Here is a 144,179-nt window from a genome sequence, read left to right as displayed (position 1 = left end):
GTATTTGGAAGGTTAACACCCTTGTAATGTTAGTTTTGCTGTCTGTGTCCCTGTTCAGAATATTTCACCTCATTTTCTGTCCCTGTGATAATTGGATTCTGAAAAAATTGGCTTGTGGAAACAAAGATTGGCGATAAAGCTTCACTGGAGACACCTTTTCAGAAGTGAATTTGCCTTCCTAGGAGTAGATTTCCTTCACTTCCTGTTGTCTTACCCCCATTCTTAATTAGGAATCATTTATAAGTCGGATGTTTGTAACTTGGGGACTGCCTGCACTAGACAAGCTGCTTGGCTTTCTCAGTCTCTACTTTTAAGATAAAGTGAAATCATTTGTTTTGAAAGATGAAAGGACTTTCATGTTCAATAATGGTAGCAAATGTATTTTTTAAAGTATGTTTCCTGTATTTTTCCACTCCCACTGGTCCACTACAACAAAAATGCTAGAGAATGTTAATTAGCACTTTACCAATTGTTCTGTGCTCTGAACGCATTACAGCGTTTTAGTGAAAGAGACGGGATTTCTCATGCATTATGTTGGGGCTTACACTTGCATCGTAAGCAACACGCTCAATTGGAGAAGGCTGAAAGATCACAAAATGGCCTTTATGCATTTTCAGCACAAACAAGGAAGGAGGGGGTGGGGAGGGGAGTTAACATCCTGCACTTAATGCTCCATATGTGTGGATGATAAAAGCAGCCTTTTAGGAAAGAAGAATTTTAACTGACCAGTAGCTAGAGACAAGAGAAGCATAGTGCCAGACAGCTCCTGCTAGAACACGAATCTGTAGCTAGCTAGAGCTTTGAGGGCAGATCTCTATACATAAATATTAAAAGCATGATTCCTTGTAAAACATTACTCTATATCCAACAGTTAACATACTACACGTACACTAAAGACCTTTGACAGTGGAGCTTTGTTTTAAAATCTTTTTATACCTGCCTCTTTTCCTTATCCTGTAACTCTGTAGTTCCCAACCTGTGGTCCCCAAGAGCTAAAATATGGTCCGCAACCTCACAGTTACTGCACCCTTGCAACTAGAGCGACTGGTCTCGTGAAACCCTCTTATAGTGCTGAGGAAACTGAGATGTCAGGAGAGGAGAGGCTGACTACTCACGAAAGGTGCAACAACAAGCCTCCTTATTGCTGTTTCTCCTCCTTCCTTCCGCCTAAGCAGAGCCATTCCATCTGGCACTTGGAAGCGAGGGCGTCTTGGTGTCTTCATTTGTAGGCCTGTTCCTGGGGTTATTTGCTGTTCTGATTCAGAAAATTGCATTGGATGGACCACATCAGCTCTAGATTATTAAAAATGGTTTTCTATGGGTGAGCAGATGGCAGCTACTGGACGGAATATGTTCTGTATCAGAAACTAGAGCTGATGTGGTCTATCCAATGCAATTTTCTGAATTAGCATCCCAAATAACCAAACCGAATCTAAAGTTGACCCAAACTGATTCGTAACCCTTTTGGTACTAATGTTGAAGAGTTGTCCCTGGTCAAAGTGGTCCCTAGTCAAGTGGTCCCTTGTCAAAAAAAGGTTGGGAACCACTATTCTAACTGGAAGTTTTCAGCACCAGAGGAGGGTGGTGAAGACAAGCTGGAGAAACAATGTCAGACTGCCAAAAGATGTCTGCAATAAACAATGCAATAAAGCTTGGTCTGGTAAAGAAGGATTCTTCTCTAGCAGATCTTGCTGTATCAAAGTGTGCCTACCTGCAACAGGCAAGGTAAACAGCAGCTACCTTCAGAATCCTTTACTGAGTATGCATTAACTGCAAAATTCAGAAAACGGCAGAACAAATGAACTTGCTTTAGTACCTGAATCCAACCTGTTTTTAAATTTAGAACTCAAATCATAAGAAAAGAGGAGGGATGGGAAGTCATCACTGAATGCATGTTAGAAAATGCCCTCAAGTAGTTGATAGAAGATTCAAGTAAACAAAGGGTTTTGTTTACTTCTGCAAGACTTACCTGACATTGTTTTATTCCATCTGTACATGTTGTTAGTTTTCTACCTTTGCTGTGTTTTTTCAAAAGTTCCCATAAAGCTTATCTCCATTTCCCCAGTAGTATTTCTGCTTCTGGTACCAAATTTTCTATTGAAGAAGTAATGCCTAAGAACACATCCATATCCATTGGGATATCTGTAGACTGAAATCCACTGTATTCCTAGGGCCCTTCCACACAGCCATATAACCCAGAATATCAGGGCAGATAATCCACAATATCTAGTTTGAACTGGGTTGTCTGACCTGAAGGCTGCCAGGTTCGAATCCCACCTGGGGAGAGCACGGATGAGCTCCTTCTATCAGCTCCAGCTCCATGTGGGGACATGAGAGAAGCCTCCCACAAGGATGGTAAAACATAAAAAAAAAAACATCCGGGCGTCCCCTGGGCAACGTCCTTGTAGACGGCCAATTCTCTCACTCTAGAAGCAACTCTGGTTGCTCCTGACATGAAAAAAGTGGATTTCATACAGCTGTGTTGAAGGGGCCTAACTGCATGCTTTAGTATGAAATTGGAACAGGAATGGGAATGTTGTGGCCCTTCAGATGTTGTTGAACTGCAGCTCTCAGCAGCCCAGCAGTAAGGAAGGCTGGGAGTTGAAATTCAATACCATCAACTGGATCACACAGCTACCACCTTTAAACAGTTCCTCTGCCCATTATGCCTTGGAAATGTCAGTGAATCTGCTCAAACCAGAACCATTGATTTCCTTGAAATGATATACAACAAGAATGGGATGAGTAGAGCCCCTTGGGAGCACGTAACCCAGTCCCTGTTTTATCCAAGCACCCACATTCATTCCTGGAAGGCTATTGGGAGTGGCAGATTTGCCAGAAAGCTGAAAAGATTGCCAAAAACTAAATCATAACTAGGAATAATTTCCACTTGACTTTTGGGAGGCTGAAAACGGCACTTTGTTGTTGTGAGGCCCAAGGACCAGAAATTAGCCACATTTGCCAGTCTTTGGCGTATCATTTTCATATATTGACTGAATGAATGAGTAAACTATGAGCCAGGACATTGCTTATTAAATATTTGGTTTGCCAATATGCCCACTGTTTCAGGAAGCATGGGACAGGGGGGAAAGATTTCACAATACTAGGTCTCAAAATGGATCTACAAGAATGTATTTTTGAAACTTTTAAGATCACTTTCTTTGCATAGTAAACCACTTCTAATATGATATTTGAACGTGTTTCTGCTTAATGATAAATGCCAGATGTGTACTTTTTAAAATATACCAGATTCTAATAACTAAAATATCTTGCTAATCTGACATTTTTCAGATGTGTTTCTCTATGGTCCCACAATCCCCATCCAACATTGGCAAAACCTTGGGATTAAGTCAAGCATAACGGGAGGGCACTCGATTGGAGAAGGCTGAACTAGAATACATTTTTACGGGTTCTCTTTCTCATGCTGCTTTGAAATACTTGGAGCTGTGCAACAACTGAACAATAGTATACTTTAACCATCCATAGCCATTTTAGTGGGATTTTGGTGGAACTATCTCCTTGTGTTAAATTCACCAATGGAACAATTTCCTGGTTTACTGTACTAATTTTAATCCCAACATCTCCGGAGACCTATGGGAACAGTACAAAAATAGCAAGATTGCAGTGAAATGTTCAGTCTAAAATGTCAATTGCATGAAAAATACAGTATTAACAGCTGTTTTCTATGTTTTTACGCTCTTGCAAACCGCACAAACCTTCTGGCAGATTAACAACAAGTATTAAAGATGTCTTTTGAGCCCATATTGAATGCATTAAGTTGGAAGAACAACAGGATGACAAGATGTCCTGACACTCCTTTCAGCCAAGGATTGCAAAAGACAAAAGTATAAATTGGCACTGTGTTATTTACTAAAAGGTAAAAAATGAACTAGAATTGGCAAGTACTGTCAAATCAGGATAGCTGTGGGAACTGTTTACTTTTCAATCTGATCACGTACAATAATTAAGATATCTTCAGATGCCAGCTGAGGTCATGTTTAGCATTGACAAATTGGCAGAGGCTGAGAACAAGGATCTGGCTTAATGGAGTGATGATGCTGTTAAGTGATAATGCAATTGATCCAGCTGCTCCTAATGGTGAAAAGTTGAAAAAGCCTATGAGAAATACGAATCATGATTCAAAGTGATTGCTTTAGACTCAGGGTTTTTTTTAATTCGTTGCAAGGCCCTCCCTGTAGGAATGTTACTGTCCACAGTTTATACAACTGTGTAAACAGTGGAACAGCTCACATTGAGCAAATGAAAGCTCCCAGTTCTTCAATGAAAGGAGGCTGCAGAGGCTGCTGGTGCTCACGTGGACCTGCAGTGGATCATTATACTGTAAATCTCCACAGTCTGATCATTGAGATCAGACTGGAGTCACAAAGCTTGGGAATACTACTTTTTGGACCACAGCTCGAGAAGGTCTCAGCCAACACATCCAGTTTTAACTCTAAATAGAGGATTCAGGGTATTGCATCACCTTTCCCAAGCTTCAGGTGAAATTGGACGTGTATTCTACATAATTTGTAAACCATTACGATCTCCCCTCTCTGTGGTAATTTAATCTCAGAAATTGTAGCTCTGTTATTAGCCAAGTAACTGTTTTGCTCAGGCGTTTCTAGGCTGAATAACTTTGAAACATAGAAAGATATCTTCCATTGAATAATATAATATAATAAAACTTTACATCCCGCCACCATTTCCCAAAAGGGACTCGGGGCGGTTTACAAAAGCATGTAGTAGTGCAACTGAAAGCACAAGGTACAGTAAAATACATATAACAGTGCCAATTTGCATATATATATATATATATGTGTGTGTGTGTGTGTGTGTGTGTGTGTGTGTGGTAAAGGTTTCCCCCCAACATCAAGTCTAGTTGTGTCTGACTCTGGGGTATGATACTCATCTTCATTTCTAAACCGAAGAACTGGCATTGTCTGTAGACACCTCCAAGATCATGTGGCTGGCATGACTGCATGGAGCGGTACCTATTGATCTACTCACATTTGCATGTCTTTGAACTGCTAGGTTGGCAGAAGCTGGGGCTAATAGTGGGAGTTCACCCCACTCCCTGGATTCGAACTGCTGACCTTTTGATCAGCAAGTTCAGCAGCTCAGCGGTTTAACCCGCTGCTCCACCGGGAGCTCCTTCATCACTGACTGCATGGAACGCTGTTACCTTCCCACCAGAGTGGTACCTATTGATCTACTCACATTTACATGTTTTTGAACTGCTAGGTTGGCAGAAGCTGTGGCTAACAGCAGGAGCTTACCCCACTCCCCAAATTTAAACCACTGACCTTTCAGACAGCAAGTTCAGCAGCTCAGTGGTTTAACCACAGGGGGCTCCAAATATGTGTGTGTGTGTGTGTGTGTGTGATACACACACACACAAAATGTAAAACCCCCTCTGATTTAAGTAAAATACTCATTGAATAATCTTGCCCAGTACTGTCAACGAACTGGCCTTAGCTCTCCAGAGATTTGAGCAGTGTTCTTTCCCAGACCTACCTGGAAACGATAAGAACTCATCCTGGAACCATCTGTATGCAATGGATGTGCTTTGTCATGAAGCCTTCCTAATATTCTACCTTAATTCCTTCTTTCTTTCTCCTGCTTTCACTTTATAGTTAAAAGAGACCTTATGGGTACCCCACAATTCAGTCGTACTTCATGGATTTTAAGCCGAAGATTTCAGTGTAAAGGCTAGTATATGAGAAGAAAGACTGCATGCAGATCTGCTAATGAAATAGATAATTGTGGCAAGACCAATGCCTCTCAACCAGACACCTTCTGGATAATTGGGCCATAGACTCCTATGGTGATGAGAGAGCGAGCTGTAAATCAGACCATCTGAAGAACACTGGATTAGAGAAGGCTAGGCTGGATCATAAATAGTTTTGGACTTTATAGAAAGCACTATCTCCTGTTTTAATATCTCCTGTATTACAGATACCTTTTCTTGTAATCTTGATTTTACTAAACTGGTGTTCTGAGATCTTGAAAATATGGGCAATTCTAGGTTCCATTAACAGAACGGATTGTTCAGCTTCACAAAGAACAGGCCTTCCAGCACATTCCTCTGAATTTTAGGGTTGGTCAGATGTTTATCCTCATGAGACACAGCACTCACTTGGCTATGAGCCCTGCAGCATCCACTTTATTTGGATCTCACTTTCCTTCCTCACTTCAATCAATCCCTTCGGTCTGAGAAATGTCATCAACATTTTTCTGCTCTGTATCTTTTACCCACACAGTAAGAAATACAGGCCTTTGTGTGAAATTCCACATCATCTCATAGGACAGACAATCCGAGTAAGAGAAAATTAAAACTGTTATCATTTTCTCACTTGCTTCTTTGGAACAAGCCATGTTTTCCCCTCCTTAAGAATATTACATTTCTTCCTTAGTGTCTCCTTCTGTAATCTACAGTTCTCTTGACATTTGGATCTCATCATGCCAAGGCTAAACTAGACTTTTCATATACTGATGGAAAATATATTCCAATCAAAAAAGGTGTGGAACCCCTGGGCTCGATTAAAGCTTAATATGCCCACTATCTGTGCTCTACTGAACCCTCTGCATTTACCGTTACTTTAAAAAAAAACCATGAAAGCAGTGTCAAGGTCTTTAATCATAAAATGTACACGTAGCATTATATAATTGTAGCATTTTGATACCTCTGTAACCCTGAAGGTTGCAAGTTCGAATCCAACCCGGGTCGAGCATGGATGATATCCCTCTGTCAGCTCCAGCTCCATGCAGGGACACGAGAGAAGCCTCCTACAAGGATGGTAAAACATGAAAAACATCCGGCATCCCCTGGGCAACGTCCTTGCAGACAGCCAATTCTCTAGCACCAGAAGCAACTTGCAGTTTCTCAAGTTGCTCCTGACACAGAAAAAAAATCCCATTGTAACAGCCATGGCTCCATCTAGACTATAGGGATTCATAGTTTGGGGGTCAGAATTCATTACTAAAAAGCTCATCTGAACTCTAGCACTTTCCACCAGAATATTTGAGGCCCTAAATCCAACAGTATTTTACACATGTTCAATAAATGGAACTTAAGTAAAAATTGATTTCTCAGCTTTCCATAGAATCAGCCTACTCATGTTAGGGCTAACAAGATTTATGACTCAGTATCTCATCAAATTAAAAATCCCAGGAATTCATGGGATGCAGATGTGGTGGGTAGAGTAGTGTCAAACTACTGCAGGTCTGTAATGGAAATTTGTGATTCTGAAGCTTTGGTGCTCCAGATGTTCTGGACTTCAGGTCCCAGAATACCCGACCAGCTGGAGTTGAAGTTAAAAAATACACATGGAAAATCAAAACCTGAGAACCTCATCTCTTTAACCTCTTTTGCCTCTCTGAGCAAACCCCCACCTTGCTTGTGTACTGTACTTAGAATACATGCCAGATTTTCATCATCATCATCATCATCATCATTATTATTATTATTTCTCTTATACACATGGAAAATCAAAAACTGACAACCAGTAATGTAGATATGCTTTTATCATGATCTATAAGAGATGCTTGGTACATAGGGCAATTTTGAAATCTTATCATTAGTTTTGGCACAAGTCTGTCCACGTGAAGCTGGTGAACATAGCACTGAACAAAACATGCAGAATAATCACGGGCTGCCTCAAACCTACACCTGTTGATAGACTCTATAAGTCTATATCAGCCTTATCAGCCTTTTAGGATGTTTTTAGATGTTTTTAAAGATGTTTTTAAGATGTTTTTAAATTGTTAGATTTTAGCCTGTTCTTGTAAGCCACCCTGAGCCCTAGGGAGTGGCGGCATATAAGTTCGAATAATAAATAAATAAATAAATAAATAAATGGATAGACCTCCCTGCCCAATGTGCAATGGGAAGTTGCTACTAACTGTGAGAAAAATAAGGTTGAATACTGTGAAAGTCATCCATTGTATGGTTACCAGCCTCTTTCCACTAGACTTAAATCAAGGAAAAGCTTCATGAAAACCACTACTCATCTAAATGTTCCTCCAGCAACACCAAGAATATCCCTGTGGGCAGCAAAATCAGGCAATCCCAACTGGATGGCCCCTTACAAGGGTCTTCCTTCAGGGGCAAACCAAGAATGGTCAACACCAAGAATGGCAGATCAAAAGACAACCTGGCAAAATGGCACTACCTAGAAGAATCCTCCACCTTGTGCGACTGGGGCAGAACAAACAACTCCACATCTGTATGCTTGCCCACAATGCCCTGCCTCATACACAGAGGAAGAACTCTTTAAAGCTACAGACAATGCAGTCACTGTTGCCTGTTTTTGATCTAAAATTATTTAGCCATTTGTGCTCCTCCTATGTTATCAGTGTTATACTTATTTATGCAATGCTTTTGCCACAAAATATAATAAATAGGGTCAGGATGTCTCTCCCTTTTTGCAAAAAGGTTTTTGTGCCGATGAGGAACAGTTGTATCCCATTCCATTTAATAGTAGCTACACTTCTAACTAGTCCTTGCCTAAGAAAATGATATGCAATTCATGGGGTTGTCATAGGTTGACAGATAACATGAAGGCACATACAGTCAGACACAATAATATTACAAGTCATTGCACAGCTGGACAGTTGTGTGTTTTGATTAAATTAATTCTCATGAACTGATCTGGTTTACAGAGGTACAATTTTACTTTGTCTCAGAGACAACTGGAGCTAAAATACAGCATTCAGTTGCCTTCAGGAAATGTGAAATTGTTCAAATTCCTCACATGGAAAGGGTCACATTTGATCATTCAGAAGTGAAATGGAAAACCTTAATATACTAAATCATCCTTCAGGCTATTTGCATTCTCTGTCTTGTGCAGATTTGGTACATGAGTGGGCTGTTTCTTTGTATAATCAGGAGGAAACTGAAGTTTCAAGCATTCAGTGTGGCAATAAGTGAAATGTTTTCCTCCTATTCTGATCAAACATAAACGGGGAAAAAGACTAGAGGGTGGGGAAAGGATTCTTACATTTTGAGATTAAAGTGCTGTGGGATATGTGTGCTTCTTCTTTTAAAAAATCCAGTTTTGCACCAAGAAAAAGCAATTTCATAAATAAATTATGAAAATTAACGAAATCTGCATCTCTAGCTTTCTTTTTTTATAATTTCAAAAAATCCTGCCTCAGATATTTTGAAATAGGGATAAAAGCACTCTGTGGAACAGAGAATTTTCGTTTGACTGAAAGATGATTGCTCCTTCACTCAGGCTTACCATTTAAAATGGGTGGAAACGACGTGATCTTGGACTGCTAGTTCCATCAGCTTGGCCAACATAACCAATGGTGAAGATGCTGGAGGTTGCAGTCCATGAATATCTTGAGAACTTTATGATTCTTATCTTTGATATACAAGACACAAAATTATGGCCTGTACATCAAGTTCCTTCAGCTTCCGTCCCAGAGTCTCGTAACTCCTTATGATTTCCTGAAAGCTGTGCCTTGCAATGCCATTGGTTCCCATATGGATCAAAAGGAAGGAGTAGCATTGAGTGGACCTCTCAACATTCTAGTCCAGTGGTTCTCAACCTGTGGGTCCCCAGATGTTTTGGCCTTCAACTCCCAGAAATCCTAACAGGTGGTAAACTGGCTGGGATTTCTGAGAGTTGTAGGCCAAAACACCTGCTCTAGTCAGTCTCTTCATTATATCATAGATTTTTGCTCTGGGGAGATAACATATCTGATATCCTTTCATGCCTCTAGACCAGTGGTTCCCAAACTTTTTTTGACCAGGGACCACTCTCCAACATTAATACCAAAAGAGGTATGAATCAGTTTTGGTCAACTTTAGATTCAGTTTGGTTATTTGGGGTGCTGATTCAGAAAATTGCATTGGATAGACCACAACAGCTCTAGTTTCTGATACGAAACATATGGCAACCATTAGTTCACCCACAGAAAACCATATTTAATAATCTGGAGATGATTTGATCTATCCAATGCAATTTTCTGAATCCGCACCCCAAATAAACCCAGTAACAGGCCTAAAAACGCTATGATTCATAACAGTAGCAAAATTAGTTATGAAGTAGCAATGAAAAAAATTATGGTTGGGGGTCACGACAACATGAGGAACTGTAGGCAACATGAGGTGTTGCGGCATTAGGAAGTTGAGAACCACTGGTCTACAGGTTTATAAGTCTCAAAGCAATACTACAGAGGACCCTTGGTATCTGCTATGGTTTGGCTTCAGACACCATATAGGTATCAAAATCTGTGGATGCTCAAGTCATATTATATTAAATGGCATAATAAAACGGTGTCTTATATAAAATAGCAAAATAAAGGTTTGCTTTTTTAGATTTTCAAAAATATTTTCAAACTGTGGGTGGCTGAATACATGGATGTAGACTCCATGGATATGGAATCTACACCCACACTGAAAACCTGTTGAAGAGCAGCAAAGATGCATCTAAATAAACTGGGGGGGGGGGGGGCTTCTCATGTGCGAAAATAGTACAATACAGCCTGAATCTATTACAAACAGATATTAGAGGTGATTTGATTAAAAAACAAAGACAAAAATCAAAGACATTTATAAAGCTCTGTAATTTATAATGTTTCCCATCATTTTTCAAAGGCCTCACTAGTTCTGAGGATGTGGTGCATTGACATGCAGGCATGTGCATTGACATCAGGGATCAGCAAAACTCTAAAACAGATCACTAGGTCAAACGTCAAGAGATGGCACGCTTTCTGTGTGCATATTGTTATACACACGAATGATCTAATCTTCTGCAATCAGGAAGGAAATGTGTTTTACATTGTTAACTAAGGTCAGGGCAGGGAAAGAGAAAAAATAAAATGGCTGTTTCCTCACCAGAGAAGCAACTTCGCAGATTGTGCCTGAATTAGAAACCTCGGCATGATGATGCAGTTGGAAAGGAAAAAAAGAAAAAAAGAAGAAGTGCAAACTGGAGAGTGATTCATGATCAAACAAGCAAAAATAAAGGAAATGATCCTATAAGATGTCAAAGGGAAATTTTCCCTACTTTGACTGTTGTTTGACCAAGCACTGCCATAAACACTGCGCATGACCTGTTTACAAAGAAGCATTTTCAAGAGACATGAACTGCAGGGCAAAAGATGCAAAGCCTTATCCTACGTTTCCTGTGAACCAGACACGACACCCATAAGGAGATGTGTCATCTCTTAAAATGCTATTTAAAAGTCACAGCAAGGAAGAGGGACTGGGACCATATCACTCACTTTGCCACCTACAGCTGCCATTTGTCATGTCTGGGGAAACCTACCTCTCAGTATAGTATTTCCCCTAATTTGGAGAAAGGGACACATCTGATATACCCGTTGCTGGTGTTTTGAGAGAAATATTAATATTGCCTGGAAAAGCTGCCTTTCTTGCCTAATATTACTAAATATTAAATTAGGAAGCTGCCTTAAACCAAGTCAGATGGCTTGTCCATCTTCTCACAAACTGCCATTGCCTCCAAAATCTCAGGCAGAAAGGGGTCTTTCCTAGTCCTACTATTTAATGTCCCTTTACAAGACATAGCAGCGATGCACCTAGAACTCTCTGTCCATTGTATGTGTTCTATTATTGGTCTATGACACAGGGGACACAGGGCTAATCCCATTACTCCTCCGGGTGATTGTCACAATCATCCAATATCCATCCTCGCACCAATCTGTGTTGCAAAAATCATTTTTTCCAAATTGCTGTCAGAATGCTATAAATGACTCTGTAAATATACCCATTGCTTTTATGTCTGATTCTGGAGTATCTTCTCCCCCAAGATCCACTTCTGGTTGAAGTGAATAAACCTCAGATACTTGCCTTCAATCTGTTCACGTCTCATTTGAAACTTCGGAGCCTAGGCATGCCAGGAACCCGAACCTGCGGTTTAGCAGAGCTAAAACACAATAGCATTGATCAATGTCAGTAAAAATAATGTCACACTATATTCAGTTAGTTAAAAAAATCCCTTAGTAAAAAAATCTTCTGATTCAGCATACTTAAATTTTCCATCACAGCTGTTTCACAGATCTTCAGCAGTCACTCTTCCTGCATTAGATAACTGGTTTCTTCCTTCTTGCAGCAATGGATCATGTTATTGTAGCATTCTCCTAACATTTTTCTTTTGGTTTTCTGGTACAGAAGAAACCACTCTTTCAATTGTTTGAATTAAGTGTGGAGGGAAACAGTCTGCTCTTTGGCATTCTGGGAGAAGCCGGCTTTCATTTATTGGCTTATTCTTAGAGATTTTGGAGTGAGAAAAGAAGTGTGCAGCAATCTCTCCATTGTGTGCTCTTACCCTCAATTTCATATACTGTATGCTGTTTTGAAGAAACTGCTCACATGAACAGAACACTCTATGTTTTTGTTAGGAATGTATTAGAAATGGCACATAGATATTTCTCTAAAAAGGCTTGTGTTCATTAAAAGCATTTCATTGTCAAAAGCAAATACAGTAGATATGTTGCTATGGATTTGTGGTTCATGCCAATATAGACTCTCTACCCAGCCAAGTATAGTAAAATAAATAAAAATCCAGTCAGGAGCTAGTGAATCAGCAGCATCCAAATCCACAAGATTTTCCAGCAATTTGTGGGGAATGTGCTAAGGAGTGTTATGAATCATACTGGTCAATGCACAACGGTTCTGACTGATACCTAAAGCCGTTAGAAGGCAAACTGATCACTTCCTCATTCGACAGCTACTCTTCCTCTCCCCCATATTCAAAAGGCTGGGATCAGCTACACAAAGGTCTAGTTAGGTCAGGATACTCTTAACAGTTCACAAGCTTCTCAGTTTGTCCCAGCCTGTGAAACAAGAGCCAATGCCAAAATTAGAAAGATGTACTAAATCCACAAGTGCCATTGCTTATTTCCATCTCCACCCACATACCTCCTGTTTAGCCAAAACACAGTCTTCCTTCAGGGCCGGCCTTACAGAATAAGGTGGCCAGCATAGGCAACAGATACGTTCAAAATTAGAGTTGTGTATCCCCTGAGAGCTGCCCTGTGGCTTCCTTTCCTCTGGTCCATAGAGAATTCTGTTGTCTCACCAGTATTTAACTTTCAATCTAGTCAGCTTCTGTGGTATCCCAATTCTCACCAAATGAATATCCCAGCTAGTACTGTTGTGGTGGAACACATAGCTCTGCAACTGTTTGCACACAAAATCCCTATATTAGATAACATCTTTGTGATAGCTCAGAACACAAAGGATTACAGTAAACGTTGTAATTGTGGAAGTCTGAAATCTAGGTCTAAAAGAGAGGGGGGATGAAGCTACAATGAAAGTGGCGAACTATCTCAGAATTCCTAATAATTAGACAAGCTGGCTAGGGCTTCTGGGAATTGCAATCCCAAACATAGGTTTTGCAGGCCTGCTGTAGGGTATAATTATAGCTAACACAGATGCAGACTAGTATATGGAATAGAAGGTTATAACTATCTGATTTGTTCAAGCTACAAAATATTCTAGGTTAACCCTGTTTTCAAAAATACTTAGAGAGAGCCAAAGACTTTCTGTTACCAATGCCTCACAATTCAAGCAGTTTTTTGCGGATTGCTTTCTCAGATAGCAATGGCTTTACTATGTGGCCAATAATATTTTATAGATCCTCATGAATTAGTCTGATACTTTTAAAAATGAAATTACCACTTAAGGCTCCAATCTGAGAAAATTCCATAAACTGGGGCGGCAGTGGCAGAACAGGTTAAATCGTTGAACTGTTGAATCTGCTGACCTAAAGTTTGGCCGTTCGAAGCCGTGGGTCGGGGTGAACTCCACTGGTAGCCCTAGCTCATGCCAATCTAGCAGTTCGAAAACATCCAAATTTGAGTAGATCCCACTTCGGCGGGAAGGTAATATGTAAAAGGCGCTTATGCAGCCATGCCAGCAATGCAGCCAGGAGGTGTCTATGGACAACAGACTTCTTGGGTTGGAAATGGAACAAGAGCACTTCCCCATGGTCAGAGTTGAGCACTGCCTCCAGAAAGCCGGAGACGAAGGGGGAAGCCTTTACCTTTGTTCTGTGTATTTGTATGTCATTGTTATTCTACTGTATTAAGGCACTGAGTGTTTGCCTGTCTGTGTATGTTCTAATCCACTCTGAGTTCCCTTAGGGAGATAGAGCGGAATATAAATAAAGGGTATTTGTTTATATTTATATTTTAATAAAATGATATCATTTTATAACGAGTATTTAACTCTTATTATTTATATTTACAACTCACATTGTGTACTCAGTTTCTGCTTCCATACTATTCTTACATTGCAAGAGATTATATGTCAAGTAAAATAGCACTGGGGATGACTGACTCTTGTGCGAAATGCCTGGCATTATTGGAATTTTTTTACTGGTATTGAAATATGCGGAAACATTCATAAGCTGCTTTTATCCAACAAATAATGTCTTACAAAAATGACAAAGGTGGTTTTGAATGTATTTAATCATAGCTGAAGTCTCCCAGGTAAATATAAATTACTAAGCAACATATGATAAAGTCGGCAAAACCCAGTAGATAAGTAATAAATTCAAGAGACACAATCCACAATCTGGGATTTTGGGTCACATAATATGAATAGAGCATCAGGTAAGGGGCCTGTGAACTAAAGTTGTATTTAGGAACAAGTATTGAGTATTATATATTAGGGATTGTAGGAAAACATGTTTTTTAAAGCTATGTGTGTGCATGCCTTTTAAAGTCCTTGTTATAGAAGAAGGAAAATTATATAGTCTCTTTGCTCGCAGCTGTGCTTATCAACTACAGGTACTGTATTTGCATATAACCAGGAATTGGTATTCCTCCCAGAATACCAACATTGCACCCCATTCAGCTGGAATAGGATCTTGAGGGAGCCGTTTTCCGAGTCTATTAGAACTACACATCTTCTGAAGAATTTTCATCTATGCTTCCTAGCATTGCAACAGCAACCCTAGGAGGATCCCATGTTGACCCAAGAGCCTATATGGATAATTTGGTCAATAGTGCTTGCCAGTTTGTTTTGCTCTGGGTATTCAGAATGCTGAAAAGAAAAACCGGGATATTACATTAATATGGATTTTAGATTGTTTTTCTGAAGGGCAGAATGGCTGTTATTTCATATGTGAACTGGAAATAGAGAATGCTGAGAGTGGATTCAGATATCCACAGCTTTGCTTTCTGAGCAGGTTCTGCTATGCATAAGACAACATTTGAACATTTGAATTTCTCTTGACATGAGCCTAAAGGGTGTTCTGACAAGTAAAATCCCTGGCAAAAGGCAAGTTGAACTCAAATAGTTAGAAGAGGATAGTGTGGTTTTCTAGATGTGGGATGCATCTCGCATCAGTCAAAGCCAAAGTGAGGGATTACGAGAGCTAAAGGTCCAGCAACATCCAGAGGTTGATGTGATTCCTATTTCGGTTCTAATGGACAAAGGGCAGCAGAACTGACAGATGGAGAAGTAGGGACAGGGAGAGGCATGGTGGGGACATCACTATAGGCAATTCTACTGTGTTTCAAAATGATAATAGTCATTGTATTTTTCCAGATCTTTCAAGTTATTATTTTTATTATACTGCTCTGAAGCTCCTGGACAAAAATTGGGTTTATAGTCCATAAAATAACTTTTCAAACTTCTGCATTGTGCTGTATTAAAATCCAGGGGGTTGTATGTCTAAAACTGCCTCAAACTACTGAAGTTGTCGAGATTAGTGATATCAGTATATGTCTTTCATCCTTTCCAAACAAAAGCACTTTACAAAGAACAACTAATGCTTTCCAACAACTCTCATTAATCCAGCATTTTTGTCAGCTGTATTCTGTCATGTTTGGCGAGTATAAACTAAGAGCTTAAGTGTGACAATCATGCACTCCATGTTTAGTGAATGGTGCTATCCGTTGTATCCACTAACAACCATTCAACAACATAGAAGAATGAACGATTTGAAAATGATTCAACACTTATGACTGATTAATACAAGATTAGTCACTCAAATCCCATACCTTTACCTTTAGTCACTCAAATCCCATACTGTTGCACATAAGGAAGGTATTTGGCCTCCAAATTTATTGTCTCTGGGCAACACTGCACAGATATGCAAACAACAAAGGTTCACCATTCCTAGTCTCAAATTCCATACACATATATTACAGATTTTACTTGTCTTCTGCTTTTGCCACTTCCTAATCATTTCTCATTTTAGACTGTATTTTACTGTTGCATGTTCAAAATGCAACCCATGAGAAACATGAGCATATGCAAAATAAAGCAAAACATTAATTTAAATAACAGAGACTTATCATTTATGTACACGGGGATTAATTTTAACAGACTTCCCGAGGCTCCATTTACACTGTCATTATAATGCAGGTTGAACTTCATTATAAGGTCAGTGTAGACTCAAATAATACAGTTCAATCTGTATTATAATGGAAGTGTAGATGGGTCCTTAAACAAAGAAAAGGGAAACTGTAAAATAATATGAGGAAATCTAAATGTAGACAAGTGATGATGAAAACAACTATCTGGGAAATTTGTGGCTCTGAATCTAGCAAATGTGTAGCTATTTATGTACATATTACCTAATATTACATAAAACGAATATTAATTACATACAATAGTGATAAAAATTATCATCTGGTGATTTAGTAGAAGTGTTTTAGCATTGTTCTCAAAATAGTGATACCCAGAGCTTGGAAATGCTACTTTTCTGTATTTTCTGCAAGAATCATCCAGTCACTGTAGGCATGCTGTAAGACAGACTGTGGGAATATTAGTTCAAATAGATTAAACCCAATGAATCAATTCAGGACAGATAATAGGATTCAAAAATTAACTTTTTATGATAATGCAGCAGATTCTATTGCACTACAGTTTTGGCAATAGTGTTCTTTCTGTGAATGTCTCCAAAGCCCAGAATCAATGCGGAAAATTAATCTCCAGAAGTGAATGCTGAAGACTATAGCAGAAGCATTTATATATAATGGCTATTGGGAAAATACTTGAATCTTTAAAGATGACTTCTTATATGTTTGTGACAATCAATGCCAAAGGCAACTAAGATAATTGTGATAATGATACTCAGATATCTGCCCACTCCTTATTCCTCTGCAACAAAATCTCTGAATAGTAATATGCCACTGATTAACATACTTCAAGAAAACCAGCATATTTTTATCTCTTTGTAACTCTGTAGATATCATAGTAATCTTGAAAAAAGATATGTGGAAGCAAATGAGCAGCCAATCTTCTCTTTGTAGAATTTTAACTGATCTTAGATTATGAATGCTTCTGGTACTTAAGGCAATGCTGCCTGCTATGGAGTGTGTTTGCTAAATATGCACCCTGGGTTCAGCTATATATAGCTCTCCCTTGAGACACCGTCAATTATAGATATTTCCTGTTTTGATAATTTGGGGAAAATATCCTAGTATTGAACCAAAATCTATTGTTTGGACCTCATCACATAGAAAGTACCCTCTGTTTCTACACACAACAAAGAAAGAATCCTACAGATCCCATCAAATGACACACAATCTATTCTGTGGCTTGCCTATGGGACTCCGTCTTCATACTGTGTAGAAATGGATGGATTTCAAAGATGGGCTGGAATCGGCTCCACTCATCTCCCTGCGTTTAGAAATGCTTAGAAACTAGTATTTTTCCATGGGATGGGAAATGGTGCATTTGCCCATTTTCAGTTTGTTTTGTGACCTTTCAATGTGGGCATGCATGTAGGTGGTCTTTTCATATCCCTTCTGCTGCCATTACTCTTTGGACCCTGTAACTCCACAATTTTGAACCCTTGAAATTCTTCCTTATCAATAATTTCCTGTTTTGAAAGCTCTTCCACAACTATGCAACTTCCAAAAAATATATTATAACAACAACAACATTGATGTGGACATTCCATTGACAATGGAATGGGAGGAAATAACAGCCACCTGTGTGATAAGGAATGAAGCACATGGTTTAACTAGAAATGGGAAGAGGTGCACCCTGTGGGATGGGGGGTGGTTGAGTAAATTCTCTGTCTTCTTTCAAGATGGAATTCCACGGAACGTGATGTGAAGAAGATGATACCTTCTACCATCCCCCACCCTCACCTCCCCTTGTGTGGTGAGGTCCTTCATCCCTCTGAGACTGTGTTCACATGGAAGAATGGAGAAGCAAGTTAAGATATGATACAGTTGCTTTTCACTCAGGTGCTGTTGTGACTCAGCCACAGCATAGCCAGAGTGAGGATGAAGAAGGGAATTAATGACCTTGAATTATCTAGGGTGGACCAGTTGTTATGGAAGGGAGTTGAGCCTCGTAGGAGTGTGAGATTGGCGGGGAAGAGAAAGGCCTCCACAGGAAAGAGGAATGCATTTCTGGGGTGCTTTTAAAAGTGTGTGTTTGCCATTAGATTTTTGTCAAAGCAAATCCTCGCTTCATCTGTGTGGATGTTCTTGCTTCATGCTTAAGAAAAGATTATTTTTCTTGGATCTTTGTGTAGTGTCTCAGAGACCCCCGAGTCATGACCCTGTCACTATTACGGAGCAGACTGAAGAAGAGATAGGGTTTCCGCCATTTCCGCTTGATTCCGTCCCTTTCCAGGTGCCCACTGTGGACAGTTCTAGCCCACAGTTCACAAGAAAGGGCCTTGGTTCTCAGCCCGGTTCTCCAGAGAATGTTAGTTTTGACCGCCGATTATCTTGGGAGGCTTCGCGCGCGGAAAAACAGATTTTGAGAAGGAGCGCTCGTTTAGCAGAAAAAGCCAGCGTTAATTAGGCTCTAGTTCTGCAGCGCGCTACTCTCGAGTAGACCGGCTGCCTCTCGTCTTCCTGTCAAGCCTGGACAACGATTCAGCTTTACCACGACTAACTTTGCCTTGCTTTGCTTCCTAGCCTCGGATTGAGCCCTGGAACTCTGGACAGATCTTGCCTTAATTCCCCACTCAAACAGCCTACAGGTTTGAGTGTGTTTCGGTTAATGGATTTAAAACTTTGAACTCTAATACTGGACATCTGCTTACATATTACTGGACTATATTTGACCTTTCCTGAAAGGTCTACTGCTGGACTATATACTCTGTTTATTTTTCATTGCCTCCTTTATTTCCTTAATAAATATATTAGATTGTTTATTGTCCTTCGTGTCTGATTCCCAGTGCTCACGCTGCCTGAGGTGTCACACTTTGAAACCTTTGGGCCTTGGTTCTTTGGGATTTATCGGTTACTGTTTTGGCTTATGGACTTGTGGATTATTATGGCTCATGGACTAATGGATTTATATTGACTTTTTATTGCCTGCTTTTATTTATATCTGCTTTTGCTCAATAAAACTACAAAAGACTTTTTCCTGTGTCTGACTGGGTGTCTATAACAAGGTGAACTATTCTGAGGTGCGACAGGTGCAAAGAAAAGGAATATAATAACCAAAAATGAGAAGGAGGGTTCTACCCGCAGCAGGTCAGAGTGAATTGTTTCACTTTCAAAGGCTGTATCAGTTGGCAGTCGAAGCAAGTCCACTGCTTCTGTCCCATATCTGGCCTTATTGAGGAAGAAAATAACTACTAGTGCCTTCCATGGCTAGTTAATCCTATAGCAGCCAGTTCTAGAGAACCAATTCTGTATCAGAGGACACTTATTGGATAGCTGATCACACACACACCACCCGAATGTGCCTTAGGTTGCTACCACTACTGCCAGTTAATGTATTCTATTAAAGCTGTTAAGTCAGTTGTGTTAAAATGTTCTCTTGACTAGGGACCTTATCATACCGGTGATGCTCTTTGCGACAGTTTGTGATGGACCCCATCAAATGACACAGGCCAAGGCCCCACCCCACCTATGGATGAAGGGATAAGGAAATGTTGGATTCTGCTTCTTCGCCACCACAGTAAGCCATGAATCTTTTGGGTAGCTCCAATTTTTCAGGCTTTCCCCCGTCTGATGGGGGAAAAGGCAACGCGACAATGCACCTTGTAACTTTCTCTTGTCAATGGGTACAGGGCACCAACATGCCTTGTCTCAGTGTCCTCATGTGATAGGGGAAGGAGGGAGGGCGTGCCTTTGCCAGTAAAGCAGAACTGGGGGCCCATCAATATGATAAAGTCCTAGAAATATTAGAGGTTCAAAACATCAATCTCAAAATGGGAAGGGAATTATTTTGGAGCTATCTAAGAATTTGCAAACCTGTACAAATCAAAGGTCTTGTGGACAATGTTCTGCATGCCTTTCTATTCCTTCATGTTGTTATTTATTTGGGAATTTACAATCTGTTTGCAGGGTTATACAAAGGCATGCTTTAACAAAATAGTGTATTAATGTTGGGATTTTACCTTCAGAAGTTGCAGGGAGATGCCCCTGAGATTTTCTGGCTCTTGTGCTAAAATAGTTTGCCTTGCTTTATTTATTTATTTTATTTATTACAATAGTCTTCTCACCCAACAGGGGACTCGGGGCAGCTTACAATAAAACACATATATAAAAATTGTGCAATCTATATATATAAAAGAGTGATGGCATCACGGCAACTCACAAAACAACAAAAGTACAGGCCCCCCAACCTCAAAATTTGACAACACAACCCATCATCCATGCCTCAAGGTTGATACAACAAAAAGAAAAGAAAAATAAAGTCGTAATTAGAGGGAGAGCAATAATTGTTTTTTATCCAGTTGCTGCCAGTTTAGAGGGCTAATCTCTGCCCACTTGGTTGCCTAGCAACCAAGGGACAGCCAGGTTTCAGTTAGGGGACAGGCAGATTTAGGCCTCACTTAGGCTTCTTCCACAGATTATCTAATTTGCACTGGATTATATGGCAGTGTAGACTCAAGGCCCTTCCACACAGCTATATAACCCATTTATAATCTTATATTATCTGCTTTGCACTGGATTATCTTGACTCCACACTACCATATAATCCACTTCAGTGTGCATTTTATATAGCTGTGAAGAAGGAGCCTCATATAATCCAGTTCTGAGCAGATAATATAAGATTAGAAATATACAGTAGAGTCTCACTTCCTTCACCTGATAGTTCATCTTCAGCAGTGGCTGAAGTAGGCATGACATACCGCTGGGAACTGCCATCTTTCATCTACTACGCTGTCACTTCTAGCAACTCATAATCATTGCTATCTGAGCTTCCATGACAACAACAGGGACATCCATCCAGATAAAAAGTAAGGAATTTCATTATTCTACTTTAAAATGAGAGGGGATGACAAAATATTATTTGTAGGACTGCCTGTGCCCTCCTCTGAGGCTGAGAGAGTGTGACTCAAGATCAACAGACTGAAGGCTAAGCATGAGACCTAGCATGAGGCAGAAAAACCATAGGCCTGAAGTCCATGGCCAGAATTTCTCAACCAGTCAAGGAAGAAATAACTGTATTAAAACATATTTTAAAAGGGGACATGATGACAAAAAGAATTTGTTGCGCTGCCTGCACCTTCCTCTGGAGCTAAGAGAGTGTGACTGCTTAGCCTCTAAGGGGGAAGCAGATTGGGTCACACTCTCTCAGCTTCAGAGGAACAATGAGTATTTCTATTAATGCCTAACCCATGCAATGCCAGGTATATACATTAGTATCTACATAAAAACCAGATCTAGGCCCCTTTTACACTGTCCCAGGATCCTATCCCAGATTATTTTCTTATCCCAGATTACATGTCAGTGAAGACTATGGGCCCTTCCAGACAGGCCCTATATCCCAGGATCTGATCCCATGTTTTCTGCGTTAAACTGGATTATGTGAATCCCCACTTCCAGATAATCTGGGGTAAACAGATAACCTGGGATCACATCCTGGGATATAGGGCCTGTCTGGATGGGCCCTCATATAATCCAGTTCAAAGCAGATAACCTGGGATCAGATCCTGGGAATATAAGGGCAGTGTAGAAGGGGCCATACTGAGTTCAGTGAGGGCCCTTCCACACAGCCATATAACCCAGAATATCAAGGCAGATAATCCACAATATCTGCTTTGAACTGGGTTATCTGAGTCCACACTGCCATACAATCCAGTTTGATTTGGATTTTATACAGCTGTGTGGAAGCGGTCGTAGGGTTACTCCCAGGCAAGGAGTTATACGACTGAAATATATTTTTAAATGTTTCACTATGTGTATGTGAGCATGCGCCCACACACTTTCCAATCACCTGTTGGCCTATGGAGACCCCTATTAGTCAAGAAATACTCAGAAGTGGTTTTGCCAGTTCCTTCCTCTGACAAACACCTTACAGCAGCTGTTATTTGAAGCCTCCCAACTAAGTGCTAACAAGGGTTGACCCTGCTTAGCTTCCAAGATCAGTCAGGATCTGGTGCTTTTCGGGTATTTAGACTTATCTAGATTATTTGATAGTAAAGGCACAGACAGCTAAACCGGATGTTGCTCTGGAGATAACAGTGACAATATTCTTCACCTTCCCTCTCCTCCCCATTTCTCTGAGCTTGCATTGAATAGGCCTCCATCAGCTCTAGTTTGTTAGATATGGTTATCTTGGTTTTCTATGGGTGGGCAGATGGTGTCTGGTAAATGGCATATGTTCTGTATATCAAAAATCAGAGCTGATAGAGGGAACGGGTGCCATTTTTGGAGTCAGCAGGTGAAATATTGTATATCCAGAAACAGAGCTAATACTTGAAGAACCAAAATGATGCCTGCTTGATCCCCTGGCCATTGACTTGTGAAGTCCCGCAAGGCTCTATTCTATCCCCCATGCTTTTTAACATCTACATGAAACCACTGGGTGAGGTCATCTGGGATTTTGGAGTTTGGTGCCATCTCTACGTGGATGACACCCAACTCTACTACTCCTTTCCACCAAACTCCAAGGAAGCCTCCCGAACCATAAACCAGTGCCTGGCAGCTGTGATGGACTGGATGAGGGCTATCAAGCTGAAGCTCAATCCAGACAAGACAGAGGTCCTCCTGGTCAGTCACGGGACCGATTGGGATATTGGGTGGCAACCTGTACTCGACGGGGTTACACTCCCCCTGAGGGCGCAGATCTGCAGCTTGGGGGTCCTTCTGGATTCATTGCTGACACTTGATGCTCATGTGTCGGCGGTAGCCAGGAGAGCTTTTGCACAGTTGAGACTTGTGCGCCAGCTGTGAAAATATCTCGAGAAGTCTGACTTGGCTACAGCGATCCACACCCTGGTTACATCCAGATTGGATTACTGTAATGCTCTCTACGTGGGGCTGCCCTTGAAGATGGCCCAGAAACTCCAGCTGGTTCAGAGGTCAGCAGCCAGGCTCCTAACTGGAGCTAATTATAGGGAGCATACAACACTTCTATTAAAACAGCTCCATAAGCTGCCCGGTCCCAATTCAAGGTGCAGGTGATAACCTACAAAGCCCTAAATGGTTTGGGCCCAGCCTATCCTGTGATTGTATCTCCCCCTAAGAACTGGTGCGTGCTCTAAGATCTTTCGGGGAGGCCATCCTCTCTTCCACCGCCGTCACAAGCACAGTTGGTGGGTACAAGGGAGGGGGCCTTCTCTGTGGTGGCTCCCTGGCTCTGGAATGTCTTTCCCAGAAACATCAGACAAGCCCCTATATTCTCGTTTAGTAAGGATATGAAAACCTGGTGGTTTCAGCAGATCTTTGAGTAGAGGTCCCTTAGGCCTGCCAACTATGCTTTTGCTTAGCACTTTACCAACCTCCCTACCCACTATGTATTGTAGCATCTGACACACCTAGCACTTTACAGCTGGCCACTTCAATGCTGAACCCTGGTCACTATATCTGGGTTTTGATGGAGTTTTGTTATTGGTTTTAACCCTTGTTATATGATTATATGTCTTATATATCTATTTTTACAGGGTATTATGTTCTAATTGTTGTATGGTTTTTTAACTTGTAGTATGTTTCCTGTTGTATTGGAAACCGCTCTGAGTCCCTCGAGGAGATATAAAGTTTTATTATGATATTATTATTATGTTTTTATTTTACTGTATATTCAACTTTAATTTGGTGGACAGGGCATTTGGTGAAAATGACAGAATCGTAATGGATAATGCCACCTGCCCTGTCCCATCCTATACTTCTGTACTAATGTTGCTCGAAGTACAAAGTTGCAGCATCCTAAGGCAGACTTAACCATCTGATCCATCTTAGGTCCCTCCTACACTGCCATATAATTCGGATTATCAAACAGATAATCCATATTATCTACTTTGAACTGGATTATCTGAGTCTACACTGCCATATAATCCAGTTCAAAGCAGATAATCTGAATTTTATACGGCAAATCAATTCAGTTTCCAACATTGGATTAAATCCCAGATTACAATTTGTTTTTTTCCCTTTTAAGGTTGATGCAAGTTCCACCAGCGACAACTGTATTCAATTTTTTTATTGCACTTGCAAATATGGTGTTAAAGATTTTTCTAAATGATGAAAACCACTTTAACCTTTAAAAAATATTATGCTAATCCTTTGGGTTGAAAGGATTCCCCAGAGCAGAGGAGATTGGTCAAAATATTTCCAGCATGAGCACAGAATCCCAGAGAGAGAGAAAAATGACTCTCTTAAATATAAAGGGAGTACATTCTGATCTCTTTGTCTAGAGCTGTTTACTTGCCAAAATGTCATGCGCATGACATGGGAACATGTATAAATAAAATCACAAAGGAACATGGGAACAAGCCAACAGAATGTGATCAAAGGTCATTCCGGTCAGTCACTCAGTTTGCTACTCAATTTTGGACAAGCTCCTATCAGATTTCCAGTATCTACAATAGGAATTATCACTTACTTGCCGGAGGGTGCATCTACACTGTAGAATAGAGGCAGTTAAGACACTACTTTAACTACTATGGCTTAATGCTGTGAAATCCTAGGAGTTGCTGCTTTACGTTTTTAGCTTTCTTGGCCAAAGATGCCATAGTGCTGTGTCCAGGTTGGTTCATTCAGGGCCCTTCCACACAGCCATATATCCCAGAATATCAAGGCAAAAAATCTCACAATATCTGCTTTCAACTGGGTTATCTGTGTCTGTACTGCCATATATTCCAGATCAAAGCAGAAAATTGTGGGGTTTTATTTAACTGTGTGGAAGGCGCCCAAGTGCTTTGCTATGGCTGACTTCTCTGGTTGACCTAAACAAAGCTATTTATTTGAGAACACAGAAATGCTGGACCACTCTAACAAACACCATGTAAGACTACACAGAGAAGCCATTGAAATCCGCAAGCATGGGGACAAATTCAACAGAAAGGAGGAAACCATGAAAATGAACAAAATCCGGCTACCAGTATTAACAAACTCTAAAATCAGGACAGTAAATAAACAACAACACTATGAAGACTGGGGAATTCCAGACAAGAAACAATCAGGGTCAGCTAACATCTCTCAACAAAGGATTCCCCCAGGCAGGAAGTAGACAAACTTTGAAGCTGCAAGGCTTTTCAAGGTGATAATTGCAACATTCAAACCTGCCCCTTTCTCCCACCCTGGACATTCCACAGATATATAAAACCCAGTTGCCCGGTTTCCAACAGACCTCACAACCTCTGAGGATGCCTGCCATAGATGTGGGCGAAACATCAGAAGAGAATGCTTCTGGAACATGGCCATACAGGCCGGAAAACTCACAGCAACCTATGAAAGCCTTTGACAACACAAAAGTTCTTGCAGTTTAATGAACTTTCCCCATGTTTTTAACATAGAACCAAATAGGAAATGACATTTAATTACCCAGGAACAGAAAAAAAGTGTGACATAGGGTCCCTCCAGACAGGCCCTCTATACCAGGTTTTCTGTTTAGCTCAGATTATTTGGCAGTGTGGACTCATATAATCCAGTTTAAAACAGAAAACCTGGAATAGGATCCTGGGATATTGGACCTTCCACACAGCAAAATACAGTATAGTTTCACTTATCCAATACTCACTTATCCAATGCATTTTTGTAGTCAGTGTTTTCAATACATCATGATATTTTGGTGCGAAATTCATAAATACAGTAATTACTACATAGCATTACAGTAGAGTCTCGCTTATCCAACATAAACGGGCCGGCAGAATGTTGGATAAGCGAATATGTTGGATAATAAGGAGAGATTAAGGAAAATCCTATTAAACATCAAATTAAGTTATGATTTTACAAATGAAGCACCAAAACATCATGTTATACAACAAATTTGACAGAAAAAGTAGTTTGATACGCAGTAATGCTATGTAGTAATTACTGTATTAACAAATTTAGCATCAAAATATCACAATGTATTGAAAACATTAACTACAAAAATGCTTTGGATAATCCAGAACGTTGGATAAGTGAGACTCTACTGTACTACGTATTGAATTACTTTTTCTGTCAACAACTCTTTATTGATTAGTCAATTTTGACCATATCAAAACATGTGAAACATACAAAACGTACACTTACCCATACATACAGTAAAACCATGTATAGATACAAAGCATACCGGCCTTTTTCTGTCAAATTCTGTCAAAACATGATGTTTTGGTGCTTAATTTGTAAAATCATGACCTAATTTGATGTGTAATAGGCTTTTCCTTAGTCCTTCCTTATTATCCAACATATTCGCTTATCCAACGTTCTGCCGGCCCGTTTATGTTGGATAAGTGAGACTCTACTGTATATCAAGGCAGAAAAATTCCACAATATCTGCTTTGAACTGGGTTTTATCTGAGTCCACACTATCATATATTCCAATACAAAGCAGATATTGTGGGTTATCTGCCTTGATTGTCAGGGTTATATGGCTGTGTGGAAGGGCCCATAGTGGTTCTATAAGGGCGTTGGGCTGGAGTCCCAGACTTCGAAACTGAAAGGCCTGGCTTTGCCCGCCTTTGGCCCAAAGGGAGAAGAGGCAGCCCCGCCTCAAAGAAAGATTCCTTACTCTCTATTTCTCTCTCTGTTACACGCCAACTCAAGCGGGACCTGTTGGGGGACTCCTCCCTATTGGCCTCCACTGCTCCTCCTCCCCTGAAGCCTGAAGAGAGAGAAAGGGAAGAGGAGGAGGCGGCTTTCAGAGCGCAGTCGGGCCCCAGCGAAGAAGGAAGCCTGTGTTTGTTTGTCGGAGAGAGGAAGAAGCACAGTGAGTAAGAGGCTGAGCGTGGACTGGGGAAGGGGCCTTCTGTTTCTCCCAGATTATCTGGCAGTGCGGATTCATATAATCCACTTTAAAGCAGAAAACCTGGGGTATAGGGCCTGTCTGGTTTGAGGCGGGGGAAGCGACACAGGACGTGCGGATGGCCAAGAGTTCCTGAAGTTGAGGTAAAGTCTGGAGTTGGCGCGTTAACGCGCCAACTCCAGACTTTCCCTCAACTTCAGGAACTCTTGGCCATCCGCACGTCCTGTGTCGCTTCTCAAGCTACTCCTCATTTCCTCTGCTGACTTTTTTCCTGTTTGCTTCTGACGCCAAGAGGTCACTTCCTTTGGCTCTCATTCCTTCACCTTAAACTCAAATTAAAAAACAAAGCAACTTATTAATCTTCTATATACAGTAGAGTCTCACTTATCCAACATTCTGGATTATCCAACGTATTTTTGTAGTCAATGTTTTCAAAACATCATGATATTTTGGTGCTAAATTCGTAAATACAGTAATTACAACATAACATTACTGTGTATTGAACTACTTTTTCTGCCAAATCTGTTGTATAACATGATGTTTTGGTGCTTAATTTGTAAAATCATAACCTAATTTGAATTTTAATAGGCTTCTCCTTAATCTCTCCTTATTATCCAACATATTCGCTTATCCAACGTTCTGCCGGCCCGTTTATGTTGGATAAGTGAGACTCTATATAAAAGAGTGATGGCATCAGGGCAGCGGACAAAACAACAAAACTACAGGACCCCCAACCTTGAAATTTGACAACACAACCCATCATTCACGGCTCTAGGTTGATACAACAAAAAGAAAAGAAAAATAAAGTCCTAATTACAGGGAGAGGAATAATTGTTTTTATCCAATTGCTGACAGTTAGAAGGCTAAGCTCCGCCCACTTGGTCTCCTAGCAACCTACTCAGCCCAGGGGACAGGCACAGTTAGGCCTCACTTAGGCCTCTTCCACAGATTATCAGATTTTAACTGGATTATATGGCAGTGTAGACTCAAGGCCCTTCCACACAGCTATATAACCTATTTAGAATCTTATATTATCTGCTTTGAACTGGATTATCTTGACTCCACACTGCCATATAATCCACTTCAGTGTGCATACTAAACATAAAGACAACCATACAACAGACATTCAATACCACCACTACCTCAACAATTTCTCACCACCACCACCAGACAACGCCACAGCAACGCGTGGCCAGGCACAGCTAGTATATATATATATATAATATATATATATATGTCTCTGCTTCTGGCATCCTTGACTACTTCTAATCGCTTTGATATGGTTATTGTGTTTTTTTCTGTGGCATATTTTCTGTCGTTCTGACTGGATCCACACTGCCCAGGATCCGATCCAAATGTACAGTAGAGTCTCACTTATCCAACATAAACGGGCCGGCAGAACGTTGGATAAGCGAATACGTTGGATAATAAGGAGGGATTAAGGAATAGCCTATTACACATCAAATTAGGTTATGATTTTACAAATTAAGCACCAAAACATCATGCTTTACAACAAATTTGACAGAAAAAGTAGTTCAATGCACAGTAATGCTATGTAGTAATTACTGTATTTACGAATTTAGCACCAAAATATCACGATGTATTGAAAACATTGACTACAAAAGTGCGTTGGATAATCCAGAACATTGGATAAGTGAGACTCTACTGTATCTGCTTTTGAACTGGATTATATGAGGCCACACTGCCAGATAATTTTGAATCTGATCCAAAGATGTAGGGCAGTGTAGATCCAGCCTCTGATAGAGGAAAACTGGTGTCATTTTTTTATTCAGCAGCTCAACTATACCCAGCTGAAGTTTGAGCCACCAGAATATGTGTGTGTGTTGATCAGTGTTGTCTCTGGGTTGCTGTGAGTTTTCCAGGCTGAATGGCCATGTTCCAGAAGCATTCTCTCCTGACGTTTTGCCTGCATCTATGGCAGGCATCCTCAGAAGTAGGAACCCCCAGTGGCACAGTGGTTTAAACCCTTGTGTTGGCAGAACTGCTGACTTGAAGGCTGGGTTGCTGACCTGAAGGTTGCCGGTTCGAATCCAACCCAGGGAGAGCGCGGCTGAGCTCCCTCTATCAGCTCCAGCTCCATGTGGGGACATGAGACGAGCCTCCCACAAGGATGGTAAAAACATCAAAACACCCCGGCGTCCCCTGGGTAACGTCCCTGTAGACGGCCAATTCTCTTACACCAGAAGCTACTTGGATTCCTACATTAAAAAAAAATCCTCAGAGGTTGTGAAGTATGTTGGAAACTAGTCAAGTGGGGTTTATATATCTCTGGAATGTTCAGGGTGGGAGAAAGAACTCTTGTCTGTTTGAAGCAGGTGTGAATGTTGCAATTGGCTACCTTGATTAGCAGTGAACAGCCTTGCAGCTTCAGGGTCTGGCTGCTTCCTGTCTGGGGGAATCCTTTGCTGGGAGGTGTTAGCTGGCCCTGATTGATTCATGTCTGGAATTCATCTATTTTCTAAGTGGTGTTCTTCATTTACTGTCCTGATTTTAGAGTTTTTTAAATACGGGTAGCCAGATTTTGCTTATTTTCATGGTTGGATCACTCTTAACAACTACCATGTCAGATTACACAGAGAAGCCATTGAAATCCACAAAGCATTTGGACAGTTTCAACAGAAAGGAGGAAACTATGAAAATGAACAAAACCTGGCTACCAGTATTAAAAAAACCCCTCTAAAATCAGGACAGTAAATAAAGAAAACACTCTGAAAACAGGGGAATTCCTATCATGAAACAATCAGGGCCAGCTAATCACCTCCATAAAAGGATTCCCCCAGGCAGGAAGCTGAAAGGCTATTCAGTGCTCATCAACTGAACCAACTGAAACATTCACACTTGCCTCAAACAGGCAAGAGTTCTTTCTCCCACCCTGGACATTATTCCACAAATATATATATATAAACCTCACCTACCTAGTTTCCAACAGATGTCACAACCTCTGAGAATGCCTGCCACAGATGTAGGTCAAACGTCAGGAAAGAATGCTTCTGGAATATGGCCATACAGCTTGGAAAACTCACAACAACCATGAAAGCCTTCAACAACACAGAATCTGTTGAAAACACATGAAAACTCACAACAGCCATGAAAGCCTTCAACAACACAGAATCTATCTTGTTCATGCTAGATCACACATGATTGTGGTCTCGCTGTGTACAAACTGTTATGAGACATAGTCAACCAAATATCTTTCAACAGAAGATAGGTAAGAAGTCCTAAAACTTGAGAGTCATAAAACTATCTGATGCTACATTCTGAGCAGGGGTTCGTGGTTTTCATTTGAATGGCAAAGGGGTTCACAGCACAAAAAAAGTTAAGATCCTCAGCTCTAAAATGTTGTGTACCTTCTTCAAGTGGTTCCCAATTTATGTAGAACTTTTTTTTCCTTCTCATTACAGCATTTTCCTCACAGTAATGCCAGGGAGATCCCAAGAAGTATTTGTGGTTACTCTGGATTTCTTCATCAACTGAAAGTGCTGCAAAGTCGGATCTTACCATTTTGGGAACGATACTGCCTTCGGAGAAAGGTTTTTTTTCCTTCTCCTTTTGGGATATCACACCCAACATCACAATTTTTTCACAAAATATTAATTTTATGGATTTTTTTCAAAAGGGGGACTTCAGATATGGCATTTGTCGTTGAATGGAAGTCTTGACCAAGCCAATTGGCTGCAATACTTAAAATCACATTTCCTTACTTTTTTCCTTGGCTCTGTGTGTGGAAACGAGATTTTCAAAATGGATAAGTATGATGATCTAGGTCTGGAGGCAAGTAAATTTATAGAAGATCTCAACATGTATGAAGCTTCCAAAGATGGGCTCTTCCGAGTGGACAAAGCAGTTGGGAACAACCCAGAGTTTGAAGAAACCCGGAGGGTGTTTGCTACAAAAATGGCCAAAATCCACCTCCAGAAACAACGAGAACAAGAGGAACTGCTCAAGGCAGCTTCTGGGGGTCCAAGCAATGGGGCCACCTTTGGTACTCAGCATCAGCCTCCAGGCCATTCTGTTCCCAGAGGCCCTGGAGGAACAAATAAACTGCACTCCGGTGAAAATATTGCAAAGCCTCCACTGGCTACATCATCAACAGTGTGCTCAAGCCATCACCTCTCCTTCCCAAACCAGCCCCAAGGTTATGCTGAAGGAGAGCGGGCAAAATTGTACCCAGAAGGCAACAGAGGCAGCGGCGACTATGGATACAGTGAAGGCCTCAGTGGTCCAGAACTGTCCAGGGGACACGGTTATCAAAAGTCAGGGCAAGTGAATCTGTCTAGTTCGAAGACATCTTTTCCCTCGCTTTCTCATGAAGAGCCTAATAATGGTGAAAATCAGACAGGTAGCCAAGGTTGGGGAAGAGATGCTGGTAAGTTTTCTAACATGAAGCCTGGCATGAGTTCCCATTTATGGTCAAGCACCAACCATGAGGAATCATTGCAGAAGCATCCTGCAAAACCTCAAGCAGATCTTCATCCATACCAGCAGTCACGCAACTCTTTCAGGTCTCCAGAGAGTGGGTATGGAAGTCAGGAAAGTGGAGGTGAAGGTCCTGGCCTTGGTCAAAGTTATGACCACAACCCAAGTAACCAGAGATCATCTTCCTTCTCCCACACTGTTGGTCCCTTGTCCTCCACAGTTGGGGTTGGTGATGGATTGCCTGCAGGATATTTACAGCAGAGGTCGTCCTCATTCTCTGCTCCATCAGGGCACCCTTCTCAGTCTGTCTCGAATCGGTCTGATAATTTCCATGCAAACTGTGGTACTGAGGTGTGGACTTCTAGTGTTTCAAATAAAAGTCCTGGTGTCAATCAGTCAAGAAGTAAGGATAACATTCAAGCTGGTTCACTTCCTACTCCACTACCTCCAAGTGTAGACTATCAGCAAACCAACACTCATCCAAAGCCTAGTGGTCATTTTGTAGTTCATGGTCAAAATCATAGGCTTAATTCTGCTGTGTCTGGCATGAATCCGGAGCAAAATTCTATTAATGTTATATCTCATGGACCAATGATTTCCGATGTTCCAAAATCTCCTTTTAAAGAGGGCACTGGCACTCTTCAGCATGACTCAGGTCACCAGGAAACCTCCACTTCTGCAAAAATAAAACTACCCTGTCAGACACTCCTTCCACAGCAAGAACAGGGACCATCCACTGCAGAATTAAAATTAGAAGCTCTTACCCAACGTCTGGAGCAGGAGATGGATGCTTGTCCAAAGGCTGACTACTTTGGTAGGTGTATATCTGTCTCATTTTGCAATGCATCACTTTTTAAAAAAAATAATGGGTTCAGTGTCAAATGGCACAGTAGTTGCACCTAGAGGCGTATTTTCTTGGTTGCTTTTCTCCATTGTCACTAATCACGGGAACAGCTCATACTTTTAAAATTAAATTTTCCAGAAGCTACAATTTTAAAATAATAACTTCAGTAGAAAATGATAAGCTAGAGAAAAATGAATCAAAGGCATGTTTTTAAAAGCAAGTTGATATGGCAATTTTAGTGCCTCACAGGCTACAGGCTACCACATACTTTTTATGCTGTGTGCCAATTTTGAGTGTAAGTGGCATTTTCTGATAGTCTGATGGGAATATTTGGTGTTTTTTTTCATTTATCAAAAAAGCACAAGACACGACTGTATCCAAAAAGTTGCAAGTGTATCTGTCCTGCTTAACTAAATAATATTAACCACAGTGTTATCAAGTTACAATAAAATACATGATAGTGAATGGGAGAAATGTACCTTGCCTTTAAGGTTATAATGTGTTTCAGCTGAAGCACAGTACAGGATTTATGTCCACCCTAGAGAAATAATTGGAAAAGTGGCTTTCAGTAATGAATTGGCAACTGATTTGTGATGCTGGGTGAAGGATGGAAGGGCTAAGTCCTCGCTACTCTAATAGTAAGAATATCTATCTCCTCACATCTTTTTTGTCATGACTAGCAATTGAGTTTGGCACACAAAATGAGCATCTGTCTCAGAAATTTGTGTTTTCTCTTGGAGAAATCTGAAGCATATTTGGAGATGGGAGAAGAGGGGAGGACAGTCAGTTAGGGATGATTCTAAGGCACTCATTTAAACTGCAAACCTCATGCCTTCTCCATTGTGCCATTTCTTTATTAGTTGTGCCTTAGATGGAGCATTCAGACTACCACTTGTTGAACCCATACTATTTCACGCTGTGCATATTGGTTAGCTGTGACTTTCTTCTAGATAGAAATCAAGGCACTTCAAGAGTTCAGTGTCTTTGGAGTCTTGGGGTGGGCATGAGGCTTAAGTAAGTGCCAAAAACAATGATGCCATGTTTACTGTATTTCTGGAACCAATAGTACCAAGGTGAAACAATATCTTCTAAAAATGTATATGTGCCTTCAAGTCACCTGTTGATGTAGGGTTACCCTAGGAATTTCACATAGTTTCTTAGCAAGGTATACTTAGAAGTGATTTTACCAGTGCTTTCCTCTGAAATATAGTTTGCAACACCTGGTTTTCATTGATAGTGTCCCTCCAAGTACTAACAAGAGCTGACCCAGCTTAGCTTCCCAAAACAGATGCAATGTGGGTTTAAAAAAAAGTATCAGAAGCAAATTGAGAATATACTGCAAGTCATTTCTGGTGTGAAAATCGGCCGTCAGTACAAGATGCCACAGAAAAAGACTGTTGAGTATAGTTTCATTGTTATGCAGCACAATGACACCATGTTGTTACATGTTATGTTAGGGGGGCTAAAGAATTAGCGTAGACTTTCTGTTAACTAACCGTAGTCTTGTGTCTGTAAAAACATGTGATTCTGCACTATAATTAGCAGAAAGTTTTAAAAGTTAATCTTGAAATGTAAGGATTGCTTTGATAGGTTAGACCTAGATTCTTTTTCTTGAGAATGCTAACTTCCTAAATAACTCTTGATGCCCTAAGGCAGTGGTTCTTAACCTGTGGGTCTCCAGATGTTTTGGCCTTCAACTCCCAGAAATCATAACAACTGGTTAAGGTTTCTGGGAATTGTAGGCCAAAACACTTGAGGACTCACAGGTTGAGAGCCACTGCCATTAGGCCAGTCCATGAAGGCAGAGACAAAATTGTGCATAGTATTCCATACAAGAAACAGAGAAAATCAGAGGTTAAATAGCATTTTGTTAGTGGTCCTGAAGCACTATCCTCAGGTTGTGGAAGCTACCTTAGCAAGCTATGCTGGTGCATGCTCAGTTCAGGCCACATGGCATCTGCTGCTTGAGGCAGTTGCTTAGTGAAAAATCTTAGGAACATGATGAGGATGATGGTCCTCCCTTGTCTCTAGCATGTGATTTTTAGTGGTCATGTTTGAGATTTAAACTGAGAGATTTCTTCCTCATAGGTCATCTTTTCAACTGAGGGGCAGCATTTACATTTTTCTGAAAAGGGACAATAGTCTTTATTATTTTAAAACAACTGACCAGGTGGCATGTTATATTTAGAATGTTATATTTAGAATTCCAAATGTGTAATTATAGTTGAAATGAAGTTGAAAGTAGGGTCTGTTGCATGGATGGGGATAACGTAGGTATTCTGGTCTATCTGGCATTGCCAAAACTGACAAATGCTGAGAATTACAGTTCAACAACTTGTAGAAGGCTACAAAGGTTTTGTTCTACTGCACTGGAGTAGGTAATGGGAAACAAATGCTTTAATATTCTTCCATATGTTTGTTTATCTTAAAATACAAATCTGCATCGTGGGTGATGGGTTGATGGGTTCTGCATGCACTTTTTGATTGGTTCTTCTTAATACATGCCTAATATTTGTGACTACACTTGGTGGCTCCTCAGGCATGTAGCTTTCCTTTGCTCCAGCTCTGGCCTAGCAAATTTGGGCTGAAGCCTGAGTGTTTGGGGATTGTCTTTAGGGATTAAGCAGGAGGATCTGGAAGCAAATTGGATTTGAAATTATTATGATTATTTTCAAGGAGAGGCTAAACACATTGCATGCAGTGCAATGGAAACTGATGTGTACCAGAAGAAATGCTATGTCTCAACTTGCAAAGTCAGTTTTAGCATTTGCCTTTTTAAAAATAGTCAGTATGGGCAAGAAGTGCACTTTGATCTTCTTGAGAGCATGTAATAACGCACAATAGTAATTTTGGTAACAGAAGGTCTAGACAGTGGGTGTGTGGAATTATTTTAATTAATGTCCTTGTGAGAAAGGAGAAAGATGAGACTACTTAAATCCCTGTGGAATCGAGCGCTATCCCTCTCCTTCAGCAACAAGTGGAATTGATTTGAGAAGCCAGGAAAGAAATGCCTTGAAATATAAGAGAAATAATAGAGTTGTCTCCTGGACATGATGTTATGGTGTACAGGACTACTTTTAGATTTCCAAAAAAGGCATCAGCATAAGAAACATTCATTTGGAATTGCAATACCCTTGGTATATATGTGTTTTCCCACAGAAGACTAAGACCTGGAAGGAATGTATTATCTTGGTCATAGTTCTTTTCTGTAAAAATAGTAATAATAACTGCAGATTTTCTTTCCAGCAGAATGTTCTCTATGTGTATTCTTTTGGAATTCCAAAAGCACTGCTTAGGAGGAAAAAGCTTGCTGTAGAATTCAGATGACATCAAATACCATGGGGAAGCTAGTGGTGTGGGAAATTGCTAAAGAAATCTCTTCTGTGCCCCTTTCTCTTTCTTTAATCTCTCCATTGTTACCTGGATGTAAGTGATGGAGCTGACTTTGAAAAGAATGAAGGCATGTAGTTATTCAGCGCTGTGACTTGTAGTACAGACGTTGCTATTTATGAAGCATTTCAAGAAGCAGATCCATTCTGTTGGAAGAGCATGCTTGGGCTTGGGCCTTAAGTTTCCTAGTGACTGAAAACAATCCCATTAATTTCATAGGGTTTTGTTAGGCAAAGAATATTGAGAGTGGTCTTTCCGGTTCCTTAATCTGAAATGTAGCCTACAGAGTCTGATGTTCGTTGGTGGTCTCCCATATCATGTCAGAAGCAAACCAAGAGTACAAGATGTAATGTATTTGAATTAATGTATTTAAACTGCTTGAGGATATTTAGACCCTACTTTTGCTAAAATCCTACATCCACCTGCGAAGATAAACCTCATTGAACTCAGTGGTCATTTGTTCTCAGTAGACTGCCCTAAGCTTCCACTGTAAGTCTTCTGGATTTTTTAAAAGGATATAGTGAGGCAGCTATCATACAGCAGCTTGGTTTTAAATATCCGCCTCTGTTTCTGTGGCTGTAAGCAAAACAGCTGCCTGTTAGTTGTGATCACCAGGAAATGGAAACATGAGTGGTTTGAGAGACATAGGTATCACGATTTTTAGCTTTTATAAAGATGTTTGCAAATATCATACATTTAAGTTAGTAATTGTATATCTTTCCAGTGCCACTTTGCAGTTTTTGTGTTGTTTACAGAACCAGATGTATGAAAGATGAAGGAGAGTTTTCTTTGTTAAAAAAACAACAACTCGACGTCTTGTAAAAAATGTTTCAAAACTTTGATTCTAGATGCCATGTGTAATACATGCAATTTAAAGAATTTCTTCTGACATTTAGCATAACACTTATATGCTAGCCTATGCATAACATACACACTTGTGACTTATCTTTCCCTATATGGTAGGGCAGAAAGCTTGAAGTGTCAAACAATTCAGGATTTTTGTTGGATTAAAAATAGTTGTCTGTGCATTGTGATTTGTGCTTCTTTGTTTTATGGAGGGCTGTTTTCATAGTGTTGCAAGGAGGAGGACAAGGAGGATTTTTGCCATTGAGTTTCACCATTGGGGGAACACACTTGCATTTGTGATATTTTATTTGCAATAAAGTGTTTATATATACACACACACACACACACACACATATATTCTGCCAGCCTAGCAATTCGAAAACATGCAAATGTGAGTATAGTGTTCCCTCATTTATTGTGGAGGTTAGGTTCCAGGACTGCCCGCAATGAGTGAAAATCCACGAAGTAGGGACGCTATATTTATTATAATTTTTATACATTATTTTAGTAGTTACACACTATTTTAAGTCTTTATCAACCAATCCTGTGTTGATAAATCGCCTCCTTCTCCTCCCGTTGCCACTTGGGCTCCTTTTCTCTCCCTTCAGCTTCTCCTTCCTCTCTTCTTTAGGCTGTAAACTGTAATTTTTATGATTTATAATAGTCTTTAGAGTTTATTGAAAAACCTTGAAACAGCAAATCCACAAAAAGTGAACCGCAAAGTAGTGAGGGAACACTGTAGACCAATAAGTACCGCCTTGGCAGGAAGGCAATGGCACTCCATGCAGTTATGCTGGCCACATTGCCTTGGAGGCGTCTCTGGACAACGCCATCTCTTCAGCTTAGAAATGGAGATGAGCACCAACCCCCAGAGTCAGACACGACTAGACTTAATGTCAGGGGAAAACCTCACTGATGCAGAGATTAGTGGTTTCCAGCATAGTCACAGTGGCAGAACACTCCTCCAAACCTAGCATACAGAACTTTCAAGATTGTTAATCTAAAACGATAATGAGCAAAGGTGGGAATTGTGTCTAGATATTGTTGACCTCCCAGTATTCCTTGCTGTAGACTGTGGTGGCTGAGGCTGCTAGGAATTGCACTCCAACATTATCTGAAGGGCACACAATTCTCACCCAAGGTATAATATACGTTTGACTGTGTTTCTTTCTCTTTAATTTAAAGGAAAGCTCAGAAACATTACCCTTTTGGATGACAACCCCCAGAATACCCTAGCCAGCAGAACTGATTGCTGTGTTGATTGGGAGATTTTGAGATCTGTTCAGAAAAACAAGTTTTCCAAACTCTGCCCTATAGAACTGTTTTTGTAAGGCAGATCAAGGGAATTAAGAACATGATGTGGCTTTATACTCTGACTTGGGGTTTTCTGAACACTACAAAGCAAGAGAAAATAGACACCAGTGCTTGTCAGGTGCCAATTTATAGTGCTGGTGCATGTTTTGAGTTGTTTCATGGAGGAAACTAGCTGTCAGTAAAGCTTTAATGAACAGGTTAGCATAAATGTCACTGAAATATTTAAAACTTGCCATATATTTAGGATGAATACTTTTTCATTTCATTCATTCATTAACAAAAGTTGGTCATTTTACGTTTGCAAGTCTGAACACTTCTGAAACCCAGGAGGCCGAAATAAAAGAGGTTTTGGCATTTAGTACATTTGTGGGAGGGACTAACATTTAGATTTATTTCAGAAGATTAGGTTTCATTACTGATAGTTCAAAGCTTCTGATTCATGGGCCCATGAGGTATGGCTTTTTCTGGTGACAACATGTTCTTGTGATTTATGGTGAAGCCAAGGCATGGCTTACAAGTCCCACTGTGCTCCAAATCTTCCCTTGTTAAGCAACCAAGATGCAGTTCGGGCATTTACTTTCCACATGACGTCGACAGGAACAGAGGCATCTTTGTGCAGGGACACATAACCCTAGAATGAGAAACCAGAATTAATGTTCTTTTCTTGCCCCTGCTTCTTTCTTGAAATATTATTGCCATTCTATCAAGGCTATGAAGTGTTCAGAGTTATTAGGATTAATCCATCACACAAACTGGGTGTTTTATATTGCTGAGATTCCATATCAGTAACGGCCAGTTTATTTTTAGTTTAGAAAGGCTAGGAAGGGTACATTTCTCATGAGAACAAGGTATAGCCTGTGGATGATGAGGAATACATGCCAGGAATAGCTAAAAAGAGCCCATTGTGAATTCTGTACCAGTGGCAGCAATGGAGGGGAATGGAGAGTATATCTAGCATAGATGCTTTTGACATCTTGTGAAAAATATAGGACTGCATTGCATCTTAAAATTTCCCAAAATTGGCCAGTGACTATAATATAATTTACTTAGTTATTTCAAAGATTATGTGTTCTGATTTTATTCTTTGAATTTTCTCCATGGATTTTTGCCTTATAGGATACTTGTTGAGTTTTGTTTTTTAGCGATGCCCTTGCCTTGCCCTTGGTGGATGACTTTAAAAATGAAATCAAGGAAAAAGGGCACTCATTGTAGTATTCTTCAGGATGATACAATTTACACTGTTATGTTACACTGGGCTGATATGCTATGCCAACATTCTTTTGGCACTCAGTCATTTTTCACAGAGATACTCTGGTTATGTGAGTCAATGAGGAAGCTATGTTATGTCTCATGCTTGATAGATGAGATAGCATTACAATAGTTGAAGTCTTATCTGTGCTAAAGATGCCTCTGTTTGGATTGGAAAAGTGGCCAGGGAGACAGCTAGGTAGTAGATCAGAATGGACAGCTTGTCTAAAGTTTTGGGCCATGTTGGAAAAATATATCTTGACCAAGAGTATAAACATGCTCCTTGTCATTGCCTAAATATGATGTAATTTGTGTTATTTACAGAACTCCTATTTCTGAAGTTTACTGCACATATGAGTTGAGTACACATCAGCATGTAAACAGCTTAACATGACTTTCAGATATGGAGAAATATATTTGAATGATCCTCGCCCTCATGTTAGGGTTTGTCCTGGCGATCAATAATATATCTGTTGCACTTTATTCTACTCCTTCAGTTGGAAATAGTTCCTACGTTTACCTCAACCCAAGCCCCTTACCCATGATAATAGTCCCAAATTACTTACTTCTTTATCTAGTTTACATTCCATGCTGTATGCACTTTCTCTGACCCAGTTCATTTTTTATGAACTTACTCAGGTCTTTTATCAAACAAGGTTTTAAAACTTTTTAATGTGACTTTACTATGTTTATTGATTTTTATATTGATGTGTTTTATTATAATGTTAATAACCACCTGGGCTTGGCCCCTTGTAAGCCGCCCCGAGTTCCTTCGGGGAGATGGAGGCGGGGTATAAAAATAAAGTTGTTATTATTATTATTATAGCATTTTTAGGATTCTGATTGCACATCTTCTGGAAAGCACATTTGATTTGGATAGTTTCCTTTAGTTACACGACATAAATTTATCTGTGCACATGTACTAGCCTTTGCATCTACATAAAGATATAGTGGGCCATTGGTATCTACTGGGGATTGGTTCTGTCATTGATGTTAAAATCTGTGGATGGTCAAGTCGTTTTATGTACGGTGGCATAGTAATATGGTAGCCCCTATGCAAAATGGTGAAATCATGGTTTTCCTTTTGTATTTTTTAAAAAGTATTTTCAAGACATAGATGGTTGAATTTGTGGATACAGAATCCTTGATTATGGAAGGCCAAATGACGATGTAGTATAGGATAGAAATTTAATATTCTGCTAGCAATGACCTTATAGAAGATTGGCTCTCATCAGTGCTGGATAGAATGGTTAGTTGGAATATGACTTGGGTGAGGGAGACTGTAACTGACTAGGGCAACCTTTCCCAACTTGGTAATCTCAAAATATTTTGAACTACAGTTTTTATTGTCCGGGGCCATTAATGCTGCTGGTTCCAAGTAACAGGAGGTGTGATCTGAAACATCTGGAGAATATCTGGTTAGAAAGCCTGGATGGAATCTATATAAGAGAAAAGCCTCCTCAGAAGAGAAATTCACTCCTGGAAGAGTTATCACGGAGAAAAGGTGTCTCCACTGAAGCTTTAGCACCGATCCTTGTTTCCACAAGAGGCCAAATTTTTCAAAATCCAATTATAATGACAGGGTGAAATAGTTTGAACAGGGTCACAGACAGCAAACCAAGTTATACTTTAAAATGTACCTGTTCTGACCCACATACAAATTTAACTTAAGAAGAGACCTAAAGAACCTATCTTGTTTGTAACTTGGGGACTGCCTGTATATTCCTGGATTACAAAGGGAGTACCTTTCAGTGGCAAAGTTCACTAGTACCCAGCCTTTTCCCATGCTTCAGGGAGTGGGCAGCCAGCAAAACCTACCCACTTCTCCTTATACAAATGGACCATCTTTAAGGCACTCAAGCATTTTGTCTTAAAGACTGTGTGTATTTGCAGGTAAAGCAAAGATGTAAAACTTCTATATTTTCCTTATTTTTTCCTTTAAGCAAATAATTTCTGAGAAAAGTTAAAATATATGTTGTACTTATTTTCATATGAAGTCCACATTTATTTTACTGCTTTAGCAACATCAAATGTTCCATGATTAACTTAGTGAGCTGGCATGCAAAACTGGACTGTCAGGAATGTCTATACATTTTAAAATATAGAAACCTTAATTTTGTAGAAACAAAATTATAAATATTTCCTGTATTTAAAGGGGAACTCCAACTTGTCACATCCTATACTGCACTTGTATTTAACTTTACACTATCAAGCCAAAATATTGTAATGAACAAACTAAAAGTGTATTGTTTCTCATCTTAAGCCATAGGCTAGCAAGACATTTGGATGGAAAGTTTTACTCAGCATTTAAAACACCACACACAAATACTGCTCTTCTTATAAAGGTGTCAGTAGTACCCACTAGGTGCAGAAATGAGTCTCAGATATGAGTGTCAGCTCTCTTTCAGCCTGAATTTCTATTATTGGAAGTAAGTAAAAACGTCTTCTGAAATAATTTTACTAATTGTAGAAAATGCTCCTATGTTTATCCACCTTCCCAATATTTGGACTGAAAAAGGATGTTTTTGGGCCTTCATATCTCGAACTTGGATCACTTACCTCCTTGCTGCTGGATGAAATAGAGTGGAGCTATTTCTTTACATTCTGTCTATGAGAGTATTCCAGCCATAACTCCTACTCAAGAACTTGGAAATGTTCTGGGAGGTATAGTATAAAAACACATATTTTCCATAATGTGGGCCTGCTTGATTGGCTTACCTCCCAGTTTCTGCCGCAAGAGCAAGAATTCTTGCTTGAATTCTGTTAAAATAGAAGACTAGAAGACAGAGGTGTATGATGTGCTCTGTTAAAATGTCACAGACAGTTCTGCTCATCTTCTGCAACCTAAATTCATCTAAATGGTCTTCCTCTTTCCATTGCCCACTATTTGAGGCACTATCTCATCAGAACCCAATGAAACAAGTCTGTGTCTTCAGAGGCACATTCTAGTGTAATTCAACATGTCTCTATAGCGTTTTTAACTTTCAGGCAACTTGGATAATTGTGTGTGTTTCATTTTTTCATCTGTTGTCTGAAATCATCACCACTCAACTCTGCATTTGAGGAAAAATCCTTTAATGGGTAAAATCCCTGCTTGGATGTTGACACCATGATCTTGTGACTCTATTCTTGTGAGCTCATAATTCTTTGTTGTCTTGCAGTTCTTACAAACAGTTATAAGGAAAGATGTAACACATTAAGAAAAGATTTGAAAGGTAAAAGTAGGGGGGTGACTCGGCTAGAGTGAAAACATGGGCACAAGGAGGTTTTGTATGATAGTAGAATCAAATGTTAGTTTGATTAAATAAGACACGTTCTTATTCTCTTACTCAATTTACATGAATCTGTTCCTAGTGTAATGCACACAGGAAGAAACAGGTGCAACTTTTGAGTAAATGCCACTTACCATATTAGTGAAATTCCATATGATTATTTAGCATGGATGGGGAAAGGGAGGAATGTTTCTTTTGGTCGTGATCTTACACAACAGTAACTTGCAATGAAAGAACTGTAGCACATTCAGTGAAATAGGACATATGAGTGATGGTCTTGTGTCATTTCACAACTTGTCCTCAGCATCATGTCCATCCTCATTTTCTTTATTACCATTATGAGAGAACATATGTTCTTCCATATGGAAACTATTATAAAAAACAATCTGGCATGGGATATTGACTCACATCAAAAAATTCATTTTCAGAAATCGTTAGGAAATTGGAAGGACTGTGGATTTAGTAGTCTTTCCAGTGCCAGATTCCTGGAGAAATATCCAAGTGCTGGAGATAAATAAATTATGGCTTTAATTAACTGGCTCTAGAGGAAGCTTAATGTTGTTGTCCATAGTTTTAAAATTTAAGTTGTTTTCACAAGTAACTTGTAAGAAAGCTATAGATAAGTAGAGGTGTTCTTTCCTTGTGTTTAATGTACAGTAGAGTCTCACTTATCCAACACTCGCTTATCCAACGTTCTGGATTATCCAATGCATTTTTGTAGTCAATGTTTTCAATACAGTAGAGTCTCACTTATCCAACGTAAACGGGCCGGCAGAACGTTGGATAAGCAAATATGTTGGATAATAAGGAGAGATTAAGAAAAAGCCTATTAAACATCAAAATAGGTTATGATTTTACAAATTAAGCACCCAAACATCATGTTGTACAACAAATTTGACAGAAAAAGTAGTTCAGTACGCAGTAATGCTATGTAGTAATTACTGTATTTACAAATTTAGCACCAAAATATCACGATGGATTGAAAACATTGACTACAAAAATGCGTTGGATAATCCAGAACGTTGGATAAGTGAGACTCTACTGTATATCGTGATATTTTGGTGCTAAATTCATAAATACAGTAATTACTACATAGCATTACTGCACATTGAACTACTTTTTCTGCCAAATTTGTTGTCTAACATGATGTTTTGGTGCTTCATTTGTAAAATCATAACCTAATTTGATGTTTAATAGGCTTTTCCTTAATGCCTCCTTATTATCCAACATATTCACTTATCCAACATTCTGCCGGCCCGTTTATGTTGGATAAGTGAGACTCTACTGTATATCTATATATGTCCCTTCAGCAGCCAGAGGTGGATAATTTACTTTTTCCTTCATTGAGATACAGTGTTATACAGTGATTACAGCATTGCACTAGGGCACCAGGAGACTGGGGTTCAAATCCACACTCAATCACTGAAACCTTCTGGATGGTTTTCTTGAACAAGTCACATGTTTTCAGCCTTAGAGAAAGGCAATGACAAATCTTCTCTGAATAAATCTTGTCAAGAAAATGCTGTGAGAGGATCACAATACATCACAGTTGCTTAAAATCACAAAACAACAACATTATGAATTGGGAAAGTGCTTGCTCTTTTTATTGATCAAAATAGATAATTCTGAGTAGCAGATGATATTTTGGTTCATATTGTTTCAAAATAGGAATAAACTAATGTTTTGCAGATCTTCCATTTAAATAATCAGGTATTTAACTAGCCTGCTCTTTTCTGTACCCTTCTTCTCTTTGTATGTATAAGAAAAAGGCAAGAGGTAGGAATCAGAATAGGAAGGTTGGAAAGAGAGAGAAAAGCCAAGATAGAAAGAAATTGGGAATGGGTTTGAGTAAGACATTCTACTTAATCAATGTGCACAGAATAATGTACTTCATCCTAAATAACATTTTATGAGGTTATATAGTAACCAGTTCAGAATACAATAATAAACAAGAATAAGTTACTATGAGGATTACTCAGTAGAAAAGCTCCAAACACTTTCCTTTCACACTAAAATACCTTAATGAGTCCTAACTGAGAGCCTTGGCCTCCTGCTAAGCAAACACTGTCACTTCTGCCCTCAGTCCATCCCGAGACTCCTTTTTTTCTTTTCCACACTTAGCACTTTGTCAGCTACACAGCCCCAGCTGTTTTTGGTGCTGGTTATTGACCATAACAACAACAACAACAACACACACATTGCTACTGGCCAATGAGATAGTCAAGTTAATTAGGATTGTTGTTGTTGTGTGCCTTCAGGTCATTTCAGACTTTGACCGAACCTAAGTCTAAAATTAATTATTTATTTACTGTATTTATTTACTACATTTATATCCCACCCTTCTCACCCCAAAGGGGACTCAGAGCGGCTATATGTACATACAATATATAACATTACAGTAGAATCTCACTTATCCAACATAAAAGGGCTGGCAGAACATTGGATAAGCGAAAATGTTGGATAATAAGGAGGGATTAAGGAAAAGCCTATTAAACATCAAATTATGTTATGATTTTACAAGTTAAGTACCAAAACATCATGCTTTACAACAAATGGATAGAAAAAGCAGTTCAGTACACGATAACATTATGTAATAATTATTGTATGAATTTAGCACCAAAATTTCACAATTTATTGAAAATTTGACTACAAAAACATTGACTACTAAAAGCCAAACTGCCTTGGATAATACAGTTGAGCTTGGATAAGCGAGACTCTACTGTATTAGCATATCACAATATTAGCATTATATATTACTATATTGAACTATACTACTATACTGTAATATTATATGTAATATATAACATATAATTAATATTATTATATGGGATTATTATTAGTATTATATTGTATAACATAATATTATTATTAATATTATATGGATATACAATATATTATATTATTAAAACTGATATAAAAATATTATATTATAAAACTGAGGGTGGGGGCCAGGTAAATGACCTTGGAGGACCGCATCTGACCCCGGGCCTTAGTTTGGGGACCCCTGATATAGATCTATTAAAATCCAGGAGTATTTTTTTTCTTATCTCCAACTGCAAAAGCATTGTCTGCAGGAGAGCCAGATAATAGAAGCCAATTTGGTGTTGCTATGTGAACACAGTCCTTTTCTTGCTAGGGAAGCTTTATCTTACCTCCGAGCTGTTTTATCTAGGTTCTGTCTATGACTCCTGCAGCTTTAAACCTGTCCTGACAAGCACTCCAGCTGCTACTTCTGCTTTGCAATGCTGCACAGTGCTCAACTTCAGTGCACTTTGTGGTGTGATCTGGAATTTCTAGTTAGTTTTTTTACATGTGGTTTCTGGCTAGATGCAAGTTAGAAGTAGCATTGAAGTGAATGTTTTGTAGAGACCCCTGGTCTTGAGCCAGTTTCCAACTGTATTATGGTACCTATGTAGATGGGGGCCTAAAAGGTTGGTAGACTTAAATACATTAAATACTCGAAAGATGCAAGATTCCATGTGATCTTGGAAGCCAAGCAAGGTCAACCTTGGTTAGCACTTGGATGGGAGACCACCAATGAATATCAGGTGTTGTAGGCTATATTTTAGAGGAATAAACTGTAAAAACCACCTTTGAGTATTCCTTGTCTAAGAAAACCGTATGAAATCCATGAGGTCCCCATAAATAAATAATTTGAAGGCACACAAAATATTGAAAGGAAAATACAAAACACAATCCCATGTAAAGGTGTGTATCTTTTTGCAGATTAAAGCAAAACATAACAAAGATAAACAGGTTTATGACCTGTACACATTTCCTTTTAGCTCTAGAATATTGAATGTGAATTTACAGGGCCAATTTTGCTACATACATACATACATATATACGTGTGTGTGTGTGTGAGAGAGAGAGAGAGAGAGAAAGAGAGAGAAAATTGTGTCCAATATTTAAGGCCATGGGAACTTCAGAAAATAGAAAACAGTGTGGCAACCTCAAATTAATACAGTTTACTATGTTATATTCATATATGGAATCTGACAAAAAGCCTTATTGAATTCAGTATTACTTTCTTTTGAACAGATGTGTAGAATTATTCTACTTGGTGGTTCTTTAATTGTGCAACATGACAAATCCCCATGTGTTTAGCAGAAGTGGAGTTGAAAGCTGTTGCCACAACTGTTTCATCTATTTAAATTAAGAAGATCATTATAAAACATTTTAAATGCTTCCATGGTTTAACATTTTATTTTGCATGACAGTGAACACATCTACTTGTTAACCGGCAATTCTAATTTAACTTGTTTCTAAATGCTTTTAACTTTCTTTTAAGTTTTCCTTTTTCTGCCCTTGAATACTTGCCTGTGTCTTTATGACTTCTATGATGTCAGACACCTAGTGAGGTGAATTTGGCAGCTAAAAACCTACCTGTTCTAATGTCATAGATTAGCTTTTGCCTGGAGCTACTTTGCATGCTTTTTCTGGGGCTTTGGAAGTGTCCCTTGGCAACTTATATAAAATAAAGTCAGTTGGTCAATAAAATCTCTGCTGCATGTGTTCTCACACTCCAGTTTGCTTCAGGTCTTGAAGTTAAAACAGATAATTTATATATATCTATATATATGACTGAGCATGAGAGACTAATACTAAAAGTAACAATCCTCATTTTATTGTCACATTAGGAGGTGTTTCTCATAGAATATCCATGCGATTTAGTGGACAAAAAAACCAATTTTCTCATACGTCTTTTGGCAATAGACAAAATATTAATTCACTGCAATGATACTTGCTCATATCAGCTATGCTACATAAAAGAGTCTTATCTGTGATCACTCTTACAGTACTGGAATTATAGATATGCACAGAATGTACTTCAGATAAGTATAATAATTTTACCTGCTAAAATAGGTCTTCTTGTTCCCAACTATTTCTATTTTTTATCTTAATAAATAGTAGTATACTGAAATCATTATGCTTTTCATGGGCAAACTATTTAATCTTAAGTTGGTTTCCAGACCGGCCTTTCATTCCAGAGTGTAGTGTTTCTTCCCTGCTTGGATTTGTGGAATCTATTTTTGACCAGTCATTTTCCAAAATATGCTTTCAGGAACCTGTGTGAAGTGCAACAAAGGAGTCTATGGTGCAAACCAAGCTTGCCAGGCAATGGGGAATCTCTACCATGATGGATGCTTTACCTGTGGAGCTTGCAGTAAGTAAAAGTCTTTGAGACAGGGACTCAAGTTTACAGAAAATGTGTGGTCTTTTAAAACTCCCATGCAAAAAGAAACATTATGGATCTACTGCCAGAATCCAGCAAATCCAGGTATTTCCTCAAGTATAGACACTGGCAGGAGCCCCCTACAAATCGGAGTGACCTAAATTGCTGCTTTACCTCTTATAGGTATTTTTCTTGTACATCCAGTTCTGCAGTTGCATGAAGGTGGAATAGGAGAACTTCAGCAGTTTACTGGTTTGCAGTCAGTTGTATGATCCAGGAATCTCTCTGGCTGTACATTGTGTTCTGCATGGGGCCAGAATCCCAGTCTGTCACCTGGACAAACAGACTTAACTCCAGAATTCAATAAAGTTTAGGGAAGTGATTGGTAGGTATAAAAAGCAGGAAAGAGGGTCACCTTTTGGAGGATTCACTAACAACTTGGAGTCATCCCAGGAAATAATATGGAATTTTCCAAAGCGGTGGCGTGACTTCTGCTCTCATGCTTGCAATGTCTATATTATTTTAATTGGAAGGGACGTGAATCACATGGTGAATTCCTGGATTATTTATAAATGCCTGCTGCTACTTTCGCCTGTTTTCTTATGGATTGTGTTTCTGAAGCAATACAACTGTGCTTGGAATTCAAAATCATAGACTAAGAAGAGACAACTTCTTCAACCTCAGTTATCCAATTTTCCCAGTTAAGTATTTTACAGCCAAAGTATCCTGGGAATACATCAGTGCCCAGCTGGGCTTCAGAAGAATGAAGATTTTTCTGGCCCTCACTGTCACCTCTCCACTGCAAATGACGCAAAGCAGTGTAGTTTAAAACACTTGCATTTTAAAACAAAATTTGTGAGGATACCTTATTGCAGAGCAAATTCACAGTCTAATCAGTTTTCAAAATAGGTACATACTTCTATGTACCTTACTTAAAAGTAAAAGTATTTAATAACATGGACCTCTTTACAACCCCACTGAATTTTGGCTGCAGCAAAGTACTGCAGGTTCTGCAGAAGAGAGATTGTTTCTTATCTGTATGGATGTTGTTCACTTTCAGTATAGAATTAGCAAGCAAAGTAAACCCTTTTTTTCAATTCTGGTTGATGCCATCCTTTTCAAGAATTTAGAAATTATTCCAGGCCTTCTGCATTATTAGGGGAGAGGTTATCATGTATTCTCTCACTTTATCCTGTCTCTCTACAACAGTGGTTCTCAACCTTTGGGTCCCCAACCTTTTGGCTTACAGCTCTCAGAAATCCCAGCCAGTTTGCCAGCTGTTAGGATTTCTGGGAGCTGAAGGCCAAAACATCTGGGAACCCACAGGTTGAGAACCACTGCTCTACAGATTTTAGGTAAAGAACTGATTCAAAGTAAGGAGCTGATTTCTTAATTCACCCTTAATATTAAAAAGATGACAACATGGGATTAGAATTTGAGTGCTCCAACCACATATCACCAGTTTCATTCCATTAGACAGCTATTTCAGTTGTACTTATGTGTGTTTCAAGTGATAGGATATCTATTGAGTAGTCATAAAGACCACTGGGTTATTAGTGTACATGACAGGTTCCGCTCACTACAGCTCCCTGCAAACTTAGATCCCATTCTTCCTTGTATTTCGAGTTTCTGTTAATGCTTCTTTGCTGCAGGGGATGTGATTTATATAAGTCTCTAAATTTAATCATACTTTACAGCATTACATAAGCATTTCTATAATATTAATTGAAACTCAAATTCTTTTCATCTTAGATCTGTTTCCAAGTCACATAAAAGTTTGTTTTGATTTTCACTGTTGATACCAAAATTTAAATATCTCTAATTATATATAATGGGAACGACTGTCACATGCCAGTTGATACTGTAACTCAAATAGAAACTAAATAATGTTTAGCTCCTAGATACGATATCCAATAGTGTGGATCTATCACTGATTTTCAATTTGAAAAAAACAAAGCAAAGTATTCTCCCCACAAAAAAGGATCCCACCTCTCCCATGCATATTTATACTTCGAATTTCCTCCCCTTCCAAATATTTATTTATTTATTATTCAAACTCCCCTAGGGCTCGGGGCGGCTTACAAGAACAGGCTAAAATCTAAGCAATTTAAAAACAGCAAAAATATCATATTCTGGATTTTCCTAAAATAATTGTGCCATAGTTAATACAGAGGAGTCTCAGTTAACTAGCACCCATGGGGATTGGTAGTTGCCAATAATGTAGTTTCTGGTTGCTTGAGGATTACTGTTAAAAATAGACCTAACTAATTCAATACGCTATACTGTACCATACCGTGCTGTACCATACCATATCATAAACTGACTTAATATTAATAGAGACAGTAATTAAAAGCAAATAAAGACAACGGTAACTTTTTGTAACACTGTTTTACTGTATTATAAAAACAGATTTTTGAATGCAGTATTATTTTTTATTTTTTTGCCAGTTGCTTGAGAGTTCCAGTTAATTGAGAGTCTACTGTACATTGTTCATCAGACTCAATCAGAAACTTTTCATAGTGTTTTTATGGTGAAGAATCTCTGCAAATGGGAAGGGATTCTGGTGTGGTCACTGAACCCAGCACTTAATAGAAAGTAAATATGTTTTTAAGGACAGCACTGATTTTTTAAATTTATGTTTGTTGTATTCCTTTATTGCTTCCCAGCCCGGATAGACTCCCAAGGTGATGACAAAGTAAACTGCCAGTATTTAAAAAATAGAAGGATAAAAACATTTTTAAAAACACGTTAAAATGCTCATTAAAAACTCCTAAATGCAGCCTGAAAACAATCTTAGAATTAGTTTGGTGGGTACACATAGCAGCTCCTTAACACCAGTTTCAGACATTGAATGCCATGCAGGACAGCACTCTTTCTACCGCCAGCTGGAAACTTTAAATGGATGGGACAATCCAAACTTCCTTGGGTAGGGTCTTCCACAGTTGAGTTACTGCTGCAAAGAAAGCCCCGTTGTGTGTATCCACCAACCTAATTTCATGGGTTTGGGGTCATGCAACACAATCCCTGTTTCTGACATTTGGAGAGGAACATCAGTACTCTATTGTCTGAAAATACTGCCTGCCTTGACTGCCACTGCTAATCAGTTAATTAGGAAGCTGATTTAAACCATGTCAGTTATCTTGTCCATCTAGTCACATTGCTTCCAAAGTCTCAGGCAGAGAGAAGCCTTTCCTAGTACAACTGTCTGTTTTCTCTTAACAGAGGATGGCTGGGATGAACCTTGAACTTTTTGTCTGCAAAGCATGACAACCGAGCTACGATCCTCCCAGAAAAAAGGCATTTTTGGATAACATTTACCAGAATGTCTGGGGCTGGAGTGTTTAGGGACTTGTAGTCTCATCAAGGAGATTATCAAAACACTGGATCCCTTGTTGAATTATGACAACTATTTTCTTGAAACAGTTTGCAAGTTGTGTTGTTGAAGGCTTTCATGGCTGGAATCACTGGGTTGCTGCGAGTTTTCTGGGCTGTATGGCTGTGTTACAAAAGTATTCTCTCCTGATGTTTCACCCACATCTATGGCAGGCATCCTCAGAGGTTGTGAAGTCTGTTGGAAACTAGGCAAGTGGGGTTGATATATCTGTGGCAGGTCCAGGGTGGGAGAAATAACTTGTCTGTTGGAGGCAAGTGTGAATTTTGGAATGAATAACCTGCTTACAAGGAAGAATGCTCCGGTTTCATATTTATTTGAGGATTTGTCTTTGGATTCAAGCATAAATGCTTTGCATACCTATACACTATTATTTCACAGCACACAACAAGGTTAAGCCTCCATATGAAAAAGGCTCTGGGCTGAAAAAAAATACTATGAAGTCTATTGTTGTAAGTGCTTGTAAAGCCAAAATCTCTGCCGACATATGGTATTTGGGAGTTTTGAGAGAAAGGGGGCAGTCTTGGTTGTGACAGTGGTGGAGCTCTGCCCAAGCGCCAGACTGGAAGGCTGGCAAGTGTTGTCTCACCAGCATATCAAGAAGGGAAGGGTGAGAAGAGACATGATAGCCATGTATAAATATGTGAAAGGATGTCATAAAGAGGAGGGAGCAGGCTTATATTTTTCTGCCCTGGAGACAGGGACTCGGAACAATGGTTTCAAATTACAGTAAAAGAGATTCCACATTAGGAAGAACCTCCTGACCATAAGAGCTGTTCAACAGTGGAACTCTCTGCCTCAGAGTGTGGTGGATGCTCCTTCCTTGGAGACTTTTAAACCGAGGCTGGATGGTCATTTGTCGGGGGTGCTTTGATTGTGCTTTTTCTATATGGCAGGGGGTTAGAATAGATGGCCCATGTGGTATCTTCCAACTCTAAGATATTAGATACCTTCTTACAGAAGCTTGGAAAAACCTATATTCACACAACCAGCAGTTGTTCAAGCATAGTTTCATTCTAGCCTTGGCTTTCCATATAAATTGCTGGTGCCAGGTGCACACCCTTTTAAAAATGCACATGCACTGCAGAACATAACGTGTAACAAGCACTTCTTTTTCCAGTTATTCTATGGTGCCATCGTGCAAATGATTTTTTTTTTTTGCGTTCCATTTTCAACATAAAGATTGGTTTTGTCTCTATAGATTGTTTAACATTTTTAAGGATTCCAGCTCAAGTTAATTTGGAATATTGTTTCTGGGAGTAGCTGTGCCCCATTTATCTTTATCACCATTTTTGTGGCAGAAACCTTTTTCATAAGAAAAAAATAAGTTATGCTGTTTTTGCATACTTAATTAGGTGATCCCTCATTGTCTGAGTATAATGGCCTTCCAAGTGTAGTGTCCTGGCAGTGGGTACGTAGGTGACTATGGAGTCCTTCACCCACATGTTCTTCCACAGTGAGAACATTGGTTACCAGGTGGAAGGCAGTCCCGGTCAGGGTTGGCTTGACGCACCTTCCTCTTGGCACTTTATTAATGACAATCCATGCAGATGTGTCTGTAGATGTGCCTATTGGTATCTGCAAATATATTGTAGTTGTATAGAAGAAAGGAGTAATAACCAACAGTAAAAACAGGATCATTTGTGCCTCTTCAAATTCCACAGCACTACTGGTCACAGCTGACCTCCAGCTAGAGTGCTCAAGGGCCAGGGTTTCCCAGTTCTCGGTGTCTATGCCATAGTTTTTAAGATTAGTTTTAAGTCCATCTTTAAATCTCTTTTCCTGTCCACCAACATTCTGTTCTCCATTCTTGAGTTGGGAGTATAGTAATTGGTTTGGGAGACGGTGATCAGGTATTCGGACAACGTGGCCAGTCCAGCGGAGTTCATGGCATAGGAGCATTGCTTCAGTGCTGGTGGTCTTTGGTTCCTCCAGCACGCTGACATTTGTCCACCTGTCTTCCCAAGAGATTTGCAAGATTTTTCGGAGGCAACATTGATGGAATCATTCCAGGAGTTGAGTATGACGTCTGTAGACCACGTTTCGCAGGCATATAACAGGGTTGGGAGGACAACAGCTTTATAAACAAGCACCTTGGTATCCCTATGAATCTCCTGATCCACAAACACTCTCTGCTTCATTCGGAAGAATGCTGCACTTGCAGAGCTCAGGCAGTGTTGTATTTCAGTGTCAGTGTTGCTGTGCAACCAGTGTATCTAATTCAGTGAACTGGGCATGCTGCTTTTTGAAGAATTGACTTTTCCTATACGTGAACCTCTTCTTTTACACATAGTCTTCTCAATACTGGCCTTAATTCATAAATCATTAAAGATCCAGTCTATATCATCATGACAAGCATTTTGCAGGGATATTTTACATCTTACATGATTGAAATTCAGTTGCCAGAAAGCCTGTAACCTTCTGATACTTTCGGTCTAGTTTCACACATTCGTTTTGAACTTAGAATACGTTTTCAGTGGTGTTCCTTCCCACCCATAAAGCTGCTTAGACGTGGCATTTTTGTATCATATGTTTCTCATATTTTGAGCTATGTGAATCATGAGATCATAAGTGGAATGAGAGGAGCCAAAAGCAAAAAGTGCAGAGGAAGTATTTGAAATGACTGAAAGATGTTAAGACGTTAAAAAGGATTTAAACCTTTTTTTAAAAAGGTTTTGAGATGCTGTGGCAAAGGATGTTCCAGATGTTAGATAAATCATAAAACCCATTATCTGAGCCAAAAATGGTTGTCTTAGAGAAAAAATGAGTTATGTTAGGAAATAATATATTTTATTTGGCACTCATTTCTTAATAATCGAGGTAAAAATGATGCTTGAGGAAAAGATGTGTTGCTAAATGTGGGGAGTACCTTTGCTAGGTTAAAATGATAAATGCTTCTGCTGTATGTGTTCTGGAATGCTGAATTGGAGATGTAATGTTTTGAAATAAACATCTTGATCACTGCCCCCAAACTTTCCTCTAAGCCTCCACTTTCAAAGATAGAAATTTATTTGCTTCAAACATCAGCCAATGCAATTTGTATTCAATCATAAAAATAAATATTCAACAATTAAGCAAAAAAGTGTCAGCTTTAAAGGTACTTGGGTGACCATATTCCCTCCCTAATGCCAGTTTCTTTAGTTCATATTGCTCATGATGATATGGTGAACCTATTGCTTTAATATATTTCATTTTATTTTAATGGTGCAATGTCAAAAGCAAAGATGAAACAACCACTGTATGTAGAACGTAAATACCCTGAGATCGTCTGGAGAGGCTCTCCTCTCGCTCCCACCTTCGTCCCAAGCGCAACTGGTGGGGACGAGGGAGTGGGCTTTCTCGGTAGTGGCCCTCCGGCTCTGGAATCCCTTGCCAAAGGAGATTAGGCAAGCCCCTACTCTATCCTCCTTTCGCAAGGAGTTGAAAACCTGGTGGTTTCGGCGGGTCTTTGAATAATTTTCTCTGGTGTACTGCCAACCCCTGGCCTGTAAACATGCTGTACAAGGATCATCTATCCCTAATATAATGGTCCATGTCAACCCATCTGATTATGTATTCTTGTTCCTTCTGGTTGTTGTGATTATTTCTTATGGTCTTCACTGTTTTATGAGTTGTATAGGTATTTAATTTTGTTTAATAATGTGTGTATTGTGTTGCTTGTAATGTATGTTGCTGTTTTTATGCTTGTAAACCGCCCTGAGTCCCTTCGGGGAGAGAGGGCGGTATATAAATAGAGTTGTACTTACTTACAGTTACTGTATATATTAACTGGGTGTAGTTTCTTGTTATTGTAATGTCTGTCAAGATGGTTAGAATGTTTTCCCCATTTTTTAACTACCACTACCATCATCCTTCAATCTCAGGCACTCTGGCTATCCTCCAGCACTGGAATCTACTTATCTGGATGTCTTCGAAAATATACTGGGGATGATCTAGCTAGAGCTCTTACGTTGAGAAAACGGGTCAGACTTGGTGGCCTATAGGCTTCCTTCCAAATCAATGATTCTGTGAAGTCCAATGTGATACATCTGGAAGATTCCAGTTCCATTCCAATATTTATTATTCACTACATGAGTATTTGGAACACATATGGCACATTGCTAGCAGAATTCATATTCAAACTAGTACCTCCTCAGCTTCAAGAGCTTAAAGGTCTTCCCAAATGCATTAATATGCATTTGGCACCTGCCTTATTATGCGAATGTCTTCAGAGACAATTCAAATGCTGAGAAGCAGTATTTTGTCATCTGCTTTGCATACTGTGGTTTGTTTTTTAAAATAACAAAATAGATTTTTGGAAAAGCAATACATAAATAGGAACCATTCAATAGTGCAAGGGATTGAAGCAGACTAGACATGGAAACTTCCATCCCATTTGCCATTTGGCTGATATATGCAGAAGACCATGTTGAGACCAAATTATATACAATTCCAAGTTCATGTAAAGAAATATTTGGTGTACTTTGCTTCTTTCTAGTTAGCTTCAAGATGAGAGACTCTTTGTTTGATATTACAGAGGTCAAAAGTTTAAGTTCATTTTGATTATATGGGTTCTGCCATCCGCTGGGTAAAGGGAGGCTTCTGGGACATGAAAATATGTTACTGCAAGTCTTTTAAGTACCAAGTAGAGGCAGCAGCATTCGAAAAGCTTCTTGTTGTTTAAATGAAATGGTAGTACATAAAGGACAAGCATCAAAGATTTAATAACTAGCTGCAAAAGAAAACATGTCCTGTAATTATGGCCAGTAAGACGGACAGCAAAATACCAACATTACTTTAATTTCATGAAGTTTGTCTAGTGATGAAATAGCTGAGTGTCAAGTATTTTTAGAGCCCAAAGGTCAGCATCAGTTGAACTGTAGTAATAATTAGCTCTCTTTTGAGGGTGGTCCATAAATCTTGCTGTCTGACACATATATTAAGGGATACCACAGTAGACTTATTCTAAGGCAGTGTTTGTTTATAAAAAAGCACTGTATGGCTAGATGTAGTATGAATAAAATATAGTCTCTGCTTCTTAACATTTCCTTATGTCCTTATTTTAAGAGAGTAATACACTTCCCAGGCCACAATGCACTGCTTTGGGCATATTATGTTTTGTGGAGGCCTTTGGTGGATTTGCCTGCGATGCCAGCAGAGAGGTCAGGTCTGTCTTCATCCTGATTTTTGTTGGATGTCTGTCCAAAGGACTTAGACTTGCTGTCTTTGTCATACTTAGAATAATTGCACTGAAAGCAGTGGGGCTTAAGCAATTTTCTAAGTATGGGTATGCTTTCATCCACCCTATATTCCATTTATGCTCTAGTTTTCCCAGTAACAATGTCAGCACAGACCTTAACCTGGCATCTGTGGTATTTTGCTTTTGTTTTGAACTTTGTGTGTAGATGAGGGCAAGGTCAAAGAAATGAAGCAGAAAGGAGCAACATTGGAAGAAAGAATACATTATAAAATTGTCAAGAGCTCAGGTTTCTAATTACTAAATCTTATAAACTGTCATATGTGTTTGCTACAGTAAAGACTTAATATGGACATATTGTGTTGATATTCCTTGTTTACGCAAGCTATACATGACAAGATATACACTGCAAAGATATACAAAGCATGTGTGCAAGACTGAATCAGTGTAAAAATACATTGTTGTGCAAACTGAAATGATTTCATGATCAGATTTGCTTTATTATTCAGGGAAATTATCAAGAGATATTAATAAGAAAAATGTAATTAGTTGCTTAACTTGGCCTCTTTTTCTTACTGATTTAAATCATTATTTCGACCATTGGTATAAATTAGTCCGTACTATATTTCACAACCCATAACAGCTGGACTGAAATCCTATATCTAGTTAGCTGAAAGTAAGAACCATTTAACTCAGTGGGATGTCTTAGGCATGTATAGATTTCCATACTCAATTTTTTAAAATTGTGTTAACTCCAGTCTCCATTTATATTTTGCATTCAGATGTATTTGCAAAAGTGTCTCGGGTTTATAATCCCAATAACACTGTAGATCCTTTCCCTTAAATATATCCTCTTCCATGGAACACATTTTTATAGTAAACATAACAGCATAAGTTTTATCATCCTAACATAACACAGCAGTGCGACCAAGTTTTGAAAATAGACACAATGCAGAATTCCTGTTAAATGACTTCTGTCTGTCACATAATGATATTGGCAGCAGTCCAAGATGCATCCTTTATACTAGCTGGAGCTTTCATCCAACAATAACTATCTGAAGTATATCAATTACTAGGAGATATTTCAGGTGACTTTATTTTTGTAATCTCCCTTTTTTGCATGCCTTGTCAAAATTATTGTGAAAGGAAAACCCTATTGACATCTGCCTGTTTTGAGTAACCACTTGGACTTCTTAAATGTTAAATGGAGAATAATCAACTTGTATTTTGGGTCAGTCTCTTTGGGGACTTATATTAATTGTATAGCTTCTCTTTTTCAATAAATTCTCCATAAAAAGCATGTCTTTTCCAAGCTATCAGTGGATATTTTCTTACTCTTTGTACTTGGAGGGTTAATATGTTATTCATTTATTTTAAAAGTATTCCCCCTGTTTCTGCATGAGATTAGTTTCTGAACATATGGAAACAAAACCTTGAATAATAGTGAACCCTCTTGAAATGAATGACTTTCACCACAGAAGTTACGACAGAGTCACTCTCACTGGTGGATTGAGATAATTCTTAGAGAAATATTCTCTCTAGTAATTTGCTAAGTCCTCCAAGGAAACTGTATGGTAACTTCCAGCAGAAGCATATGATAGTTCAACTGCCTAGAAGAATCATAGGAAGGTATTTAAAAACTCTAAAATCAGGATAGTAAATAAAGAACAAGTCAAAAATGGGAATTTCAGACAAGAAATAATCAGGGCCAGCTAATCAGCTCCCAACAAAGGATTCCTCCAGGCAGGAAGCAGCCAGGCTTTGAAGCTGAAAGACAATTCAGTGCTAATCAAAGTGGTCAGTTGCAACATTCACACAGATATTAGTTCTTTCTCCCACCCTGGATATTCCACAGATATATAAACCCCACTTGCCTAGTTTCCAACAGACCTCACAACCTCTGAGGATACCTGTCATAGATGTGGGTGAAACGCCAGGAGATAATGCTTCTGGAACAAGACAAACAATTAGCATAATAAAGCATACTGGGTGCAAGTTAACTAGCAAAGAAAGTGGGATGATGGTCACACTGGGAGTCAAGGCTCTTCTGGACTCTTGGACCAGTTCTTAAACATGCTTCTGGAATGAGCTTCATGTATTCCAAGTAGACTGGAACGTACTTAGTCCTAATCTTTTTTTATACTGGTTTTAAACCACTTCATTTGGTGTGTTGCAATAGCAGATTCCCAGATTAGCTTAGTGTTTACACCTTATTTTATTTTTTTTGGTAATTTAATATTTAATGTTTATTTTACTTAAGTGATATTTGTCTTTACTGTTCTAATGTAGCACAAATCCTATGTAAAATCGTACTACTTATTTTTGACATTAATATTGAAATCTGAAATATATACAGAAAGTCTTTATATAGTACAATATATATGTATTTTCAAGGATTTTAAATTAGAGTTTTATGACAGTTTTCTCTCTCATACATTGAATTTATTGCGCATTTTAGAAATAATCGGACTCATATGGTCATATCTTGTGTATATTTGTTGATCTCTGAGTAATTTATTTATTTCAAAAAATTATACCCCATATTTCAGTGATAAACCAGAATTCCCAGTATTACCAAGAAATATAAACAATTCCATAAACAAACAAACAAAAATCATGACTCTTATTTAAAGTTCCATTCCATGAAATAAAATCACAACAATTTGCAATATTTAAACTATCAAGCACTTCTTTATGGTTTGATGTATTAAAAACTAGGAAGCATATAATCCTGAGAAAACAACATTTTCCCTGGTTCACCTAGTGTTTTGAAGACTTAAATTATATCCAAACAGGTAGTAAATAAATCGCCTTGGGTAAATATTTCTTTAAGAAGCATGCTACTATCAAGTACGCTTTTCTCCACTTTTCTGCCTACCTTAAATTACAACCATATTATAACGTGTTATAGCTTAGCGGGATATATTTTGCTCATTTTGTGCCCTGAAGCTTGGTTAGTAATGTTAAAGTGCTAAACTTGAAAGTAATTATGTGCTGGTTCTAGAAATGTGTGTCTAATATTAATAGGATTCTTTTGGATAGTGACTTTATAGAAGTGAAAAGCCAAGTTCTGTTTTGGGGGAAAAAAATCTACTTCCATAACTATCAACAGAAATAAGTATTTATTGGAAAAAAGTGATAATCTTATCAAATATAATCCCTCATAGGCATACTTTGCGGCCATTTGCTACCACGAATTCCTGTCCTACTGAATTCAGCAGAACTGGGGCATATTAAAGCCCCTGGAGAACAGTAGCCTTTCATTCTGAGTTTTCTTCAAGTGAAATAATTCAGTTGCCTAAGATAAATAATAAAATTCCATTCAGTTTATTGGTTGATGATGAAGTAGAAAACATCAGCAACAACATGATTTCTATCAAGCCTGATAGAAAACAAGTAGGCCGTACTTTATAATGTCACATAGAGGAAGCTTCTTCTCTCTGGATAAATGATTGAGCTATATAAGATGTTCTTTTTAAATCTGATAGGAGAGATATACCTCATGATGTATTCTCATGCTACAGTGTATTGAAATATCTGCATGTTGTTTCTGTAGACACAATACAAATAACATGGCTGGTTATAGAAACAAGGGTAAGAATAATGTTTTTATGATAAGAATGCATTTAGACAACTCCTTTCCAAGGAGAGTGTATAAATATCTAACTTGTTTACTTTAATAAATAGAAATATGATTGAATCGCCAGTTTATATCCTCAGTATGCCAAGCATTCAAAACAACAAGAGTCTGATAAGGGAGTGTTGATGTGAACATAACTGGTTTACCATTTTGAAAGGCACGGTGCCAAATCTGTACACATAATAAAAATGAAAATATGTATGCATGTGTGTGGCTGGGGTGTCCATTTACACAGACAAGCTCCCACTTCCACAAATAGCTATAGCTCTCACTACTCAGGAGACACAAATGGCCCTCCCTCCAATGCCATTGCAGGTTATAGTGAGCGTCATAAACATATCCAAGAGCCCTGTCAATATCCTCCACAAACACCCCACAATCTTCTTCATCATCATCGAGATGAATGTGCCCAGATCCTTCAACTTTTCCTCATATGTTTTGTTCTCCATTCCCATATCATACTTATTACCCTTCTATGAACTGTTCTAAATTGTCTATATCTTTTTACATTGAACACAATACTCCATGTGAGGCCTGACAAGCATAGAATATGGTGGGACTATTATTTGATCTTGAAATTCAAATACAATTTGACATTTGAAAACTGAGATGAGATTTTTTCTCATGCAATTATCTTTACTGGAAATATTTTCAGATTATAAATGGCATGTGACTGGCTTTCATATAGGGACTACTTCATCCTGGATTTTATGTTTTTCCTCCATCACAGACATCCCAGAGTTTCTTACTCTCTCTCTCTATTGGTGTGGAATTTGCATGACCCTGCCCACTGTCCCTCCCATAACCCTTTCCTATTCTTTTCTATGGTATACAGTAAATAGAGGAATCAATCAGCAACTGAACATACTGGAGGGGGTTTGAGGAGAATTCACCATAATTTATAGGAGTTATAGGTACTGGGATGTATAGCTTACCCACAATCTAAGAGCACTCTGAACTCCACCAACGATGGACCTGGAACTAACTTGGCATACAGAACCCTCATGACCAACAAAAAATATTGGAGGTCTTTGGAGGAATTTATAGGAGTTGGAGTTCACTTATATCCAGAGCGCACTATGATCCCAAACAATGACGGATCTGGACCAAACTTGGCATGCATACCCATATGCCCAAATTTGAATACTGGTGGGTTTTGAGGGGAATTGGCTGGACATTTTGGAGTTGTAGGTACTGGGATTTATAGTTACATTGATTACAGGTAATCAGTGACCACTCTGAACTCCACCAAAGAAGGAATTGGACCAAACTTGACACACAGAGCCCCCACGACCAGCAAAAATACTGGAGGTCTTTGAGGGAAATTCATCTTGATTTGGGGAAGTTGTAGTTCACCTACATCCAGAGAGCACTGTGAACCCAAACACTGATGGATCTGGACCAAATTTGACACACATACCTGATATGCCAAAATTTGATTACTGGAGGGATTTGGGTTGGGGGGGGGGGGGGCTGACCTTCCTTTCTGGGAGCTGTAGTTTGCCCACAACCAGGGAAACTGTGACCTCCACCAATGATGGACCTGGCCCAAACTTGGCACACAGAACCCACATGGCTAACTCAACCTACTGGAGGGGTTTGAGGGGACTGACTCACCATACTGGGAGTTGTAGTTTACTCTATAGCCAGAGAGCACACTGAATCTCACTGATGATGCATCTAGAGCAAACTTGCCCAACGTAACAAACTTTGAGTACTAATGGAGTTTCTTGGGATTAATCTGGCATGTAAGTTGTAGTTCACCTACAACCTTATGCTTTTTGTACAATTAAAATTTGACTCTTTCAAACAATGCGGGTACCCAAGCTAGTCAATAAATAAGAATGGCTTGCAACTAGGTAAAGTTTAGCTGAGAAGGAGCAAATAATCTTTCATCCATAAAGTAAAGAGATATGAATGGAAAATCACACTTGGTTAAAATGTTGTCCTAAATTCCTTAGAGTGAATTCCAGACTGGGTTAAGCTCTTGGGCTGATCTTCCCCTTGGAAACTTCAGTTAATCTCAATGTAATGCTACATAAAGACAGTTTATGCAAAGGGAACAGTGTTTCAATCAAACTTGAGGTTTGTTTCTCGAATTTTAACAACTCACTCTTGGCTTTGAATAAATGTTGGTGGCACATAAGAATGATGCAACTGACATTTGCTTCATTTCTGAGATACATATTTTCAAGACGAGCTATTTTTATTGTACCCACCACTTGTAAAATATACTTCTGTTTTTTTTAAAAAAATTATTTTTTTTAAAATTATACATGATGTAGATACGATGCATCTCTTTATTATGATAAATGACGTAGAAAGGATATTTGTATGTGGGCCTATGTTGGAAATAAATAAATAATACTGAAATAAATCCAGAAACTGCTACAACACATTTCTTTCCTTGTCTGGAAGCGCCCTCTGGTGTTGTTATATTATCGCAGACACCATGTTAAATAAGGGTATTTTTTATTGCATTGTTTTTTCAAGAATCAGCATGGTGTAGTTCTTTGAATGTTGCACTATGATTCTGGAGACCAGGTTTGAATTCAGCCATAGAAACTCACTAGGTAATGTTGGGCAAATCGTACTCTCTCAGCCTCAGAGGAAAGCAAAACAAACCCCCTTTGGACAAAATATTTTTGTTATGTGGTGTATAAATATAACAACAACAACAACAGAGTGTTGTTTCTATTTCAGTTGCCTATCCAAATAGTTCATCAGAACCAAAAAAATCATATTATGGGTTTCTTTACAACAGTTAAGCACATCAGAAGTACATCCGGCGTCTATAAATGGCATTCAGACTATTAATTACCTTTTTATCCTTCTTGTGTCCCCTTCTAGGTCGAAAGCTAAGAGGAAAGGCTTTTTATTTTGTGAATGGAAAAGTATTTTGTGAAGAAGATTTCCTGGTGAGTTATTCATAAATTAAATTTTTGAGTCAGGTTGAGCGCAAGATAGTATCTCAGAGAAAGGTGAGAATGCCAGACACACTGACTCAGTATCAGACTGTGTTTCTCACCATGATGTAGGATCGCTTTTTTAAGCAAGCGAGATGCAATTAGCAGTCCTTCTCATTTGATGCCTTTGATTAAGCATTTTTGCAAGAGATGTGATAATCCTAAATGAAACAATCACTACTAAGGGCTTATTTTTCAGAACTGCAGCATTGTGGTTTTTATCTATGCTTATTTTGCAGGTACAGCTGTGGAAGTAGATCCTAGGGTGTTTTTGGGGGTTTTTTGCTTATATAATCCAGATACATTAATAGGAAAATTAAATCAAATGAATTGAATGTTTGCTGATATTTGTTGTAAACCTCCCTGAGTCCCCTTGGGGAGATAGGGCAGGATATAAATAAGGATGATGATGATGATAAATATAATAATAAGGAGCTGCGGTGGCGCAGTGGATTAAACTCTTGTGCCAACTGAACTGCTGACCTCAAGGTTAGCGGTTCGAATCCACGAGACGGGGTGAGCTGTCTGTCAGCTCTAGCTTCCCATGCAGGGACATGAGAGAAGCCTCCCAGCAGGATGGTAACACATCCGGGCGTCCCCTGGGCAACTTCTCTGTAGACGGCCGATTCTCTCACACCAGAAGTGACTTGCAGTATGTTCTCAATTCACTTCTGACATGATAAAATATTATTATTATTATTATTATTATTATTATGTATGGTATTTATGTGTTTTTATCAATATGTATTGGGATAATGCAATTTTTTACTGTGTGTTCATATAAAATGTTGTAATTTACCTCATGCTAGCCATATATTTCTATTCTCATAATTGCAGATGGGGGGGTGAGGTAGAGAGACAGTGGCTTGTTTAGGATCATTTAGTGCCTTTGTGTTAAAATGGGATTAGAACTGCGAACTTCAAATCCCCTGCCTTTCTAATCTCTACATTGTAATTGTACTGGTACTTCTAAAACAACAAAGAATATGTGAGGAACTTACAGATTCCTATTCCTATTATCCTTTACCATAGGCCATACTGGTATGAGTTCATACCAGTATGGGGGTGCTTTGAATGCGATTTCCTGCTTCTTGGCAGGGGGTTGGACTGGATGGCCCATGAGGTCTTTTCCAACTCTATGATTCTATGGGAATTGGAATCCCAAAAATATCTTTAGAACCAAGGTCTCCAAGCCTCATTTTAAAGGAAGGAGAAAAGAAACCAAAAAGAAACACCACTTTTTCACCAGCATTGTAATGGGCGTGCTTCCTTTTTAGTGGACCTTAAGAAAATAACAATGTTTAGGATTTTATTTAGTACAATGTATAAGTTTGAAATGGTTTTTTCTTTGCCTTTTTTTTCAATACAGTATTCAGGTTTCCAGCAGTCAGCTGACAGATGTTTCATATGTGGACATTTAATCATGGACATGGTGAGTGACTTTTAGCCACTACATACAGAGAAAGGGAGAAACGCCAATGATCAGGAATGATATCTAAAGTGAAAAATACAATATGGCTGCTCCATAGGAATTTTTAAAATACCTTTGTTGTAAGGTATGAAGTGTTGTATATGGGGTGTTCAAATTGGTTTATTTCTTTAAATTAGTGTATGATGTGATATGATGTTTTAGTTGATTATGTATTGATGTATATGTATTTGTGTTTTTTAAGCTTTTGTACACCACTTTGATAGAAATGAATTATTAATAATAATAATAATAATAATAATAATAATAATAATAATAATAATAATAATGATGATGGCACTGTCCAGTTGTACTTGTGCAGCAAGGGGGAAAGGAGCAGCCATCACCTTTTGGGCCTCCAGTGCAGACGGTGCTGGAAAAGTTTTAGTCTCTGATTGTGTCAAACAAGATACTGGACATTGTGAAACTGGGATTTGAATCCAGGTCTCCTCAACACATTTACCTCTACAACTGTCAGTATTTCGTATTTTTGGTAAGAGATACCTCTCCAGTAATGCCTGTAGATAATAGCTATTTCCCAATCTTTGGTCCTCCAGTTGTTTTGGAATTCATCTCCCAGAAATCCCAGCCAGTTTACCAATTGTTAGGAATTGTGGAAGTCAAAATCCAAAACACCTGGAGAATCAAAGGTTGGTAACCACTGAACTAGAGTCTAGACTTCCTGGTGGTGGTATGAAGGCCACTATCTTCAATGATGATGATTCATGGATTCTGAATTCCGAATGATTTTTTTGAAAATACGTTATTTTAATTAATTAATTAATTAATTTTTCACATTTATATCCCGCCCTTCTCACCTGAAGGGACTCAGGGCGGCTTACAGTAATGGCAGCAATTCGATGCCCATATAAAATCAATATCAAACAATGCATAAACAGTTAAAAACTATTAAAATACAATATAATTGCTTTAGTCTACTTGTTGTTTCTTAAAATGTCCATCTTATGTTTCCTTTAATTTAACTTAACTGGCCCCATCTACACTACCATATAATGCAGTATGAAACTGTCTACCCCTCATTTTCATGTACACTTTGAAAGTGACCAAGCTTTGAATGTGATTTTCCTGTTTCTTGGCAGGGGGTTGGACTGGATGGTCCACAAGGTCTCTTCCAATTCTATGATTATATAACCGTATTACTTACCCCATCAGAATTACAGTTTTTAAGGAGTTGTTTTTGTTTCTTGCCATTTCTCACCTACCATTAATCAGCTTGATTACAGTACTCTGGGTGATACTGCTTGTTTTGTTTGGGGTTTGTTTGCTTTGAAGCAGGCTACGATTAATAGACTATGTCACAAACTTCCTAAATTATAATCCTGATATATTTCGTGCAGCCCAGTCCATTTTACTTATGCAATTTTTTTAAAAAAAGGAAATGTTTATTCATTAGTACTTTTCTATCTCTTAATACAGATTTTGCAGGCTCTAGGGAAGTCATATCATCCTGGCTGCTTCCGTTGCGTCATCTGCAATGACTGCCTTGACGGAGTGCCATTCACTGTAGACAACGACAACAAAATCTACTGTGTCCGAGATTACCACAAGTAAGAAGAAAATAGATTTAAAGAGAAAAGTCTGATGTTTCAACCTCCAGAGATATAACTGTTAGTAAAATCTAAAATTAGAGGGAGTGACAGCAAAGAAAATATGTATACAGTCAGTTGACTAATGCTGATTTTATGGAGGATTGTTAATATATTAAGAACTTGCTTTCTCTCTTTGTGGGAGTATGCCTTTACCAGGAGTTTAAACTACTCCCAGCTTTACTAGAACTGAAAAATGCAAAGAGACAACCTTTGATATGGCCTTTTTAAAGCACCAGCTCTACAAATGTGTATGTGTTTTTAAAACATATTTAAACTCACAATATGTGAAACAATATACAAAATCCCAAATGTAAAACAGTAAAGCAATCATAACAAAAGATAACTAATAGCATGATAAAGTAATTAATTATTACTGAGATTTGGATAGAGGCCTCAATGCACATGTTGTCTTAGAGTATCAGACCATAGCTCTTGCCACAAGCTGCTTGCAGTATAACTTGTGCTGCAAAGCAGATAACGGAGAAAAGAGAGGGGAATTGAAGCAGGGATATAAACAGGAGAATATGCATTTATTTTCAGTTGCCCATTCGATGGTTTGATCACAAAAAAGTATTATGTTTTTATTTGTAAATTACTGCTAACCAGTATTCAGCAATGTATTGTTGAAGGCTTTCATGGCCGGAATCACTGGGTTGCTGTGAGTCTTTCGGGCTGTATGGCCATGTTCCAGAAGCTTTCTCTCCTGACGTTTTGCCCACATCTGTGGCAGGCATCCTCAGACATTGTGATGTGTTCACAACCTCTGAGGATGCTTGCCACAGATGTGGGTGAAACGTTAGGAGAGAAAGCTTCTGGAACATGGCCATACAGCCTGAAAGACTCACAGCAACCCAGTATTCAGCAACATTACAGTAATTTAAAGCCCCCAAAAGAATGGCAAAACCGAAAACTTATCACAGGCAGTTTTACAATACAGGCAGTTCTGACTGACAAATGACTGAGTAAGAATGGGGGCGAGACAACAAGAAGTGAGAGAAATCTACCCCTCGAAAGGGAAATGCACTCCTAAAAGAGTTATCATGGGGAAAGGTGTCTTAACTGACGCTTTATCACCAATCCTTGTTTCCACAACAAGCTACATTTTCCAAAATCTAATAATCACAGGGACAGAAAGTGAGGTGAAATCTTCTGATCAGGAGCACAGATAGCAAAACAAACTCCACAGCGGGGTTTACCCTTCCCTATGCCAACCTAGCAGTTCGAAAACATGCAAATGTGAGTAGATCAATAGATACCTCTCCTTACTTACTTACTTAGGCGATCCCTCGTAGGCCGAGGACGATGGTCTTCCAGTTGTGGGGTCTTGGGGGTGGGTCTGTAGGTGGCTGAAGAGACCTATTCTTGACCCACATGTTCTCCCGCAATGAGGACATTGGTTTCCAGATGGAATGCGGTCCCGGTCAGGGTTAGCTTGACGCTCCTTCCTGTCACGCTCACTTCAAACGACCAGCATGAACACAGACCAAAGGTAGCTGCTATCAAAACCAATCTTTATTGAAGAACACATGACTTGGAAAAGTCGAGAATGACATAATGTTTACATACAATCATCTTTATTACCTTTGCTACAACGTCACACCACACGTAAATATCATCACCCAAGCCCCACCCCATGTATCATTATCATCACTACAACACAAACTACTAATTAAAATTGTTTTGGTTCTCACTCCAGAACTTCCCATGCTTTGCTGCCAGGTGTCCGTAGGAGCTATAGAGGAGTGCGAATTATTATGGCTCCGATTCAAGAGCTTGCAGACTCAGCTCTTGGAATCGGTCCCATGACACCTTCCTCTTGGCACATTTCTCCCTTAAGCCCTCCATTCGTGTCTCTTTGAACTCCGCAGCACTGCTGTTCACAGCTGACCTCCAGTTAGAGCGCTCAAGGGCCAGGGCTTCCCAGTTCTCAGTGTCTATATCACAGTTTTTAAGGTTGGCTTTAAGCCCATCTTTAAATCTTTTTTCCTGCTCACCAACATTCCGTTTTCCATTCTTGAGTTGGGAGTAGAGTAACTGCTTTGGGAGACGGTGATCAGGCATAGACAATGTGGCGAGTCCAGCGGAGTTCATGGCGTAGGAGCATCACTTCAATGCTGGTGGTCTTTGCTTCTTCCAGCACGCTGACATTTGTCCGCCTGTCTTCCCAAGAGATTTGCAGGATTTTTCTGAGGCAATGCTGATGTAAACGCTCCAGGAGTTGAGTGTGACATCTGTAGACGGTCCACGTTTCGCAGGCGTAGGGCAGGGTTGGGAGGACAATGGCTTTATAAACGAACACCTTGGTATCTCTATGGATGTCCCGATCATCAAACACTCTCTGCTTCATTCGGAAAAATGCTGCACTCGAAGAGTTCAAGCGGTGTTGTATTTCAGTGTCGATGTTGACTTTTGTGGAGAGATGGAATGTAGTTGCAGCGATACTGTACCATCTTAGAGAGTTTGCATGATGCCACTTCTAAATATTCTCTTTAGGTACTACTATGTCTATTGCCACTCTTAAGTAAAGGGAAAAACAAGGAAAGCAAGGAGATAATTTATAATCTGGCCTGGTGCTTTCTGTGCTAATCCACATATAGCCATTATTTTAACAAGGAATATAAAATACGTGATCCTGCATTTTTAGCCTGAAGTAAAAAAAATCCTCACCTAATCTCAAATACCACCTCAATCCTTTATCATTATTGTGCACTTTTAGACCAGAATTCTCAATGCTTTTTTTTTTTTTTGGGGGGGGGGGGCTACAATGAGGAGGAGTTTAAACTTTTTTCTTTATTTTTCTAACTCTGTAACATTTTTTTAATTAAAGAGTTTTAGCTCCAAAATGTGCAGCTTGCGGTCTTCCCATTCTTCCAAGTGAGGTGAGTAATTCTATTTCCATCTGTTCCATTTTGAAAAATGCTAGCACCTTTACTTGTTTCCTATAGTCATGTAATAACATGTTGGCAGTTGCTATGTCCTGCATATCTTAATCCAATTAAAAGTCACCAAGAGCTGTTTGTAATCAATGAACTTGAAATAATGAAAATATGATCGTTTGATTGAGGCAGGTGGTTATTATTATTATTATTATTATTATTATTATTATTATTTATTCATTTCTATCCCACTTTTCTCCTATGGGTGGGACTCAAAATGGTTCAATGGATGTTTCTGATGCATATAACTAAATTTGTTTCAAGGTATGGCAATATATATATTTTCTTTTTATACTCTCCCACTCACACCTATTCGCCACTCCGTGCCTGTGCAAAGATTTTTAGAAACTTCCAGAGTTCTGCTTTGGCGGTAGCCTCCCATACCTGCATACCTATAGATCATGTAGTCCTATTGAAAACTAGTTCCTTTTCATCTGTCATCATGGGAAACTCATTACAAAGTCAAAGCATTTTGGCATTTTGGTCAGTTTGTCTTCTCTCTCTGTGGATATATGGCCTGAAGGAGTTTCTTCACAACTAGAGCATTCCAAATGTTTCACTTTTTAGACATGCATCATTTTGCAAGACAGTAATTCAGTTTTACTAGCAAGCTGCTTATTAGAGATATGGACACATACATTAATTGTAATAACTAACCTATGGGGACACAACATGTCTCATGAAAACCTTTCATTTATGTTTTTAAAATATATGATCTACTGCTTTTTTAAGACTTAGAGGTATCTTGTTATGTTCATGCAACAGACCTACACACTGCAGTCAGCACAGTAATGTGTTGCGACTGGTTTTCGAAAGCTCTGATCTAGATGGTGAGGCTAAAAAACAACATTCTGGCAGTCATTCATATTGTCTTCTCTGCCTGTGCGAGGGCCATGCAGTTGTTTCAGTGCTTGTATTGACAGAAGTTTATGGGGCAGAGGCGCTCCAGACTGTGGTCTCTGCAGCCCAGAAGTCATTTCAGTCAGCTTTGCCCATCTGAAGACAGTGTGACATGGAGTGTGAAGAATAGCTTGTCTACCTGTAACTGGTTCTTTGAGTGATCATCTGCGAACTCAAACTGGGTTTCAGTGGAAATGTGTGGTTTATTTTGCATGTGGATGAAGATTTCACACAGGCCCAGAATGATCCATATGTGTGAGTTCATAGCTGATCACCCAAAGAACAAATTATAGCTAGGCAACTGGATTCTTGTTGGTTTTGTGGCAGTGAGAGGTTTGTGAAGTCATTATGATTAATTAGTTCCAGTGCTTTTTGCATATGAAGTTATTATATAATGTGATTTTTTCCTGAAAAAACATTGGAATGTGTAGGGATTTTCCCCTCCCCTTTTCCCTCCCACTTCCTGGTTTCAGTCAATGATATTCGGGAATTTTTAAATGCTGAAGGGGGCTTCTCATAATAACGTTTATTTGTGTGCTTATAGCCTCTGGCCATTTATTTTCAGTCCTGAGGAGGGAGGCTGCTGGAGCTTGGCTTGAAGTGATCTGTCTGCATTTTTGGCAGTGGCAAAATGTTGATTCATTCATTCATTTATATACACTTTTTTCTCAATAATAAAAAATTGCCCTGCATACAAGTGGACAGCAGTGATGGGCCCAAGAGGACCTTCCTTCCAAGAGGAGCAGCCACTGAGGAGCCCCTTTCCCTTGTTCCAAACAAACAAGCCCAAAAGATGGTGGAACAGAAAAGGGCCTATATGGGACCCAAAATATCATATATTCTGGACTCAAGCCACGTAAGGCTTTAGCTTTCACCAAGACTATCAAATGAACAACCCTCCCTCCCCCCAAAAAAATCTGTTTCCTTTTTCAGAAATTCATCGGTCACTTTCTGTCTTTCCTCCATGACCACCTGCTCAGGCCTGCTAGTTCAGTATCAATTTACCAGAGGAAAGATTCAGAAAGTCCAGAACAGTTCTGAATTAGCCCACTTCTGTCCATCTCTCCCTTTTAAAACATTTCCCTTGTTTTTTTCTTTCTTTTCTTAACAGGGTTCTGATGAAACTATCCGTGTTGTATCAATGGACAAAGATTATCATGTGGAGTGTTATCGCTGTGAGGTAATCCAGCTTTTCCTTATATAAAATAAAATTACAAACTAAAGCTAAACGGGTTGTATGGCCATGTTCCGGAAGCATTTTCTCCTGATGTTTTGCCCACATCTATGGCAGGCATTCTCAGAGGTTGTGAGGTCTGTTGGAAACTAGGCAAGTGGGGTTTATATATCTGTGGAAAGCCTAGGGTGGGAGAAAGAACTCATCTGTTTGAGGCAAGTGTGAATGTTGCAATTAGCCACCTTACTTAACATTGAATGGCCTTGCAGCTTCAAAGCCTGGCTTCAACAAAGGATTCCTTCCGGCAGGAAGCAGTCAGACGTTGAAGCGGCAAAGCCATTCAGTGCTAATCAAGGTGGCTAATTGCAACATTCACACTTGCCTCAAGCAGACAAGAGTGCTTTTTCACACCGTGGACATTCCACAGATATATAAACTCCATTTGCCTAGTTTCCAACAGACCTTTCAACCTCTGAGGATGCCTGCCATAGATGTGGGCGAAACATCAGGATATAATGCTTCTGGAACAAAGCCATACAGCTTGGAAAACTCACATCAACCCAGTGATTCCAGCCATGAAAGCCTTCAACAAAACATTAAGGCTAAATGTATCATCCTTAGCCTTATGGGGGGAAATCATGCACAGGGCCATTGGCAAATATAAAGCTAGTGTAGCTGCAACATGACCATACAGCCCAAAAAACTAGCAACTCAATGCTAGTGTCAGTTTTATCAAAAAAAGCTTTAAGTAATAGCCAAAGAACCTGTTGGGTATGTTCCAGGACTTCTGTACATACCCTGGAATTGTTATGTTGGATGTGTAGTGGAGAGAGTCCTCTCTTTTTGGGGCTTTGTTATTTCAGAGTCCATTCTCTAAAGTCTACTTAGTCATGGGAGCAGCTTTTTAGGAAGTAGTGGGCAGGCTTCTGTGATCAAAAGGATAACCTTTTAAAAGAAGCATAACTTATAATTTTATGTTATAAGTAAGTTTGGGTTTCTTAAGCTCCTTAAGATTCTAAATATTTGTGAACCTCTCAAAGTCTTCTCATTGTACCATTATAATATGTAAGTATATATACTATTTAAGTATTTATACTTATTAGCATTCATCTGGATAAGCTAATTTTCTCTCTGCTGTAGTCAGCTAGGCCATATTCCAAATTTGCAATATGAGAGTGGTATTGTTTTTTTAATTTGAAAGGGATATGTGATTGGTACTTTTTGGAATATCTACAATAAAATTTTATCTTCATATGGCATTAATAATAGTTTTCATGAGCTTGGTATTTCCCTGAGACCTTGTTGGTGCTAGCTTGCTAAGTTCAATCAAGACAAACTGAAATAGCACTGAAGAGATTATTGAAATAACCTCTTAAGTAGCTTTGAGAATTATAGCTGTGATTTTGCAAACTGCAGAGGTACTGCTTAATCCAATTAGCAAATAGATAATGCTCATAATATATATGAAATGCTCCTCTAATTTTAGGTGGACTACAAATTTAATATAATACACAAATTCTATTATAAATAGCTGAGATTCCACATTGGCCAATGTAACTTGACAGTGAAACTCTCTTACTGTAGCTGCTTTAGTTTTGATTCCTCCGAAACTTATTTCTTAAGGGCTTCCTAACTTCCCAGATCAAGATGTGATAAATGGCAACTCCCAGTTACAGGGCATGTTGAGACAAGCAGCTGGAGAGACCATTTGTAGTCTGCTGCAGACCCTTGTTTCAATTCAACCTATGGACACAATGTGTGTATGGTGACCCCCCCCCCCCCCCAGGGTTCCAACCCCCAGGTTGAGAAATGCTGGTATAAAGGAATCCAGACGTCATTGCCTGCGTGAGTCTATTTTCCTAGCTCTTTGGGTCCATTGGGGAGGTAGCAGAAGCAGCAAGTAGCGCTTAGCTCAGCCAGACTAGTAAACTGCCTTCTGGCAGAAACTGAGGACAAAATGGTTGGGGCCTGGCAGAGCTGTTTGTGGCTGGGGTCCTTCCTCCTTTTCTATTTCCTTTGTCAGAGTTAATGCAATTTTTAAACTCATCCCCCAAACCCGGGAAATGTGCCATTGAATCTGAAGCTCACCCCAATTTTGAAGTCCTTTAAATGGGAAAACGTACACCTTAGATTTGATGAAATGTGGTATTATTAGTCTATAGCTCTATATAGTACAGGCACAGATTTCTGATACTAAAAATGACTGCTCATTGAAAGTATATACCCTGAAAAGCTGTTTGCACTAATCTCACTTTTGCTGACAAATGTCTCACCAGTAACTCTGAATACTCAGCAAGATGTTCTATAAGATAGGGACAGTGGTTGGTTGCGATGGTAACACAACACTAGCTGTTTTTGTTGCATTGGATGAGCCAGTTTTGGGGAAGAAATGTTTTTTCACAGAAAAAAAAATGATTTTTATTTGAACAATGTTATCCACACTGGCAAATGTTTGTCTTCCTCTCCACTGTAGTAGTTATGAACAGTACAAATCAGTCTGTTTCGAAATAATTATACCACTTCAATAAGGATTGTGTTAGCTGTGTCTGGAAAGGCTTTCCTATGGAAATATTTTGTGTGATGCTTATGCCAACTATTTGTGCCAGTAAAAGTTTTCAGTACCAACTTATTTTTTTGTGTGTTTTATTATATAATGACCATTTATATATACAGTAGGAGGACGTTAGGGAGCTACTACATATCTCTGCTAGTTTTTTTTTCTAAATCTATTTCTCTCTTACATAGGACTGTGGCATGGAGCTCAATGATGAAGATGGGCATCGCTGTTTCCCCCTGGATGAGCATTTGCTGTGTCATTGTTGCCACCTGAAGCACATAGAGAAAAGCTCGTCTCCTGTAGCTTCATACCGGCATCATTATTAGTCCTCACTGCCCAGATTCCTAGGAGGCTGCCAAAGTGACACAGCAATTTCTCTTAGGTGCCTTTTTTTGCCTCAGCTGGAAATTTTCAATAAGAGGACAATAGAAAAAAGTCTCAACTTGCCTCATGCATTGTGTGCAGCGGAATTCTACACAAAGATGTTTTGCAGTTTTATCCAGAGCTATTTGTGGTTTATGTATTTCTCCACCTGGTTTGAAAAAAAGGATAAAGAAAGTAAAGAGGCACTATGTCTTCTCCTGAATCCTTTCAAAAGAACACTTCAATAGGAAATTAGGTCACAGCAAAGTACTTATTAAATTACTTCTTTTTAAAGAATGTGTGTACTGATAACATAGTTATATGTCTTAATATAGTGGCCTTTACATTTCTAGTCCACCTCACCAGCTACTCTATTCAGTGAGTAAACTGTGTTTTGTTCTACATAAATCTACTGTGCCAACCCTGTTGCGGAAATATGGGTGTTCTTTTTAGTGGGCATGATTACTGAAACAACACTATGTAACACAATTTTTGTTCCTGGGTTATAAATGTCATTTCCTAATTGGTTCTGTTATAAAAATATGGAAATTGTTTATTTAACTGCAAAAACTTTGTTTTTGCGGGACATCCTGCAGCACATTTTGCTATAGTTTTTCAATTAGTATCTCATAAGAGTCTCATAATGGCGCTCCATGCAGTCATGCTGGTCACATGACCTAGGAGGTGTCTATGGACAACACCGGCTCTTTGGCTTAGAAACGGAGATGAGCATCAACCCCCCAGAGTCAGACACAACTAGACTTAATGTCAGGGGGAAACCTTTACCTAAGTCTCAACCAATTCAACATAGTTTGTGGCAGCCTCAAAAATGAAGTTTCTGGAATATAACAACTTTCAAAGTACATACTGTGCAATTAAACAAGAAATAACACTTTCAAACCAGAAAATTTTTCAAATTTTGTTACATAGTGTAATTATACCCCCCCCCCTTTTTTTTTTTTTTACACTGTAGGGAAGTTTTCTTCTGATGCCATACCTTCTTTGTTCTGAAAGTAGCACTGAAAACCTATGTCTAGATAAGATGCTGATCTGCTTCTTCTTACCCTAGAAATCCAGTCTTCTCTATTTGGAAGGCAATCACATTTGGCCTCGAGTGATAGCCTATGATGAGTATATAGGCATCAGTGATGATGCAAAACAGCAGCCAGAATAATTTAGAAGTGTACATTAAGATGATTTCTACAGTTTGATACTCTTTCCTGATTTTGCTAGTTTTGAGAGGTTGGAACAACTTGAAATCACTGTGAGGCTGTTTTTATGTATAGCTTTGGGATCTGTCCTGCAATTACTGAGTGTGCAGACTGAAAAACAATTCATTTCTAGAACAGGATTTTCTTTGATGTATGTCTAGGAAAAAATACCTATTACTGGGAAAGATAACAACTGTGCCTTATAAACTATAAACTCTGCAATTAAGCATGTATTTAATAAATGTGATGTGGCCTATAGAATATTTGTGTACTTTTGGTTACTAATACTTGGGATGAACTGAAACAGATCAATGTTAATTTAAAAATTCTTTGCCCCGGTGGTTTATCAGCTGGTTTGTTTTAAATGCAGCCAAAGCTACTTTGAATGTTAATAAAGTAATTCTCTGTTTGTTCTGAGCTGTGTGTTGAACTTATGAGATGCCTTTATGAACTATCTTTAAATGGCTCCACAACAAAAACTTAGAATTGTCCATGTTGCATCTAGTCCAACATTTGCTTCACACAATGAGTGAACACTGTGAGTTGCCCATTGGCAGCCTGTGAGCAAAAAGTAAATCCTACCACACCATTTTTGTGACAGTTCTCAGCAATTAGTGTACAGAGACGTATTGCCTTGAATATTGGAAATAACATAGTGCCATCTTGAGAAATATCCAATGACTTCTCAATTCTCTATTATTTAATTTAATTCCCGTTTAAACCCATTCAAATTGGGAACTGTAATTACAACAAAATAACTTTTCACCCTGATAACCATTAGCTTAAAATACAATATAAATGTTTTGTGCACAGATTTTCATTGGTCATTTATGTTGAATGATTGCTTTACAAATATAAGGAGAAAATTGTGTGTGGATGTGGTGCACAAGGAGGGATAATTCGTTCACACAAGTTGAGCAGTAAGAGAAGCATGGCTTCAAGATCCTTCTGCTATTCAACTGGCACAAACAGTTGGACAAGATTCAGTTCAAAAGCCTGCTCAAGATTGAATGTTGAGCTGTTATTTGAGAGAGACACTCTTGACTCCATCAGTTTTGCCAATTTTTGAGTGTTACTTTCAAATACGACATCTGATCTACCAGAAAGGAACTGAGTGCTTTCAGGTGTCTATCAACAGCATTTCTGTCTCAATGCTAATGTCTGTTGTAAGGAAACCACCGGCCTATATTAATCCAAAGCACCCTGAGCTTGATTCTTACCCGTCTATAAAAAAATATTTTTTAAAAAATTCCATCTTTTTACTGATGTAGGGACTCAAGACAGTAACAATCAATATAAGTCAATGTTAATCCCAATCACGCCACCTTCAAAAGCACAACCCTCATCAGTTTATAAACACCTGATGGAAGAAAAAATTGTTACCTATCAATGAAATATGGACAGCACATAGGATGTCTGTTTGATCACTCGAAGAGGGCCTAACAGGCTCATAAAGATATGGTTCTTCAAACCAAATGGATCAAAGCCATATAGGTCTTTAGGTGCCAAAACCAGCTCTGAATTGTGCTCAGAAACAAGCTGGTAGCCAATGGAGCTGTTGCCAAAGGGTAGATGTGTGCTCCCTGTAGCCAGCCCCAGTTAGTTATGTGGCTGCCTTTCTTAGACCAACAAGTTGGCAATTTTCAAGACAGCCCAATGTATAGGCCATTATAGTAAACATGTCTGATTTTCTTACAGACTTTCATAAAAAAGGCAATGTATAAAACACCATAGGCAATCAACGTCTCTTCCATCTTATATAGAATCATAGAGTTGGAGGAGAACTCATAGGCCATCCAGTCCAACCCCCTGCCAAGAAGCAGGAAAATCACAAAGCACCCCCAACAGATGGCCATCCAGCCTCTGCTCAAAAGCCTCCAAAGAAGGAGCCTCCGCCACACTCCGCGGCAGAGTGTTCCACTGCCGAACAGCTTGTAGTGAGGAAGCTCTTCCTAATGTTCAGGTGGAATCTCCTTTCCTGTAATTTAACGCCATTGTCCCACATCCTAGTCTCCAGGGCAGCAGAAAACAAGCATGCTCCCTTCTCCCTATGACTTCCCCTCTCATATTTGTATATGGCTATCATGTCTCCTCTCAGCCTTCTCTTCTGCAGGCTACCTACAAAGCTGTTTAATCCTTTGCAAAACAGTAGAAAGGAAGTGTTGGAAGTAACAGCCACCAATGTCCTTGTGTGCATCCTGGATGCTGTCACCACTCGTGGATTGGTCCTTTGGTTCTTGTTCATTGTGTTCCTTAAATGAAAGAAAACAGACAAGAAGAACCAGGAGACATTAGTGCAGACAGGCAAAATTCCCAGCAGCTTTGCTGAGCCATGCTCTCTATATGTTCCATGTGATTTTCTTTCATGCAAGCAATCCTTGTTTTTAGGAGAAACCAAAATGTTAAACTTGTGTTTTAAACTATTCAATAAAAGCAGCATGAGTTTATTTAATCAACTAGAAACTAACATGGGATAAAATATTCCATATTTTTACTTTAAAATATTATAAACTGCATCCTGATTTCTTTTAGCATATTCTGTATCCTGAAGACATTTAAGCTTTTCTTTACGTCAGCCCCTCATCTTAAACCAGGGGTACAAAATCCATGCCCCCAAAGTCCTTTAATGGAGCTGGATATGCACTCTCATCCCCCCACAATTGATTTCATATATGAACTAATCTACATGGGACAATTACATGCAGCTCTGGACACTGAAAACGCCCTCAGCTATGCATATGGTATTTTTTATGCATTTATGCAAGAAATCAAATACATTTGGCTAGGGAGCCATTATGTGGTAAAATGATGCTTACAGTATTGACTATTTTAATGCCTTCTGATGTCTAGGCTGCTCTCTTGTTATTTTCAGACAGAGCACTCTGGAGGACAAAGAGGGCATTGCTATTCAAAGCAGTGGTCTGTAAAGCTGTTCCCGGCTGGTCCATGGAGTTTCCGGAAAAGCAACCATTGCTGCCAATGGACACAAAAGTGTCCCTAGGAAAAACAACCTGCCAGTCCTTCACATCAGATAGCACTTCTCAAGCTGATACAGGGCATCAAAATAATAGGGATGCCAAGAGTACTTTTTTTTGGTTCTATGATTTTAAATGAGACTTGTTTTTGTGCAATTGTGCAGAAAGTTCATAATGCAATCCAATGTCATTAAATCTATTACTAGCCCCAAATGAACAATATGTTTCAGTTATTTTCCACCCAGTTCTTAATCATAATCTGCTTTTGAAAATAACACAACACACACCTCACACTGGTCTTTGTTTTTTAGCATTCAGACACAAAACTTAGAAAAGTTTTAGAAAAGACTGAAGTTTTATTATTGTTTAGGTACATTGTATGTGGACTAAGAAATCCAGCCCCTTTGTAAAGCACTGGAGTACAGACATCCTTCAAGCCCTCCTCAAGCCGGTACATTTTATTTCTATCCTAGCAATGCCACCTGGCCCAGTTTTCTTCTTTGTTGCACCCAGTACTTAATTGGAAATGCACCGGAAGGAACAAGGAGTAGTCATTTTTAGAAAGCATCAAACAATGAAATCATACATTTAATGCAAAGCCTTCTTACATTATCCGCACACCTGAGTGGTGGATGACGTGGATTTTATATTTTTTATTTTAATATTGGGTTTGAATGCCACATAGTTCTTTCCACTACGTCATCTAAAATGCAAACAGGAGCTGTGCAGAGTACAAACAAGTGAGAAGGTAATATTTAAACCCAAAGAGGCCTCCAACCACTCAAAGATTCAAACAAACAGTTGTTTGACTGTACAGTATTATTCAGTTGTCATACATTGAGAATACTGCAGCAGCAAGTTGTGGTTTTAGCTTGGAGTGACAAAACTGCATTAACTCTAGCTGTCCACGCATTCTCTGACAATTTGAATTCATAATTGCAATCTTGAATAATACAGATGTAATTACAGGAAATATAATAATGCACTGCACCTGAAGCTGATTCATATGTTTCTCAACACAAGTAATTAGAAAATGGATGGCATACGTTATTTTAAAATTGGTCCTTGATTTAGATCTAGTTTTAATAGAAAGCTTGGAAGCACTAAATTTTGAAACACACATAACCAGCACAAGGCTAATCTTAATAGTTTAAATGTTTTCAGAGAGTTACCATTGTAGAGAAATATAATTACGGCATGCACAAAAAGCAAGCTGATGCTGATCCCGAGTGCAGACATGGAATTGAGCTCAAATCTGCATTCATTTTTCCAAAGATTATACTATTAAAATCTGGCAGCTGGTTTGCCAGGTTAAGAAATACCTTCTACACTTGAAACCTTCCTTCAGAAAGGAACAAATACTTTGGACCTTTAGCGTAAGAGGGTCGAAATAAGCAGTTTTACATTCTTTGATTCCATTTATATCTTACAAAAAAAGACAATACACTTTGAATGACACAGAAGTTTGTCATCTATGTCTACAGATTGTAGTCATTAAAGCAGATCTCAAGACGTGTTCCAAACAAGTCAATTATACAGCTCATCCCTGCAATGATTTCACAGAATACTGCATCAATATTGTCCCCAAACTGGCAGATGAGGTTTTTGTTTTGAAGGGAGAGTGCAGGGAGATAAACAACCATTCACTTCCTCCACTTAGGAAAATGGAAATATACATGGGAGGAAAAAACCAAACAAACACACAACCCTGAACGTAAAACATTAATTGCTCCCCTGGTAACAAGGGTGCCTGACTAGAAGTTCCTCAAAGCAGCAATATTTGTTATTGTATAACCAGCAAGGCTTTTACTAGTATCAAGTAATGTAATTTAGACTTACCTTAGACACAATCCTGGAGAGAATAGAGCTCTTGATATATCAAGACAGCATCTCTTCTTGAAGACTGAGCAATCTCAGCTTTTTTACAGTATTACACTGCTGGGTTGTGAAGCTTAGCAGACCCTTTTAAGAACCCAGTCCATCTTCAGTGCTATTTGACTTTCATGTCTAAATCTCACAAGTATTTAAGTACATACACTCTCCAGCAAATGCAATACTCCTAAGATCATTGTGACTACAGAACCAAACAAATCAATCCCCTCCACCAAGTAACCAGTTGGATTCACTTTTACACCATGCAAAGAGGAAAGCTTTCTTTTAAAAAGAGAGAGAGAGAGAGAGACCACAAGCTGGTGTGGAAAACAGGTCAGTAGAGACTCCAGGTGTGACTTGAGGAGCCATCCCTACCAAGCTGCTTTCCACACACACAAATTCAGTCCATCTTCTCTTTCTGGACTAGTCTGGGCGCATCGACGAAATCTTTGCCGTTGTAAAGAATGATAGCAAGGGTGCCGAAGCTGGCGCTCCCCCAGAACATCACGTAGGCCAGTGTCTCTGTCCATGTGTCACCTGTGAAACGTAACAAATACATAGAAGAAATATTTAGTCATCATTTCAACCAAAGAAAGAAACAGAAGCCTGCTAAGAGGACAAGTTCTGAAGTACTGACCAAGATCCAGCATTGGGAGATACAGCTATGGTTCTACAGGCACTAAGATCTACTGGGCCTTCATCTCGGTCCTGCCTTCATCTCAAATGCGGTTGGTGGGGACGAGAGAGAGGACCTTCACGGTGGTGGCCCTTCCAAGGGAGATCAGGCTAACCCCCACTCTTAAAGCCTTCTGTACACAATTGAAGACATGGCCTTCAACCATGTTTAGAGATTCCTTTAATGAATATATGTGAGGACCAATAGATTTCACCAAACACTTTACATGATTGAGATTGAGTATTGTTGTTTTATACCTGCAGCTATTGCTGTATTTTACTGATTTTAACCAGGGGATTTTGTGAAGTGAGATATTTATGTTGGCTGTTATTGTTTCTGCAATTTTTGTGTTTTGTGTGTTTGCACCTTTGAATGCTTTGTAGGCCACCCCGAGGCTCTCTGGGAGATGATGGTGAGGTATATATAAATTTTATTTATTTTATTTATTTTTCCAGCTCTTTTTGATGCTATGAACTTGAATCATTACCACCATGGTCAGAAGATACTGTCATTAGGAAAAGTCAAGCCCCCTTGTCTGAATTGAGGAGGAGAAAGAGGAAGAGAATGTGTGGGAAATACTTGAATCATTCACATGAACTGCACATATACCCAGAATTATATAATACAGACCAGTCCAAAAAGTACGCCATGCAGACAGTAGGACACAGCAAAGGACTGGAATGAAAATGCTGTTCCACTGAATACAAGGGGCGGGGGGGGGGGGGGGGATGGAACTCCTGAAAATTTCCTGACTTCCATTATCCACAACCAAAACAGTCATTGTTTGGAATGGTGAGCACTGAAGTCCATAATCTGGAGATCCATAGGGTGAACAATCCTATCTTTGCATGAATAAACAGAGCACTGTCCTGTAAGGTTGGTGCCCCCGTTTACAAAAGACTGACTGCATTTGAACTGCTATTAAAAGAGAATCTGAGCTCCAAAAGAAATTGGTTGATTATGAATCTGTGGAAGTAAACAGTAAAAACCATTGCTAAACAGTCCTGTCACATTAACAATATGCATTCCATTGCATAATAGTAGTTACCACATAATAGTCGCGCCCCTCATAGTCCCAAAATAGTTTCTCCCATTCCTCACATAATAGTCACAGTGATGTAAAACTGAGAAACTCCCTTCCCTCTCAAAAACAATTTAAATGAACAGTTTGAACATAGAGCTCTTTCTCTTTCTCCTCTTCATCTTAGGGCCACAGAAAGATTTTTAATTTTTTTTAAATCCCTTAGAGTCCAGCAAACAGAAGGGACCAGGTTTTTTTCATCACATAAGTCGCATTCATCCCCTCCTTTTCCAATAAAAAGGGGGACAAAAAGTGAGAGTATTACACAATGAAATACAGTAATAAAAAGTACACTTTGGAACACAGTTCTGATCAAACATTTGAACACTTATTACACACTATAATTCATCTAATGGTTTTGTTAACAAACTGCCCTTACTAATGGCAACAGCAGCTCTGCTGTCACTCATGAATCTGGAAATGCTTGACTACCAAAGTTGAACCTTTGCTACATATCATCCTTTTATTGCTCCTATTCTTGCCTTGAAATCCCTATGCAGTCCCCTGTAAGCAGACTTGTGTGTGAAAGATGCTGCCTTGGAGCCAGAGGGCTGGCTCAGGTTGACTCCAACTCTGGTTCAACCAGACTGTGCCATGCTTGTTTGAGGGATTTTCCTGGAGTCTGTGTACTTCCACTATGCAGAGCTCCTCCTTGGACTTCACAACATTAGACCATTTGTTATATTTCTCTTCTTATCACCTAAGTACATTGCTCCCTTATCAAAGAGGTACTCAGATATGGCTGTGGAAGTCTATCGCACCAAGAAAAGAAACCATAAGAAACTTTCCATCTGTAAATACAACCGGTTCTGTGTAATATTGGGGGTCGGGCTGTGGCGCAGGCTGGTAAACAGCTGCTGCAATAAATCACTCTGACCATGAGGTCATGAGTTCGAGGCCAGCCCGTGGCGGGGTGAGCACCCGTCAATTAAAAATAAAATATAGCCCCTGCTCGTTGCTGACCTAGCAACCTGAAAGATAGTTGCATCTATCAAGTAGGAAATAAGGTACCACTTATAAGTGGGGAGGCAAGTTTAACTAATTTACGACGTTGGAATGAGGAAGTGAGGAAGTGCCATCAGAGTGGATGATGAAGCAGCTGCTCCCCCCTGTGGCCAGAATCGAACATCCCCTTAGGAGAAGGTTAAATTGCCTCTGTGTCTGTCTGTCTGTTGTCTCTGTCTCGGTTCAATGTGTTTATGGGCATTGAATGTTTGCCCTATATGTACATAATGTGATCTGCCCTGAGTCCCCTTCGGGGTAGAAGGGCGGAATATAAATACTGCAAATAAATAAATAAATAAATATTCTGGAAATGCCTCACACACACAGAGTAAAAAAATCACTTACCAGCCATAAGCAAACAGATAATGCACATTGAGAAAGCAACCACCATGATAATAGGCAACTGAGAAAGAAAGAAACAGACATAATTAAGAGATGAAACATAATACCCTTCAGTTGTTCCTGAAGCAAAAATATGTTGCAATGCAAGCACACAGAACATGGATAACTTAACTGTTCCCATGTAACAAGTAAAGGGCAAAGCAGTGATGCCCTTACACAACTACTTTCATAAATACAGTGTTCCCTCACTTATCACTGAAGTTAGGTTCCAGGACCACCCACAATAAGTAAAAATCCACAAAGTAGGGACACTATATTTATTTTAATATTTATACATTATTTTAGTAGTTATATACTATTTTAAGTCTTTATCAACCAATCATGTGTTGACAAATCACTACCTTCTCCTCCCGTTGCCGCTTGGGCTCCTTTTCTCTCCCTTCAGCTTCTCCTTCCTCCCTTCCTTAGGCTGTAAATTGTAATTTTTTATGATTTATAATAGTCTTTTAGAGTTTATTGAAAAACCGCAAAACAGCAAATCTGCGAAAAGTGAACCGCGAAGTAGTGAGGGAATACTGTATGTAATATCCATGGAATCTCGTGGCACCATGAAGATTAAATATGATTAGTGTGTCTGTGGTCCTTCAAACATCATGCAGTTTCAACCCACAAAAATACATTTGTTGGCCTTTAAAACTAGACTCCTGATAATACTAAGAGCTAGCCAGGATACCTCAATGCTTGTATGTTGCAACGAGAAGTGTACTGAATTTTCCTGAATGTGTATTCCTTTTATAAAAAACCTAGAGTGCACTAATGCACTAATATGTAGAACAGTAGTTTGGAATATCAAATATACAATATAAAAATTTTCATCATAGAAATAGGGTTAAACACATATAAAATACCTATTTCGTTGATGGAAGCCAGCTAGTTTTAGATTGCATCTCAAACCTGTTTTTTAAAAACATATAGCAAGAGGACCTTTGGCCACTACTAGAAGTGGCTAGTAGGGTCCATGCCAGAAGAGGTAGTTAATCCAATATAGGTTTTAGGTTACATGTTAAAGGAATTATCCAAAAGGCTGAAACTTATCCTCAATACAAGTTAAGCACCTTGAATAATAACTTTGAAAAAAAAACCCTAAGGTCGTTTTTTGATTCCACAGGTCCTCCAAATACATGGGATTAAATTATATGCTGGCTAGGGTTATAGTAGTTGTAGTCCAACACCTCTGGAGGGCAATGGCTCAAGAAAGCACACCAAATTCATGAGCAGCTTTTTTGTGAGCATATGAAGATATTTCCTGCTCAGTCATCTAGATATGCCAAGTAAGCTAGGGTCCCATTACTGGGCAAATGGAAAACTGGAAAGGGATATTTTATTTATTTATTTATTTATTTGCGACATTTATATACCGCCCTTCTCACCCCGAAGGGGACTCAGGGCGGTTTACAAGTATATATACATACAATATATTATATTATACAACTATATCACAATATTATTAGTAATATTGCATGTAATATAAATATACAATTATAATAGTGAATTATAATTATTATTACATTGTATTACATCATAATATTATTATTAATATTACATGTATATACAATGTATTATAATATTAGTATAGTATAATATTACTAGCTGTGCCCGGCCACGCGTTGCTGTGGCTTAGTCTGGTGGTGTTGGTCAGTCTACATTAGGTTGTATTGATGCTGTGACCTCCACCCTTCTTTATACTCACATTAGTAGTAGTATTTGAAGTCTGTTACCTTCTTCAATTTTTGTGTTGATTGATAATTGCTTGAGATCCCTGTTGTCTTTGGTTTGTTGTTAACTGTAATGTCTGATTCTGCTGAGTGCGGTTTATATTTTTATTGTGGTACAATAGTCTTTTTTTTTTTTGCCTGTGTAGGTGTTTATTATTATTGTTGTTGTAGTGATTATGAAGGTTGGATAAGTTAGATGCCACTGTATTGTTTTTTGGAGGCCCAGTTTAGCACTGACTGGCCTCTCAGCCTCAGTGCCTGGCTATTTCTTGCCTGTGATGGTGTTGATTCTTGTTGTTGTTGTTGTTGTCATTGTTATTATTGTAATTGTTCTTTTGGAGGCCAAGTGTGAATGTAGGGATTGGGGAGGTGGATGAGTTGTGTTGTCAAATGTTGTATTTGTTATAGTCACAATGCGTTGTTGTGAGTTTTGTGGGTCTGGATTGTAGTTTTGTGGTGTGGTTGTGTTGTTACAACTGAGAGGAAAGGCTTTTGTGTTGTGTTGCGAAGTTTTGTATTTCTGGGTCGTTTAGTTGTGTGCCAAGTTTTGTATTTCTGGGGCGTTTAGTTGTGTTGTTATAGTCATGATGCGTTGTTGTGAGTTTTGTGGGTCCGGTGTGGTTTTGTGGTGTGGTTGTGTTGTTACAACCGGGAGGCAAGGCTTTTGCATTGTTTTGCCAAGTTTTGTATTTCTGGGGCGTTTAGTTGTGTTGTTATAGTCATGATGCGTTGTTGTGAGTTTTGTGGGTCCGGATTGTGGTTTTGTGTTGTGGTTGTGTTCTTACAACTGGGAGGCAAGGCTTTTGCGTTGTGTTGTCACATTTTGTATTTCTGGGGCGTTTTGTTGTGTTATAGTCCCGATGCGTTGTTGTGAGTTTTGTGGTTCCGGATTGTGGTTTTGTGGTGTAGTTGTGTTGTTACAATCGGGAGAAAAGGCTTTTGTGTTGTGTTGTCAAGTTTTGTATTTCTGGGACGTTTAGTTGTGTACCAAGTTTCGTATTTCTGGGGCGTTTAGTTGTGTTGTTATAGTCACAATGCATTGTTGTGAGTTTTGTGGGTCCGGATTGTGGTTTTGTGGTGTGGTTGTGTTGTTACAACCGGGAGGCAAGGTTTTTGTGTTGTGTTGTCAAGTTTTATATTTCTGGGGCGTTTAGTTGTGTGCCAAGTTTCGTATTTCTGGGACGTTTAGTTGTGTTGTTATAGTCACGATGCATTGTTGTGAGTTTTATGGGTCCGGATTGTGGTTTTGTGGTGTGGTTGTGTTGTTACAACCTGGAGGGAAAGCTTTTGCGTTGTGTTGCCAAGTTTCATATTTCTGGGGCGTTTAGTTGTGTTGTTATAGTCACAATGCATTGTTGTGAGTTTTGTGGGTCCTGTGTGGTTTTGTGTTGTGGTTGTGTTGTTACAACTGGGAGGCAAGGCTTTTGCATTGTGTTGCCAAGTTTTGTATTTCTGGGGCGTTTAGTTGTGTTGTTATCGCATGATGCGTTGTTGTGAGTGTTGTGGGTCTGGATTGTGGTTTTGTGGTGTGGTTGTGTTGTTGTAACTTGGAGGCAAGCCTTTTGCATTGTGTTGCCAAATTTCGTATTTCTGGGATGTTTAGTTTTGTTGTTATAGTCACTGCGCCCGCAACTTTATCCTTTTATATATATAGATTATTTCTATCATGGAAGAATTTAAGTTAATTCAATTGTTCTGACTTATTTTCCTCAATGCTTAGAGAAATTTTAGCACAGTAAGTTTTGGAGAGGAAAAACAAGAAACGTTATGCCTGTTTCTGGATATATCTGACCTGATAATTCCTAAAATGGCACCCATTTTCCCTCATCCGCTCTAGTTTTTGAGCTATACAACATATGCAATCTACCAGTCACCATTTGCTCACCCATAGAAAAACATGATAACCATATCTAAGAAACTAGAACTGATGCAGACTATCTAACACAATTTTCTGAATCAGTGGTCCAAATAACCCCAAAAATAGGCACCAAGAAAAAAATGGTTGGGCTGTGTGATGTGGCAAGTGACTGAATTCTTGTATCATCCACATACATTCGACATTGTCAATGTAGATAACTGCTATCGTGAAATTCGGGGGGGGGGGGGGGGCTTCCACTATCACTTGCATGCTTTCTGATAATAGAAATCTCTATTTGGAACAGAAGTGGATACTTGTATGCAGTTCTGAGTGACCTAAGTTTTGGCAATCATTAATAGCGCAAATCATGCTGCTATTTTTATGCTCCTTATTGACGAGAGAAGCAGAAACTAATGGTTTAGGTCAAGCTCCTAGAGAGAGAAAGACTGCAGAGAGAAAGACTGCAGTGTCTAAAATAGCCATGTGTGAGAAACAAGGAGAGGCAAGCCTAGAAACCAAGATATGCTGCAGAAATGGTCATGGGCCATCTACAGGTGCCAAGGAAGAGGCCAGGAGTAGCCTCACCTTCCTCCCCACTTGCTCTCCAGCTAAATTTCCTTGCAGGACATTGTCAAGATTTCTTTGGGATAGAGATGGTTCCTGCTGCTAGTATGTCACAGCAAATAATATTATGTGCCAAGTCCTGAATATCATCCTATTCTTGTGGCATCCAAACATAATACTGTACACCTGCATAAAGCTCTCCACTATCCTTGCTTTGTTCAAGCAATCAAGCCAAGAAATTGCTATAACTCCTTGATACATATGAATAGGGACTTGTGCTTAATGGTTTTCGACTTAAACCCGTGAATCCCGACACCTTTAGGAGCCATTACCCATAATTCGGAATCTCAATATAATAAGAAGCTGTATTTACAGCTAGTTCTTGACTTGTCCATTAAAAAAACAACCCATGCAGGTGTAGTTTGCAAATATTCTGGTTATTAAGTCAGGTCATGCAAGTCATGATCAATCGAAGACTTGAAGTAAGACATGTGTATCCCACCATATACCATCCTGAACTCCTTGCAAGAAGGGTGGACTACAAATCTGACAGATCCGTTAGATCCCAAAGTTCTACTTTTTAACAAAACCTTTTTGAGCTTTAGTTATACAAATGTGAAAGACATCTGATCTCAATACTGTCTTTAATTAGGTTTAAAAAAAATATTTTTAAAGATCACAAAATCCTTACAGCCAAGAATTTCCAGTCCTTCTGTACATGAAGAGGACTGAGAGAATCTACTTCATCCACTGCATAGTTTCCAAGAAACAGATCTATAGCATCCTGTAAAACAAGCCAGAGGTTAATAGTTTAAAATTAATCTCATGTTATCCTACAAAAAAAAAGTTCCATGGCTGCTCCTAAAGCTAGCCTCTGGTGCTTCCCTATACTCTATAAATATCTAAAATAGCAAGTTGCATCATGTCCTGGTAGCTTTTCTGCCCTCTGTGTTTTCTCTCCACTAAGTGCAAGGTGACTCCAATAAGATGTTTTTCTCCATTTTATCCATCAGCCACCTGAAGCCAGAAAGGTGCAACACTTAGAATGCTGACTTCAGATGTGCAAAATTCAGGCCCAGCTCTTCATTGATTCACTTTCACCACAAGTTAGCTGGCCTACTTCTGCAATCTTGAAAAACAAAACTAAGTGATCTCTTCACTGGATCCCTGCAGATCTCTGGAGTTACAGATACGAATGAGTCACTACCTCAACAAATCTACTTCCTTTTCCCTTCTGACTTCTTTCCCAACTTTCCATTCTAGTATTATACAGACACTGCTTTACTCTCCTTTCACTATACTTCTCCCAATGTGTTCACAGTGTTTAAATTCTTCGTATGAATTTCCTGCTTATGGACTTCTGCCTGTCATCTGCCTCCCAGGAAGATTTGTTCAGGGAGGTTGCCTTTGCCTCCCTCTCTGGTTGAGAGACTGTGTGTTGCCTATGGTCATCCAGTGGATTTACATCATGAAGTGGAGATTCAAATCTGTCTCCAGAGTCCTGGTCCTACGTTCAAATCACTGCACCATGGTTGGTCTCATATACTAAGTGCAGGAGGGGAAGTGATTCCAGGAGCAGCCTGATGGACTTGGGGGCACTACTCTATAGTGGTTCCAGTCCTTCTTGGATGGGCAAACTTCAAACCCATGGCCTTTGGCCTTTGTCTCCCATGCTATTTAACATCTACACAAAACTACTGGAAGAAGTTGTCCAGAGTTTTGAAGTTGGGTGACATCAGTGTGTTGATGACACTCTTCTTTCCATCCAATTCCAAGGAAGCTGTTCCCTGAATTAAACAATTGTTTGCTACTGTACTAGATGAGCACAAACAAATTGAAATGCAATCCAGGCAAGACAGAAGTGCACATGATCAGGCAAAAGGCAGATCAGGGACTAGCTATTCAGCCTGCTTTGGATGGGGTTACAATCTCTCTGAAATCACAGGTTAGTGGCCTGGGCATGCTTCTTGACTCAGATCTGAGCCTGGATGCCCAATTTCAGCTGTGGCAAGAATTGCGTGTGCACAGGTAAGGTTGATGTGCTCCTTGATGCATCACAGCAGGCTACAGGGATTACCATGGGGCTGCCTTTCGAAACTGTTCAGAAACTCCAACAGATCCAAAATGTTGCAGCTAGGTGTGCTGACTAGGGCAAATTATGGGGGCATTTAATCCACTTGTTGAAGCAATTCCACTGAATGTCAGTCAGTGTCCAGGCAGAATTCTGTTTGGATCACATTTCCCTATATGCGCCTGTTTAAGCCCTAAGATCTGCAGAGGGAGACAACTTTCTCAGTGGCTACTCCAAAGTTGTGGGACTCTCTTCCCTGGGAGTTCTGGCTGTCCCTCACTCTGCTGGTTTTATATAAGGAGGTAAAAACCTTTTTATTTAAGGAGCCATTTTGTCTTCAATATGTCACAATAGATAGAACTTTAATGGGGAGAGAGTGTATAGTGTTTTCATTTTAGTATTTTTAAACATCTTTAAAATACTGTTTTTAACTTTGTTTAATATCTAAGTCTAATTTACTTGCAATTTAACTTTTATATTGAATGGTGTTTTAAACCATTGCATGTTGCCTTGAATCCCATGCTGGAATATAAATTAAACAAATAATTAAATAAAATAAGTATTTTAAATAGCTCAAAACTGTATGCCACCTTAAGATTTTATCATACAAGACAAGATATAACTAACTGAATAAACAAGATCACAGTAGATTCCTATACATTGGTTTGTCATGTTGTGCATTCCTTCGCCTGAAAATTCCCTTAATCTGGATGGTTTTTTTTTTAACTACACTAGTTTAGTTCTCTCTGCACTTCTGTGATCACTTTTGTTCTTCTTCACTGGAAGCCCTTGGCCTGACTGGCTTTGCCCAGTACACTACGAGAAACCATTGGATACAATGACCCCACTCCTTTTTCACAAAATAGGTGGTTGTAGTCACAAGAAAACAACAACAGTAAAACACAAAGGGCAAGAATTTCTCACCTGTCTAAATCCATCGGAAAAATTGTTTTTGTAGTAACGAATTAATGAGTTCCAGCCATCCATAAGTAGACCCCATTGAGTTCTCTTTCCAGTTCTGGTTAGGGAAAAACAAAAACAGATATTCAGTATTATAGAAACAGGGAACTCTAAGGAGGACATTAAAGACAGTTAATACTTGAGGTTTGCCAGCAGGTGATCTGCAGCAGAGCTCCTTCCATGTCATCCATTCCATCATGTTGTAGAATAAGGAGATATGCAATTGGTTTAAAGGAATGACTAAAAGGAACTCCTGTAGCCTATTATTGCTAAAGCTCCTTTTCATGCCTCCCTGTGCCCCCCAAATTTCCTCTTTAGCTTGCCAGATGACACGTTCTACACTGCATATTTGGGCTGACATGCTAGTTTTAGACTCTATTCTTTGTATAGTTTTACTTTTGCTTTTAATAGAATTGCCAGAAATTGATATGGGAAACCAATGTGGCTAAAAATAAATAAATATTCTTTTAAAAAGTATTCTTAATCATTTCAGTCACTATATCTCTAGTTTCACCTACCTGTATCTGAAAAAATATGTCAACTCTAAGAATTTTCTAGGTTCTATAGGTAATTCTATGGTATACCCCTGCAGGAGTTACTATACAGTCATGTTGGAGTACCTAGCAAATTCCTTTATAGGATATTTCTCCAGGAATTTGTCTATAGGATTGTATCCCCTGCTGATATGGCGGTAGTACTGCATTGATAAAATTTATTTTATGAAAGAGTGCTTCAAAACCTACCGTGTGAAGTCTGTCTTTAAGGCACCCGTTCCAGCATATTGTTTGGCACAAGCATTTGCATTGTCAGCCCATGCTATGAAAAAAGAATATATATATTTTTAAAAGGGATAGCATGTGAAGGAGCACACAGGCAAAGATGTATGGACTAGAATAAAAACATACCATTTTTGTAAAGTTTCTCAAACTCTGCTTGTTCTTCAAGTCTCTGGCCAACATGTAAAACTCCTAATCTCTGCAATGACAAAGGTGTCACTATATACAACCTCATCAGAATTCTGCTATTATTCTAATTACATATAGAACACTTTCCATATTTCAAATACATTCCCTCTAAGAATGATATACCTACTATACTAAGAAGTCAGTAGTGCTATTGGCTTTTTAAGTTTCTGCAAGAGGTCCAACATAACTTTACACAAAGGTGTCTAAAGGAAGACAGAAATCTCCACCTGTAGCTGTGCTTGGAGAGAGCGGCGTGCTAAAAGGCTCTGAATCACATTTGTGCGGTCCAGGCAGTCCATACAATTACTACGGAATGTTCCTTCTTGCTGTGTCACCACCTTCCCATCCGAATCAACTAGAAAGTAACTGAAATATATAATGGAATTTGTATAAGAATTCACAAAAACATTCTTTATTTTGTTGAGAGACTAACAGAACAAGGAAATATTTCTAATTGTTACAGGAACAATCCATCCACCCAGAAACAATTTCCCTTGGTTTTAGAATATCCCATAGGATATTCAGCCATTACTGAAAGTTAAGTAGGTTGGAAACATGTTTTGATAATGAAGGCTGAAAAAGCCTAACTATTAAAATCCTATTCTTCTTTCTTAAAACAGCTGTCAAAACACTTTCAATATACCTGTATTTCATTGAATAATAGTTACACCTCAGTTTTTGGGGTGACAATCATAAAACAGCCTCAGAACCTAAAAAACCTGAAATGGGGGTCTCTGAAACTTGGATCTTCCCTCATTCCTTCAAGAGCTCCATTCCAGATACTGTAAGCTGTCTTGCCTTTGGAGAAAGGAAGGCGGAATCTTCCCTCCTCCTTCCTCCAAGCCAAGGCAGTTTAAAACATGCAAGCAAACAAACAGAAATGGAGCTATTTGTTTGAGGCTGGATCATCCTTCCTCCTCATATCTCAGAGGTAAGGCAGTTTATTATTATTATTTTTAAAAAACAACAACAACACCCCCCTCCAAAAAAAACAACAGAAACGGAGAATCAAAGGCAGATTTATTTTTATTGCATAATAGTGGCACCCTCTTTTTTGATTAAAAATTGTGTTAAAAGTGCAATGATTATGCAATAAAATACGATATTTAATGCTAATTGCAAAGGTCAACAGAAAAGTAAAACGGGACCATGCACTCAAAGAGAGAAGGGTTTCTGGTTCTTGAAAGTAACCTCCATGGTAAATACAAACCAAGTTCAAAATCAAAGATTCAAGAACTGTTTGATAGAGGACTCACAGAACTCTGGATTAAAGTACAAAAATGTAATGCACATTCACAAGCTCTGACTAAAGTAGTCCTGGTTAACTAATGGTCAGAGTTTGTAATGGGAGAAATACAAATTAAAGTGAGATAAGGGTAGTCAAAAGTAGCTTTATACCACCAGCCTGCAGTGCATTTGCAAAGGGTTTTCTTAAAATTCCAGTCTTAACTCATTTTCAAAAGCAGAATTTTAAAATAAAGTACTCTTTTTATAACAGGCACATTGCACACAACAGAGAACTGCTCCCCATGTAAGAGATAGGAAAGTAACTGAATTTCCTGTTGATTAATTTTTGAGCATTCAACTATTCCTAAGAAATTAAAATATGATACAAAAAGTGTTAGATCCATAACTTACGACCACTGACTTGTGAATGTAAACACTGTAAACTACTGTATGGTTATGGAGTCGACACAAAAGTATAAACAACGTGCCATGATGCCACCATATCAAGATCTTTCTGCTGTTGTACAGAAACTGAAAAAGATCCTTGGATTTAAACAGAAATGAACTTCATTGATTAGAACTGAAGTTCACTTCAAATAAAAGGATTTGGATTACAGCCCAGGTTACTAACTGTTTGCACCACTGTATTCCAAATTTACTAAAGGAATGAGGTTTTCCTTTAGCTACATTTTATTTGTTGTTGGCTGTGTACAATCTAATTATTATGCAACTTCTACTAACCACAATTAAATGTCTGCACACTGCAGTTGCATATATATTACCCAAATTCATCTTGTTGTTCAGCTAGGCGATCCAATAAAATCTGGAGCCGATCCCATCTCATATGACTGCATTCTTTATGGAAATCAAAGGCTATATATCTGGACAAAGAAAGTACACAAGAGTTATGTCTATCTGACAGCCAGGGATTATATTATTGAGGTAACCGGAAGCATTCTTGCTGGAATATGTTGCAGCAGGAAAGTAAATGTCTCAGCCAATTTATTAAATAGCATGAATGTTGTCATTCAATAGACACTCGACAAAAATTGCTAAGAATATTGTATCAATCAATGCAAAAGTTCTTTTTGTCTTTTAGATAGAACAGTTCACTCTAGCAGGAGAGATATAAGGGCAAGAAAGATCAACAAAGTTTTGGAAGGAGGAAACATTTCTGAACTTTTAATATATATATATGCCCCACTGTCTACCAACAAAAAAAGATCAATGTTTGGCAGCTTCAAAATATAAGCACATTCTGTATGTTGGCCTCTCGACCAGCAAGATGTCTAAAATCTGTAATAACACAGCCTAGCAACAAATTTTCTTGGTGACTTGGGTTTTAGGCCTATTCTTGGGGTTCTTTGGGGAATTCATTCAGAAAACTGCATTGGATACACCACATCAGCTCTAGTTTCTTAGATATGGTTAATTATCATGGTTTTTAATGGGTGAGCAGATATTGACTAGTATTTATTATTTATTTTATTTATTTATATCCCACCCTTCTCACCCCGAAGGGGACTCAGGGCGGCTTACAACAAAGGCACAATTTGATGCCTTGAACATAGCAACACAAAACAACATATGCTTTAAAATCACATAATTAAAACATATCAATTAAAACAATTACTTAAAATCATACAGTCTGAAAACATATGCCAGGAGCCATTCACATAGGCCAGGAGCCATATGTGGAATGGCATATGTTCAGTATCTCAAAAACTAGAGCTGGTAAAAGAAAACTGGAATCAGCAGATCAAATTTACCCAGAAACAAGTCTAACATTTGAGGCACCAAAATGTGTGTTGGCCAGTGTAATCTTTTCTTTTTTTAACGCAACCACACCAAAGCACATTATAGTATCCCAGCAACCTGTGTCTTCAAGTCAATCCAACACTTTCCAAATAGATTAAACTGCAGCCTCCATAATCCCCAGTCATTCCTGATATCAATGACTAATGACTGTTGATGATGGCAGTAGCAGTACAACGTAAACCCTTTCACAATATACAATTATAGTGCTACAACTTCGCTTTAACAGACTGTATTTAATCCTACTTGGTCCTGGGATTGGCAATGTAGGTAGGGGCAATCAGAATGACCAATCACCACCCCACCAAACTACAAGGCCCATGATTCCATGGGATGACATCATGGCAGTTAAAGCAAAATACTGTTATAAGTGTGTGTGTGTGTGTGTGTGTGTGTCACGACCCAGGCTGCAGAGCACCAATAACCATACACAGAGGCCAGAATCTATCTAATATCTTTATTGTAGGAATATATAAAGTTAATAAAAACAAGTGTAGAAAATAGTCCAGAATTAGACCTTTCAGGAAAGGTCAGAATTAGTCCAAAAAAGCAATGTCCAATAAGAAATATTAAGGTCCAAAGTTGTAATCCAATAACCGAAACACTCACTTTGCCAAGCAAAGTGAGGGGAGATGACAAGGTCCTTTAGTCCATGAAACTTGAGCGAGGCTAGGAAATAACTTGATACTTGAAACAAGGCTTGAACGTGGAACAAGGTAACTAAGAACAAGAACAAGGTCCGTGGAATAACTTGATAAATCCGTGGAACAAGGCAAGGATTGATCCTGGGAAACAAGGCAAAGTCCGTAGATAAACAAAGGCTGGGAAGCAAGGCGAAGGCTGGATAGCAAGGCAAGGCTTGAGCAGGAGCGAGGCTTGAACCGGAGCGCGCTGTCCAGACACAACTCGCTCCGTAGGCTGACGAATTGACTCCGCGAAGTTACTACGCGGGTAAAACACCTAAATCGAGTCTAGCTTCCCGCCGAAGCAGTTCTCTGGGAATCAGAACCGAAAGCTAACTCTGAGACCAGATGTGAGACTCCCCAAAGATTCTCACGAGAAGCAGTCTTAATTGGCCACATTCTTAGCTGCAATCCTCGCACTCCTGCGCGAAGCTGAATCTAAACTTCTCTGTTGTTTACAAAACTCCCGGCGCAAGAATACGGGAGAAGTAGGCTCTGGGCTTGTTTGACATACTTCTGGGAGACAACTTTCTTGCAGGTGCAAGGTTCCCAGATCTGCCTGGGAAAGATCTGGCTGAGAGGAATCCAGTTCAGACTGGGAAGGTAAAAAACCCAAGTTTTCATCTTCATCAGGAATTACAATGTCCTGAGCAGGACTACAAGGCCCATGAGTCATCACACTATCCCCCTCCTCAAGGCCCCTCCCAAACTGGGGCCCTCTCCCCGAGGCGCGAGGTCGCGGCTTGGCGGGATAGGTCTGATGAAAGCGACGGGTTAGATCAGGAGCATGGACTGTGGAGGCGTCTTCCCAAGAGCGTTCTTCAGGGCCAAAACCCACCCAGTCAATGAGATATTGTAGGCGGCGGCGGTGAAAGCGAGAATCCAAAATGTCCTCAACCTCGAACTCCTCCTCCCCATTCATCAAAACAGGAGGGGGGGCCGGTTGGTCTGTATCAGGACGCACACCATCCGCCGGAAGGAGCAGGGAACGGTGAAACACTGGGTGAATGCGCATTGAACGCGGAAGTTGGAGTTTGAAAGTCACGGGGTTTAATTGCGCCACCACTGGATAGGGGCCAATGAAACGGGCATCTAACTTCCGGCAAGGGCGGTGGGAGGGCAGAAAGCGAGTGGACAGGAAAACCCGATCTCCTACCTTGATTTCGGGGCCCGGCTGGCGATGTTTGTCAGCGTGGCGTTTATAGTCCTCCTTGGCTTGGTCCAGTTGCTGGAGCAAAAGTTGTTGCACCGCTGTGAGTTCCTGCAGCCAATCCTCTGCTGCGGGAACCTCTGAAGTTTCAATGACAGGGGGAAAGAAACGTGGATGGAAGCCGTAGTTTGCAAAGAACGGCGTTTCTTTTGTAGAAGCTTGAACTCCATTGTTGTAGGCAAACTCAGACAGTGGTAACAGAGAAGCCCAATTGTCCTGTTGATAGTTTACATAACAGCGAAGATACTGCTCCAAAGTGGCATTGGTGCGCTCCGTTTGCCCATCTGTTTGGGGATGATGAGCTGAAGATAAGCGAGAGTCTATGCCCAATAGTTTTTGTAGTGCCTTCCAAAAACGAGAGGTGAATTGAGATCCACGGTCTGTGACTAAACTCTTGGGCAATCCATGTAGTCTGAAGACATGTTGAAGAAATAAATCCGCAGTTTCCTTGGCCGTGGGGAGGCCTTCGCAGGGAATGAAATGGGCTAACTTGGTGAATAGGTCCACCACCACTAAGATCGTGGTGAACCCACAGGAAGGTGGTAGGTCAGTGATGAAATCCGCGGAAATTATTTCCCATGGGCGAGATGGGGTAGGAAGGGGGTGTAAAAGCCCTGAGGGCTTCTCCCTTCGTATCTTGGAGCGCTGGCATACTGGGCAGGTGTTGACATATTTTTCCACATCCTTGCGGATCTTGGGCCACCAAAAATCCCTTAGGATCAGATGCATAGTTTTAAATAGTCCGAAGTGTCCTGCTGGTTTGCAGTCATGACACAGACGAAGCGCCTTTTCCCTGCCCGGTCCGGGTGGGATATAGACATGATTTCTATAGCAGAGCAGCCCATCTTTAAGCGAAAAGGGAAAATGCAGACCTTGGCGAAGTTGGTCCTGCGCCCAGGCATCTGCTTGCTGACTAGCCCTGATTTCTTGAGCACAGATGGGTCCTGGAGTAGGGGAAGTTGAACCAATGGGAATGGATTTGGTGTTCCCCACCGTGAGCGTGGCAAAGTTCTCAGGTTGTAGCAGTTGGGATTCAAAGGTCTCCTTGCGTCCTGCAGCGTATTCCGGTTTACGTGACAGGGCGTCTGCTTGCTTGGTTTGGGCTGGGGTCACATAATGGATCTGGAAGTTGAAACGTTCAAAGAATAAAGCCCAACGTTGCTGCCTCTGATTTAGTTTGCGGGCAGTTCTTAGATGTTCTAGATTACGATGATCAGTGTGGACTTCAATGGGAAATTTGGCCCCTTCTAGCCAATGTCTCCAAGTTTCAAAGGCTGCCTTTATGGCCAGTAGTTCTTTTTCCCAAATGGTGTAATTCCTCTCTGGTGTGGTTAGTTGACGAGAATAAAAGGCACAGGGGTGGAGGTGATCTCCCACCGGTTGTAAGAGTACAGCCCCAATTGCCACATCAGAGGCGTCCGCTTGCACCACAAAAGGGGTTCCAGGATTTGGGTGCTGTAGAATTGGCTGGGAGGTGAATAGTTTCTTTAGTTGCTGGAACCCTTTCTCTGCTTGATCAGTCCAGCGGAAAGGCTGCTTTCCACGGATGCAGCTAGTGATGGGGTCGGACCAGCGGGCAAAATCTGGAATGAACTTGCGGTAGTAGTTCGCGAACCCCAAGAAACGCTGCACCTCTTTCTTGTTAGTTGGCGCCCGCCATTCCAATACTGCTGAAACTTTGGCTGGATCCATGGAAAGCCCTAGAGGCGAGATGCGGTAACCAAGGAAATCTACCTCTTGTAGATCAAAAGCGCATTTTTCCAGCTTGGCATAAAGTCCATGATCCCGCAATCGTTGTAACACCATTTTGACGTGGTTCTCATGTTCTGATTGTGATCTGGAAAACACCAAAAAATCGTCCAGGTAGATTATCAAGAACCTGTCTAGATAGTCCTGAAAAATGTCATTGACAAAATGCTGGAACGTTGCGGGGGCTCCGCATAAACCGAAATTCATAACTCGGGACTCAAATAATCCGAATTTGGTCTGGAAGGCGGTCTTCCACTCGTCCCCTTCCCTGATGCGAACTAAGTTGTAAGCCCCCCGAAGATCCAGCTTGGTGTAAACCTTGGCTCCTCGAAGCCGATCCAGTAGATCCGAGATTAAAGGCAGGGGATAGCTGTTCCGCTTGGTGATATTGTTCAATGCTCTGTAGTCCACCACCAAGCGTAGTTCCCCTGACTTCTTCTTCACAAACATCACTGGGGAGGCGGCTGGGGATTGAGAGGGTCTGATGAATCCCTTGCGAAGGTTTGTCTCTAGGAATTCCCTGAGAGCTTCTTGCTCTGGTTCAGTCAGGGAGTAGAGATGCCCTCGCGGGATCGGGGCCCCCTCCACCAAGTCAATGGCACAGTCATAAGGTCTATGTGGGGGTAATTTTTCGGCTTCTTTCTCATTGAATACATCCCAATACTCGGAGTACTTCTTTGGCAAGGTGATGATGGGCTCGGTGTCTGTGGCATGGCATACCTTGGCTACGAGGCAATGGTTTTGGCAGTACGGTGAAGCAAACTGCAGTTCTCTGTTGGACCAGGAGATGTTAGGGTCGTGGAGAGTCAGCCATGGAATTCCCAAAATCACAGGGAAATGGGGAACCTCGGTAACAAAGAAGGAAATCTCTTCCATATGTTCCCTTATCCACATCCTGGTGGGTTCCGACCACTGACTTACGGGGCCCGTCTTGAGGGGACGGCCGTCTATGGCTTGCACCACACGGGCATTCTTGAAATCATGATATTGTAATCCCAGAGAGTCGGCATACTCTCTATCGATGAAATTGTTGGTAGCTCCAGAGTCTATCATGGCGTGGATCATGACGGGTCCCCTTTTTGCTGACCATAATGTGACCACGAGAAGGAACAGGACCCCGGTTGGCGGCTCTTGGATGGATTTTTTGACCGGGTTGGCGAGCCCCTCTACACCCGGTCGTTGGCTTCCCCCGCCGGCTGTGTGCCAGTCGGCTCAGACGCCTTCGTCTCCGTGGAGGACGCCGCCGCAAGACGGGCGGCAGGCTTCCCTTTGGCTGGGCACTCTCTGGCGAAGTGGCCCCCGTTCCCGCAGTACCAGCAGAGGTTTAAGCGTTGACGACGGGCCTTCTCGGCGGCATCTAGTCTGGGACGCACATTGCCCAACTGCATCGGCACCTCCTCGCCTCCTCTGGGGTATGGGGTTGGCGGTGGGGGTCTCCACACCGGACGTGGCTGAACGCTGGCGGGAGCGGGGGGTTTTGCCCCGGCTCTACTGCCCTGGCCTCGAACCCACTGTTTCCTGTTGGCAATCATGACTTCAGCCCGTAAACATTGATCAATGAGTGCCTCGAGGGTCTGGGGAGGATCCACCTTGGAGATTTCTTCCAGCATTTCAATGTTGAGACCCTCCCGGAATTGTCCCCTGAGGGCTACATCGTTCCAGCCGGTGTTGTGGGCCAGCACTCGGAACTCGGCTATATACTGAGACATAGGTCTGTCTCCTTGGAAAAGGCGACGGAGTTTGTGACCGGCTGCCTCCAAATTGTCCTCGATTCCCCAAGTCTCCTTGAGGTGGTCCAAGAAGTGTTGCGCTGATCTTAGGTGTGGAGAGGCTTGGTCGAACAGTGCCGTCGCCCAGCTGGCCGCTGGCCCGTCTAGAAGACTGTAAACCCATGCCACTTTGATGTCTTCTTGGGGAAACTCGGCAGCACGGGCCTCCAGATAAGCTTGACATTGGCGACGGAAGACATGAACCTTAGAAGCTTCTCCAGTAAACTTGGTTGGCAACGCCATGGCCGGAAGACGAACTCCGCGTTCCTTCAAACCCCTTATTTCTCCATCCTGTGCATTGAGCTTATCACGGATTCGGTCCACCTCTTCCTTGTCGATGGTGTAGGTAATCGGCTGGCCGCTCGGCCCAGGTACGGTTCCGGTAGACATTCTGACCGAGGTTAATTGGTGCTTAGGGTGGCGGAGTCAAACTGTCACGACCCAGGCTGCAGAGCACCAATAACCATACACAGAGGCCAGAATCTATCTAATATCTTTATTGTAGGAATATATAAAGTTAATAAAAACAAGTGTAGAAAATAGTCCAGAATTAGACCTTTCAGGAAAGGTCAGAATTAGTCCAAAAAAGCAATGTCCAATAAGAAATATTAAGGTCCAAAGTTGTAATCCAATAACCGAAACACTCACTTTGCCAAGCAAAGTGAGGGGAGATGACAAGGTCCTTTAGTCCATGAAACTTGAGCGAGGCTAGGAAATAACTTGATACTTGAAACAAGGCTTGAACGTGGAACAAGGTAACTAAGAACAAGAACAAGGTCCGTGGAATAACTTGATAAATCCGTGGAACAAGGCAAGGATTGATCCTGGGAAACAAGGCAAAGTCCGTAGATAAACAAAGGCTGGGAAGCAAGGCGAAGGCTGGATAGCAAGGCAAGGCTTGAGCAGGAGCGAGGCTTGAACCGGAGCGCGCTGTCCAGACACAACTCGCTCCGTAGGCTGACGAATTGACTCCGCGAAGTTACTACGCGGGTAAAACACCTAAATCGAGTCTAGCTTCCCGCCGAAGCAGTTCTCTGGGAATCAGAACCGAAAGCTAACTCTGAGACCAGATGTGAGACTCCCCAAAGATTCTCACGAGAAGCAGTCTTAATTGGCCACATTCTTAGCTGCAATCCTCGCACTCCTGCGCGAAGCTGAATCTAAACTTCTCTGTTGTTTACAAAACTCCCGGCGCAAGAATACGGGAGAAGTAGGCTCTGGGCTTGTTTGACATACTTCTGGGAGACAACTTTCTTGCAGGTGCAAGGTTCCCAGATCTGCCTGGGAAAGATCTGGCTGAGAGGAATCCAGTTCAGACTGGGAAGGTAAAAAACCCAAGTTTTCATCTTCATCAGGAATTACAATGTCCTGAGCAGGACTACAAGGCCCATGAGTCATCACAGTGTGTGTGTGTGTGTGTGTGTGAAAGGAAATTGTATCTGGTATGGTCCCAGGTCAAGAAGAGCTGCTTCAGTGGTGTCTCCTGCACCACAAAGTGGAGAGTCAGCTTCACTTTCCTGAGTTTTCTCACCATCACTATGGACACTTCCATGTCTCTATGTCCTGCCTTAGAACATAAAGCATGTACATTTTAATGGAATAACTTTAAATTTTCCATGGGAAAAAAAATGTCTGGGTGAAAATTCTTATATTGTTAAATCTTCAAAAAAAAAGCTGTTTCATTTAACGTTTTGCATAAAATCTATGAAACCGGGGAAGTGTATCAGCATCACCATGTGCACACAGAACCTATCTATTCGGCTTTTATATGCAGATACTGTATTAAAACAACCAGTTTTTCAAACAATAAGGCAAATAATTTAGATGGGATATACCTGAGCATTCCATTTCCCAAGCTCTTTACCATTTGTGCAAATGTTTGTTCAAGAGGCTTTTCTGAGCCCTTCTGGTTAACCTGCAAAGGGAAACCAATACAAAAAAATTACATAACATTAGCTACAATTTTAGTCACGTCAAATAACCTTGAAATTGGATGTAGAATTAAATAAATATCATACCAGGTTAACTATCATTTGTTTTCCATAGCTAATAATCTGAGAATCAAAGTGTCTTTGGAAGCCATCCATCTGAAAGAGAACATGATGCAGATATTCATTTGAAATAGTTACTGAAGTCACACATTATGCAAGAATCCTTGAAAGGACAAATATGGGGCTTCAGCACTGAGCAAATGTGACAGAGGACTATTAGAGTGAATTCATTGCGCATTTCTAGTTGTGTTAGTTAAATTCCAAAATATTATTTATGACTACATCAGATGCCTGGACAATACAATGGACAAAATATTCACTGCAGTAAGATTCTGAAACGAGCCCAAAGTTTCATCAAGCATCTCTGGCTGCCAACATTTTATATTTTCCTTCCCCCAGTTCTGTGTGTTTGTCCTGATTTCTTTTGGTACCACTGATTCTGTTTTGCCTTGTGGCAGAAAGAAGAGAACTAAGCCAAAGATTTGGGATGGGAAGAGAGAATGGGGGAAATTGTTAGTTTGCTAGTTCTGACAATGAACACATTACTATCCAGTGTATTCATTGTCGGAACCAAGAGGGTCATGTTATTTCAAAACAGTCCAGTTATATTGGAGCCTTTCACTGGAAACAAAGGATATCTGCTGTTCATGATAATCAATCTTACAAATGAAAAAGCTTAGCCAGCCATTGCCTTGTGGAGCCGCTAAGCTGATGCTCATAAAGTGGTGCACTTTCCAAACAATTTTCCTGAAGTGGTATGCACCATGGCTAGATAAACTCATATATTCCGAAGAAAATTGCATCCCGCCCCACATATTTGCCAAACTTGAACCAAATAAGAAATACTTCAGTTTGGAGTAGCTCAGTGAAAATTAAGGATCTTCCTCACAGAGGAACGAAGCAAGATCTTCATCTTAGTACTTTTGGAAAGCTTAGAGAAATTAGTGGTGTTCATGAAATTACAGTGCAGATACAGAGTAAGTCTTTATATAAGAGTGAGGCTGGGAATAAGGCTGCAAATCCCTTGAGTCACTTATTTCAAGGTAAATGTAATGAATTGCTGCTACAATGCCATCAAGCCTTCCCTTGCTTTAAAACATTTGTGTTAAGTTCAAGGATGTCAAGCTAAACTCAGCTTAAGGGCTAATGCATCTATATTTTGACTTTACAGTAAATTTCTCCTACAGAACAGCATGAAAAAGATAATACTAAAAACATACATGATTTACTGTTTTGCTGATCTGTGGCTTTGGTTTGTATTTGAGGTTTGGTCTCTGTGACCAGAAAAAGGGAATTGATCCACGTGTCTGGAAAACAAACACAACAAAAAAAATGAAACATACAACATTAAGTTATTATTGTAACCACTCAATGTTATTTTTTAAAAAGGGAGACCAGAATTAAGAGACATGAGGCAAGAACTAATTCCATAAACATGACAAGCTATCTAGCAGAATATAGCGGAAAAACATACTTGGACAAAAGACGCTTTGCTCCCATTGTAATGTACAATTTGTTCCGTTTCTACAAAATTAGCTGCATGTCCTTCAGAATCAATACCTGTGAGAGAGTAAGAAATACAAAGTTGTAATTAAATGTAGCACAAACCCTGCTTATTACTTCAAAGTCTATTCTTACTTAGAGATAAAATAAGTATGCAATTTTTGCTAAGTAAACTGGGGAAATATACATCACAGCATGGTCTAAAAATGGAACACTGAGTCCTGAAGAGACAGAAGATGACCTATATTGTGTTTGCCAATTCCTAGAACAATACACAGTCAGCCTACTTCTGCCACAGGATGCAGTCTCTCTGTAAGTGTTATGGAGTGTAGGGATGGAAAGTCTTTCTACAGTTATCTGTGTATTTCAGGGGAAACTATAGAGGCCTCTGGATTGTGACAAACTTCTATTAGATATGAAGAGACTATGTATAGCACACCACATTTGACAATCATGAGATTTTATTGATTTTTTTTAAAAAGAAAAAAGTCTGGAGCCTACTGTTCAAGCAAAACAAAAGGGTACTATATGTGTCAAGATTACATCTAGCAGTGGGAAGCCAGATGGTAACAGCAGCTTTATACATCAAGGATCGATTTTTTTTTTTAAAAAAAATTGCACTGGAATTCTGCTTTCTTTCATTTCTCCAGACAACTCTGTAAATTGGGAAAGACTGAAGTATGAAGTAATTTAGCATGAATGAAGAGTTACTTGAGACTGTGGTGTCCCATATCTAAATGAAAGTTGCTGTTTCCCAGTGGTTAATAACACTTACATAATTAAAATGAAAATAATAGTCTTCATCACAGTACATTATCTTAAAAGCACAGATCCTATCTGATCTTTTAAACTAAGCAGGGTCAGCCCTTGGATAGGAATACTTGAATGTGAAATTGCCAGTGAATACTAGGTGCCGTAGGCTACATTTCAGAGAAAGGAACTTTTGAAACTACTTTAGGTTTTTTCTTGTCTAAGAAAACTCTATGAAATTCATAAGGTTGCCATATGTCACACCAGGCAACTTGTAGGCACACACACACATACACACAAAACATTTGGTTTAAAGCAATGGTTTCCAACCAGAAATCCCAGCCATCTTACCAGCTGTTAGTAATTGTGGGAGCTGAAGTCCAAAATACCTGAAGGCCCAAAGGCTGGGAACAACTGGTTTAAAGCAATTGACACATAGAGACACTACAAGTACCAGAGAATTCTCTCAAGTGCAATTTTTATCAGTATGTAGCAAAACAGAACAGTAGCTCAGCTGTCATTAAGAAGATATAACCAACTTTCATCAAGTAGCTGTAAATCTGTCTTACCTCTTACATAGTAGCGCACACCAGCTCTGAAACAACTTCTTCGAGAAATAAGAATCCAATCAAAGTATTTCCCATTAATGGAGCAGGAGTGCATAACGATAACTAATGCACAGCAATTCATTAAGGAATATACATGCAAATTTAAAGTAACAATAACTTAAAGAAGTAGTGAAACATCAAATATCAATACACCATATCATGAGCACAGGAAGCACACCTTCTATATTTTATGCCGCTTTAGTAAGGGCCCCCTAGTGGTGCAGCAGATTAAACCGCTGAGCTGCTGAACTTGCTGACCAAAAGGTTGGCAGATTCGAATCCGGGAAGCATGGTGAGCTCCCGCTGTTAGGCCCAGCTTCTGCCAACCTAGCAGTTCGAAAACATGCACATGTGAGTAGATCAATAGGTACCACTCTGGCGGGAAGGTAACGACACTCCATGAAGTCATGTTGGCCACATGACTTTGAAGGTGTCTTTGGACAATGCCAGCTCTTCGGCTTAGAAATGGAGATGAGCACCAACACCCAGAGTCAGACACGACTAGACTTGATGTCAGGAGAAACCTTTACCTTTACCTAATTTTAGTAATGAGATCCAGTCATTCTTAATGAGCCCACACAAGCCTAGAAAAAAGTGCTTTGGAAATAAAATATGCATTTTCATCAAGCAACAAAAACCCAGAAAAACAAGAAAGCTGTGCACACAAATATTTACCCTAGAATATGGTTACTGTCTCTTAGATAAAATAAGACCTTCCTTTTTCAGATTAGCAATTAGGTCACTGAAACTGAATTCAAAACAAGGACTATATTACGTTCATGCATAAATCCTTTTATGAAGAATATTAACTCAGAGATGCCACTGAACATAGTGAGGTAAGAGTGCATAGCAGAGCAGACTTAAAATCTGAAATGGGTGGCAGTGGTCAAAAAATGACATATTTGCATTGACAGAAGAGTTGGCATTTCCCCCAGAATGCCACCAATTCTCATGGAAATTTGAGAATCTTTTTCCAAAATAAGAATAAGAAATGATGACACTTTCCACATAGCCCTTTATGCAGAGCTGCTCTAAGCTGGAAACCAAGATGCAGACAATGAACCAAGGCCACTGTGTCACACCAAATGAGGATTTACATTCTTGAGACAAAGTATTTGAGCAAGGAAGTTCAACAGTTTACATGAACAAAAAAGCAGGTTCTACTAATATTAAGACATTTCAAATAGATACAAACAACAGTCATGCATACGAAGAAATTGAGCCCAAATACATTTTCCAGATCTATTACTTTAAATTAGAATAAAATTAAAACTATGCTCAGATCCTTTTGTAAAATAATTATTATAGTGATGAGCTTTTGACAAAGTTATGAGCACTGTTTCTGGATCATATCACTAACATGATGGCCTTTAGGGACTGAAAACTGAAAGGTAATACAACATTTCACAGAGAATCTAATCTCAAAAATTAATTTAAGATTTATCTTGCTACTTACAAGCTGCCCAGGTACTTAACTACACAATGTGCCATTTTATAAAACCTCTAAAGTCCAAACATTAAGCAAATTGTGTTCCTATGTCAAAAACAGGAAAAGGATACATCCATGCATAACTGGAATTGCAAACCTGTGGAGCTGTAATAGACAATTTAGCACATTTTAGTATTTAAGGACCCTGGCCCAGTGTCCAAACAATAAAGATAGCAATGAAAAGAGTTATACAACTGAAAATCAAACAGGCAGTCCCTGAGTTACAACATCTGACTTACACACGACTCATAGTTAAGAATGGGTGTGAGATAACAGGAAGTGAGAGAAATCTATCCCTCAGAAGGGAAATGCACTCCTGAAAGAGTTATCAAAAGTGTCTCCAGAAGCTTTATCACCAATCCTTGTTTCCACAGCAAGCCAAATTTTTAAAATCCAATTATCACAGTGACAAAAAGTGAGGTGAAATCTTCTGAACAGGAGCACAGGCAACACCTCCGCAAAGCTATACACACACACACACACACAGTGCCTAATAGTGTGTGTGTATGTGTGTATGTATGCGTGTATGTATATGGCTGAAGTTACACTTTAAAAATGTACCTGTTGTAATGTACATACAAATTGAACTTAGGAATAAACCTACTGAACCTATCTTGTTCATAACTTGAGGACTGTCTGTTTATAGAAAAACACTTTCAACATTTATGCGTTTAATGATGCCTCCTTATGCCATACTGCAGAGAAAGATGGAATGAATGGTGCTTTCCCAGGTTCCTACCAGAGATGAGCTACTACACACAAAATCAGGCTAAAGTCACTGCTGATACTACAGTTGATTACTATGGGGATGCTCTTAGCTAACTAAATTTTATCTCATCTAAATTTTAATATTGTTGTTTATATTCAATGTGTTACATTATATTTTAATTATATTGAATTTTATTAGGCAAAATTTGTATGCCAAATATTCTATGCAGGGCGTTTACAATATTTTTTATTGTTGCACTTTTGTATCATGTTTATTTGTTTGTATGCAAATGGCCTACAGTCTAGGAATTAATAAACAACTCACAAAGTTAAGCAGATGGTACCACAAAAAGGAGTGGAAAGACGCAAGTGGCAAAATCAAACACTGCAAAAGAAATAAACCCATTCTACACACGGTGAACTATCAATATGAGACATTTTGTTCCAAGTTCAGAAACAAACTGTCAGAATTTAAAGAAGTCTAATTTCAACAAACTGTCTAAGGTGGATTTTCAAACGAAGCACAAAAGATGAGAAATTCCTAACATGGTGAATTAACACATATCTAAAAATATACTAAGAATTATTAGACTAGATTTAATACACTAAAAATGCCAAAATTCAAGTATTAAAATACTAATATTAAAATACAGTACCACAGCAAAATGTGCACAGTTGTACTGAAATACATTGGACAAATCTATATCCATAATAAAAGTAAAAACCCATATGTGTGTATGTGGCACACATGTGTGTATGTGTGTCCGCTCACACAGCCAGCCTCCAGCCTCCACAAACAGGCTACAGTTCCCAGTGCTGAGAAGCCGGCAAGTCACTCTTTTCTACTGACATGCGGTTACAGCGAGCTCCATGAACATGTAGGCCAAACCCTGCCAATGTCCTTCCCAAACACTATAGCTTTTGTTTGGGGACTGGTACTTCTCGACCTTACCGCAGCGTTTGACACCGTTGACTACGATCTACTGATTCACCGTCTCGCCATGTCCGGAGTTCGCGGTCAGGCCCTCAATAGGTTCAACTCATTTCTGCGAAACCGGAGCCAATGCGTGGAGTATATAGATCAAGTCTCTGACAGATCTCCCCTCCTATGTGGGGTACCCCAAGGTGCAATTCTCTCCCCTCTTCTCTTCAACTTCTACGTTAGACCCCTTGCTAGTTTGGTTCGGAGTTTCGGCCTAGACTGCTATCAATATGCGGATGAAACCCAACTCCTTCTGTGCCTGGAGCCTGGAGCAACGTCAATACCAGACAATTTCACCTTATGTCTGGAGGCTCTGTCGAACTGGGTATGTGCTAGCAGACTGAAGGTGAACCCGGCGAAGACCGAGATTCTCTGGCATGGCCGCTCGACCGGTCTGACCCATTTGCTACCCACCTTCGATGGTGCTGCCCTATCTCCTTCGCCTACCGTTAAGAGCCTGGGTGTCATTTTGCATTCGCAGCTGACAATGGAAGCTCAGGTCGCTGCTGCCAGCAAACAGGCCTTTTTCCACCTACGACAAGCGAGGCAACTGGCACCCTATCTATCTGATGAGGCGCTGGCAACAGTCATCCATGCCACGGTCACGTCTAGGCTGGACTATTGCAACGCGCCCTGTATGTTGGCCTTCCGATGTCCACAACCCGAAAGCTCCGTATTGTTCAGAATGCGGCAGCCAGGCTACTCACAAGAACACCCATGAAATGCCACATAACACCAGTGCTGCAGCATCTGCATTGGCTTCCAACTGATTACCATGGTCTATATAAGATGCTAGTTCTGACCTTCAAAACTCTTTACAACCAGGGCCCATCGTACCTTAGGGACCGTCTCTCCTTCTCCCATCATCGGAGGTCGCAACGACCATCCCAACGAGACTTACTTTATGTACCGGGTCCTAGAGAAGTGCACTTGGAAAGGACCAGGCACAGAGCTTTTTCTATTTCTGCCCCTGCCTTATGGAATGCCTTGCCGCCCTATATGAGAGCCATGCGTGAGTTAGGGCCTTTTACCCTCGCACTCAAGACCTGGCTCTTTACTAGAGCTTTTAATCTATGTTAATTTTATTAATAATTATTTATTTATGTATTTTTATCCTTTACAATTTTATCTTGTAAATCGCCTAGAGCATCGTGGATGGAGGGCGATTAATAAGTTATTAAATGATGATGATGATGATTTCCTCCTAGATTTGGCTTTTTCCACCACAGGCAGACATCCCAGGGTTCTCCATTGGTGTGGAATTTGCATGACCCTACCTACTGCCCTTCCCTTTCAAATCTGTCTGCAGAACAAACACAGCACAACTACACTTCCTGGAGGAGTTTGGGGGATTGACTGCACATGGTGGAAGTTGTAGTTCACTCTGCATCAAGTCAGAGCACTGTGACTCCTATTGGGGAATGTAGAGGAGTTGTAGTTCACCTACACCCAGAATGCTATCAACCCAAACAATAATGGCCCTGGGCCAAAGTTGCCATGCATATCCGATATGCCCAGATTTGAATACTGGTGGGTTTTGAGGGGAATTGGCCTGGACATTTGGGAGTAGTAGGTACTGTGATTTATAGTTCACCTGCAATAAATGAGCACTCCGAACCCCTCTGATGATAGACCAGGACCAAACTTGGCACACAGAGCCCCCATAACCAAAAGAGCATATTGGACAAGTTTGGGGGAAAGGGAGTTATAGTTCACCTGCATCCAGAGAAACAGTGACCCCCACCAACAATGGACCGGGACTTTGCTCAGAGAAGTCTCATGACCAACTGAACATACTGCAGGGGTTTGTGGGAATGGGCCTTGATTTGGGACTTGTAGTTCACCTGCATCCAAAGAGCACAGAACCCAGCCAACGACGGATCTGGACCAAACTTGGCACACAGACTGAACATTGCCTACCGTGGATACTCACAGATGTTTCGGGACAATTGCCCCGGAAATCTGGGAGTTGGAGTAGCTCACCCCATCCAGAGAGCACTGCAGCCAGGCGATGACTAGCCAATGACAGATCTCGACCATACTTGGTACACAGACTCAAAATGGCCAACTTTGAATACTAGCAGGGTTTGGGGAGGATTGACCCATGATTCTGGGAATTGTAGTTCAACCACTCCAAACTGAGAATACCTAACAATCAAAGACAAATAATGCCTTTATCAAATAACCCGGGCATCGCCGGGTTCCCAAGCTAGTATATAAATAAACCAAAGTGGCGACCCCCAACATAAGTATGAAAGCATAAAAAATAAAATACATGTAAATACCAAATGTATATCAATATAGTGCTACATTATTTTATAATTCATTCAACTGGACTCTGCAAAAACATACATCACCGAAAAAGGAAAAATACATTTCAGTTGGAAGCTTTCCCTTTTTGAATTGTATTTTAATATTCTTTCTTAAGTGTATTTTTGTAATATCCCTTATCTGAAATGCTTGAAACCAAAAGCATTTTGGATTTTTAAAAAAAGATTTGAAATTATTTCATTTACATAATGAGATATTTTAGAAATGGAACCTAGGTCTAAAGACCAAACTCATTTGTATTTGATATACACTTTATACACATAGCCTGAAGATAAATTTTACACCCCAAATATTTTTAAATAATTTTGTGCATAAAACAAAGTTGGCATGCATTGAACCCTCAGAAAGCAATGGTGTCAATATCTTGGCTATCCATGTGGATGATTTCAGAGTATTTCAGATTTATGAATAAAAGATAATCAACCTGTATTAAAATTTCAATAGGTGGGAAGGTAACGGCGCTCCATGCAGTCATGTCGGCCACATGACCTTGGAGGTGTCTACGGACAACGCCGGCTCTTCGGCTTAGAAATGGAGATGAGCACCGACCCCCAGAGTTGGTCACGACTGGACTTAACGTCAGGGGAAAACCTTTACCTTTAACCTTATTAAAATCAGTCTATTAATTATGTCAATTGATATCACTTCTTACTAGATGTATCCCTATTCTATTTCCTAATACAGTAGAGTCTCGCTTATCCAACGTAAACGGGCCGGCAGAACGTTGGATAAGTGAATATGTTGGATAATAAGGAGAGATTAAGGAAAAGCCTATTAAACATCAAATTAGGTTATGATTTTACAAATTAAGCACCAAAACATCATGTTATACAACAAATTTGAAAGAAAAAGTAGTTCATTACTCATTAATGCTACCGTTTCCCTGAAAATAAGACATCCCCAGAAAATAAGACCTAGTAAAGGTTTTGCTGAATTGCTAAATATAAGGCCTCCCCTGAAAGTAAGACCTAGCAAAGTTTGTGTTTGGAAGCATGCCCAATGAACAGAACCCCAGAGCATGCAGGATCGGTAAATGTGTGTACCATATACATAGAAATAATGGTAGTAATAAGAAATTCTTGCTAGGATTCACAGTTTGTCTGGTTATGCTGGTTTGTGATGATATCTACTGTACAGTATATAATAAATGTTCATTTTTTTTGTTCAACAATAAAAGTGAATTCTTCTTCATGGAAAAATACGACATCCCCTGAAAATAAGACCTAGCACATCTTTGGGAGCAAAAATTAATATAAGACACTGTCTTATTTTCGGGAAACACGGTATGTAGTAATTACTGTATTTACGAATTTACCACCAGAATATCATGATGTATTGAAAACATTGACTACAAAAATGTGTTGGATAATCCAGAACGTTGGATAAGTGAGATCCTACTGTACTTGTAAGAAATGCACATCTGTATCATATCAAGGAAAGTATAGATTTTAACCTATAATGAACATATAGGCAGGAACAAGGTTGCTGCCTTCATTAGCAGTTTAAAAAACATTAGGTTATGGGAATTGATATGGCGAAGTCTCAAGGTGGTTAGTTAACTTGAGAATACCAAGACTCAGCCAGGAAACACTGCATCTTGCATGCATAATTAAAAGACTCTGCTTAAGAAGCTCAAGATGCCAAATTAATGGATTTGTTTCACACAAAGAAGATGGACAATACAAACTTAAACTCTGAGTTGGTGATTTCCAAAGCAACAAATTAGGATTGGAAAAGTGCTTACTGAGCGCTCACACCACCTGAAAAAGTCCCTACTGGATCAAGGCATTTTACAGAAACTCTGATACAGTAAATTTTGAAAAAAACTGAGAAAGGCTCAGGTGGAGGATGCAGTCTTCTAAAGTCCAGTAAGTAACTCCAACCCTTGGATAATTGCCCACCCCTACTTTAAAAAGTCTATTACACCCCTTAAATCCATTACTCCTGTAAGAAGAATGCAATTTTCTCTGCTGCGACATGCTAAATCCAACATCTAGATCACTTATTCTCCTCCTTTATGTCGTATCTAAGATTTTAAAAATATTTCAGTATTCTGTGCTATCAACTTGCATGTGTCCCATCTTCCTGCTACATTATCAGAACTTGATTTCTTCCTTTCACAGAACTCTCACATGCCTCAGAACTCACACATTTATCTACAAGGTTCATCAAAGTTTAAGCATCAAGCAGTTATTTTATGGGTTAAAAAAGGCCAAGGGATGTATACTCTTGAGGTCTTATTGAAAGACTATTTAGAATTTACTGTGAGCAACTTCTGTTTCATTTCTCCTGTAGTTTGACAGTTCCTGTTTCAGAACTCTTCTAAGGCATCTTTAAGCATCTTGAAACATCTCCAGTTTCTTCTGCCAATTTCACTATGGGCTCCTCAGCTTTTCTCATTCGATATTTCCACCAGTCTGCTCTAACAATAGCTTTAACTACATGTAACCCACTTTTCGATGGCTGTTACAGTTCCTGGTTCCAGTTAAATGAGGTCATTGGATTCTCAAGTGATTATTATCATTCATTGATATACAAAAAGTCAGAAAGAAAGGGAGAAAAACCTATGTGCATTACCTCGGGCTGAGAAGCAAATTCTCTAAGAAGATGACCATTCCATACGAAGCGTGGATCTGCCTGTAATAAATTGAAATGACATAATACATTTTAAATACTGAGTGTTTTGCGTTTGAACAATGGTTGGCTCCAAATTTAATTATATTTAAAATTGATCCAATGAAATAAGGAGATTTAGTCATAACTAACCGAAATCTCCTAACTGCAGTGAGATTATTCCATAATTTTTATTATTTGTCTGGACCCAAGTTAAGGCTTTTCTGAAGTATGACAGTAAGTATGCCTACCACTTCTACCTCAAGAGTTCTATGAAACACACTGTCAGGAAATGGTTCACAAAACTAACTCCAGAGCAATCAGAATCATAACTACAATACTATCTATATATATAAAAGGATAAAGTTGTTTGGACAGTGACTATAACAACAAAACTAAACGTCCCAGAAATACAAAACTTGGCAACACAATGCAAAAGCCTTGCCTCCCAGTTACAACAACACAACCACACCACAAAACCACAATCTGGACCCACAAAACTCACAACAACGCATCATGACTATAACAACACAACTAAATGCCCCAGAAATACGAAACTTGGCAACACAACACAAAAGTCTTCCCTCCTGGTTGTAACAACACAACCACACCACAAAACCACAATCCGGACGCACAAAACTCACAACAACGCATTGTGACTATAACAACACAACTAAATGCCCCAGAAATACGAAACTTGGCAACACAACACAAAAGCCTTCCCTCCCTATTGTAACAACACAACCACACCACAAAACCACAATCCAGACCCACAAAACTCACAACAACGCATTGTGACTATAACAACACAACTAAACGCCCCAGAAATACAAAACTTGACAACACAATGCAAAAGCCTTGCCTCCCGGTTGTAACAACACAACCACACCACAAAACCACAATCCGGGCCCACAAAACACACAACAATGCATCGTGACTATAACAACACAACTAAATGCCCCAGAAATACAATAATAATAATGATAAATAATAAACTTTATTTATACCCCGCCACCATCTCCCCAATGGGGACTCGGGGCGGCTTACATGGGGCCATGCCCAGAACAATACAATATAACAAAATATAATAGAACAACAAATCATAGCACATTAAACAACACAATCAAAGAAAATATACACTACATTAAACAAGATCAAAGAACAATAAAACCAAGGGCGGGCCACATGAACACTAGATTAAAAATCGAGGTGAGAAAGGAAGTAGGAGTAAAAACCACAGAGGACAGGGTCATAAAGTGGCGGTGCGATCTGGAGGACAAATATTGAAGGAGAGCAGCAAAAGGGATGTATGTAGTGATTACTCTCCAAAGGCACAACGGAAGAGCCATGTTTTCAGGTCTTTCTTAAAGGCTGCTAGTGTGGGGGCTTGCTTAATCTCACCGGGCAGTGAGTTCCACAATTGGGGGACCACAGTAGAGAAGGCCCTCTCCCTTGTTCCCACAAGGCGGGCCTGAGATATTGGCAGTGGTGACAGGAGAGCCTCCCCTGACGATCGAAGGGATCGGGCAGGTTTATGATAGGAGATACGGTCACGAAGGTAGGTGGGTCCCAAACCGTTTAGGGCTTTATAAATGATGGTCTGCACCTTGAATTGGGACCGGAAAATAAACAGCAGCCAGTGGAGCTCCTTGAACAAGGGAGTGGATCTCTCCCTGTAACTCGCCCCAATACAAAACTTGGCACACAACGCAAAAGCCTTGCCTCCCAGTTGTAAGAACACAACCACACCACAAAACCACAATCCGGACCCATAAAACTCACAACAACGAATCGTGACTTTAACAACACAACTTACGCCCCAGAAATATGAAACTTGGCACACAACTAAACGCCACAGAAATACGAAACTTGGCAACACAACACAAAAGCCTTCCCTCCCGGTTGTAACAACACAACCACACCACAAAACCACAAAACTCACAATAATGCTTTGTGACTATAACAACAGAACTAAACTGCATGGCCATCTGTCTGAGAGGTTTGGGTGGGTTCTTCCTCCATGACAAAAAGAATGGGGTTGGACTGGATGCAAACTACAAATTCCAGCACCCCATGGCATGGAGTCCATGCATTTCAATTAGAGGCCTCTTCTTCTCCCTTTCCCCGCCATTCAACCCACTGACCCAGTCCCATGGCTCCGCAGGCAGGAAAGGCTGGGACGGATAGAACAAAGGAAGGAGGGAGGGAAGGGAAACAAAGGAACACCAAGGACAAGAGCCCTCCCTCTCTGCCCGGAAGGCCAAGAGCAAAAGGGAGAGAAAGACCATTGATCCGGTTATATTTACCCTCCTTTCTGACCAGTGTGTTCTTATCAGCAAGCTCAGGATCGAAGCAGAGAAAGGGAACAGCATAGGAATAAAGGAAACAAGGAGAGCACCCACTCTATCTATCCATCCACTCATCTATCCATCCACTCACCCACTAATAATAAACGCCTACACAGGCAAGAATCAGCCATGCACGGAGTCTACAAGGCCATTCAGTGCTCATCCACCTCCCCAATCCCTACATTCACACTTGGCCTCCAAAAAAAGAATTACAATAATAACAATGACAACAACAACAATAAGAATCAACACCATCACAGGCAAGAAGCAGCCAGGCACTGAGGCTGAGAGGCCAGTCAGTGCTACACTGGGCCTCCAAAAAACAATACAGTAGCATCTAACTTATCCAACCTTCATGACCACTACAACAACAACAATAATAAACACCTACACAGGCAAAACAAAAAAAAGACTATTGTACCACAATAAAAATATAAACCGCACTCAGCAGAATCAGACATCAAGATTAACAACAAACCAAAGACAACAGGGATCTCAAGCAATTATCAATCAACACAAAAATTGAAGAAGGTAACAGACTATAAATACTACTACTAATGTGAGTATAAAGAAGGGTGGAGGTCACAGCATCAATACAACCTAATATAGACTGACCAACACCACCAGACTAAGCCACAGCAATGCGTGACCGGGCACAGCTAGTGATACTATATAATGATTACTGTTAAGATAGTATGCAATTACGACCAACTTGTTTTTCATAAAACTTTAAAGAAGCTTGGGATTAACATCCTTACCCTCTCAAGCAAGCTCATTTCTTGAAACTCCGGACTTGTATTGGCCAACCGTTGTAGGGTGTGCGTTAAATCATATGTTGTAGAAAAATAAAATCCGTCCACGCTCAGTACATGGCTAATCATTGCTAAAAAGATTTTATTATCCTGCAACTGTTAGAGGTAAAATATTGTTATTTGACATTATTACTGTCACATTATCTAGTCAAGTGGAAAATGCTGTATAACATCTGATAAAGACTCAATGCAGCGAGGTTTTAAGGCTTTTCCCTACTTGGAAGGGACATCTCAATCATGTTAAGGTTACAATATAGGCCATGCCCTCAATACATAGCTACTTAGCAGAGGACAAGGATATGGATCATAATAATCTATCCCCTCTTTATGATAATTACACTTTAGTTTCAAACTATTGTTATTTAATCCCCCTCCCCTAAAAAAAACCCCAGGTTCAAACTTGAATAAGGTATAAAGTAGATCAGTTTGAATCCTATCAGTAAAACCTACAGAAAAGCAACAAATATGGGATCATTTCAAAATTATAGTCAGGGTATATGGGCCCATGGAAGGCAGCTAGTAGTTTTCATCTGTATAAAAAGGTGTGGGATCTACCAGTTGTCTTTTACAACTCTGTCCTTTTGAACTGTCCTTTTGAATTCTGTTTTGGAAAGTTTCCTAATTTTCAGCAACAGCTTCCTAGGGGTCATGACCAATTAGAGTGGTGTCTCCATCCAGAAAACTAGTTCACCAGGCTATGTGCTAATTGCTGAATTCGTAAGAATTGAAAATAATATTTCAATTATTGTGTTCTTGAACAAGCATCAATACAGCTGTCATTTTATCTCAAATGTACTCCAAGAGATTGCTGAAATTGTCAAAAAGGTTTTATTACATCAAACATATCCTACCTGAATATCAGTTAAATGTAATATTGTCTTTTTGTAAGAGAGGATGTCAAAGTCGGTTGCTTTCCAGACTACATGATTGAAGAATTCACCTACTTTTCTCTTTTTTGTTATTACAATAAGATATGTGCCTGTAAAATGGGAAGAAAAGAAGTCAGCTACACAGTTTTCTTCTACCTCTCAATTTCTCTTCAAATTCACAACACAAACAAGCCAAAGCGGGAAGGGGCATTGTATTTTAAATCTCTTTTTCAATAATTTATATATTGTGCTGGTCATCCTGAGGGTTGGATCACAAAGGATGGCTAGTGCCCAATTTCATGGGCTTATTCACAAAGTATGTTTTTACCATTCCAGAAGGCTACAGATGGGGAAATGCAAGCATAATTACTCAAGCTTTCACATCACAAGAATTTTCAGAGCCAAGAGAAAGGTTGTTGCACAGTCCTTCAATATCATGTGATGTTTATATGCCCGACAGTTTTGAAGATAGCGGGGAAGGCACTAAAATATTTAATACACAGCTTGCTCCCAGAAATAATGTCACCCCAATGATTGTACTGAATATATAAACTGGTTCTTACCACAGAACTTCCAAAGGTCTACATCCAAGTTACATCTTTACTACTGGAGTGGAAACCTTCATGTATACATGCAGTTAGAATTCAATTTTTCTTCCCACCTTTCACTAGTGATACAATGCAATTGTGCCTTGAAACCAAATTCTATTAGTTCAAGTGTGCCCAAAATGCCGTTTCAAACAGTTCACACATGGTTCTTTTCTTCTATTTCATACTTGCTCATGTCTTAAATCAACATTATCAGTGTATATAACTATTACTGTATATGCATGTATGTGACTAAGTTTCTGTGGGATCACTACTTGTGTATGTGTGTGTTAAGAGAAAAACACCTGGTCAATTACAACTCATGGTTGAGTAATTGGAACAATCAGGGCTAACAGGCTTGAGCCACTCCCTGAATGGGGTATATCTGGGAAATGTTTGCAATGTCTTTTGGGGACTTACTGGGGGACTTACTGAATGCTTGCTGAGAGCCTACTATGAAGTTGCATGAATTTAATGCAAGAGACTATGTGAGTTTTTGTTGCTGGAAGTTTTATTATGATTTTTGACTCTGCTACTTAAGAGTAAATTTTGATTTTCTCTTCCATTTTTTCGTGGCTTGTTTTTTTTTCTTTTGCTCATTGTGGATAAAACAAAGGACTGGATAAGTCTGGACAGGACTGCACGCAGTTTGTTTTTCTACAAACCCGTAACAATAACAACAATTTTATTTCAATTTTCCAGCATGCCTCATACCTGCCACAAGACGGATTGTTCCCAGAATACCATATATTTGCCTGGTAACTGCTGAAGGTGGAATATCTTTCTTAACTGAAAAGGAAAAAAACAGCACAAACGGTAGTACTCATCAACGAATGTCAACGAGACTGAGAGGCGGGAGCTTTCCACCCCTTCACTATATCTAATCTTTGGGAGCTGAACCAATGAAAATATATAAGTAATCTAAATTTCTAGCTGTATCTGGTTTTTTCTTTATTTGGGGCTGTTTTTTCACCCACCCACCCCAGTTTGATGGAGATGGGAGGGGTAATAAAGACCAAACAATGGTGTTTTGCTGTAATTTTACAGAAATATGATTTTTTTACACTAAATAAACACTGAAGAAGTCCAAGGATTTGGAGGTGAAAGACTTATTATTTGGAGCAAATTGGAATACACACATTTGAAAAGATATACTGTATATACCCGAGTATAGACCGAGTTTTTCAGTCCTTTTTTAAGGCTGAAAAAGTGCTCCTCGGCTTATACTCGGGTGAGGGTCCTGGCAGGAAAGCGTGGAGCTTAAAGACCAGGAACCTCACATTGGAGGAGAGGAAGGCCTGTTCTTTCCTCTGGGCACAACAGTTGCACACCGCCCTTCTCCTCCTCCCTCGCCCTTCCCTTCCCCTCCATGGAGGGAGGGGAGTGAGGGCATGTTCCATTGAGACTGAGTTTGCTCCCTTCGCCTCCCCCCCTTCCATTCCCCTCCGTGACCTCTCTGCTTCTTGCCTTCCTCCCACGCAGGAAGAGCACAATAAAAGCTCCCAAAAGTGGCAACCCAGCCTATATTAATATTGATAATAATGTAAAAAGAGACCCCTAAAGGCCATGCAGCCCAACCCTCTCCTGCTCCCATGCAGGAAATGCACAATAAAAACTCCCAAAAGTGGCAGCCCGGCCTATACTGATGATGATGATGATGTAGAAAGAGACCCCCAAAAGCCATGTAGTCCAACCCCCTCCTGCTTTCATGCAGAAAAACCACAATAGAAGCCCCAAAAAGTGGCAAACAAGCCTCTCATAATGCACTTCATTTTTTCTGCCTAAGTGGAGTATCTTGCATTTGTCCCTATTGAACTTCCTTTTGTTGGTTTTGGCCCATCTCTCTAATCTGTTAAGATCATTTTGAATTCTGCTCCTGTCTTCTGGAGTATTAGCTATCCCTCCCAATTTGGTGACATCTGCAAACTTGATGATCATGTCTTCTAACTCTTCATCTAAGTAAAGAAAAATAAAGATGTTGTACAGAACCGGTCCCAGGACAGATAAAGAGGAAGCAAAGCAAGCACTCAGGAAGGAAGGAAAGAAAGAGGCAGAGGCCATTTTTATTTTCGAAAGTTACCAGTAGCTGCTGCATTTCCCACCCTCAGCTTATACTTGATCAGTAAGTTTTTCCAGTTTTTTGTGGTAAAATTAGGTGCCTTGGTCTATATTCGGGTCGGCTTATACCCGAGTATATATGGTATACATATTTATATCAAATCTCTCCAATTTGAGTTTTCCAAACATGCAGGTAAAATAAAAAAACCTTAACTGTTAACAGAGGAGGAAGAAGAGTGTTACATTGTTGCATCAATGCTGATTCTTCAAATTCCTTCCAAACTAACATTTTATAATGGTATACACTTTTGAAGTACAGTACAGTCTCACTTATCCAACATCCGCTTATCGAACGTTCTGGATTATCCAACGCATTTTTGTAGTCAATGTTTTCAATACATCGTGATATTTTGGTGCTAAATTCGTAAATACAGTAATTACTACATAGCATTACTGTGTACTGAACTGCCTTTTCTGTCAAATTTGTTGTATAACATGATGCTTTGGTGCTTAATTTGTAAAATCATAATCTAATTTGATGTTTAATAGGCTTTTCCTTAATCTCTCCTTATTATCCAACATATTCTCTTATCCAACATTCTGCTGGCCCGTTTACGTTGGATAAGCAAGACTCTACTGTATGTGGAAATGTATGTAGTAATACATTTATTAGTCTTTTAAGATGCCATAATAAGATTCCTTGTTTTAATTACCACTTATTAACTAGCAAAATACACTACTGTGAGAATAATGGATAGACTGCAATGGAAATGCTATTAAAATGAGTCAGATTGTGATGACAATTTTATTTTGTATCTTAGAGCAAAGTAACATATCATATTAAGCAAATATCAAAGTGACAATGAAGTGATACCTGTGAGAGTAACCTCCGTGGATACTCTGTCAATGGCAAGTACATCATTTGCTCCAACATCGCAAGCTTCCACGTAAAACTTCTCTGGTGTTATGTGCCTATGGTATAAAAAATATAATAGAACATCACAAGACGAGCAGACGGACTACGATTCTCTCATAATACTGCTACCTTTAGTATACTTTGGCAATAATATTATACTTCCATATCATAAGACAGGGAATTAAAACAGGAATTAAAACATATTGTATGTAAAAGAAAAGACATTCTTGTTTAGTGTCAACAGATTAATTTCTCAGATTTGATTATTTTGATCTTGAAAGCAAGATCAAAAGTTAAAACAAAAAACACTTCTTAAAAGAAATCTGTCTAACAAAGTCAAGAACAATTTTCTCCCAATTCTTTATTTTGCTCTTCTATACCTCTTGTTCCATCCTTTAGGCTCATGTTGAACATACAAGTCATAGCTATAGTTCAAATATAATTCTAACCAATGAATTCAGCATTCTGGAAGAAGCAAAAACCACTAGCACTGAAACGGTGATCCTATGTCATTAACTTTGCTGGACTGGCTATGTTGTCCAAATGCCCAATCACCATCTCCCAAAGCACTTTATTCTCACATTAAGAAAGGAAAATGGAATGTGGACAGCAACAGAGATTTGAAGATGGGGTTAAAGCTAACCTAATCAAATGTGGAATAAACACAGAGAACTGGGAATCCCTGACCCTCAAGCGTTATAACTGGAGATCAGCTGTTACTAACAGTGCTGTGGGGCTTAAAGAGGCACAAATAGAGGGCGAAAGGTTGAAACATGCGAAATGCGAACTCTTTGTAATGACTGCCTTCTATCTAGAAATCTATGTCCTCACTGCGAAAGATCATACAGATCCAGAATAGGTCTCTACAGTCAATTACAGACTCCCTGCCAAGGCTCTATCCTTGGAAGACAATCAAACTCAGTGACAAGTGATTGCCTATCGATATGGGTCTAGGAACAGACCTTTATATCTAAGAGTAAGTTGCATGTGTGAATAGCAATAGAAAAACAAAACCAATCATTTCCTACACATCCTAAAACACTAGTTAACACACCAGCCTCATGAGGGCTCTCTTGCTTGATTAACCAAACTTCCTTTCTGGTTTCCATCCAGGATCACACTACATTTCAACAATTCTCTCCACCATAATAATAATAATAATCATCATCATCATCATCATCTTTATTTCTATACTGCCCTATCTCCCAAATGGGACTCTGGGCAGTGTACAACAAAAATTGGCAAATATTCAATGCCTATAAAACATAACATAATAAAGCACTTCAAATAATAAACAGTCATATAGAGGACATCAGAATATACTTATAAAACCACTCAAATTAGCAGTGAGGGATTTAAATATACAAAATAAATAATCAGAACACATTCATACAGTTGACTTTAGGCAAAACTCTTTCTTCCTGCCTTTATCTTCCAATGACTATTGCTAAAACTAAACTTGTCACCCTATACTGACAAGTTTCGCATTCTATTGCTATTCACACAAAACTGTTCCTAGACACTTTATGTATATGATAAAGTTAACTTACACCTATGCTATCAACTTCTTTCTCTCAGTTAGTCCTAAATATGCTGTGTTTTGCATTCAGCCACTGAGTTCACTTGGTGTCCTTAGGAAAACCATCATGAAGCAGAAATATATTTTAAAATATTTTTAGACCTTTTCTGTGCTTTCTTTGAAACAAATGGTCAGTCACCCTGCTCAGAATAAGATGTGTTAATGTCATTAAACCTCAGTGCTGAAGATAGACGTTAGATGCAAGTGTTGTGAGATCAAGTAACAGCATATCATTTCTACAGTCTTAGCAAATGGCAATTATCCAGAGAAGAAAAGAAGCCAACCCACTTCCATTTTCAATCATGAAAATATATAGGTGTCCACCTTTTAAAAAGTTAGCAGCAACTTCAAGCATAGTAATACAAGATAAGGAGAGTAATAGTCTTTACAGAGCTGATTTCTGAGAAATGAAGCATCTCAGTTAATTAAACAATAAAAGAAAAAAAAATCCCCATGGGATATATGTGGCGAATGAAATCCCAAAATCTGAATAATAATAACAACGACAACAACAACAACAACAACAACAACAGCAATTTTATTTATACTCCACCACCATCTCCCATAGGGACTCGGGACAGCTAACAAAATAGCACACGATGGTGCCATACAACACATAAAATGCAGTACATCATCATTTAAAATCAATAACATATTTACATAAAACAACACAAATGAAATTAATAAAAGAGATTCAATTTAAATAAAATACTTCTGGGATTTTCAGACAATTTCTTCCACTGTGTGGACAAAAGTCCCATTACAAAACTAAAGTAGTCCCACAAAACAATTAATGAGAGGGTGATTAAGGCAGGCTAGGGTTACATCGTTATCAGCTGACATACAGGTAGGATATTAAACTGAGATTTTAACAGGTTGCAGAAGAATAGGAAAATATTTAAGATGTAGGAATAGGGACAGAAAATATTTTTTAAAAATTGGCTCTTCCGCTATCTATTAAGCAAGTTTTTTGCCAAAGATGTAGTCCAATTCATGATTCTCCATGCACATCTGTCAATCATAGTTAAATATGCCTGTCTCTATCGGGGGGGGGGGGACTCTGGTGCTTGAGGCATTTTCAGGTAAATACGCAGCTTGTCTGGCATTTTGCCTCAGTGTCTGACTGACAGATGTGCAGCATGTCGTACTGAAACCATCAAATAAACAAACATGCAGTCCAGTCTGTATGTCAGATGGATATGCATTTAGGGATGGGAAAGTGCAGCTCACACACAGACTCCCAAGGCCCTGAATAGGACTCCTCAAACTAGTTTTTTAAAACTCAAATCACCCCTTGAAATTTTATCTCTTGGTTTGTCACATCTTCCCTCATTTTTGAGGCCCAAGGTATATTTTTCAAAACCTACACTGACTTTTTGTTTTATTTTCTGGCTTGAAAAAGACCACTCCTGAGGCTGAAACAGCTTGGATATGATAAAGGTGACAACGAAAGTGACAAATTTCCTCTCGTCATCCACAGAATAAAAATCATTAAAATTTGGTGCAGAGCACAGTAGGGGAGGCAATCCTCAGAGAAGTGAGTGGACAATTGCCTGAATCTGATTTAGACTTTTAAAGAGATTTCAACAAGGAAAATGCTTTACAATCCAGCTCTTACCCTTACTAGAGTGGCAAAGGGTCTTATTGCTCTGTCAAGGCTAATCAATTTATTGTGGCATATAGCTCAAGAGCCATAGCGGGTTATGTCTGATGCCTGAAGTGACCACTTGTTCAGACAGGCATATATCATCTGAAAGCAAAGATTTTAAAGGAAAGCATATACAGTTCAAGCTGGCCTGTTCTTGTACCCTCCTTGGCCTTTCACTCTAGAGTTGTTATCCAATTTGCTTGGCATAAGAGAAAATTATGTTTCCCTAGGAGGCACTGAGACACTGAATGCCCTACAATATCTACTTCTTTAAGGTTGTAAAGCAAAATGGCTGGTAATCAGGAAACTATGTTTTGCAGGGGCTTGCATATTCTGTTGATCACTGGAATATATCATACACTACAAGCATCCTTTTTCCAATTAATACATATATTCACAGTACATTCCTGGACCAGCGGGTAGAGAAATGTCCTCCTGGCTATATTGGACTGGCCGAACCTGGGATGATCAACATAAGGATGAGATAAGATTCTTGTACAGTCTTATCACTCTAATAATTTCCTAGTTTTAAAAAAAGACCTGCACATATCAGGAAAAATGTGAGGACAACCAAAATGCCTGCAAATGTGGTAAAATGGCCAGTAGCATCTATTCTCCAAGAGAGCTACAGGCCATTTGGGGTCAATATTCTCAACCACATTTGGTAATGGGGTGGAGGAAATCCTATGCACCTTCCCACCTCCTAACAATTCCCCCTTTTTTACATTGTCCCTACCCTGCAAAGATTTTTTGCCTCCAAGAGTTAGTACACTACGCATGCTTTTGATTTGCCCCTGGCGTTCTCCCTTTTGTATCTTGTTATATTCTAAATAATCTTATTTACATTTGAATTTGAGGCTTCAATAAGACTTTCTGATTCTTCAGTGAGATGTTTGTTTTTCCATCTGACAGCCTTCACTTATCTGCCTGCCTACCTGGACTTAAGGAGTAATATAACTAAAGCAAGCAGCGTTGCCTGGTTTGGGAGACTGATAAGAGGTCTTGCTAGTTCCATCCTCTCCCAAGCAACTAATTACTTTGGAACTCTAGAATTTCCTCCCTGCCTAGAAATCGTAACATTGAGAGGTAATGGCTGAAACCTACTGGGCTCATGTCTGACCCTTCAGCACACCCAGTGAGAAAAAAACAACCTGAAAATTTCCCCTGCTAGTTCATCCTTATAAAAGAATTGTACTCAAACAAGTTTTATGACATGTCCCTGACAAATACTCACAAAATTGTAATTTCTTCAGAATATAAATATTTGTTGCTCAAAATAGTAGTGAGCCTATTCTTGATTGAACAGAACACTGAAATTTTCTAGTAATACTGTATGTAGAACAAAATCACACTTGCAATGACTGCATATAAGGGGCATTATATATCAAATAGGAAGATGGCAAGGCAGCATACCACTTTCAACCATTAATGCTCACTTGGGATTTAAATATATCTGACTCCCCCCCCCCCCCCCCGAAGTACCTCACTCTTCCCCCCTGATTATTGAGAAAGATATTATGGGCTGACTCTTTGATGCTCTAATGGAACCTAAAGATAGCATTGCATTCAGTCTCATTTAAAAATCTGTTTAGCCCGCACTGTGACAACCTCTGTTTCAGTAATATGCACATTTCCCTTATGAATCCTCAATTTTAGTCTAATACAGGAGTCTCTTCAATGCCAACTACCGCATACTGTTGGGAAAAGAACCCCAAGAAGGCACTTCCTGTGATGGGCAAATTCATCTTCAAGCTACCCTTAAAAGTGTCCAAAAGGAGAAAACGAACACTAAAGCAAGACTGAGAAAGCATTCTGGAATATGGACAATTCTATGAGTCCTATAACCTGCCAGGTTTATATTATATTCCTGTGTTCAGCAGGTTACCTCACATAACAATGCAATAATATTTGGACGCATATCTTTATTAAGGTGGCTAATTTAAAACAAAAAAGAAAAGCAGCCACAGCTCACATTTAAAGAAGAAAAATCTTCCCACACTCAATACCTTCAACTACATTAAGATCTAAATGTTAATTAAATGTTCTATTACTAAAGAAAACGTCCATATGTGGATTGGAACCTACATCATCAGACAGAAAAGGCAAAAGTAGAAAGTTCTGTAGCCCTGCAGGAACCTTCTGCATTTAAATTGTACTTGCATCCAAATGTTTTCCACTGCATCCAAACTGCTGTGCCTGTGTGCCTTCAGGTTGTTTCTGATTTATGGAATCCTTAAACAGCTATCATGGGGTTTTATGCACAAGGAAATTTGACTTTGCTTTCCTCTGAGGTTGAGAAGCATGATTTTCCCTAGGACACCCCGTGGGTTTTATTGTCCAAGAGGAGATTCAAACCCTGGTCTCCAGAATCATAGTCCAGTGCTCAAAGTACATTGGCTTTCTAAATAGGCTAGCAGGAATACAATTTTAGCAGGAGAAATAGAAGACCACTTGAGGGGGCCTGTGGGTTACTCTTATATATGTTAAAGAGTGAACAAGCCTGCCAACACACCCAGCTTTTACTGGTCTTACAAATGGTACTTCAAAACTATGGTCTGAATTCTTCTACGTAGTCCAAATTAGAGTAAACCAACTGAATCAACTACTGAATAGTACATCATCACATGTGTAAATCTCCCTGACTGAGAGGTTCTACTCCAGTTTGTGCTAAAATAGGATTTTACTCAAAGATAACTTGGACTATAACTTGAAGCTGCACATGACAACTGCAGTGGCCTCTATTCAATCTGGAGTCTCAAGGCATTATACGAGGGCTATCCATAAAGTAGATTACATTTTGGATTTTAAAAAGGACAAAGTATAGGAGAAATCATTTACCATATGCAGCTGAAAGCCACATCCCAATACTACATCTCAAGTAATCCCCATTGAAATCTAGGCACGTCTCAGATAAATGAGTTTGGAAAGTTCTGCCCCAGTAAATACTGCCGCATCTCTCCTCCGTTTCCAACAATGGGGGCGTGGCTGGCAACGCAGCGTTTGGGCGACGCTGCAGGAAGGGAGAAGGGGGAAGGGCTGAGGACACAAGCGGGAGAATTTACTGGGGCAGAACTTTCCAAAGCCATTTATCTATCTGAGACGTGCCTAGATTTCAATGGGAATTACGTGAGATGTAGTATTGGGATGTGGCTTTCAGCTGCATATGGTAAATGATTTCTCCTATACTTTGTCCTTTTTAAAATCCAAAACATAATCTACTTTGTGGATAGCCCTTGTACAATATGCAGAGTTGTGTACAAACTTGAAAGGATGAGAAATTAGGCAACACACACCTGGGGTTGGATATGATCACTTCTGAATCCCACCAGAAAGGGTGAAATTGACAGACAAATTATATGAAAATGACTTCACTTTATTTCTTGCTAAAGGCACATGCAAGAATAAGTCCAAACAGTTTTCCCCTACTACACTACTTTCAGTAACAACTTGTTACTGCTTCGCAGGTTGTACTTCCTCAAGTGCGAGAATATGAGAAGGAGAGAAGAACCATCCACTTGCTCCCCAGAGGTATCGATGTTATTGATTTCCAGAAAAAATATGCACTTTCAGGTACCAAATTTCACCACATAATAATCCCATCGCATAATAGTGATGCTCCTCTTTTGGGGTCCAAAAACTGGTTTCTTGCCTTTGCCTGCTTAACCATTGTACTGGAGCCAACCAAGTCTAGGGCTCTCTCTTCTCAGATGATAGATGGTTTTCAAAAAGACAGACAAACTAGAGCCAGCTGGGTCTTCTCTCTCTTCACAGGTAAGAGCAGAAGAGACCTAGACCCAGCCAGGTCTGGTTTGTTTTCTTCACATAATGGTCGCATCCTCCCCATTTTACAAAATAATAAGGCATAAAAATGAGACTGTTATGTGGTTACGCACACAGCTTGCTCCTGCAGACAATGGCGCAATCTTGCAGAATTGTTACCAAGGTAATGTATATGTCAGTTTAGAAATAACAAATCTCTGAACGTATGAGAAAAATCCAGCTTTAGTTCTATGTGGAGTAGACATTGCTGAAATGAATTGGTTGCTACAATTAAATTGTCCATTGATATGGGACTTTCAGGGCAGAATTAACACTGGGTTTAGCCATAAAGCAGAAAATCGTGGTTGTTCCATACTGCTCTTGCTTCAGGAAAGCTATACTAATTCATCTGCTTTACTCTGATATTTTCCAGTTAAAGGTTATACCCAACAATTTACTACTGAGTTATTATATTTCTATAAATTCATATTGGTGAATGACAAAATGACACCTGAGGTCAAACATAAGACACCATACATCAACAATTGTATCTTGTTGAATTATAACTACAATTTCTATGTGGCATCATTGTGCTAGAAACTGCACTACTCTAGTAGTAACACAGACAAGACACTCATCTGCAAAGGTCAACAACAATTATGTTATGGCTTCAATAACTGCAAGAAAAAAGCGAGCAATTTTTGTCTGGAACATGCTTAGAGAATTATTAAGTGCAGCAAATACTCCATACTATACTTCAAGAGTAAATTATTGTACCTGATACAATGTTTGAGACAGCATTTTTACTGATTTCAGGCAATACTTCATACACAGAAAGGTAACCATTAATCAGTTAAAATAATCATTGGTTATGTGCATATTACTTATACCAGATTAATACACAGCTCAGTTTACGCTGAACTGTTTAATCTATGTTCTCAGTAACTTGGAAGGTGGAACATTCCATTCCAAGATTATTGCACAGCGTCATTTGAGCATGTTCTGAGAAACTGGAAACAGAGTTATAGAACAAGGCAATAACACAATAAAGTAACAGTGAAAGCATCCTTCTATGCTTTAATAGTGAAACATTAAATTCAACATGTGCTTTTGGCTTTTTCCCAGAACAAACAAAAAGTAGATTTATCTGTTACAAGAAATCTAAATATACATTTGCATGCTTTGATCATGCTTTTAAAACATCATTTTAAAAAAATTGAGAATTAATTTTACAGTGTTAACGTCTAGCAACAGTGGACATTTTGAAACCACATAGGTATCTATTTCTTCCTGCAGCACAGAGGAGGATAGAGAACCCAAGAGGAAAGATATATTTTGAGCACTCATAAAATTCATTTGGTCATCCATTATTAAATAAACTGAAGACTGTGAGATAAAAAAACTATCACTATTTCTGATCATTTAAATGCTAACTAGGCACTTGTGAGTGTGCTTATCTAGAAGCTAGTTCCACAAATTGCATCTGACATTTCTGTATCTATCTATATATATAAAAGAGTGATGGCATCACGGCGACCCACAAAACAACAAAACTACAGGCCCCCCAACCTCGAAATTTGACAACACAACCCACCATCCACGCCTCTAGGTTGATACAACAAAAAGAAAAGAAAAATAAAGTCCTAATTAGAGAGAGAGGAATAATTGCTTTTATCCAATTGCTGCCAGTTAGAAGGCTAAGCTCCTCCAACTTGGTCTCCTAGCAACCCAATAAAACATAATAAAAAACACTAAAAAAATTTAAGACACTAAAAATTAATACAATACAATAATAAAATATAATAAATAAAAAGATAACTTACAATAAAATCAATTTAAAAAAACAAATAACGTCAAATAAAAATTACACAACAATTTTTAACCAATACCACCACCCCTTTGCCACAGCAACGCGTGGCCGGGCACAGCTAGTATATATATAAAAGGGTAATGAAATTTCGGCCTAGGACAAAACAACAAAACTACACATCCCAGAAACACTAAACTTGGCAGCACAACCCCTCATCCATGCCTCTACGTTCATACAACAAAAAGAAAAGAAAAAGAAAGTCCTAATTAGAGGGAGAGGAATAATTGTTTTTATCCAATTGCTGCCAGTTAGAAGGCTAAGCTCCGCCCACTTGGTCTCCTAGCAACCCACTCAGCCCAGGGGACAGGCAGAGTTAGGTCTCACCTAGGCCTCTTCCACATTGCCTGTAAAATACAGATTATCTTATTTTAACTGGATTATACGGCAGTGTAGACTCAAGGCCCTTCCACACAGCTATATAACCCATTTATAATGGACTTAATGTCAGGGGAAAACCTTACCCTTGACCTTAACTACCACCAATTCCTCAATACTTTATTTCCCGTACCACCAGACTTCGCCACAGCAACGCGTGGCCGGGCACAGCTAGTTTTCTATATAAATATGTAGATTTTCTAATTTTCTCTCCAAGCACCACAAAGGATAAAGATATACAAAACTGTTCATGATGTGTCCTGAGTCATCTTTCTTCGAAAAGCTTATGTGCCCTCCTCTTGACATTTACAACACCACTGCACTAACATTTAGTTTAGGCAATCTTTATTTACTGAAGATGCATAAGTCACCCTTCATTTTTCCCAACACCAAGTACTGTACTATTAAAACAATAAATACTAATGAAGAAGTAAGTACTCCAAAGACTGACCCTCAAAACAAAGAAAAGCAGGAGGCTTTTTTCCTATAGACTACAATGCTGGAGAGAATATAATCTTTCCTGATGTTTATTTCAATTATAAATTGTGGAATTACTACATAGGATATTAGAACAAATTTTCCTTCTCTTCAAAAGCTACAGCAAAAAAATCTTAAATGGGACATATTTATAATAGTCTTCCTCATGTTGGTCTCTTCTCGATGGATGCGACAGAAATCACCATCCTCAGTAAAGTCTGGTTACTGGGAATGATGGGATGTGCAACCTAACATATCTGGAAGACATCATGTCAGGAAACACACAGAAGTTCACTGAAGAACTGATTTCTATAATAAGCATGGAGAGGAACATATAATGAAATAAGGAGATGTTTCCAAGTAATAATATATAGGAAACTTTATACTGATAAGAATGATTTTTGTGTGCCTTCAAGTCATTTTCAACTTATGAACACCTTTGGCACGATTAGTTAAGAAGAGAGTTGCCTTTTCCTTCCTCTGAGGCCAAGAGAGTGTGACTTGCCCAAGGTCACCCATAAGGTTTTGTTTTTTTGTTTTTTTTCGTGTCAGGAGCAACCTGAGTTGCTTCTGGAGTGAGAGAATTGGCCGTCTGCAAGGACGTTACCCAGGGGACGGCCGGATGTTTTCATGTTTTACCATCCTTGTGGGAGGCTTCTCTCGTGTCCCCGCATGGAGCTGGAGCTGATAGAGGGAGCTCATCCGCGCTCTCCCCGGGTGGGATTCGAACCTGGCAGCCTTCAGGTCAGCAACCCATCCTTCACGTCACAAGGCTTTTATCTCCTAGGCCACCGCAGGTTCTGACCCCACCAGGTTTCCATGGATGATGTGGGATTCAGGCCCTGGTCACCAGAGTCACAGCCCAACACTAAACCAGTATATCACACCAGTTCTATAATTAAAAATATACAAAAGCCCTGAATTTATTAAACATTTGTATGTTTTTATAGGCAAGAACTGTAAGGTGCAAGGACATGACAATCTTATACAATTAAAATCATCACTGTTTCCATTATAGAGCAGTTTACTCCTAAGAAAGGGATACATAATGTGAAACTTTTCTGATATTGTTGGCCTGCAGCTCCCATCAGCCACAGCCAATATTTCCAATGACAACTGGAGGGGGGGCACACGCTGCCCTAAATTTTAACATTACACTGAGATAACAAGGCTCTTTGAAAGAAGATAAAATCTTCATTGGGGACATGGGGCACTATCGGCTATTCTATGAAGAACTCACTCAGTGAAGATGAGAAAAAAGGTGTTTGAAATGACATCAAAAGCCTTTGGTGGAAGAAGAAGGCTTGGCCAGGGAAGAGGCATTGTTACAGATCTCACTCAGAAAACCAACCACAAAATCAGAGTGTCATGTACACTTTGACTTTTTAAACTAATATATGTATTAACACAAAACAAATCTCAGAAAACAAGTTTCAGTTAAGGGAAAACTACTACATATTACATAGTCCAAACAACACTATTAGATAAAGGTGAAGATTTTCCCCTGACATTAAGTCTAGTCGTGTCCACTAGGGGATTGGTGCTCATCTCCCTTTCTAAGACGAAGAGTCTACGACGTTGTCAGTAGATGCCTCCAAGGTCATGTGGCTGGCATGACTGCATGGAGCGCCGTTACCTTCCCACCGGAGCGGCACCTATTGATCTACTCATATTTACATGTTTTAAACTGCTACCCTGTTTCCCCGAAAATAAGACAGGGTCTTATATTAATTTTTCCTCCCAAAGATGCACTAGGTCTTATTTTCAGGGGATGTCTTATTTTTCCATGAAGAAGAGCTCACATTTATTGTTGAACAACAAAATGAACATTTATAATGTAAAGTAGTTGTCATCACAAACCAGCATAACCAGACAAACTATGAATCCTTTCAAGAATTTCTTGTTACTACCATTATTTACATGTACAACAATCTATGGTACCTCTTGCAATTTAGGTTTCACAAGGTTTCCACGCTGATTTCTCTCTATTCTAGTTTCAATGTAGTCATGAATGATGAATAATATAATATACTATAATAATAATATGATAATATAATAATATAATGATATACAATATATTAATGAGATAATATAATATAGGATATAATAATAACAGAAAATGATAATAATATGGTATTAATAGGATAATATAATAATGGGATATAATAACAGAATAGCATAATAATATAATAATAATAGGATAATATAATAGAATAATAGAATGGAATAGAATGATATAAAATATATTAATAGGATAATATAAAATGGAATATAATAATAATAACAGAATATGCTAATAATAATAAAATAATAATATGATAATATAATAGAATAATAGTATAGAATATAATGATATAAAATATATTAATAGGGTAATATAAAATGGAATTTAATAATAACAGAATAATAATATAATATGAAAATATAATAGAATAATAATAGAATAATAATATAATGATATAATAATAATAGAAAAATATAATATAATGATTTAAAATATATTAATAGGATAATATAATATAATGGGATATAATAATAGTAACAGAATATGATGATAATAATATGGCAATAGAATCTATATATATAAAATGATAAAGTTGTTTGCGCAGTGACTATAACAACAAAACTAAACATCCCAGAAATACGAAATTTGGCAACACAATGCAAAAGGCTTGCCTCCAGGTTACAACAACACAACCACACCACAAAACCACAATCCGGACCCACAAAACTCACAACAACACATCATGCGATAACAACACAACTAAACTCCCCAGAAATACAAAACTTGGCAACACAATGCAAAAGCCTTGCCTCCCAGTTGTAACAACACAACCACACCACAAAACCACACAGGACCCACAAAACTCACAACAACGCATCGTGACTATAACAACACAACTAAACGCCCCAGAAATACGAAACTTGGCAACACAACGCAAAAGCCTTCCCTCCAGGTTGTAACAACAGAACCACACCACAAAACCACAATCCGGACCCACAAAACTCACAACAATGCATCATGACTATAACAACACAACTAAATGTCCCAGAAATACGAAACTTGGCACACAACTAAACACCCCAGAAATATAAAACTTGACAACACAATGCAAAAACCTTGCCTCCCGGTTGTAACAACACAACCACACCACAAAACCACAATCCGGACCCACAAAACTCACAACAATGCATCGTGACTATAACAACACAACTAAACATCCCAGAAATACGAAACTTGGCACACAACTAAACGCCCCAGAAATATAAAACTAGACAACACAACGCAAAAACCTTGCCTCCCGGTTGTAACAACACAACCACACCACAAAACCACAATCCGGACCCACAAAACTCACAACAATGCATCGTGACTATAACAACACAACTAAATGTCCCAGAAATACGAAACTTGCCACACAACTAAATGCCCCAGACATACAAAACTTGGCAACACAACACAAAAGTCTTTTCTCCCGGTTGTAACAACACAACCACACCACAAAACCACAATCCGGACCCACAAAACTCACAACAACGCATTGTGACTATAACAAATACAAAATTTGACAACACAACTCATCCACCTCCCCAATCCCTACATTCACACTTGGCCTCCAAAAAAACAATTACAATAATAACAATGACAACAACAACAGCAATAAGAATCAACACCATCACAGGCAAGAAACAGCCAGGCACTGAGGCTGAGAGGCCAGTCAGTGCTACACTGGGCCTCCAAAAAATACAGTAGCATCTAACTTATCCAACCTTCATGACCACTACAACAACAATAATAATAAACACCTACACAGGCAAAAAAAAGACTATTGTACCACAATAAAAATATAAACCGCACTCAGCAGAATCAGACATTACAACTAACAACAAACCAAAGACAACAGGGATCTCAAGCAATTATCAATCAACACAAAAATTGAAGAAGGTAACAGACTTCAAATACTACTACTAATGTGAGTATTAAGAAGGTGGAGGTCACAGCATCAATACAACCTAATGTAGACTGACCAACACCACCAGACTAAGCCACAGCAACGCGTGGCCGGGCACAGCTAGTAATAGTATAAAATAATCAGTTTCATGGCATAGGATAGGAAGATGAGAGGAGAATCCCAATGCGTCCTGTACCTTTAAGGGCAGAAGCAGCAGGACGAAAGCCCTCTTCCTTCCCTCCCACCCACCCTCCCTTGCCCTGGCTCCAGGAGCCAATCAGAAGCCTCTGGGAAGAAGAGAGCGTGGCCAGCATGGCCAGGACGGAGAAGGAAGAAACGGCAGCGCAGGCAGCAGCCACGGAAGGTTTTTCAAGCCTCGGCTGGGGGACAGGCAAGGCAAGGCCAGCCAGGGAGGGAGGCACAGAAAGCAAGCACTTTCCCTCCCTCCCTCCGGTGTATGAATGAGTGCTGCTTCTGCCCTGCAGCCATGCTTCCCAATGGAACTCTGCTGCAGCCTCAGTTGCTAGGTCTTACTTTCAGGGGAGGCCTTATATTTGGCAATCCCCCCAAAACCCTGCTAGGTCTTATTCTTTGGGGAGGTCTTATTTTCGGGGAAACACGGTAGGTTGGTAGAAGCTGGGCTAACAGGGGGAGCTCACCCCACTCCCTGGATTCGAACCTCGGACCTTTCGATCAGCAAGTTCAGCAGCTCAGCAGTTTAACCCGCTGTGCCACCTGGGGAATAATATGACTTCCTCTTCCTCAGAGATGATAACTGATAAGTTTTTGAACTTCCATGTCAGATGCAACTTATTTTCTAATATTTTTATTAACAAATAAAAAGTTTCACATAAATAAAACATTAAGGGAATACTGCATACATACGCTATATATTACATAGCAGAAACCACACAACATGAGTGGGGATACTGTTACTCCCTCTCTCCCTCAGTCAGAGATAATAACTGAAATATATTTGAACTTATTTGTAAGATGTGACTTTTCAGATATTTTTATTAACACACACACACACACACAACGTAATATACATAAAAGGAAGAACTGCATACATTACATAGTACAAAAATGTACTACAGGAAAGGATAATATGACTCCTTCTCTCTCAATCTGAGATGACAGCTGATATATACAATAGAGTCTCACTTATCCAAGCTAAACGGGCTGACAGAAGCTTGGATAAGTGAATATCTTGGATAATAAAGGAAGGATTAAGGAAAAACCTATTAAACATCAAATTAGGTTATGATTTTACAAATTAAGCACCAAAACTTCATGTTATGCAACAAATTTGACAGAAAAAGTAGTTCAATACGCAGTAATGTTATGTTGTAATTACTGTATTTACGAATTTAGCACCAAAATATCATGATATATTGAAAACATTGACTACAAAAATGGCTTGGATTATCCAGAGGCTTAGATAAGCGAGGCTTGGATAAGTGAGACTCTACTGTATGTGAATTTTCATGTAAGATATTAATGTTTGGTAGTGCATCTACACTGTAAAATTAATGTGGTTTGACACCACTTTCATGGTCAGAGTTCAATGCTATGGAATCCTGGGAGTTGGAGTTTGGTGAGGTACCATCACTCTTTGACCTTGTAAAACTACAACTCCCATAATTCCATGGCATTTAGCCCTGGCAATTAAAGTGGTGTCAAACTGCATTTATTCTACAGTGTAGATTAGAGCTCTCCAAACTGTGTGTCGTAACACATTGTGCATTGTGTAGGTATCTCGCACAAATATGAGAAATGACAACCTTGAAATGTATATTATCTTACAAATCGTATATTTAAAATGAAAGGTGTTATGTTGTGTCCCCATAAATTTCATTATAACAATTTATGCATGTGCCTGTATCTCTTACAAGGGGTTGTTTTTAATCTCTGGTTTGCTAGTCAAACGGAATGACTGTGTTGTGACAAGATGCAAGTCTTCAACATGAAATATTTGGAAAGCTTTGGTGCAGGGCGAGACCAACCCATGTGACCAAGATGCTTAAGGGCGAAAACAGCAGAGGAAGTGAGGAAGTAGGGCTGGGGATTATGAGAATTGCAATAGAAGGCTGGGAAACATCAACTGGAAGAGGAAGAAAAGTGGGGGGGGGGGGGAAGAGAGAGAGGTGATAGGAAAGGTGAAATGAGGAAAGCCTTGGGATGTTAGGCTCTGGTGTAGATGTACCCAATATCTTCCTCTCTGAAATGCTAAACATTTGGCGCTTGAAGGAAAAATTCGCCAGCTGCAAAATTCTTTGGTTGCGCTGCTATCCCACCTGTGGCCCCATCTACACTGCCATATAAAATCAAGATTATCTGCTTTGAATTGGATTAAATGGCAGTGTAGACTCATATAATCCAGTTCAAAGCAGAGAATGTGGATTAAATGATTGATAATCTGGATTATATGGCAGTGTAGCAGGGGCCTATGAGACCAACACACTGGCCACCTAATACGTGTAGAAATATGTTCAATATTAATGTGTAGAAATATATTTAATATGCTTTTATGGAATGTTCTGAAGCATTTCCCTCAATACTTTAAATTCTTAACATAAAATACACAAGTGTACAATACTTACGCATACCTAAATACAGATATACCTAAAAACAACATACCTCACTATTCTAATTGCATATAATTCTAAACTACAAACATAAATGCAGCCAGTTTTAAGCATGAATTTTAAACTCATATCCTGTGTTTTAATCTCTGCCCTGTGTATTTAATGTGTATTTTATATGAAAAATCTTTGGGGGGGGGGTTAAAACTCCCCCCCCCCCCCCCCCGATGACATTTCAGGCCAGTGCCTCCTGATCTGACACATGATCTCAACAGGGCCCTGAAATTACCATCATTGTGCAAAGGTTTTTCACAGGTAATAGGTCCTGAATCTTTGTTCCCTCTTAAAGCCAGTTCTTGTCAGCCACAAAGGACAATAGTTTCCACAATTGGCAGGCGTTCCTTCTGTTTTCTTCTGCATTTCCTTATTTTTTTTATCATGACGACAGGTTATATCAGGACTTTTCCACTGTGAATTAGCAAGAAGTTTTCAGTCAAGCACAAGTTGTTCTGATGGTACATTCATTGAAGACTTGCATTGCATCTTTCCATCACACAAATGCTTTAGCAAGTAATGCTGATGACCATTAAGTGCTAATGACCACCTATACCCCACCTTCTCCTCCAAACACCACACCAAACTTACAGAGTACACCTTGTACATGAAATGAATAGGCTAACCAGTGAAATCTGCTGAACCATTTGGGTTGAAATTGTAGGTGCCTCTCCTTATCCACAGTTCTGGAGAGACTTATTTTGCATAGAATGGTGGAAATAATAGACTCATGTATGATTCCACAGCAAGCTGGCTTCAGGAAAAGCAAAAGCTGCATATCACAAGTGTTGAACCTGACTCAGCACATTAAAGATGGTTTTGAAAGGCATCAGATTACAGGAGCTGTCTTCATAGACCTGTCAGCAGTCTATGTCACTGTAAATCCTCGCCTTCTCCTGAGAAAAACAGAACAACGGCCTGCCTCAGGGGAGTGTGCTTGCTCCATCCATGTCTAACATTTACCAAATGATCAGCCACTGCCAGAAGGGACAGAGAGTTTTATCTATGCTGATGATCATGCAATCACCGACCAAGCAGGAAGCTTTTAAATTGTTGAACAGAAGTTCTCTGAAGCTTTAGGTGCTCTTACTGCCTATTACAGGGAAAATCAGTTGATTCCTAATCCATCTAAAACACAGACGTGTGCTTTTCACCTCAAGAACAGATAAGTATCTCGAGCTCTGAAGATTACCTGGGAAGGAATCCCAGCACATCAAAATACTTGGGAGTTACCCTGGACAGTGCTCTGACTTACAAGAAGCGCAGATTGACTATCAAGCAAAAAGTGGGCATTAGAAATAATATCATATGAAAACTGACTGGCACAACCAGACACAGTGAAGACATCTGCCCTTGTGCTTTGCTCCTCTGCTGCTGAATACGCATGCCCAGTGTGGAACGCATCTCACCACATTAAAACAGTGGATATGGCTCTTAATGAGACATGCAGCATTATCACAGGATGTCTACATCCCAGACCACTGGAGATATTATACTGTTTAGCCAGTATTGTACCACCTGACATCAGCTGGGAAGTAGCAGCCAATAATGAAAAGACTAAGGCAGTGACATTGCCAGCCCATTCCTTGTTAGGATATCAGACAGCATGCCAATGCCTTAAATCAGGAAACAGCTTTCTAAGCTCTACAGAGATACTCACAGGAACATCTCAGCAAACGAGAGTCCAAAAGTGGCAGGCTAAAACTCGAAACTTCAAACCATGGCTGAGACCAAATGAGAGACTCCCTCCTGGGCACACAGAATAATGGGCAACTTGGAAGGTGCTGAACAGGCTGTGCTCTAGCACCATGAGATGCAGAGCCAACCTTAAGAAATGGGGCTACAAAGTGGAGTCCACAACATGCGAGTGTGGAAAAGAGGAAATCACACACCACCTACCATATTATAATGCAGTCTAAGCCCTGCCACGTGCACAATGGAGGACCTTCTTATAGCAACACTAGAGGCACTCCAAGTGGCCAGCTACTGGTCAAAGGCATTAGTATAATGACAAGTTTTAAACTTTGTTGGTGTTTTTAAATACATTACAATTTGTACCTTCAATTCACTTCTGACATAATAAATCCACAGGAAATACATATCCTGGGAATGGAGTCAGTGGATTTTGCACTAATAGAGCTTTCATTTGGCCATCATAAAAGGTCTTGTTCATATAAAGTCTAATGACACAGCTTCTTCCCTTTGTTCCTGTCCCATGTTTTCTTTGGGAGGACTTGCATTAGATGAAGCAGTGGTAGACACCTCAGTTTCCACCTGCAATCCAGGTCAAATCCCCCTGTGGAAGGTCCAGAGTGGGAGAAATAACTTGTATGTTGGAGGCAGGTGTGGATATTGTAATTAATCACCTGGATTAGCATTTGATGGTCCTGTGGCCTCAAGGCCTGGCTTCTTCCTGTTTGGGAGAAACCTTTGTTTGGAGGTGTTAGCTGTCTCTGATTGTTTTATGTCTGGAATTCCTCTGTTTTCAGAGTGTTGTTCTTTATTTACTGTTCTGATTTTAGAGGTTTCTTTAATACTGGTAGCTAGATTTTGTTCATTTTCATGATTTCCTCCTTTCTGTTGAAATTGTCCACATGCTTGTGGATTTCAATGGCTTTTCAGTGTAATCTGACGTGGTAGTTCTTAGTTACAAGAAGCACAATTAAAGCCCTGGCAGACCATGCAAAAAGAATCTGTGAACCTCATCACCTCCAAAGTGAACTAAACCATTTAAATTGGGCTTTACGGGCCAATAGATACTCCACCACAGACATCAGAAGAGCCGCAAGACCAAGAACAAGCCACAAGAGAAAAGATAAAGATCCACCCAGAGAAAAAGTGTTCTTGCTGTACATCAAGGGAACCACTAACCCGCATAGGAAAGCTGATGAAGAAACACAACCTACAAACTATCTGCAGACCCACTAAGAAAATCCAACAAATGCTACGTTCAGTGAAAGACAAGAGGGATCCTTCCACCTCTGCAGGAGTCTACCGTATACCATGCAGCTGTGGACAAGTATACATAGGGACCACCAAACACGTAATTGCGCAAATAAAGGAATTTATTTATAGTATTTATAGTCTGTACATGAAAGACACTGCAGACTAACTCAACCAGAGAAGTCAGCCATAGCAGAGCACTTGATTAACCAACCTGGACACAGCATATTATTTGAGAACACAGAAATGCTGGACCACTCTCACAACTACCACGTCAGACTACACAGAGAAGCCAATGAAATCCACAAGCAAATGGACAATTTCAACAGAAAGGAAGAAACCATGAAAATGAACAAAATCTGACTACCAGTAATAAAAAATTCAAAAAACAATGGAATTCCTGACATGAAACAATCAGGGATAGCTGACACCTCCCAACAAAGGATTCCCCCAGGCAGGAATCAGCCAGGCCTTGAAGCTGCAAGGCTTTTCAATGCTAATCATGTGGATTAATTGCAATATTCACATTTGCCTCCAACAGACAAGAGTTCTTTCTCCCACACCAGACCTTCCACAAATATATAAGCCTCTCTTGCCTAGTCTCCAATATACCTCACAACCTCTGAGGATGCCTGCCATAGATGTGGGTGAAAGGTCAGGAGATCATACTTCTGGAACATGCAGCTCGGAAAACTCACAGCAACCCAAATATCTCAACAGTTTATATTTCCAAACCACAACTTTCCCTCATATATATATATATATATATATATACTTGATAAAGGAATGTTTTCAAGTATCATGATGAATGTTAACCGTGTTGTGCCTCTCGAGCCGAAAAGAGAGAGATGGGTAATCAAATACAGTAGAGTCTCACTTATCCAACGTTCTGGATTATCCAACACATTTTTGTAGTCAATGTTTTCAATACATCGTGATATTTTGGTGCTAAATTTGTAAATACAGTAATTACTACATAGCATTATTGCGTATTGAACTACTTTTTCTGTCAAATTTGTTGTATAACATGATGTTTTGGTGCTTAATTTGTAAAATCATAACCTAATTTGATGTTTAATAGGCTTTTCCTTAGTGCCTCCTTATTATCCAACATATTTGCTTATCCAACATTCTGCCGGCCCGTTTATGTTGGATAAGTGAGACTCTACTGTATTGCTAAGAGGGCATGGAAACGGGGCTGTGAATGACGGGACTTGGAATGGGAATACGGAAGATCTTCAATTAGCTAAAACAGATGGGAAGACACAATTGACAGAAAAGGTGACGTGGGGAAGCCTTGACGTCTTAAGAAGGAAGGAGAGGGATCAAGGAGGGCGAAGAGGAGGCCAAAGGCGAACAGCAGGTGTCCTTTGTGGGAACCGAGGGAGCGAAGAAGGGAACCCGTGCCCTCCTGAAGGAAAGGGCGGGATTCCCGGTCCCCTTTCTCGGCTACTCACAGCTTCAGGTTCTCGTAGGCTCGCCCCGCTGCCGTTGCCGCCGCCATCTCCTCCACCGCCCCGCCTCTCCTTCCTCCAACCGACCGGCTCGAGCTTGGCCTCGCAGGCTCCGCCTCCCTTCCCGCGCCTCACCTGACGGCCTCCACTTGGGCCTTCAGGACGGCGACCCACACAGGACAAAACTAATCGGAAAGCATTTCGACGCCCCCGCTGACTAAAGCGTTTAGGATTGGTTGAACCGGAAGCTCGCAACCACGCCGACCTATCCTGGAAGCAAAGCAGCGCGTAGGCGGGGCCTCGCTATTGTGACGTCAAGTTCCCTTAACTACTCCCCCTCTGAGACGCCGAATGGATTGGCCGGCGGCTTGAGTATAACTCCGCCTCCTCAAAAAAAAGAAACGAGGGACGGAGTGAAAGAGCATAGAGGATTCTGATTGGCTGGGCTTAGCTCCACCCCTGATTTTGTTTCTACCGTAGCCACTAGGAGCGTAGCAGGCGGAATGTAGAATGCAATTGGGGAAAAAGGGTCGTCAGGCAGGGCCAGTGGCGCAATGGATAACGCGTCTGACTACGGATCAGAAGATTCTAGGTTCGACTCCTGGCTGGCTCGGCTTATTTTTTTTCTTTAAAAAAAACGTTTTCATTTAATATATCGTATTGCATTGCTATAGATTTTCCGGGAGTTCCAGATCCCTTCCACACAGTTAAATAAAATCCCACATTATCTGCTTTGAACTGGAATATATGGCAGTGTGGACTAGCCCAGTTCAAAGCAGACATTGTGGGATTTTCTACCTTGATATTCTGGGTTATATGGCTGTATGGAAATGCCCCCAATTCGGAAAAAATGGAAGTCAAAGTCATAACCATTTTTCTCCCACCCACCCCCCAAAACAAAAGGTTTGCTGGTTTTATAGGAATTTGACATTTCAAATCCAAACATGGCCTCAGAATTTTCTCCTAAACTCCTTCTACACTGCCATATAAAATCCAGATTATCTGCTTTGAACTAGATTATATGTCAGTGTAGACTCATTTAATCCAGTTCAAAGCAGATAATATGGATTATATGATTTGATAATCTGGATTATCTACACTGTCATATAATCCAGTTTGAACAGCATTATAATGGCCAGTGTAGACTCATAATGCAAACAATCTCATTGAACTGGATTATATGAGTCTACATTGACATATAATCCTGTTTAATCTGCATTCTGAACCTGGATTATATGGCAGTGTAATGGAGCCACGGTGGTGCTATGGGTTAAACCCTTGTGAACTGCTGACCTGAAGGTTGGGTTGCTGACTTAAAGGCTGCCGGTTCAAATTTGCGAGATAGGGTGAGCTTCCATCTGTCAGCTCTATCTTATGAGGACATGAGAGAAGCCTCCCAGTAACACATCTGGGCGTCTCCTGGGCAACGTCTCCGTAGGCCAATTCACACCAGAAGCAACTTGCAGTATGTTCTCAAGTCATTTCTGACACGATAAAAATATGGCAGTGTAGATGGGGCCTCCATGTGTTCCTATGGTAGAGCCAGGAACTTCTCTGCTCTCACAGGTCTGAGTCCAACACTCAAACAACTCCACCACAGTCTAATCCCTGACATTTTGTGGATATGCAAAACTGAACAGTGAACCATTTTGAAATGAAGGCCTTTCTGCCCAGTAGTACCCCTTTTATACAGCTGTATAAAATCCAGATTATCTGCTTTGAACTGGATTATATGACAGTGTGGACTCAGATAATCCAGTTCAAAGCAGATATTGTGGTATTTTCTGTTTTGATATTCTGGGTTATGTTACCGCTCATTCGGTAACAGCTATATGGCTTTGTGGAAGGACCCCCAGAGGGGGGCAGAATAACCCACAATATGTGCTTTGAACTGGGTTAACTGAGTGCAAACAGTTCAAAGCAGATGGGATTTTATTCAGCTATGTAGAAGAAGCCATAGTCTCAAACATTTGGGGGGCCAAAGGGTTCCCCAGCCTAATCAAAGGACAAACTCTGTGGTTCGTTGCTATTAAGGATTTGGGTGACTGATTATGGGCCAGGTTGTCTGTTTATCCCAGATTATTTGGCAGTGTGGACTCATATAATCCAGTTTAAAGCAGAAAATCTAGGATCAGATCCTGGGATATAGGGCCTGTTTGGAGGGCATATGATATGCATGTCTTATCCTTCCCAGTAGTTCAATATGCAGTAATGCTATGTAGTAATTACTGTATTTACGAATTTAGCACCAAAATATCACGATGTAATGAAAACATTGACTACAAAAATGCCTTGGATAATCCAGAACATTGGATAAGTGAGTGTTAGGTAAGTGAGACTCTACTGTATATATACAGGCAAGATCTTTAAGATCATGGAAAGCCAACAGAAGCCCCTTTTGGTCAGTCACAAGGCCCATCAGGGTATATAGGGTGGCAATCTGTGCTCAACGGGGTTACACTCCCCTTGAGGATACAGGTCCACAGTCTGGGGTTCCTTCTGGATTCATTGTTGACACTTAAAGCTCAGGTGCTGGCAGTTATATGACTGTGTGGAAGGGCCCTCATATAACCCAGTTCAAAGAAGATAATCAGATCCCGGAATATAGGGCAGTGTAGATCAAACCTGAGGGCTCTACACTGCCATATAATGCAGCTTAACTACATTAAACATGTCCCACAGATGATAATGATGATGATTTGCATTGAAAAGCCAGGCTTTGAAGCTGCAAGGCTTTTCAATGCTAATCAAGGTGATTAATTGCAACATTCACACTCACCTCCAACAGACAAGAGTTCTTCCTCCCACCCTGGACATTCCACAGATATATAAACCTAATTTGCCAAGTTTCCAACAGGCCCCAACAACCTTTAAGGATGCCTGCCATAGTTGTGGGCGAAACTTCAGGAGAGAATGCTTCTGGAACATGGCCATACAGCCTGGAAAACACAGCAATCGATCATCATCCTGTTTTTGTTGTTTTTTAAAAGAGACCCGAAGCTGCTAACAATACAAAAAACAATACACAATTGAAAACCTAAAACATATCCACCCTCAGAATTAATCATAGGACTATCAGAATAAATACAGTAGAGTCTCACTTATCCAAGCCTCGCGTATCCAAGTTTCTGGATTATCCAAGCCATTTTTTTAGTCAATGTTTTCAATGATATTTCAGTGATATTTTGATGCTAAATTTGTAAATACAGTAATTACAACATAACATTACTGCGTATTAAACTACTTTTTCTGTCAAATTTGTTGTGTAACATGATGTTTTGGTGCTTAATTTGTAAAATCATAACCTAATTTGATGTTT

General features: G+C 39.6%; 2 protein-coding genes and 1 non-coding gene across 4 annotated transcripts; 2 read left to right on the top strand and 1 right to left on the bottom strand.

Annotated features, from left to right (window-relative positions):
- The first annotated feature begins 26,878 nt into the window (after window positions 1-26,878).
- limd1 (LIM domain containing 1) lies at window positions 26,879-75,418 on the top strand. Of its 2 annotated transcripts, none has more exons than XM_003225766.4 (9): window positions 26,879-27,046; window positions 30,505-32,333; window positions 47,499-47,600; window positions 62,667-62,734; window positions 64,152-64,214; window positions 65,688-65,818; window positions 68,688-68,739; window positions 70,808-70,876; window positions 73,616-75,418. In XM_003225766.4, the coding sequence occupies exons 2-9, from the start codon at window positions 30,845-30,847 to the stop codon at window positions 73,751-73,753; spliced, it is 2,112 nt and encodes a 703-aa protein (XP_003225814.1). In that variant the 5' UTR covers window positions 26,879-27,046; window positions 30,505-30,844; the 3' UTR covers window positions 73,754-75,418. The 2 variants fall into 2 exon arrangements, with proteins under 2 accessions (XP_003225814.1, XP_008116493.1); XM_008118286.3 differs by having other exon boundaries at window positions 26,879-27,050.
- A 2,890-nt stretch (window positions 75,419-78,308) lies between these two features.
- Window positions 78,309-141,066, bottom strand: sacm1l (SAC1 like phosphatidylinositide phosphatase). The gene is made up of 20 exons (XM_003225767.4): window positions 140,864-141,066; window positions 120,122-120,219; window positions 117,904-117,978; window positions 116,585-116,712; window positions 115,680-115,829; window positions 112,538-112,597; window positions 106,011-106,044; window positions 104,412-104,513; window positions 103,064-103,149; window positions 102,810-102,896; window positions 101,617-101,685; window positions 101,434-101,513; window positions 93,155-93,253; window positions 91,373-91,511; window positions 91,086-91,155; window positions 90,924-90,996; window positions 90,145-90,238; window positions 87,841-87,933; window positions 82,956-83,013; window positions 78,309-80,385 (listed from the first exon to the last, which is right to left on the bottom strand). Exons 1-20 carry the CDS (start codon window positions 140,908-140,910, stop codon window positions 80,249-80,251), a joined length of 1,779 nt encoding a protein of 592 aa, XP_003225815.1. The 5' UTR covers window positions 140,911-141,066; the 3' UTR covers window positions 78,309-80,248.
- A 334-nt stretch (window positions 141,067-141,400) lies between these two features.
- trnar-acg (transfer RNA arginine (anticodon ACG)) lies at window positions 141,401-141,473 on the top strand. The gene has a single exon. It is a non-coding gene; the product is annotated as a tRNA-Arg (tRNA).
- Window positions 141,474-144,179: the final 2,706 nt, after the last annotated feature.

This window comes from Anolis carolinensis, chromosome 6 (assembly GCF_035594765.1).
Source record: "Anolis carolinensis isolate JA03-04 chromosome 6, rAnoCar3.1.pri, whole genome shotgun sequence".
In the NCBI taxonomy this organism is placed as follows: domain Eukaryota; kingdom Metazoa; phylum Chordata; class Lepidosauria; order Squamata; family Dactyloidae; genus Anolis; species Anolis carolinensis.
This window is presented reverse-complemented; position numbering and strand designations above follow the sequence as displayed.

Excerpts from the sequence above, each read along its gene's own strand:
- limd1 (XM_003225766.4), top strand. The coding sequence starts at position 30,845 with ATGGATAAGTATGATGATCTAGGTCTGGAGGCAAGTAAATTTATAGAA. Across the intron at positions 47,601-62,666 it reads CTTTACCTGTGGAGCTTGCA|GTCGAAAGCTAAGAGGAAAG; the intron begins GTAAGTAAAAGT and ends GTCCCCTTCTAG. Across the intron at positions 64,215-65,687 it reads GACATTTAATCATGGACATG|ATTTTGCAGGCTCTAGGGAA; the intron begins GTGAGTGACTTT and ends CTCTTAATACAG.
- sacm1l (XM_003225767.4), bottom strand. The coding sequence starts at position 140,910 with ATGGCGGCGGCAACGGCAGCGGGGCGAGCCTACGAGAACCTGAAGCT. Across the intron at positions 83,014-87,840 it reads AGGACTGGAAATTCTTGGCT|TTGCCTATTATCATGGTGGT; the intron begins GTAAGGATTTTG and ends TTTCTTTCTCAG. Across the intron at positions 80,386-82,955 it reads TATCTGTTTGCTTATGGCTG|GTGACACATGGACAGAGACA; the intron begins GTAAGTGATTTT and ends TACGTTTCACAG.